The sequence below is a fragment of the Bos grunniens genome, chromosome X (genome assembly GCF_055505025.1).
Source record: "Bos grunniens cultivar Pamir isolate PY7600 chromosome X, Bosgru_T2T1.0, whole genome shotgun sequence".
Lineage (NCBI taxonomy): Eukaryota > Metazoa > Chordata > Mammalia > Artiodactyla > Bovidae > Bos > Bos grunniens.
Genome location: NC_141194.1, coordinates 88,717,807 through 88,839,702, shown reverse-complemented (window position 1 = coordinate 88,839,702; position 121,896 = coordinate 88,717,807). Strand labels below are relative to the sequence as shown.

General features: G+C 39.5%; 2 protein-coding genes across 6 annotated transcripts in view; one reads left to right on the top strand and one right to left on the bottom strand.

The window, feature by feature from the left end:
* The first annotated feature begins 3,694 nt into the window (after positions 1-3,694).
* Positions 3,695-87,738, top strand: TBC1D8B (TBC1 domain family member 8B). Of its 3 annotated transcripts, none has more exons than XM_086389668.1 (21): positions 3,695-4,416; positions 30,899-31,009; positions 34,255-34,373; positions 34,879-35,104; positions 35,837-36,077; positions 39,521-39,728; positions 40,382-40,549; positions 52,495-52,644; positions 53,137-53,287; positions 55,878-56,092; positions 66,056-66,173; positions 67,385-67,670; positions 68,549-68,678; positions 69,201-69,299; positions 75,431-75,499; positions 75,667-75,907; positions 76,647-76,712; positions 78,471-78,554; positions 79,611-79,667; positions 82,255-82,352; positions 84,562-87,738. In XM_086389668.1, exons 1-21 carry the CDS (start codon positions 3,951-3,953, stop codon positions 84,958-84,960), a joined length of 3,702 nt encoding a protein of 1,233 aa, XP_086245794.1. In that variant the 5' UTR covers positions 3,695-3,950; the 3' UTR covers positions 84,961-87,738. The 3 variants fall into 3 exon arrangements, with proteins under 3 accessions (XP_086245794.1, XP_086245795.1, XP_086245796.1); XM_086389669.1 differs by lacking the exon at positions 3,695-4,416 and adding an exon at positions 9,444-10,329; XM_086389670.1 differs by lacking the exon at positions 3,695-4,416 and adding an exon at positions 10,437-10,612.
* Positions 87,739-113,508: 25,770 nt separating this feature from the next.
* The window catches only part of RIPPLY1 (ripply transcriptional repressor 1), an 8,628-nt gene continuing 240 nt past the window's right edge, over positions 113,509-121,896 (bottom strand). Inside the window, exons 1-6 of one of the 3 annotated variants that reach the window (XM_086388873.1) lie at positions 121,869-121,896; positions 116,514-116,733; positions 115,585-115,639; positions 114,880-114,944; positions 114,129-114,321; positions 113,509-113,817 (exon numbers count right to left, since the gene is read on the bottom strand). The exon at positions 121,869-121,896 is cut by the window's right edge and continues 240 nt beyond it. In XM_086388873.1, the coding sequence (XP_086244999.1) occupies positions 113,734-113,817; positions 114,129-114,321; positions 114,880-114,944; positions 115,585-115,639; positions 116,514-116,733; positions 121,869-121,896 (645 nt within the window). In that variant the 3' untranslated portion in view covers positions 113,509-113,733. Of the gene's footprint in view, positions 114,322-114,879; positions 114,945-115,584; positions 115,640-116,513; positions 116,734-121,868 lie in introns of those variants that run through there. The other 2 variants (XM_086388874.1, XM_086388875.1) reach the window with 2 other exon arrangements.

Here is a 121,896-nt window from a genome sequence, read left to right as displayed (position 1 = left end):
ATAGATTGAAGCTACCAACAGTATTTTTCACAGAATTAGAACTGCCAGGGAACATTTAACAGGAGGATTCCTGCATGCCGTTTTCTATTTCTCAAGGATTCTCTGTTCCTTATCAGTTCCTATTCTGAGAATGAGTAGAGCTGCACGCAGTTCTCAGGACTGAGGTCATGGGAAAGGGTATCTGCTTGGATTCCTTTTAGTAACTCCCTTCAGTGACTCTTTTCAGCGTCAGCAACCTTGTATGTATTAGACTATCCATATCGTGGCTATTGATAAAATTTCATCCTGTGTAATAGCTGAGTAATCGTCTTACTAAAGATATATAAGCCTACATTTCTGCTAATAAAGCACCCTTGCTCCATCAGAGCTTGGGTCCCCGTGTCTTTCTTTCTCTCTTTCTTTCTTTCTCTCTCTCTCTCTTTCAGTTTCTTATTATTGACTTCAGACTGCCAGGTTCCGGTCCATTAAAGGACCACAACAAGTGGCCCCCAGAACAGGGACCTGGTATATGTGGCATTTCAGACTGAGTGACTCAGGGCCTATTGAGGTCGGTAAGACATGGATTAAACAGCTGGAAAGCCCCATCATTTCTCTACTTTACTTCACCATTTGTTTAAAGCTCAGGGACTTCTGGTTTCACGCAAACTAATAGAGCCTTGCCTTCAAACAGTGGTTGAGCGTAATCCTTGGTTCCCTGATAAAAGCAGTTTTGATTTAGAAATTTGGCACTGGGTCAAAGAAAATGTTGAATGAGCCGCCAGGCAGAGAAAAAATATTCCAATTGATTTCTGGCCCTCATGAGCTCTCATTAAAGCTGTAATTCTGCCATTTCAAGGTAATTCTAGCCCTCATAATATTCAACAACAGACAGAAAACTTGTTACATAAATATGAATTAGATGATGAAACTTTACAAAAGGCCCAATTAGAACAACATAAAATATTTCAGAACTTTCCTACAAATCCTACCCCGGCTGCTCCAAGTGCTCCTCCTCTGCCAGCAGACACAAATCCAAAAGTCTCTCCTTTGCTAGACTTACTCGCTCTCCTTGAAATTCTCCTATTTTTGTTATAAAAAAGAAATCTAACAAATGACGTCTCTTGACAGACCTTAGAAAAGTTAATGAAAGGAGATCCTAATTTAAATAGCCCTCATTCACTTTCTCAAGAGACACAAGAGGAACTCTATTTAGTGCAAAATAAATTACAAAAACAGTTTCTTACTCGCATCAGACTAGATTTACCTCTAAAATTATTTGTACTCCCCTCTCTTCATTCTCCCATGGGACTTCTTGACCCAACAGCTCCAAACTTGATATACCAGAAACATGTCTAAGCAAAAGCCTGTAATTAACTCTTATCACGTTATTGAAATAGACAACCCACTTTGCCTGAGATGTCAGCCTTAGACAGATTAGTACAACTTCAAGCCAGAAAAAAAAGTGGGGGACAGACCTTTTAAATCTTAAAGCAGAAATCTATGAGATCTCTGTCTGTCTAGATATATATGTATGTCTTTGTCTCTGGATAATATTGCTGAGGTTAATTTATAAATGAGCTAAACAACAGTTCATGGTTTCTAAAAAAAAGTAAGATACATATTTTCAGTAAAAAAGGTATAAGAAATGAAATTACATTTTATTAAGAAAACAAAGAAGTATGGCTTATAGATGGCTATTCTATGAATGGACAAATAAAGTGATGAATACAGAAAGTATAAAAAAGGTTTGTGGAAAGTTAAACCCCAAAAAAAGTTCTATATGAGAAAAAAATATGCCTTACAGATAAATAAAAAAAGTATACAAAAGGTTTATAACAAGTAGAAAAGTGTTTTATGCATGATACAAGTTTCTTAAGACATGACTTTACTAATAACTGCTAACTATAGCTATATTATTTTCTATGTCACTTGTTTTGGAAGAATTTTTTACGTTAACAAATGTGTGACTGAGCCTATGATATAATGCTGATATACAGTTCCATATGAGATCAATGATTGTAATAATGTAACTCTAGATATGGGAAAAAACAACAAGAGGAAATATTTTCCTGGACCAAGAGGCTAGTAAGACAGTGGTCCAGAGACTTTTGCTACTTACAAGGCCTGGTCCAATAACAGCACACTGAGTGGCCTATCAATGAAATCATCCCTAAACCTGGGAATGTCTCCCAATACCATGAGACACAATGGCCATAAAATGCCCCCCAAACATGGTCAAATATGTGGCTATGAAGGGACCCTACTGACTGAAAATTGATACTTGTCAACTGCCTCTACAAAGATTACATCATGACCACTGCAAGCTGCTGACCTTCAACACCCCCTGAAAGGAGTTCAGGGTAGAAATCAAAAATAAGACACTCTATGCTCTGGAAAAAAAAAAAAACAGAAAAACTGGCCTTCAGACAGTCAGATGTTTTCAGGTAAAGATTTTATGAGCCCAAATTCTTGCATCTTCTCATACCTAGAGAAACATTAATGTCGTGAACCAATGTCTGGTCCTAGTTCTCCTGGTAGCCCCTAAACAGCTTTTCTACTTCTCTTAATCTTTGGGCCATATACCTTTAACTTTTTTGTTAAGTTTGTTTCTTCCAGAATACAACAAATATCCAAATGGTAGTATGACAAAAATATTCCCTGACCAACACCTAGACAATGCTGAAACAAGTCACCTTATCGTTCCATGGACTCTCATCTCCCTCTGTTAATACACCCTGACAGAAAACAGGCAAAGGAAACCCAAAACCCCATGACTGCCCCTGTACAGCCTGAAAAAGCCAGAGCGGTCATTGCCCCCTTTCCCCTGAGACTGGATTCCCAAATGCCTGAAAAGGAAAATAGGTAGACAGTTAGACATGAACAGGATATCAAAAGGGACCAAAATCAAAAATCAAAAAAATTAATGTTTATAGCTAATCATACAATTGTCGATTGGAGACCCTATGGTATGTGGTTATCTAACTGCTCAGATGATATTAACAGTACTATGTATGACAATGCTACTCAAGTAACATAAAAAGTTACTAATACTACGATGAAACATTACCATGACAAAGGACTTCTTGGCTAGCTTGACGATAAAATGACACCCCCTCATCCTCGAATTGTCCTCGATAAACAGATTGGGCCTGAACAATGAGACATCTGGAAACTTGCCGCAAACACCAAAGAACTTAGACTGGACATTTCACAGAGAACAATTGTAGTCATAGTAACGATTTCTTTCATTATAATCAATCATATATCATACAAGCTTGTTTTCCCCTTCCTTTTGTTACAATTATATTTGTTGTTTACCATTGCCTTTATGCAAAAATGCCTTTATGCAAAACTAAACAAACTCAATTAGTCAAGACCTTTTTACAAATATAATAAATAAGGGTAAATTGTCAGGGAACATATAACAGGAGGACTCCTGCATGCTGTTTTCTATTTCTCAAGGATTCTCTGTTCTTTATCAGTTCCTATTCCGAGAACGAGTAGAGCTGCGCGCAATTCTCAGGACTGAGGTCATGGGAAAGGGTATCTGCTTGGATTCCATTCAGTAACTCCCTTCAGTGACTCTTTTCAGCATCAGCGACCTTGTATGTATTAGACTATCCATATTGTGGCTATTGATAAAATTTCATCCTGTGTAATAGCTGAGTAATCATCTTACTAAAGATATATAAGCCTACATTTCTGCTAATAAAGCACCCTTGCTCCATCAGAGCTTGGGTCCCCATGTCTTTCTCTCTCTCTCTCTCTCTTTCATTTTCTTATCGTTGACTCCGGACCACCAGGTTCTGGTCCATTAAAGGACCACAACATAGAACAAATGATTTCACAATTTGTATGGAAACAGTTCAGTTCAGTTCAGTTGCTCAGTCGTGTCGAACTCTGCGACCCCATGAATCTCAGCACGCCAGGCTTCCCTGTCCATCACCAACTCCCGGAGTTCACTCAAACTCATGTCCATCAAGTCAGTGATGCCATCCAGCCATCTCATCCTCTGTCGTCCCCTTCTCCTCCTGCCTCCAATCCCTCCCAGCATCAGGGTCTTTTCCAATGAGTCAACTCTTCGCATGAGGTCGCCAGAGTATTGGAGTTTCAGCTTCAGCATCAGTCCTTCCAATGAACACCCAGGACTGATCTCCTTTAGGATGGACTGGTTGGATCTCCTTGCAGTCCAAGGGACTCTCAAGAGTCTTCTCCAACACCACAGTTCAAAAGCATCAATTCTTCGATGCTCAGCTTTCTTCACAGTCCAACTCTCACATCCACACATGACCACTGGAAAAACCACAGCCTTGACTAGATGGACCTTTGTTGGCAAAGTAATGTCTCTGCTTTTGAATATGCTGTCTAGATTGGTCATAACTTTCCTTCCAAGGAGTAAGCGTCTTTTAATTTCATGGCTGCAATCACCATCTGCAGGTAAGTCAGTAAAAATATATTTAAGGATACAATTAGAATGCTAGATATATAATACTTCTCCTCCCTCCATCTGGTTTTGGTTCATTTACTAAATATTCTAGCTATGTTCTATAATACCTGGATCAATTTTATCACCTTAGGTTATAAAAATTTTCAGTTATTTGCCTTACTCATTGTATTTTCCATTTAGAGTAGGTTAAAAATATTTTAAAGCATATTAAACAATATAACATTTAGATTTGCATACTACATGGGATTTAAAAGAAGTGCATTATTACAGTGGGCACTTTGACCTCCAGAGCAAAATGTTTATTATCTTCTACCTTAGAGGCAATTCAGGGAAAAGTTTGAAAACTACTACTCACAAGTTCTAACCTTTTTTCTTCCAGAAACATACAATCTCATAAATGTGAGACACTTGTGGACATACCTAGATTTTTTTGATGGTTAGGTGGCTCAGCTGGTAAAGAATCTGCCTGCAATGCAGGAAACCTAGGTTCAATCCCCAGGTTGGGATGATCCCCTGGAGAAGGCAAAGGCTACCCACTCCAGTATTCTGGCCTTGAGAATTCCATGGACTGTATAGTCTATGGGGTCTCAGAGTTGGACACGACTGAGCGACATTCACTTCACTTCACTTTAGAGAGTGTTTGTGTGTGTGTTAGTCACTCAGTCGTGTTCAACTCTTGTGACCCCATCACTGTAGCCTACTAGTCTCCCCTGTCCTTGGACTTCTCCAGGCCAGAATACTGGAGTGAGTTGCCATTCCCTTCTCCAGGGGATCTTCCTGACCCAGGGATTGAACCCAGGTCTCCTGCATTGCAGGCAGATTCTTTACCAGGTGACCCACCAGGGAAGCTCCAGTTGGAGAATAGTAGTATATATAAATAGAGTTTAGCATGGCTGGGCTTCCCTGATGGCTCAGCTAGTAAAGAATCCACCTGCAATGCGGGAGACCTGGGTTTGATCCCTGGGTTGGGAAGATCCCCTGGAGAAGGGAAAGGCTACCCACTCCAGTATTCCGCCTGGAGAATTCCATGAACTGTATAGGCCATGGGGTCGCAAAGACTTGGACATGACTGAGTGACCTTCAGTTTCACTTAGCATGGATGCTGCTGCTAAGTCACTTCAGTTGTGTCCGACTCTGTGTGACCCCATGGACTGCAGCCTACCAGGCTCCTCCATCCATGGGATTTTCCAGGCAAAAGTACTGGAGTGGGGTGCCATGGATACCTAGTGTCAATTTCTCCTCCAACTAACATCCCAATTCTGAGGCCTAGAAAATTTTAATTTGCATGTTCTGATATAAACTTAAAAAAAATTCAGTCATCTAAATTTCATTGATAGAGCTTAATTTTTAAAAGATACCTATTAGCTCTTAGTAGAAATGTGATTAATCACCCCCAATTTGTTGTAAAATTTGATTTTCAAATACCTCATTTGCTTTCAGTTAGAGAATCTAAAACTTTAATATTCCTACAAATTACCGGGATCTTGTTAAAATGCACACTCTCATTCTAAGGCCTGGAATAGGTTCTGAGATTCTGAATTTCTTTTACTTTTGCACCAACCTAATAGCAAGCTCCCTGGTAATGCAGATTTTGGTGGTCCAGGGTCTGTATTTTGAGTACTAAAGTTTTAGATGGCTCTCCTCTAGCAATGCTCCACCTGTTTTGAATCTTACTGCTTCTAAACCTGCTTCAGACTGTAAAATATCAACTAAGCTTGTGAAATTCACTTCAAATAAGAATCCAGTGGAATCTTGAGTGATAGCCTAAGCCTTTCCATGGCACAGGGTTTGGAACTGCTATTTGGTGTTTCCCAGTACCTTTCACATAGGTGTTTGAGACTATGATTTAGAAGCCTGAGTCAGCTGGAAGACTGAATTTTGGATAAACGGGGTATTATTCAGCCCTGCATAGTATAACATTGTGTCCATAAATATGTGGCTTGGATAAATCAGAAAACGAACATGGTAGTAGACAGATGAGTTGGGAGGCTATTACAGTGCAGCAGAAAAGTGATGTGAGGCTTATCTGAAGTGATAACAGGAGGATGGAATGGACTTTTGGAAAAAAAAAGAGTAGAGTGGTGTGTGTGTGTAACAGTGCAGGTGGTGAAAGTAGGAAGTTTAAGACTATTCTCAGGTTCCTTACATGCACCCCAATGTTCATAGCAACACTATTCATAACAGCCAAGATGTAGAAACAACCTAAGTGCCCATCAACAAATGAATGGATAGAGAAGATGTGGTATACATATATATAAATAAACACACGCAATGGAATATTACTCAGTCATAAAAAAGGAATGGAGTAATACCATCTGTAGTAACATGGATGGACCTATAAAATATCATACTAAGTGAAGTAAACCAGACATAGAAAGACAAATATATGATAACAATAAAAATGAATCTATTTACAAAACAAATAGACTCACAGATACAGAAAACAAACTTCCCCAAAAGGAAAGGGGGATAGATAAATTAGGAGTATGGGACTAACAGATCCACACTATTATATATAAAATAGACAAGCAACAAGTATTTATTGTATAATACAGGGAACAAAGTTCAATATCTTATAATAACCTATAATGGAAAATAATCTGATATATATATCAGATTATTTTCCATAATACAGCAAGGTGTACAGCAAGGTGATTCAGTTTTATAAAAAACTGAATCACCTTGCTGTACACCTGAAACTAACACCTCATTTTTTTTTAATGTAAAAAAAGCAGGGAGGGAAGACTATTCAAAGTTTCTTAGCTTGAGCATCTTGGTAAACAGTGGTGCTCAGAACTATGAGAATGTAGTAGAAGAGACAACTTTGGGCAGGGAGGATACTAGAGAAATAAATTATGCTTTGGACATACTGTCTTTGAGGTATCTATAAACCATATTGTCAGACATATTGTACTCAGACAAACCCAGGTTCAAACCCTAGCTCCACCATTTATTTAGTTATCTGATTTTAGGCAAGTTAATTTCTTTGAGCCTCCTGTTCATCTGCAAATTAAGGATGTTAAAATGTACAAGTTTATTAATGAGGGTCAAATGACAATCTGTGCATCCAGTCATAGATAGATATAGATATTACTAGCGCAGCACCAGCAGTGATATCCATGGCAGTTTGTAATTCTTGTCCTTCTTCTCTAAAAACAATGTATACTAATATACACAATTGAATAGTGACATGGTCTATATAGTGACATGGTCTGTCATTTTAAGTCGTTTTAAGAAAAATACTTCTATTTGCAAAGGCTTGAAATACAGTAGATGATCAATACAAAACATTATATTCCAGGAGTAATGTAAACATGTTTTATTCACATAATCAACAAAATGTTTACTACAACAGGAGCTCTCTAAATGCCCTGCTCCGAGCCAAAAGTGGGTCCACTTCTGTAACAGGGAGCATGTGGGTTTATCTGAATAGAATTGCCCAGTAAAGGGACAGAAGAATCATCCAGCTCTGCATAGCCCCTGCCACAACTCTTACAGTTTAAGGGTATTGGAAAAGAATGTGGCTTGATGAGGAAGGAAATAAAAAGGGGAAGGAAAAATAAAAAATAAAGGATACTTCACATCTCTTTTTATTTGCCACATTTACTGATCTTTCACCAGGAAGATTTAAGAAATTATCTTCCTTAATACATATCCAAATTAGGATGGCTTTCCCCAAGGATACATTGCAGTTCGGGCTCTGGGAAGATTGCTGTCCACCGCCACCACTCCCCCCATGCCCGACTACCCCCGCCCCCCACCTCCAAAAAGCTGCATTGGGACTAATAACTGCATTTTAGAAAAAAAGAATCCCAAATTGGCCTTTTTTTCACTTTCAAGAAAAATCCCTGCTTGTAGCACACACCTGCTTTCTTTGAGGTGGCCCACATTTTGTGAGGGTTAAGCCACAGACGCTGCTCTGAGGCAGAGTTTTATGGCTCCTTGGCATCTGGGTGTGCCCCACCCCATTTTTTTTAAGTCATATTTTTGAGGCTTCATTCTCAATATAGCTTGCCAAGAGGCCCCCCCCCCACCTTTTTTTGTACGCTGCCTCTCAACTCTTTCCTTCCTATAAACGTTTTCACTTTCAGTTGTTGTGTGTTAGTTGCTCAGTCTTATCTGACTCTTTGCAACCCCATGGACTGTAGCCTCTGTCCATGGAATTCTCCAGGCAAGAATGCTGGAGTGGTTTGCCATTTTCTTCTCCAGAGGATCTTCCAGACCCAGGGATTGAACCCAGGTGTCCTGCATTGCAGGCAGATTCTTTACCGTCTGAGCCACCAGAGAAGCCTCTTTAATTCTGGTGGGCTTAGTGACAGCAGTAAATAAAAATGTCCCTCAAATAATTTCTCATAATGATGTCTCACAAAGTACCGACTTCAAAGTGTTTAAGCAGCTGCGTATCACTAACAAGGTACAGGCTGCCCTGAAAGGGATTCTTAAAGAACTGAAGCAAAAAAATCGCTCATAAATTATTATATCCAGTAAAGCAAAGTTGGACGACATTTTCTGTGGCTGATTACAATATTTAGAACAAATCTGGGAAGGAAGGAGCACACGGCGTGAAAAACACTATATGGTTTCTGGAAATTTTATATTTTTATTGTATGGGCAGAAAAGAGCTTAATCCAAGAAAGATTTTTCAATCAGACAATGAATAGTATCAGACTCCACTTTCTGTGTAACTTTGGCTAAGTCACCGAACCCGACTGCCCATTTGTTTATGTACAGAGTGGGGAATGAGATATACATTGTGAGACTTCTGTAAGGATTATGTGAGACACTGTAAGTGAAATCGCTTAGTACATAGTAAGAGAAGGCAATGGCACCCCACTCCAGTACTCTTGCCTGGAAAATCCCATGGACGGCGGAGCCTGGTAGGCTGCAGTCCATGGGGTCGCTAGAAGTCGGACACGACTGAGCGACTTCACTTTCTCTTTTCACTTTCATGCATTGGAGCAGGAAATGGCAACCCACTCCAGTGTTCTTGCCTGGGGAATCCCAGCGACGGGGGAGCCTGGCGGGCTTCCGTCTATGGGGTCGCACAGAGTCGGACACGACTGAAGCGACTTAGCAGCAGCAGCAAGAGCGTATTAAACGTTAGTTCTGGAGAAGGAAATGGCAACCCACTCCAGTATTCTTGCCTGGAGAATTCCATGGACAGAGGAGCCTGGTGGGCTATAGTCAACGGGGTCGCAAAGAGTTGGACACGACTGAGCTACGTTAGTTACCGCTACTGCTCCTTCCCAGAATGGCCGTTCGTTACTCCCAAATTCCGGAAACTATTTACTACAGTTTAACACCCTCAGCTGTAAAAGGATGAGAAGAAACAACACCTCTATACCCGGGCCTCACTTATTCGCTCCAAAAACCGCTTTAAACTTTCGATTGGCAAAATCCACTGAACTGGTGGCTTGGACTCGCTTTGAAAGCACGCGCACCCAGCTCTCACCCCAATGGATTGTGGGAAGCGTAGTCCCGCGCTCCAAGTGCTTGAGTACAGAAAAGCGGGAAGCAAACTACAATTCCCAGAAGAGAAAGGAACAGGACTATTTCCCAGTCGGGCGTTAGCGCTGTGGGAGGGAATTGGCAATCTCGCTGCCTACGTGGGAGAGAAGGGAGGGTTGGGGGAAGTGTGGAAAAGCAGAACTCTAGCGGCTGCCTCCTGAGGCAGATTTAGTGGGAGGAGAAGTAGAGGGGAGGAAAAGAGTGGAGGGGTGAGGTGAGGAGGGCATCTGGGTGGCTGCTCCAGGGCGGCATAAAGTTCTTCGCGATGTGGCTGAAGCCCGAGGAAGTGCTCTTGAAAAATGCGCTGAAGCTGTGGATGATGGAAAGGTCCAATGACTACTTCGTGCTGCAGCGGCGTCGGGGCTACGGGGAGGAAGGCGGCGGGGGACTCACAGGTAAGATGTGGCCATTACCCCCACCCTCGCTGCCTGGGGCCCCGTGTTTTCTGGTACTTAAAAGGAGGTGAGGGACAGTTACTCGTCGCCGCCCGCCACCTGATTCTAAATCCTGGGCGGGGAGGGTGGGGGTGGGTGGGACTCGGATTCTTCTCCCCCCACCACCACCTTTCCGTCGCCCTCACTGAGTCCTAAGAACGCCTCCCTGGACCAGCAGTCGGTCTTTGGATGGGACGGCGAAAGGGAGGAGGGGGTTCTTTCTGAAGCCTAGGAAGAATCTGAGGTAAAGGAGGGGCTTTTTCAGAGGCAGAGTACCCATGGGGGAGGGGGCTGGTGACAAGCGTTAGACGTGGGCAGATCGCTTTTAGGCTAGTGATCAGGGCCAGTTCGCAGTTGTGCACTTAACTTTTTTCCACAACCTCCCCACCTCCCCCATCTTTAGCCACCACCCTGGGGGTGGTGGTGGGGGGTAATTGTGTGGGAGGACGGATGAGGAGAAAGGGAGGAACTCCAATCACATCTAGGGGGATCGGCGTCAAAAGAGAGATTCGGGAGTCGGGGTTGGGCGGGGGGAGGGGAGAGTCGCGGTGCGGGGGGAAGGTGAGGAGTAGGTCTCAGAATTGCTAATTCCTCCCCATTTAGCGTTTTTCACTTTGTCTCCAAGTTTACGATCCTTGGGATCCCCTCCCAAAGTAACCGTTGTAACTCGTTTCTTCCTTGAGTGTTTGGCGCTGACTACCCTTTCTTTCAGAGCCAAGGTTGTAAAGCAAACCGATTGAACAAACGGAAGTTTCTCTTCCCGCCTAATCCATCCTGCCTTCACTTCTTTGATTTACAAATCAAGAACTCTATTTGTGTCTAGTCTGGGAACTTTGTTTTGAGACCAGCCTTCTTGGGCAGGTGCAAACTTTTGGTCACTGGAGAGACCAGAGCTCATTTTCGTGACAACTTATAGTTCGATATTGTGGCCTTGAAGTGATGGTCCAGGATTAATTCAGCAGCGAGATGGAATGAAAAGGAAGTGTCTCAAAACCTGCTTGTTAGTCCCATCATAATCTCCTGTTGAAGGATGTTCGACAAATTCTTTCATTCATTCAACCTTAAGAGCCTACTGTGTGCCATATGGAATGCTAGTATACAAAGATAATTAATATTCAGTTCCCTGTCTGTGAAGTGTTCATAATCGAGATAAGTGGCAGAGGGTCGGGTTTGAGGGAAATAATCAGCAAACCAGGCAAATTATAATTATGACCTGTAACTGCTAAACCAGGCAAATTGTAATTAGAACCAAATAACTGAAGGCATTGCTTTTTCTCTTCTGTTAAATGGTGTCTACCTCAGAGTTGAGAGGATGAAATAAATAGGTGCCAAATCAATGTGTATTGTTGAGATGGTGATGAACATGTGCTATTATTTACTTTTTTTTCAAGATCCAGGTAGTGTGGTGAGAATTCTGAGGTCCTATGGGACATTTAAAAAAATATCTTGCATGACCTATTCATCCTATTCAGCTTCCAAAAGAGCCCTCTTGAAAATACCGCCACAAAAATTGCCTGATTAAACTTCATGTTTTGCCACTTTATAATTTTCAAAAATTAGAAGTGTTATTTTGCAGAGGAGTCTTTCCATTTAGTAGATGTATATATTTTCCAGATTAAAATTTGAGAATCAATGTTCATAATTACCCAGTGATGTAATTTGCCCATTTGAGTCCATTGAAAACAGATCAGAATATATTTAAAATATATTTTCCAGCCCAGTGTTACAGCATAAAATTTTGGTTCCCCATAATTTTATTTGACCAGAATTTTTCTGGTGCTCCTGTCCACATTTACCAAAGTTTATGTCACTTTGTTACAACTACTGTGTTCCTGAAAAGTAATAGGTAAATCAGATTTTTGAGAATCAAATCACTATTGCTGCTGCTGCTGCTAAGTCGCTTCAGTCGTGTCCGACTCTGTGACACCCCATAGACGGCAGCCCATCAGGCTCCTCCGTCCCTGGGATTCTCCAGGCAAGAACACTGGAGTGGGTTGCTATTTCCTTCTCCAATGTATGAAAGTAAAAAGTGAAAGGGAAGTCACTCAGTCATGTCTGACTCTTAGCGACCCCATGGACTGCAGCCTCCCAGGCTCCTCCGTCCATGGATTTTCCAGGCAAGAGTACTGGAGTGGGGTGCCATTGCCTTCTCCGCAAATCACTATTATGTAGTAGTAAATATGTTTTTACTTGTTGCAAATTTTCTTTATATAATCACTCCTTGTTTTCTTTATTTGGGTTTTCATTTGACGCTGTCTTTTTTGTTTGTTTGTTTGTTGCTGCGTGACTTGTGGGATTTTAGTTTCTTGACCAGGGATTGAACCCCGGCCTCTTGGCATCAAGAGCCCGGGAGTCCCAACCACTGGACCGCCAGGGAATTCCTTTGAGGTGCTTTTTCTTAAAGCATGCATCAGTTGCACCAGTTTCTTACCTGTCTCCCACCCATTTGCATTTACTCTAGCCCCATCTCTGTAAAAGAAGAGAGGGTTTGTCTGAAGAAATAAACCAAGATTTCTGCCACACCTGTATGATGAGAACAGGTATAGCCCCATTTTTGTGGTCAGTTCGTATCTCAGCATATTTGGCTTTATCTGTGGTGTGGTAGAATGCTTGAAATTACCACATGAGAGTTACCACTATTATATTTCATGTAAATTAAGATGGCTCAGAATGGAGCAAGGAGGTGTTTTTAAGGTTTATTTGGTTCTTTTTGGTCCAGAGCAAAAGTGTGTGCTGATTTTCATGGCTGCTCAATTAGTGTATTCTTAAAATTGTGAACCCAACAGCTTTGCTGTGCTTTACCACAAATACACATTTGGGTTCACTCTCATAGGAGATTGATTCTGTGCTAGTATAAGCTTGCCTTTGTCCATTTTGTTTGCTAAAATCCAATGCTACATGCTCCCCCTTTAAGAATTTCATTTATACATTTTATTTTAATGAAGAAAATGAACACCTAGAGATTCTAATATTGTACTTTTTTTTAAGATTTCATTTCTTGGCCATGTGATAATTGGCAATAAGCACCACCAATGTAAGAATTTAGCTGTGGACTTGGAGAAGTTAGTTGGCTCTTTTTTTTAAAAATTCTAGTAATGGAATTGGAGCAACAGAGAACCCTAGGATGGTTTTAGCAGGTGACTAACTTGGAAGTTAGAATTCTGAAGTCCTTTTCTAAATTTTCTGAAACACTTCTAGTGGATATCTTAGCATTTGGTAAGATTACTTAGCATTTGCCTAACTGTATCTTACTTAATTGTCCTAGTTCCCAGCAGGGTGGAATATCTTGTGAAAAATTTTTTATACATAAGATTATTTTTCAGATAAAGTGATTTTCATTTAGAGAAGTAATAAACCCTTCTAGATTTTTGTAGTTACCTTGCAGTATTCCTTGTTCCTCCTGGATGATAAGGGTAATGACTTTTCTCTGGCACTTACCACTTGGCTTTATGTAATTAAAAATAATTTATGCATATTTGGCTTATTAAGCACAAATCAACAACTTGCTTGTCAGATGGGAGCTACTACATGAGTGAAATTATGGGGCTACATTCTATTAAATACTCTAGTATGGGACCTAGGAAGGTCTGCCAATTAGGAAGCTTTAATTTAGATAGTTTGTTGAGAGTATTTTACTCTTTTTTAAAAAAATTTATTTATTTGGCTGCACTGGGTCTTAGTCGCAGCATGTGGGATCTAGTTCCCTGACCAGGGTTCAAACCCTGGCTCTCTGCACTGGGAGCTGAGTCTTAGTCACTGGACCACCAGGGAAGTCCCAGTATTTGACTCTTGAATTTTCCATATCTGAATAGTGTGAGCAGGTTCTTGTGTGTTAGACTTACAGTCTCCTTCAGTAGACCTTACTTTTTTGTGATGTAGAACTAGACTAAGAAATGAAACATGAAAATGGAAGATGTTTCCTTACCCCTTCTTGCATCTTGGCACTGCTACTTTGAAATTAAACCATCTGTAAACACTAGAACATGATAACATTTGAAATGAGCTTCCCATTTTATGATATTTATATAAACTTAATAAATCACTATGTGAGTTATAAATAAACACACACATAAAAATCAATTAGGTAACCTTTAAAAAAGTTCTTCATGACCATCCCTCAAAAATACAAAGTTTTTCTCTCCCTTTTCCCTACTCCCAACTCAAGGACCCAACTCTGAAAATGTTCTCAAGTTTTCCTTAGCAAAATATTCCTGCATTCCATACTTACAAAGGAAGCAGCTGATAAAATTTTGGCCTCCCAGATATCTCATTACTGGGACCTGGGTGCTAAATAGTGGCCTTGACATTTCATTTTACATAAGGAAAGATCAACCCTCCCACCCAGTCTACCGCCCCCACCCCACCACAGTGTAAATTAATAAATATCATTTTGGCTTATTAAAGAGAAAAATCCCATGGGGCAACCCCTAGGGAGGCAAATCACACTGTATGCTCCCCTCTCGTCTTCCCTTCCTGGAACGTGTATCCATGTGAAATCCAGTAAACAGTTGTCTTTAAAGATCTCTTAGAATGATGAAGGACGGCTTTGCAGGAGGTTTTGAGACATAAAGGATGGTCAGTGTCACCACTTTTTCTAGGTAGTAATGGAAGGATTATTGAGTGCATACCTGTGAGCTTCAGGCCTTTCTTCACATACCTGTTAATACACTGCTCTCTTGCCCTTTTCCCTCCTCTGCTTGCTGCTAGGGTCTCTCCTCCCTTAAGCATAGCCTGGGAACCACCACTCCAGTTCACCTTAGGGCCATGAATCCTCAATCCTCAAGAGTTAAAGTGATAATGATGTGGATTGTGTGCAAAGAAGTTGATTTCTTTCCTTTTTTTGATTAAGATATTGGAGGTTTATAATGTAAGTGGGAAATTAATATTTGCTGTCAAGTAGATTTTGTTCTAATGAAAAAAGAATACTAAGAAGTGATGACACTGACCAACCTTCATTTTTCAAAACCTACAGACCTGTTTGTTCTTGTCATATTCAAAGAGATCTTTGAAGGTAATTTTTACTTAATTTCACCTGTATCCTTTGTGAGTATGGAATGCAGGAATATTTTGCTAAGGAAAACTTGAGAACTTCCAGAAAGGGAAGTGAGCACTGTGTGATTTGCTCTCCCCAGGGGTTACCCTAATGAGATTTTCTTTTTAGTAAGTCAACTACAAGCCAAAATCCACAAATGCATGAATGCACCACCTAGTCCAGTGAATCCATGTACCCATTAACCCTATTTCCTTTATCTTCCCTGATTCTTTAATATTTTTATGTGTCTGTTTAGTTGTGATTGTTTTATAAAAGCTTTGTCATGTGTAAAATGGGAACAGAACTTATCTTCAGTATCTCGGGGCAATGTTACGTGAATCAAATGAGTTTTGAAACTTGTGAGCAACTGATTAAACATTTGACACTCATTTATCTGTTGATAAAGGAATGATTTGTTTAGTGCCATTTTTTAAATTAATTAATTTAAATTGGAGGATAATTTATTTACAGTATTGTGGTGTTTCTTGCCTTACTTCAACATGAATCACCCACGGGTGCACATGTGCCCCCCGATCCTGAACCCCCCTCCCTCCTTCCTCCCCACTCCATCCCTCTAGGCTGTCCAGAGCACTGGCTTCAAGTGCCCTGATTCATGCATCAAACTTACACTCTCCATCTATTTCACATATGGTAATGTACATGTTTCAGTGCTATTCTCTCAAATCATCCCACACTCCCCTTCTTCCGCATAGTCCAAAAACCTGTTTTTACATCTGTGTCTCTTTTGCTGCCTTGCATATAGGATCGTTGTTACCATCTTTCTAAATTCCACATATATGTGTTAATATACTGTTTTGGTGTTTCTCTTTCTGACTTACTTCACTCTGTATAATAGGCTCCAGTTTCATCCACCTCATTAGAACTGACTCAAAAGCATTGCTTTTTATAGCTGAGTAATACTCCATTGTGTATATGTACCACAACTTCCTTATCCATTCAGCTGCCGATGGACATCTAGGTTGCACCCATGTCCTAGCTGTTGTAAACAGTGCTGCAGTGAACATTGGGGTACACGTGTCTCTTTCAGTTCTGGTTTCCTTGGTGTGTATGCCCAGCAGTGGGATTGCTGGGTCATATGGCAGTTCTATTTCCAGTTTTTTAAGGAATCTCCACACTGTTCTCCATAGTGGCTGTACTAGTTTGCATTCCCACCAGCAGTGTAAGAGGGTTCCCTTTTCTCCACACCCTCTCCAGCATTTACTGTTTGTAGACATTTTGATGGCAGCCATTCTGACCAGCATGTGATGATACCTCATTGTGTTTTTGATTTGTATTTCTCTAATAATGAGTGATATTGAGCATCTTTTCATGTGTTTATTAGCCATCTGTATGTCTTTGGAGAAATATCTGTTTAGTTCTTTGGCCCACTTTTTGATTGGGTTTTTCGGTTTTCTGGTATTGAGCTGCATGAGCTGCTTGTATATTTTGAAGATTAATTCTTTGTCAGTTGCTTCGTTTGCTATTATTTTCTCCCATTCTGAAGGCTACCTTTTCACCTTGCTTATAGTTTCCTTCATTGTGCAAAAGCTTTTGAGTTTAACAAGGTCCCATTTGTTTATTTTTGTTTTTATTTCCATTATTTTGGGAGGTGGGTCCTAGAGGATCTTGGTGTGATTTATGTCAGAGAGTGTTCTACCTGTGTTTTCCTCTAAGAGTTTTATAGTTTCTAGTCTTACATTTAGATCTTTAATCCATTTTGAGTTTATCTTTGTGTATGGTGTTAGAGTGTTCTAGTTTCATTCTTTTACATGTGGTTGACCAGTCTTCCCAGCACCACTTGTTAAAGAGATTGTCTTTTCTCCATTGTATATTTTTGCCTCCTTTATCAAAGATAAGGTGTCCATAGGTGCATGGATTTATCTCTGAGCTTTCTATTTTGTTCCATTGATCTATATTTCTGTCTTTGTTAGTGCCATTTTCTTTACCTGAAGAGCAAATAAGGATCTATATTTGTACCATTTTTTCCTAGTAATTACTTTTCCCATGTTGTATCCGACAAAGGTTTGTATAGTCAAAGCTATGGTTTCTTTAGTAGTCATGTACGGATGTGAGAGTTGGACCATAAAGAAGGCTTGAAAGTGAAAGTCGCTCAGTGGTATCTGACTCTTTGCCACCCCATGGACTGTATAGTCCATGGAATTCTCCAGATCAGAATACTGGAGTGGGTAGCCTTTCCCTACTCCAGGGGATCTTCCCAACCCAGGGATCAAACCCAGGTCTCCTGCATTGCAGGTGGATTCTTTACCAGCTGAGCCACCAGGGAAGCCCAGGAATACTGGAGTCAGTAGCCTATCCCTTCTGCAGCGGATCTTCCCGACCCAGGAATCAAACTAGGGTCTCCTGCATTGCAGGCGGATTCTTTACCAACTGAGCTATGAGGGAAGCCCGTAGTGCTGAAGAATTGATGGCTTTTGAACTGTGGTGCTGGAAAAGACTCTTGGGAGTCCCTTGGAGAGCAAGGAGATCAAACCAGTTAATCCTAAAGGAAATCAACCCTGAATATGCATTGGAAAGACTGATGCTGAAGTTCCAATACTTTGGCCACCTGATACGAAGAGCTGATTCACTGGAAAAGACCGTGATGTTGAGAAAGATTGAGTGCAGGAGGAGAAGGGGGCGACAGAAAATGAGATGGTTGGATGGCATCATTGGTTCAATGGACATGAGTTTGAGCAAACCTGGCATGCTATAGTCCATGAGGTCACAAAGAATCAGATATGACTTCATAACTGAACAACAGCTTATAGAAATTGATTTGGAGTAGTTTTTGTTCAGTCACTCAGTCATATCCTACTCTTTGCAATCCCATGGACTGCAGCATGCTGGGCTTTCCTGTCCTGCACCATCTCTCGGAGTTTGCTCAAACTCAGGTCCATTGAGCCAATGATGCCATCCAACCGTCTCACCCCGTGTTGCTCCCTTCTCCTCCTGCCTTCAGTCTTTCTCAACATCATGGTCTTTTCCACTGAGTCAGCTTTTCGTATCAGGTGGCCAGAGTATTGGAGCTTCAGCATCAGTCATTCCAATGAATATTCGTGACTGATTTCCTTTAGGATTGACTGGTTTGATTTCCTTGTTGTCCAAGGGACTCTCGAGTCTTCTCCAACATCACAGTTCGAAAGCATCAATCCTTTGGTGCTCAGCCTTCTTTATGGTCCTACTCTCACATCCATACATGACTACTGGATAAGCGATAGCTTTGAGTAGACAGACCTTTGTTGGCAAAGTGACGTCTCTGATTTTTAATATGCTGTCTAGGTTTGTCATAGCTTTTCTTCGATGGAGCAAGCATCTTTGAATTTTGTGGCGGCAGCCATTGTCTGCAGTGATTTTGGAGCCCAAGAAAATGAAATCTGCCACTGTTTCCACTTTTCCCCTCACCTCTATTTGCCATGAAGTGATGCGACTGGATGCCATGATCTATACAATATGCAGCGATAACACTGCAAAATCAAAACACTGCAAAATCAAAACAGTGATATTTAAGAGGACTTAGACTAAAATAGCAGGACAGCATTTCTTTTTGATCTATTATTACCCCAAACCCAGAAGTCCTCAAACAGTGTTTCTATAGATATAAGCATCACTTGTCTTTCTGAGTGGTGTCTAAGAGTGTGTGCAACTCTAGTTGTCTATGTTATATTTTTCAAAACATAATACTTGAAGAAGAAATAACCATTCAGCTGGTGAAAGGCCATGCTTCTGGTGGACAGCTGTGGAAGGAATATGGATGTAAAATAAGCTAAAAATTAATAAAATAAATAGGACTATACTGTTTCCCATGTTGCTATACAGCTATGCCATGGATTTTATATTACTTTTATGTTAGAAAATCTGCCCAGTTTACCTCCTTTTGCTGCTACTATATGAGCACCTCAGGTAAGAGTAAATCCTAAATGTGAATCAGATCAGATCAGATCAGATCAGTTGCTCAGTCGTGTCCGACTCTTTGCGACCCCATGAATCACAGCACGCCAGGCCTCCCTTTCCATCACCAACTCCCGGAGTTCACCCAGACTCACGTTCATTGAGTCAGTGATGCCATCCAGCCATTTCATCCTCTGTCATCCCCTTCTCCTCTTTGCCCCCAATCCCTCCCAGCATCAGAGTCTTTTCCAATGAGTCAACTCTTCGCGTGAGGTGGCCAAAGTTTCAGCTTTAGCATCATTCCTTCCAAAGAAATCCCAGGGCTGATCTCCTTCAGAATGGACTGGTTGGATCTCCTTGCAGTCCAAGAGACTCTCAAGAGTCTTCTGCAACACCACAGTTCAAAAGCATCAATTCTTTGGTGCTCAGCCTTCTTCACAGTCCAACTCTCACATCCATACATGACCACAGGAAAAACCATAGCCTTGACTAGACGGACCTTTGTTGGCAAAGTAATGTCTCTGCTTTTGAATATGCTATCTAGGTTGGTCATAACTTTCCTTCCAAGGAGTAAGTGTTCTTTAATTTCATGGCTGCAGTCACCATCTGTAGTGATTTTGGAGCCCAGAAAAATAAAGTCTGATGCTGTTTCCACTGTTTCCCCATCTATTTCCCATGAAGTGATGGGACCGGATGCCATGATCTTCATTTTCTGAATGTTGAGCTTTAAGCCAACTTTTTCACTCTCCACTTTCACTTTCATCAAGAGGCTCTTTAGTTCCTCTTCACTTTCTGCCATAAGGGTGGTGTCATCTGCATATCTGAGGTTATTGATATTTCTCCCAGCAATCTTGATTCCAGCTTGTGTTTCTTCCAGTCCAGCGTTTCTCATGATGTACTCTGCATATAAGTTAAATAAACAGGGTGACAATAAATGTGAATACTCAACAGATAATTACCAAGTGACTTCTAAAAATCAAGCACTGTTTTAGGTGCTACAGATAACAGCAGTGAGCAAAACAAAATCCCCGTTCTCATGGGGCTAACATTTTAGTTGAGGGAGGCAAATTAATATATGGCTGGTAGCAGTAAATGCTATAAAGAAAAATAAAGTAAGGTATAGTAATAGAGAGGGGAGGGGATTGGTAGTTTAGATAAGTGTGGTTTAGGAATGCTTCCTTAAGGTGACCTATGAGTAGAGACCAGAGGGACTAGAGTACATGAGCCAAGCAGATAATTTGAAACAGACTGAATATACATAATTCTGTCTAGGAATTTCACTGTGAAAAGAAGCAGACAAATGGGTGGTAGCCGGCTACTGGTTTGGGTGTTGGGTATACAGTGGTGAATAAAACAAAAATAACTTATACCCCCATAGACTTTATAATCTGGTAGGACAGACAAATAATAAGTAAGCAAGCAAATATATAATTATTGGGGTAGTCAGTAATAATATCTGCCTGGTGTGAGTGGCTTATAAATAGTCATGCATGAGGAGTATTTGAAACTCCCAAAGCAATTTTCCAGGGCCAGATCTGGTGTAAAGTATGCTTTATCTAATTTCCTGTTAAATGATACAAAGATTCCTAAAAGCAGTGATTAATAACAATAGGTGGTATTCTGGTGGCAGAATTCAAGTGTGACATCTGTGGAGCAACTTGTCAAAAGCCAGTTTGCATTGTTTTTTTAAATTAGCCATCTCTCAGCACTAACAAGATCTGGGATGTGGCTTGGTAGAGAGGAATAATATGCTAGTGCAGAAGCAAAAGATGGCAGTTGTGGGGGATACAGTAAGTACTCCAGATTTACTTATTTGTGGCTGAAAATAGGAAACTCAAGATATATTGCCCTTAGCAACCAGAAAGTTCTGTTGAAGAGCAACGCCCTCATCTATAGAAGAGGAAAACCTGGAAAACTGGAGATAGAAATTCAAAAGGACTTGAGAATGAAACCTTTGTTGTTTTTTGTCTCCACTGCCCATTGAATTCAGTCTAGATGGTTTTGTTTTTTTCTCTTTCACTCCAGTATAAAAAAGTGAAGTTTTAAAACAGGAGGTAATCACATTTGTTGATTTTTATCCTTAAATTAGTTGCCCTTTTGTTTTAAACTAACCAAAATCATAGCCAGCTTTCAGTTCAATTCAGTTCAGTTGCTCAGTCGTGTCCGACTCTTTGCGACCCCATAAATCGCAGCACGCCAGGCCTCCCTGTCCATCACCAACTCCCAGAGTTCACTCAAACTCATGTCCATCAAGTCGGTGATGCCATCCAGCCAATTAATCCTCTGTCGTCCCCTTCTCCTCCTGCCCCCAATCCCTCCCAGCATCAGTCTTTTCCAATGAGTCAACTCTTCGAATGAGGTGGCCAAAGTACTGGAGTTTCAGCTTTAGCATCATTCCTTCCAAAGAAATCCCAGGGCTGATCTCCTTCAGAATGGACTGGTTGGATCTCCTTGCAGTCCAAGGGACTCTCAAGAGTCTTCTCCAACACCACAGTTCAAAAGCATCAATTCTTCGGCACATAGCCTTCTTCACAGTCCAACTCTCACATCCATACATGACCACAGGAAAAACCATAGCCTTGACTAGATGGACCTTTGTTGGCAAAGTGATGTCTCTGCTTTTGAATATGCTATCTAGGTTGGTCTCTTGATGAAAGTGAAAGTGGAGAGTGAAAAAGTTAGCTTAAAGCTCAACATTCAGAAAACGAAGATCATGGCATCTGGTCCCATCACTTCATGGGAAATAGATGGGGAAACCATGGAAACAGCGTCAGACTTTATTTTTCTGGGCTCCAAAATCACTACAGATGGTGACTGCAGCCATGAAATTAAAAGACGCTTACTCCTTGGAAGGAAAGTTATGACCAACCTAGATAGCATATTCAAAAGCAGAGACATTACTTTGCCAACAAAGGTTCGTCTAGTCAAGGCTATGGTTTTTCCTGTGGTCACGTATGAATGTGAGAGTTGGACTGTGAAGAAGGCTGAGCCCTGAAGAATTGATGCTTTTGAACTGTGGTGTTGGAGAAGACTCTTGAGAGTTTCTTGGACTGCAAGGAGATCCAACCAGTCCATTCTGAAGGAGATCAGCCCTGGGATTTCTTTGGAAGGAATGATGCTAAAGCTGAAACTCCAGTACTTTGGCCACCTCATTCAAAGAGTTGACTCATTGGAAAAGACTCTGATGCTGGGAGGGATTGGGGGCAAGAGGAGAAGGGGATGACAGAGGATGAGATGGCTGGATGACATCACTGACTCGATGGACGTGAGTCTGGGTAAACTCCGGGAGTTGGTGATGGAAAGGGAGGCCTGGCGTGCTGTGATTCATGGGTTCGCAAAGAGTCGGACACGACTGCGCGACTGATCTGATCTAGGTTGGTCATAACTTTCCTTCCAAGGAGTAAGCGTCTTTTAATTTCATGGCTGCAGTCACCATCTGCAGTCATTTTGGAGCCCCAAAAAATAAAGTCTGACACTGTTTCCACTGTTTCCCCATCTATTTCCCATGAAGTGATGGGACCGGATACCATGATCTTCGTTTTCTGAATGTTGAGCTTTAAGCCAACTTTTTCAGTCTCCACTTTCACCAAGAGGCTTTTTAGTTCCTCTTCACTTTCTGCCATAAGGGTGGTGTCATCTGCATATCTGAGGTTATTGATATTTCTCCTGGCAGTCTTGATTCCAGCTTGTGCTTCTTCCAGCCCAGAGTTTCTCATGATGTACTCTGCATATAAGTTAAATAAGCAGGGTGACAATATGCAGCCTTGACGTACTCTTTTTCCTATTTGGAACCAGTCTGTTGTTCCATGTCCAGTTCTAACTGTTGCTTCCTGACCTGCATACAGATTTCTCAAGAGGGAGGTCAGGTGGTCTGGTATTCCCATCTCTTTCAGAATTGTCCAGTTTCTTGTGATCCACACAGTCAAAGGCTTTGGCATAGTCAATAAAGCAGAAATAGATGCTTTTCTGGAACTCTCTTGCTTTTTCCATGATCCAGCGGATGTTGGCAATTTGGTCTTTGGTTCCTCTGCCTTTTCTAAAACCAGCTTGAACATCAGGAAGTTCATGGTTCACGTATTGTTGAAGCCTGGCTTGGAGAATTTTGAGCATTACTTTACTAGCATGTGAGATAAGTGCAATTGTGCGGTAGTTTGAGCATTCTTTGGCATTGCCTTTCTTTGGGATTGGAATGAAAACTGACCTTTTCCAGTCCTGTGGCCACTGCTGAGTTTTCCAAATTTGTTGGCATATTGAATGCAGCACTTTCACAGCATCATCTTTCAGGAATTGAAATAGCTCCACTGGAATTCCATCACCTCCACTATCTTTGTTTGTAGTGATGCTTTCTAAGTCCCACTTGACTTCACATTCCAGGATGTCTGGCTCTATCTAGGTCAGTGATCATACCATCGTGATATCACAGTAATCCAAGTCTATGCCCCAACCAGTAGCCAGCTTTAGTTCTTCTAAACAATGTTTTTAAAATACTGTACTATATATGAGTTTCCATTTGCTGCCACACTTGCTTTTTGCTTTGCCCCTAGGAATTCAGATGTTATTTTCTTTAATTTTCTGAGGGCCAGTCTTTTTGCGCCTTGATGCATAAGTCTTGAAGTGTATTAAGATGCTGTAAATAAAGATGAAAACAATTTTCATATTTCTCTGTTTTAATCTTTAGAAGTATAGATGTATTTGATGGATAATTCTTATATTCTTTTTTTCCCCATGACATGGTAATCTACCATTTATGCTCAATTACTTACCTTTACAAAATTCTAAATCCTTTAATGAAACAAAGCTTTATTTTCAGTTAGGGAAGGAAATGAGTGCTTATGTATATCTAGTTTTCAAGTAAATGTCTGTAAAAAATGCAAGGAGAGGGAAAATAAGGCAAGAGAATTATTTTTATTAACTGTTTTCTAAAAGCTTTTAGTGCTTTCAAAATGTCAACTATGTCTGTTGGATTATTGTAAAAGAAGAGTTCACAATCTTGTTTTAAGGACTTAGAACTGGCAGCAAAAGCAGTAGAAAGAGGAAGACCTACGGCCTTTACTGAGAACATTACTTTCTCCTATTTGAATGTATTTCCTACTAAGTTTACCAATTAGTTTGTTCATCAACATTTAATGAACCTGAGATTATAAAAAATTCAGTAAAGGTGTGCTTGTTTGACTTGGTAAACCTGGCAACTGAAGACAAGATACAGAATCCATTATAAAGTTTCAACAGTCATTTCTATTGTCAAAGTTTATAATTGAGTGTTTTACTTAGAATGGAAATTAAATGTCCTTTGTATTAGGAAGTGCATTTTAATAACTTCTGCAGCTGGAGCAGTGTTGCCTTACACAATGTCCTCAATCTAGTGTACAGGCAGAAAAAGCCACTTGTCAAATGAAAGTGTACTAAACTAGCACATGATAATGAGTACCAAGCTTTGGCTATTTTATAGTGTCCCTTCCTCCAACACTTAGCCTAGTTGTTCATATTATTATTAACCTAATATAAGAAAAAAATGTTTATCAGATTTGCAGGTGTCTGAAAATTGAAAGTGACAGTTAATACCATAGATCAGTTTTCTCAATACTGACTGCATGTTAGATTCAACTGAGAACCTTTTTAAACAAACTAAATGACACTGGAGTATTTATGGGTAAAATGATATGATATTTGGGATTTACTTTAAAGTACTCTAGGAGGGAATAACGATAGAAGATTGGCAAACTGTTGGTAATTATTGAAGTTATGTCATGGGCACATAGAAGTTTTAGTTTATTCTTCTCTTTTTGAAAGTTTTTATAAAACACAGTTAAGGAAAAATAGAATACCTGGGCCCTATCCCAGCTGAATTAAATTAGAATCTTCAGTCGGAGAAGGCAATGGCACCCCACTCCAGTACTCTTGCCTGGAAAATCCCATGGATGGAGGAGCCTGGTAGGCTGCAGTCCATGGGGTCGCTAAGGGTCTGACACGACTGAGCGACTTCACTTTCACTTTTCACTTTCATGCATTGGAGAAGGAAATGGCAACCCACTCCAGTGTTCTTGCCTGGAGAATCCCAGGGACGGGGGAGCCTTGTGGCCTGCCGTCTATGGGGTCGCACAGAGTCAAACATGACTGAGGCGACTTAGTAGTAGTAGCAGGCTTTAGTGGTTTTAAAAGTTGAGCTTGAGTAGTTTGTAAAACTCCTCCAGGGCTTACCTGGTGCCTCAGTGGTAAGGAATCTGCCTGCGAATGCAGGAGACATGGGTTCAATCCCTGATCGGGGAAGATCTCACGTGCCCCAGAGCAACTAAGCCCTTGTGCCACAACTATTAAGCCTGTGCTCTAGAGCTAGGGAGCTACAACTGCTGAGCCCACGCCCACTAGAGCTCATGCTCCGCAACAGGAGAAGCCACCACAGTGAGAAGCCCTCAAACCACAACTAGAGCGTAGCCCCCACTTGCTGCCACTAGAGAAAAGCCTGTGCAGTGACGAAGACCCAGCACAGCCAAAAATAAAGTAAATTAAAATAAATAAATCTTTAAAAAATCCCTCCCCCAAATAATTCAAACTTGCAGTTACAGTTGAGAATCACTATCATGGAAAATAAAGTCAAGATTCAGATAGATCTGGACAAGTTAAAAGCTCAGTTGAAATCAATGAGATAAAATTTAGCATAGGTAAATGTAAACTGTATTTATGTTTTTTTTTAATCAACTGTACAGGACAGAGAATACCTAGGTTGGTGCTTGTGTTTGTGAAAAAGGTCAAAGTAGGTTAATTTATCACAAGGTTAGTATGATGATAATATGACATCATGACTAGAAACCTAGTATGATCTTTGACAGCATTAATAGAACCATGTAGCCTACAGTATAAAAACCCTACATTTGTTCAGATCTTATCTCATATTCAGGTTTGAAAGACACATTTTATGAGACTTTGACAAATATGTATGTTAAGAGAAATAATAAGAGACTCAATCTCTTACAACAAACAGATGAAAGAACTAGGTATATTTTAAGCCAGTAGATGAGAAGAATAAGCACAGGGAGACAAGAAAACTATAATCGTATTAATAACATTTAAAGTCCTACCATATTGAATAGAGCATATATTTTGTATGGCCCCAAAGTTGCAAAAGTAGTATTTACCCTAAGGAAGACCATCATTTTCTATTTTTTAAAAGTGTGTAAGAAATACTTTCATTTTTCTATCGTAAAGGTTAAAAAAATGTTCATTTCAGAAAATATGTATAGGTGTGAAAAAGAATATAATGACCACGCATCATCCTGCTGCCCAGAGATAACCACTGTAACCCAGATTGGCTACCTAATGTATGTGGCTCAGTGCAAAATGAAAATGCAGGGGGAAGAAGAAAGAAAATGTGCAGGGCTCTATGTTAAAAAATTAAGAATTTAAAGATGTAACAGCAGAGTATTAAAGCAAGCATGGGGCCCTTCTGGCATGAGGCCCTATGGACAGGTCATAAGCTCATGAAGCTAGCTTTAATTATATAACATCTAGAAATTTACAGTTCACCCTTCAACAACATGGAGTTTGAACTGAATGGGTCCACTTTATATGACTTTTTTCCCCAGTGAATACAACAGTATTATACAGTCTTCAGTCTGTTGAATCTGTGGATGTGGAGCTGCAGACATGGAGGGCTGACTATGAAGTTATACGCAGTTTTGACTTGCGTGGGGGTCAATACCTCTAACCCCTTGCGTTGTTCACGGGTCAATTGTAAAAATATTTTAGAAATAAGTTTCTAATTAGTAGACATTCCCACCAATGCAATAGGCTCCCTTGGGATAACTGGAGTTAAAAAGGGAAAAGCTAGGCTTCCAATCAGGGATACTGTAGAATAGATGAATGTGTTGGTGGTTGGACCATATGACATGCTAGGATATTTTTTCATCTCTGACATCAATGATGCTCTATCTCTATCCATTCAAAAATAATTGGTTCATGAACAGTTCATTACCCGCAAGTTGTCTGTTTTTTGAAATCATAAAACCTTGCTTTTTGTTATCTTGCTGTATCATTTAATAAAAAATATTTCATATCAACTATGGCGATGGTTTCCTTTAACAGGGTGTAGAACATTACCTTACTCAGCTATAGACATTCAAAAAATGATTTTTGAGTTTCTTGATATTTTTAACTCTCTTGTTCTGTCCTGCAGCTGACAGACAGTATTCTTTTCCCAATTTACTATTGCTATGCATGCGTGCTAAGTCACTTCAGTCATGTCCAGCTGTCTGTGACCCTATGGACTGTAGCTCTCTGGGCTCCTCTGTCCATGGGATTCTCCAGGCAAGAAGACTGGAGTAGGTTGCCATTGCCCTCCTCCAGGGGATCTTCCCACCCAGGAATTGAACCTATGTCTCCTGAGGCTCCTGCATTGCAGGTAGATTCTTTATCTCTGAGCCATCAAGGAAGCCCGTTTCTATTGCTATAGATCTTCCTATATGTAGGCTGATTCATGACCTTGGATGTTCAGGCTATCAGATGATAAACCTCTGTTTATATGGAAAAGCAACCCAAAGTTCTCTGCTTATTTTCTTGCACTTCTAGAACCCAGACATTGGTACATATTAATTCCTGAATGACTTGCAGGGACTTGATGATGATTATAGCTTAATAAGCTTCAAGACTTCCCCAAGTAACTTGAAATGTATTGCACTAGCTTCCAAATTATTTTTTGCATGGTTTTGCACTAGCTCCCAGATTTAAAACACTTACCAAAACTGACCAGTTTCCTTTCTGCATAGTGTAAAGCACTTATAATCTTGCAAACAATTCTGTTGCAAAAACAGTGACCTTTCATGCCAGTGATTATCACTACTTTGTTCCCAGTCTCAAACTTTCTATCGAAGAACTAATTTTTCTTATGTTACTCAGAAATAATGATCTGTAGTCTCTCCTTTCCTTTCTGCCTCCTCACACATCCACACTCCATGTTAACTTTCAGCTGAGCCAAACTTTTCTTTACCTCTTTGTTCTTTTTCCCATTCTTCTAATACTGCTTTTTCTAGTGTATATGAAGAAGGAAATAGACTTTGAGCTCCTTTTCTTTGAATTGTGGCAAAATGTGCAGTAAATAATTTTCCTTGCAAATTTGCAAAAAACTTTTTTGAAAGCTTTTTTAGAACTTAAATTCATGGGAGCCAAATCCAGCAGCTTAATAGTGCTGTCTTTAATGAATGCTTTTATTTGAACTCCTTATTTTGACAATTTTGTTAAGTCATTGCATGTTTATTTATATAAACAGGCATTCATATACATGATTCCATTTTTTCAATCTGAAGATAGTTCCCTCTTTTGGTTTTCTTTCACTGCCTCTTTTTAGTATTTTCACTTTCCCATCTTCAAAATGAAAACATCCTCCTTTTTTTTCCTATTTCCTGAATAATTTCAGTTAAGTTGCTCTGAAGAGGCTATCTGCATATGTTTAACTCCCACTTTTCTTTTTCACCAGCTCCCACTTTTCTTACTTTATCCTAATCTCGTAGCCAGATCTCCAATTTCTCACAGTCACTTTTTCATACTGAGAGTGATAGACTTATTTTTCCTTTTATCTCCAACCCTTCAGTAATTCCCTCATTAGTTGACATAGAATCACTTCCTGTATCTCACGTCTTCATTCCAATTCTCTCTTCCCCCGTACCATCTCTTTCATAATATTTGTCTGGGTGTTCATATTTCTTTTTCTTAGTCTTCAATTCATATTATAACTTTTTCATATCAGATAATTGCTTTTTTCTATAATCTGCACATGTTGTGATTGCCAAAATCTTGCTTCTAAGACTGCCTTTTAAGACTGCTAATTGATATGCTGCATTTGTGACCCCTGTTTTTACCAATTCCTACATCTCTCTCCCACCCTTTCCTTTCACCTGAGCCAAGTTTCTCTTTATTTCTTTGTTTTATCTTCTACTCTTCTAATTTACTTCCCTCTATGCTTACAATAACTCCCTACCTCACATCTGCCAATGTACCTATATTCTCATTCAAATCTTGCTTGAAATCTTAACTCCTTTTAAGTGGGTAAAGATAGGAAAATAGCCAAAGGCCTGTTTTATAGTTGAGTTATTTTTGTCTTAAGTCTGTATGCTAAATCAAAGAGGAATGCCTCATAAAGTAAAACCAACACTCAACCAGTCAAAGCTTCCAGAAAAGAAAGATTGATTTATGTTTCTCAGCCATCTCACTGATAAGTTAACAAATTTTGCTCCTGAAAGTTAGGGATAGAAACCTAGAGGTAGAAGACATGGTTATTGTCCTCAGAGAACTAATAATCTAGGTAAGGAGGCAAAATTAATATACATGAAGTACTTAGAAAGTAGTTGTAATAACTAACCTAATAATCAGAATGCTGGGTTGTATCATACAGACTTTTAAGTGTTGTGTATAATCAGAGACAAGGGAAGGCATAATTGCTTGGGGTTGCCAATGAAGATTTCACAGGGGAATTGGGTCTTGAAGAAAACATAGAATTTGGATTAGCCACACTGGGCTACAAGACTTCCATTTACATTTCTAGGTAAAAAAGAGACTTGCTTAGCAGAGACTTTTTAAGTTTTTATTTATTTATTTATGTTTGGCTGTATTGGATCTTTGTTGCTTTGCATGGGCCTTTTCTCTAGTTGCAGAGAGCCCAGGCTACTTTCTAGTTGCAGTGCCCAGGCTTATTTTGTTGCGGAGCATGGACTCTAGGGCACATGGGCTCATTAGTTGTGGCTCTCTGGCTCTAGAGCACTGGCTTAATTGTTGTCTCACAAGCTTAGATGCTCCATAGTATGTGGACTCTTCCGGGACCAGGGATAAAACTGAGGTCTCCTGCATTGGCCAGTGGATTTTTTACTACTGAGCCACCAGGGAACCCCAGACTTGCTATGCAAAGACTTTAAGGGAGAAATTAGGAAAACAGGAAACTTATTCTAGGAGGAGTAGGAAATATCAAATAATTAAATTGAAGCTAAATAATCAAAACCTTGAATTTGAAATTGAGGAATTAAATGTTAAAAAGAAAAAAATCCCCTTTAAGCATTTTAATTAATCAAGATTTTTATCTTGTTAAAATCCATTGTTTTTCTTCAATAGCTAACATTGAGTCTTTTACTATGTGCTAACATTGTGCTAAGTGTTTTATGTGTAATAATAACTCATTTTATCTTTCCAACAACCTTTTGTGGTAGGCTCCAGTTTTACCCCCTTATTTTACAAATGAGAATGAAGAAAAGGTAAGTACAACTGGGTCAAGTTGACACAAGTTAGTACTAGGATTCAAACCTAGGAAATTTCTGGTACTAGAATCTACATTCTTATCTGCTTTATACATAACCTTGTAAAGGAGGTAAATAAGTGCTACAAATATATCATGAGGTTTAGACAAATGAATCTGACATATTATTTTATTGAAAGATAATTTTTAAAGCACTCCTGACACTGGAACACTGTAATCTCTTCATCCCGATTGTACTTTTTTCTTTAAGAAAGATCTCTGTAAAGAAGCTTTGAGTTAGAAATTTTTTAAAAATCCATTGGTTGTTATTCATGTGAAGCAATATTGATTTTATCTCTTGTAAGATCCTTGTTTCAACAGTCTCTTTATTACAACAGGACTTTTGGTTGGGACTCTTGATTCAGTCTTAGACTCTACTGCAAAAGTAGCTCCATTTCGCATCCTACATCAGACACCAGATTCTCAAGTTTACCTGTCAATTGCATGTGGTGAGTATGTTTTTTAAAACATAGAATTCAAACAAATAAGGATCTTAAGGAACTGAATATTTAAATTTATTTATACTCCCCAGTTTTTTAAAGTTAATTTTTATTGGAGTATAGTTGACTTACAAATAGAGTCACAGATGTAGAAAACAAATGAGGTATATGGGAGGGTGAAGGATAAATTAGGAGATTGGGATTGACATATACACACTACTGTAAAATAGATAACTAATACGAACCTACTGTATAGCACCGGGAACTCTACTCAATACTTTGTAATGACCTATATGGGAATAGAATCTCTCCAGTTGTTTTAATTTAGAATTGAGTTAAATGTGCAGCTCTACTTTGAGAGACTAGAAAAATATCTGTTTAAGAAGGATTACAGATTTTTAAAAAATCAATTAATATGTGAGACCTGAAGCTTGTGTTCTGGCAGTGTTGATTCTGAGCAAATTTTGGTCAGTGCTACTGCTAACCTGACTCCTTTCTTAAACTCACCTTTCCTGCTTAACCCAACTGCTAGGAAGATGAGAACCTCCCCCATGAAGTTCTTTGTTTCATCTCTAATAATTCAGATGAGGAGAATCAAGCCCAAAACTTAAAGGCTGATCTCTAAGAAAATATAAGCCTGAAAACCTGAACAAGGCATCATATCCTTGAAATATGAAGGGATAACTTACACGTAGTGCAACATATTCATCCATGAATATGTTCAAATGCGTCCATATTCAGGTGGTTCAGTTTCTTCCACATGTATCTATTGTGGTAGAAAAGGAATTAGGATGATTCTTCTTAACATAGCAACTCAAAATTAAGAAAAAATACAGTGATAGTTGTTACTTCTTTAATGATGCCATTACAATGTTGGTCTAAATTAGAATCTGAGATTTATGGGGTTTTTTTAATGTTGAAAGGTTGCCTTTTTCTGATTCTTTCTTTCTTCTCCCCCTCTCTTTTTAAAGTAGATATACTTAAAAAATACAAAAGCATGTGAACTTCTGGACAGTTCATGTGTGTGAACATACAGCATACAATTAATTTTTAAAACTGTGTGGCTTGTTTTTTGCATCTCCCTCTCAATTTCCTTTAGTGTTTCTGATGAGTGTTTTCTCTTGACTCTTTCAAATTGAATACCATTTAAACTAAATATGGAAGATACTTGCTGACATCATGAGATGTCTATAACCTCAACTCTAAGTTGAGTTGGTTGAAATTATATCATTTCTTAAAAAAAAGGATGAATATACAACTTACTTCCCAAATTAACTTGATGCAGAAACACAGTGCATGTGTGTTCAGTTGCTCAGTCATGTCTGACTCTTTGTGACCCTGTGGACTGTGGCCTGCCAGGCTCCTCTGTCCATGGTATTCTCCAGGCAAGAATATGGGAGCGGGTTGCCATTTCCTCCTCCAGGAGAGCTTCCCGACCTAGGGATTGAACCTGCATCTCCTGCATTGGCAGGCAGATTCTTTACCTCTGAGCCACCTGGGAAATGCACAGAAATATAGTAGTTACCTATTAGTGAAGCTTCCTTATACCTAAAGGGCCACAATAAAGGCCTTAAAATTTCCCCATGGCTTTTATTTGTGGTTCATTAAAGAAAGTTATTACACATGGTGTGATGACTTGAGTAACATGAATACAGTTCTAACTGATCTGTAGGAAATAGGCAGTTTTGAAGTGTCAATACTTTTTTAAAAAATTATTTTTGGCTGCCACTGGGTCTTCGTTGCTACATACGGGCTTTCTCTAGTTGCAGTGAGCAGAGGCTACTCTTCATTGCAATGCAGACTTTTCATTGTGGTGACTTCTGTTGTTGTGGAGCACAGGCTCTAGGTGCGTAGGCTCAGTAATTGCAGTGTGTGTGCTCAGTAGTTGTGAGGTATGGGGTTAGTTGCTCCACTGTATGTGGTATCTTCCCGGACCAATGATAGAACCCATGTTCCTGAATTGGCAGGTGGATGACTTCTTAACCACTAGACCACCAGTGAAGCCCATCAATACATTTTTTAATGTATCACTCTCCATATGTCAAAAAACATACTTAGAAGTCAGGATATTTCTTTTGAGTGAGATTTGTATAATCTACAGTGCTGGGGAGATCCTAAAACTATGTTGGTTATAGGGGAAAATTGATAGATATTAAAATATTAAAATGTTCTTCAAATCAAAGCAACCCAGAGTTAAGTTTAATAACAATGCAAGTACTCTGTCAATGCAAGTACTCTGACCCTCAGTAAACCACCTAACCTTGATTCAGCAGATCACAAGGATTTAACCTTGCTATAGGATTTCTAATCTCTTTTATAAAATTTCTGTAAGTTGACTAGGCTTTTTAATGAAAGAGCTGACTGAGAGAAAGCTCCATAAACACAGTTGAGATCCGTGTTTATGCAGTGTGCATAGAATTGTCATATGCGTGCTGTTTTCAGTCACACAGGCACAGGGCTGACTATTATTTGAAGACCAAAGATTAAATTATGTATATTTATATTCTAGTACTCTATATATTTGGGCTTCCCTGGTGGCACAGATAGTAAAGAATCCGCCTGCCATGTGGGGAACCCGGGTTCAATCCCTTGATTGGGAAGATCCCCTGGAGAAGGGAATGGCAACCCACTCTAGTACTCCTGCCTAGAGAATCCCATGTACAGAGGAGCCTGGCAGGCTACAGTCCATGGGGTCGCAAAGAGTCGGACACGACTGAGCAACTAACAAATACACACGTACACTATATATCACGGCTTCCCTGGTGGCTCAGCAGTTAAGAATCCGCCTGCAATGCAGGAGATGCAGGTTTGATCCCTGAGTTGGGAAGATCCCCTGGAGGAGGGCATAGCAATCCACTCCAGTATTCTTGCCTGGAAAATCCCATGGACGGAGGAGCCTGCGGGCTACAGTCCGTGGGGTCACAAAGAGTCAGATATGACTGAGCGACTGAGCACACACTCGATATATTCTCTTAAAAGAACTGGTTACTGTAGGTACCAGTTACTGGCACCTTGTTTTTAAAATTTTGTATCTTTTCTCGAATGAGTTGTATTTACTTAACTAGTGTTCATACTCACACTTAAGGATGACATGGAGAATAAACATTGTGTCCTGTTCCTTTATGATGATCATTTTTTAAAAGAGCAAATATTATTTTATAGCTTTTTAAACTAAGCTTATAAATATCAAGAGCAGTTTTTTTGTGCGTGTGAAGTTTTCTTTGAGTCTCTCTTTCTCTTTTATTATTAATCAGGTGCTGACAGAGAAGAAATAACCAAACATTGGGAGTGGTTAGAAGAAAATATCATGAAGACCTTATCTGTGTTTGATTCAAATGAAGATATTACTAATTTTGTACAAGGAAAGATAAGAGTAAGTGGCATGGATATAGTTTGTAGATGGAATACTAAACTCTTCGACCCTTTTATTTGAGGATGAAAGTTGCATAGAAGCTCATTGTTTTACTGGCACCTTTCAGGACTGGCAGAAGCACACATATAAATATCAGAATCAGAGCTAAAGAGAGTTGTAAACTTAGTGGTTATTCTTTGGTGCCCTTGTGAGTGCACTTAGGGATATTTTCATTTAAGAATCTCTTTGAATGAACCCTTCACTCAATCAAAATAATATTTAGCACCTGTATTTTTGGTAGCTTTTTTTTTTTTTGAGGCATTAGGAAAAGATTAAATTACGAAATGGCAAATTTAAAGAAATTTAATTACAAAATTAAAGAGGATCTGCTCACTTCTGTCGTAAGAGATGTAGGTATGTGTGTGTGTGTATACACAGTTTTATTCAAGGAACTGTTTAAACATGTGAGGTATATTTTTGTTGATGGATAATTATTAATTTTCAGAAATTATTTTGTCTCCTTTAGGGATTAATTGCTGAAGAGGGAAAACATTCTTTTGCAAAAGAAGACGATCCTGAAAAATTTCGAGAAGCCCTTTTGAAATTTGAAAAATGTTTTGGTTTGCCAGAGCAGGAAAAGTTAGTTACCTATTACTCGTGCAGTTATTGGAAAGGACGGGTTCCTTGTCAGGGTTGGCTATATCTTAGCACCAATTTTCTGAGCTTCTATTCTTTTTTGTTAGGATCAGAAAGTAAGTGGTTTCTGTTGTTTACTATGACTTTGAATTTACAAACTCACCTATCAACTTTGTGATGGTATTAGGTTGCATGTAAAGTAGTAGAATAGATATTAAAGGTAATTAAACTATACATTTAAAAGTTCACTTCATCTGGGGAAGAATACTTTTAGGACTGGTTGTTTAACATAAGAACCATTTGAATTGTATATAGAATGCCTTGCCTGCTGTGGGAAGCAAATGAATATTAAATGATGATGGTGATCTGACATATCCTTTTTTTCCCTTGTTCTAAACTATGCACTTTCTTCAATCTATATTTAAATAATTGTTTTAAACATACAATACACAATATGTGTAGTAATCATAGTACCTAATGTCCTACAGCTACAAAGAAGAATCAAGCAGTACTGTTCATAGCATATGTATAGCTTTTACCCCAATAGTTATATAATTGTATAAATTGAAATACCAAATTTAATATCAGGTTTAAATATCAAATCAGAAAAAAAGATTAAAAATTATTTAAAATTAGGGACTTCCCTGGTGAATTATATCTGTTCCTAAAATCAGTTGTTGTATGTTCATTGTTATGCTTCAAAATTTAAACTAATCTCGAACTCAAAAGCATTTTAGTTGTTCATAGCATTTTTTAAGTGACTATTGTTTGTTTTGAAAGACCTGATTGATAAACATTAATCAACATTGAGAAATTTAATCATATCTGCTTATAACTCTAATTTGCAGTAAAACTCATTATCTCCTGGGATGCAGTCTCAAAACTTGAAAAGACTTCAAATGTCATACTGACAGAGAGTATTCATGTGTGTTCCCAAGGGGAGAATCACTACTTTTCAATGTTTTTACATATTAACCAAACATACCTTCTTATGGAACAACTGGCAAACTATGCTATAAAAAGAATTTTTGATAAGGAAACATTTGATAATGACCCAGTCCTTGATGATCCTCTACAAATCACTAAAAGGTATTCAAAGCTTAATTAATATTTATTTTTAAAGTATTGTTTGACCAAAGAATGGTGGCATTGAATAACATTAAAAGATGAATGGATAAAAAAGTTCTGATACATATACACAATGGAATATTACTCAGCTATTAAAAAGAACACATTTGAATCAGTTCTAATGAGCTGGATGAAACTGGAGCCTATTATACAGAGTGAAGTAAGTCAGAAACAAAAACATCAATGCAGTATATTAATGCATATATATGGAATTTAGAAAGATGGTAACAACGACCATATACATGAGACAGCAAAAGAGACAGATATAAACAGACTTTTGGACTTTGTGGGAGAAGGTGAGGATGGGATGATTTGAGAGAATAGCATTGAAACATGTATATTATCATATGTGAAATAACATGACCAGTCAAAGTTTGATGCATGAAACAGGGCACTCAGAGCTGGTACACTGGGACAACCCAGAGGGATGGGATGGGGAGGGAGGTGGGAGAGGGGTTTGGGATGGGGTACACATGTATACCCGTGGCTGAGTCATGTTAATGTATGGCAAAAACCACCACAATATTGTAAAGTAATTAGCCTCCAATTAAATAAATTAATTTTTAAAAAGTTAACTGTTCTATGTTATATGATAGTTTTTCTTTGGAGTAATCACTGATGTGTGAGTTTTTAAAGTTTATTCATATGCATTTCACAAATAGTATCCTCTCTGAGAAATTTAATGTTAAGAAGTAATAGAAGTTAGATTTGAAAATTATTTAAGATCTCAGTAGGATTTGCTCTGGAGTGCTTTTAGAAACATAGAAGTTTTTGTGTGCATGGTTAGCCTGAGGAGTAGCCTAGATAGATTTAAAGCTGAAATTGTTAAATGTATTGTTTATTTTTAAACACATTTTATAGGTAGTTTCATTTTTTCTTTGTTTACAAAATTTTATTGATATATAGTTGATTTACAATGTTGTGTTAATTTCTACTGTATAGCCAAGTGACTCAGTTGGCTATACATATATTTTTTTTCACATTCTTTTCCTTTATGGTTTATCAGAGGATACTGAATATAGTTCCCTGTGCTATACAGTAAGATCTTGTTTATCCATCCTATATGTAATAGCTTGCATCTACTAATCCCAGACTCCCAATTTTTCCCTCTTCCAACCCTCTCCTCCTGAGAGTTTCACATTTTAGTATAAGGATAAGTTAGTAGAATCAATGGAACATGAGCTTTAGAATAAGATTAGAGCAACCCTGGGAAAAGTTGTAACCTCTCAGGACCTCAGTTTTCTCATCTGTTGTTTGTACCTCAGAGAGCACTTGTGAGGAATGAGCAATATAACATGTGAAAGCACTTTGTAAAATATAAAGCACTAGATAAATCGTAACCATTATTAGTGCCTGCATCAGAAGTATCTGTCTTATGGCTGTTTGCCTCTATATTTGGTTTGCTGAAACCGACCAGAGCCCTTTCATCCTGCTCAACACTCAGAACAGTTGACTGAAATGAGTGTGCCAAAGGGGAGAGGATCCAGAAATAGCTAGTGAGAAGAGCTTCTGACAAGAAGGATGAGGGTATAGACTGTATGGGAAAGTGTAAATAAGAGAAAGCTAAGCTGCAGTCCTGTGGATAGACCAGAACTAGTAACCTGGATGCTGTGTGATTGTTACATAGCCCTAACCTAGGTACAGGTGTTCCTCTTGGCTATTCTTAACCCATTCCTAAAATCTATATACATAAGGGTTCCCTTTGTGAGCCTTCTTACTTTTCTGGAAATAGATCGGCAAGGTGAATTTGTTTTACACCTTACTATCAAAATTAGGTCCCAGTGTGCATGATTTAAACTCTATAAGGATTAAGAATATAATTTATGTTATGTTATAGTGAAGCATTTGTTTATATAGGTTGTTTTGATTGGCCACCCTAAGCATAAACATTTTAGCTATTTTATTTCCCTTAAAATATCCTAAAAGGCCACTTATCAATGAGTTATTCATAACCAAGTCTGTATTTAAATGAGATATAGTAGATTCATTTTTGTCTATGTGCATTTTTAAAAGAACCTACTGAAAATTAGGGCTTCCCCTGCAACTCAGCAGTAAAGAATCTACCTTCAGTGCAGGAGACATGTGGGTTTGATCCCTGGGTCTGGAACATCCCCTGGAGGAGGAAATAGCAACCCACTCCAGTATTCTTGCTGGGAAATTCCCATGGACAGAGGAGCATGGTGGGCTGGAGTCCATCAGGTGACAAAGAATCGGACATGACTGAAGTGACTGAGCACATGCATTGAATATCATATATATCTAAATCCTTTTCCCTAGTACATTAAAAAAAAACAGATCATTTAGACTTCGTCTCCAAATGACATTTTTAAAATAAAATGGAATATCTATTGCTTTGGTTTATTGTTTTTACAAATATGAATTATAGTAGCTAAATTCAGTGTATATCCTTCCAGACCTTTTAATGCATGAATTAAAAAATATTTGCCAAAAGCATGAATGGGATTAAACATCACATATTATGCTACAGTCTACTTCTCCTCTTAAAATAATATATTGCATACATCTTTTCATTCATATAAAAAGATCTTATGTTTTTCAATAATAGTGGAAAAACCCACCAAATTGCAATTTAAGTGAGGTAAAAATTGTGAGTCTCTGCTCATATTTATCAGAAGTATTTTTAAAAGACATGGTGAACTGCCACATATTCGAACAGTATATGCTGGAAAGATAAATTTAGTTTTAACTTTTTTGGCTTAGAGTTAGAACTTGCATAATTTACTCACTACCCCAGATGGCTTTGCTGCTTAGCTCAAGTGTTTAATGCCTCTAGAAAAATTGTGCTATTTTAAGCAATTGTTTTTTATTTATATATTTATGTGTCAGTTAACAAGTCATCTGTATTTATTGACACCCATCCTGTGCCCAAAACTGTGAAAGCACTGTTTTATTGTGTCTCTACTTTGAATTTTTTAAACATTCGTTTAGATTTTGGCTTCATTTGATTTTAATGTTATTTTTATGTACTAGTCTTCCCGTCTAAATTTTGATGCCGTAAATTTTCATCATTTTGTTTAAACTGGGTAACTCTCTTGATTTTCCTGATAACCAGGTGTAAAAATTATTATCTTCCAAGATTGGTTTTAGCCATATTCACATATGAATATAATAATAGAATAATCTCCTAGCAAATCACCCTTTAACAGATGGTTTGAAGACCTACATCATCTCTAGCTGTTGTGCATTGGAATCTACTAATAATACAAAACTGGAAAAGAGAACAAATTGGTTAGGAATCAGCGTGTTTCTTTCATTCCATAATTTGTTGAAGAGCATAGCATGTAGTGTTTAATCGTTCTGTTTTACAGTGCACTTAATCAGTGTAGACATGTGTACACTTTAGAAGGCATCATTTGAGCCCCTTCTTTTTTTCTTTCCTATAGAGGTCTGGAAAACCGAGCCCACAGTGAGCAATTCAGTGCTTTTTTTAGGCTGCCCAAAGAAGAGACTTTGAAAGAAGTACATGAATGTTTCTTATGGGTACCATTCAGCCACTTCAACACTCATGGAAAAATGTGCATCTCGGAAAACTATATCTGCTTTGCTAGCCAGGATGGCAATCTGTGTAGTGTAATCATTCCATTACGAGAGGTAAAGTAAGTTTAGTTGCATATCAGTTTTTAGTTCAAAAATGTTATCATTCACAGAGTAAAATACCCTTTAATTTTGTAAATTATTAAAAACAATGTGCAACATCTTTTTAGTAATTTTTAAATAATCTTTTTTAAGTTCCATAATATTCTCCAGGATAAGAGTACCATTCCTAAGGATAAGAGTACTAGGATAAGAACCTTATAGCTCTTATTGAAAATGAAAACAACTAAAAGTTTATGTACAACATAAGGGTTTGGGGTGATGCAACATAGAGTATAATCACTCAGACATTTATGACATGAATACCAAAACTTACACTATCACATTTGATATATATACATGGTCAGAAAGAAAAGAATTGATAGCTTTTCTATAAGTCAAAAATCAGTTATCAGTATTGCAGCATTGAATTTTTACTTTGGTCATTTTTAAAGGCTACATGTTAACCTTTCCCTTAAGAAGTGAAATAACTTGCGCTGAGATTGCTTGTATCAGTGATACTACTAATACCCAAAGTCTATTCCTTACTAAGTCCTACCACAGACCAAAACTTGTTGCCACAAAAAACAAATAATAATAAGCTAAGCCATTTTGCCTGACCTTGTCAAAAATGAGAAAAAAAGTGATTCACTTATGTTTTCATCCCCCAGGTCTTAGCTATAGATAAGACAAATGATTCCAGCAAATCTGTCATCATTAGCGTCAAAGGAAAAACAGCTTTTCGCTTCAGTGAAGTAAAAGAATTTGAGGAATTGGTGGCAAAGCTCAGGCTCAAGTGTGGGGCAACTTCAACTCAATATCACGATATTAGCACAGAGGTAATTATATACCAATCAAATCATTTTGAAAAAAGATTTATGTTTGTGTGGTCCCCTCTTTAAAAGGAACTCATAGTACCTTTCCTATTTATACTTATGTTTAGTTTTTATAAGATGAATACCAAAGAAATTGTATTCTCTAAGTTACCATCATAAAGCAGAAGTGAAAATTAGGGACGTTATCATTTTTTAGGAATTCAGACTTTTAAAAAATTATCTTGTTATTTTTCTTGACTATATTTGTTGTTTAATCATATATACATACCTTGTACTTTCATATAACATGGCTTTTAACAACTCAAACTATGTTTGAGAATTCAATGAGGCATTAAAAAAGGACTAATTGCTGTAGGGAGATGGTCTGATAATCTTTTTAACATCAAGCAGGTCAGCCTTATTTATATAATCTGGGCCAAAGCAAAATAGTGACATATCTATTTACTTGTAAAATATTAGACAAGGCAGATATTCTTGGCAAAAGATAATTAAAAGCCTGATTTTGATGTTTGTCTTTTATGGAAATGTAGTTTCAATTCAAATTAATTTTTCTTTTTCAATCTCATGTTTTAATAGATTGATAAAACATTACAACTACTTTTATTTTAATTAAAAATTCAAAGAAAAAATCAACATTGGCTTCACTGGCTATATTATTTTACTTGGATTGGATTATAGAGGCTTTTATTTCTTCCCCTAGAGCAGAGACTGAAAATATTATGCTAAGTCAATGAGAATGCAGAATTGACAAGACTGACTCTCTACTTGATAATAGAAAAGTGCAGTGAAAGCATATAATTAAAAAATATGTATATATTTCAGTTTAAGAGTTGGACATGACTTAGCGACCGAACAACAACAACAGTCTCTGTTCCAGACACAGAACCTTCATGTTGGCCATTTAAGAGTTTTTGTGCCCCAACTTGCTAATCTTTCATTCTCATCAAATATATATACCCACAGTATACGACAGTTTGATGTGAGGACATAAGTAAACTGATCAGTCTTGCTCACATATTCTTGCTTATCTCACTTTTGTTTTTCAGTCCTAAGTCCATTTCAGATTCAGTCTCTGTGTTGGATGTAACGCTCTGTTTATCTTTCCCTTTCCTTTAATTTATCTGTTTATCTTAAACCTGAATACCTGGAATTTTTTCCCCTGAAAATTCTCAGATGCATCTTAATAGTTGGATATGCTCAATTGTCAAGAACGGATTTTGTTTCAAAATGAGTTTGCCGTCTTTTCAGATGTATGTCAAAGTTCTAAGGTTTTCTAGTTTCTCTTACCCATTTTTAAAGATTTTAACAAAGATATGTACGAAATACCAGTTAGTAAACTGGCTTGCTTGGAAATGTGTTTGTTTTTTTTTTTTTTTAATTGACAGAACATTCTATTTTCACTTAAGATTTTTATCTTCACCGTGAGGAGGAATATTAACTTGTTTTACTATAATCTGTATATGTCTAGCTTTATTTTTAAACTACATTTTAAAAAATAGTAAAGAGAGCTTTTTAAAGAGGAGCTGGTTCCATTTAATTTCTAAATGACAGACATTGTAGTTATTTTATAGCTACACCTAGCATACTGAAACAAAGAAAAAATTATATTAAAAAATTATACACAAACAAGTCTTTTTATTCTAAATCTCAAGGAAGTCTAAATCAACAAATCTAAATATGAATACAAGAAGGATTAGGAAATTTTTCCCATGAGTATATCAAATTGTGAAGCAAAGAACAAATGCTCCCAGAAACAACTGGGAGTATGCGTAAGTATCAGTTCTGTCTAAATTTTTAAATATGTCAATTAAAATTCTCCACATTTTGTTAAGTTAAAATCCAGGTGTATACACAGGTTTTGAAATTTTCCAATCAAATGCTTAGAAAACACATTAATCTTTTATTTTTTATTAACACATATACTCAAGAAATATTACCAGATATGATAATTTTTCAGAACTATAATAAGTGAAAAAAAAATGGGCCCTTTTTAGGTTAGTTTTAAGCAAAGTGACTTAAGAGGGAAAGTACTGCTAAAGATCCTTCACTTGATGCTTTGCAACTACATTGTAAGTGGATCATGGAACTATAGAATGTCAAGAAGAGGTAGAAATTGAGCTGTGCATTGGAATGTTTAAAAGGGCAAAATCTACAGATTATTGAAGTGTTTATAAATATACTTGTTTCATTAGTTTTCATAACCAACCCTATCTAACGGCTTCCTTATCCTCCATGATAATGCAGATAAGAATAATACTTTAGGGCTTCCCTGGTGGCTCAGTGGTAAAGAATCTACCTGCCAATGCAGGAGACAAGGGTTTGATACCTGATCTGGGAAGATCCCACATGCTGTGGAGCAACTAAGCCTGAGCTCCACAACTTTTGAGCCTGTGCTCTAGAGCCTGGGCGCTCTAGAACCCATTCTCTGCAACAGGAGAAACCACTGTAATGAGAAGCCCAAGCACTGCAACTAGAGAAAAGTCCATGCAGCAATGAAGACACACCACAGCCAAAAATAAATAATTTCTTAAAAAAGAATAATCTAACCCACACAACTGATGTTTTCTTTGCCTTGTCAGAATAAAGTAATATATTTTCTGTAGCTATAATGTAAATTAGAGATGCTTAAGCTGTGTGGATTTCAACATTTCTTGTTGTTCATTTGCTAAGTCATGTCTGACTCTTTGTGACTGCATGGAATGCAGCATGCTAGGCTTCCCTGTCCTTCATTATCTCCCAGAGTTTGCTTAAACTCATGTCCATTGAATGCCATCCAACCATCTCATCCTCTGCCATCCCCTTCTCCTGCCTTAAATCTTTCCCAGCTTCAGGGTCTTTTCTAATGAGTTGGCTCTTCACACCAGGTGGCCAAAGTATTGGAGCTTCAGTATCAATCCTTCAGTGAATAATCAGGGTTGATTTTCTTTAGGATTGACTGATTTGGTCTCCTTGCTGTCTCAGGAGTCTTCTCCAGCACCACAATTCAAAAGCATCAATTCTTCGATGCTCAGCCTTCTTTATGGTCCAACTCTCAAATCTGTACATTACTACTGGGAAAACCATAGCTTTGACTATACAGACCTTTGTTGGCAAAATGTTGTCTCTGCTTTTTAATGTGCTGTCTAGGTTGGTCATAGCTTTTCTTCCAGGAGTAAGCTTCTTAATTTCATGGCTGCAGTCACCATCCGCAGTGATTTTAGAGCCCAAGAAAATGAAGTCTGTCACTGTTTTCATTGTTTCCCCATTTATTTACCATGAAGTGATGGGACAGGATGCCATGATCTTGCTTTTGAATGTTGAATTTTAAGCCAGCTTTTTCACTCTCCTCTTTCACGCTCAGCAAGAGGCTCTTTAGTTGCTCTTTGCCTTCTGCTATTAGCATTATCTGCATATCAGAGGTTTCTCTAGGCAATCTTGATTCCAAGCTTGTGATTCATCCAGCTTGGCATTTTGCATAATGTACTCTGCAAATAAGTTAAATAAGCAGGGTGACAATACAGCCTTGACGTACTCCTTTCCCAATTTGGAACCAGTCCGTTGCTTCATGTCTAGTTGTAACTGTTGCTTCTTGACCTGCATACAGTTTTCTCAGGAAGCAAGGGTAAGGTGGTCTGGTATTCCCATCTCTTGAAGAATTTTCCAGTTTGTTGTGATCCACAAAGTCAAAGGCTTTAGCATAGTCAATGAAGCAGAAGTAGATATTTTTCTGGAATTCCCTTCCTTTTTCTGTGATCCAACGGATATTGGCAATTTGATCTCTGGTTCTTCTGCCTTTTCTAAATACAGCTTGTACATTTGGGAGTCCTTCACATACTGTTGAAGCCTAGCTTGAAGGATTTTGAGTATTACCTTGCTGTCATGTGAAGTGAGAGCAATTGTGCAGTAGTTTGAGAACATTCTTCAGCATTGCCATTCTTTGGGATTGGAATTTCAACATTAGGAAATCAGAAGTTTTATTAAAAATAAAATTAACACTAATTTAAAGTTATGTACAATGTACAGTCAAACCAGTCAATCCTAAAGAAAATCAATCCTGAATATATTCATTAGAAGGACTGATGCTGAAGCTGAAGCTCCAATACTTTGGCCACCTTGTGTGAAGAACTGACTCATTAGAAAAGACCCTGAAGCTGGGAAAGACAGAAGGCAGGAGGAGAAGGGGACCACAGAGGACGAGATGTTGGATGGCATCACCAACTCAATGGACATGAATTTGAGCAATCTCTGGGAGATGGTGAAGACAGGGAAGCCTGGTGTGCTACAGACTATGGGGTTTCTAAGAATCAGACATGACTGAGTGACTGAACAACAACAATGTACAGGAGCATATTTTAAGATAAGCTTGTGATATCTAAGGGAAGTAGTTCTTTGTATTTTTGTTGTAGTTTTTGAATTTACAGGTCAACAGTGGCCCCCAGTCATTATTATGCTGTGTTTAATGAGATATTTTAATTTAAATCTAATTGTGGAAAAGTTAAAGTTACACATACAGAAATATTTATCTTTCCTCTGCCTTTTCTTCACTTTTAGAAGCCATATGCTATTTCTAAAGTCAATAGCAGATACTAAAAACCAAACCAGTCTAAGAATACCCTTTATAAAGTCAGCAACCTATGTTGCTTCTTCATGTGATTGGATTTTGCTCAGTCACTAAATGTCTGAATAGTGCCAAATTTATAACCATCACAAGTGTGAGCGTATATTTATATACAGCATATTCTACATATCTATATAGCTATATGGATATATAGAATTGTTATGGCCTTGGGGTAAAATCCTCCCATTCAAAGTGCCAGAACAAAAATAAAAGTTAAGAAATTTAAGCTTATCTTCCTAATTCTATATTATGCTCTTCAAATCAAATATTAAATTGATTTTTAAACAAACATCTTTGAAGGTAAATATGAAACACAAGATGCAGGTTCAATCCCTGGGTTGGGAAGATCCCCTGGAGAAGGGAATGGCAACCCACTCCTGTATTCTTGGCTGGAGAATCCCACGGACAGAGGAGCCTGGCAGGATACAGTCCATAGGGTTACTAATAGTCAGACACAACTGAAGCAGCTGAGCAGCAGCAGCGTGTTAATGTGACTTTTGTGAATACTTAAAAGGTAATCATGGAGAGAAGCAGCACACTTGCTGTCAGTTTTATATGTTGACATTTGGCATTTTATAAGGGTTATTTTTATTTTCCTTCTTGGCTACTTTTACTATAGTTTAGATATACAACTCGGCGATGGCACCCTACTTCAGTACTCTTGCCTAGAAAATCCCATGGACGGAGGAGCCTGGTAGGCTGCAGTCCATGGGGTTGCTGAGCGTCGGACACGACTGCGCGACTTCACTTTCGCTTCTCACTTTCATGCATTGGAGAAGGAAATGGTAACCCACTCCACTGTTCTTGCCTGGATAATCCCAGGGACAGGGGAGCCTGGTGGGCTGCTGTCTATGGGGTCGCACAGAGTCAGACATGACTGAAGCAACTTAGCAGCAGCAGATATACAACTAATAGATAAGCTGGAGTCTCAGTCATATGTCCTAAATTAAGAGAATGCACTTTACTTTGAGATCCAGACTACAACCATGAATTTTTGAATTGGTTTTGGGAAAACATAATCCCTAATTAGAACATCAAAATTTAGCATTAACAGTAAAGTATATTTGTCAAGTAGAGAGGGAGATGGCAACGCACTCCAGTATTCTTGCTTGGCAAATGCCATGGACAGAGGAGCCTGGCCAGCTGTAGTCCATGGGATCACAGAGTCAGATACATACTTGTCAAAACAAGCTTTTTTAAAAAAGAAAGTGTTGTAACACGGGACATATACTCACTAATAATTGTTTTTTTTTTCCTTTCTAAGATTCTTCCGTCCTACCCTTATATTCAGACATTGTTTTGAATACTCCTTTTAAACTTTCCCTGAATCCTCTTAACTTTCAACCCTTCTGTGTTGTGTGTTCAGTCGCTCAGTCGTGTCCAACACTCTGTGACCCCATGGGCTGCAGCACGCCAGGCTTCCCTGTCCTTCACCATCTCCTGGAGCTTGCTCAAACTCATGTCCACTGAGTGCCATCCAACCTTCTCATCTGTTGCCCCCTTCTCCTCCTGCCTTCAATCTTTCCCAGCATCAGGGTCTCTTCTCATGAGTTGGCTCTTTGCATCAGGTGGCCAAAGTATTGGAGCTTCAGCTTCAGCATCAGTCCTTCCAGTGAATATTCAGGGTTGATTTCCTTTAGGATTAACTGGTTTGATCTCCTTGCAGTCTGAGGGACTCTTGAGTCTTATCCAGCACCACAGTTTGAAAGCATTTGTCGGCGCTCAGCCTTCTTTATGGTCCAACTCTCACATCCATACATGACTACTGGAAAAACCATAGCTTTGACCATATGGACCTTTGTCAGCAAAGTATTGTCTCTGCTTTTTAATATGCTGTCTAGGTTCGTCATAGCTTTCCTTCCAAAGAGCAAGCGTCTTTTAATTTCATGCTGCAGTCACCATCCACAGTGATTTTGGGGCCCAAAAAAATAGTCTTTCACTCTTTCTATTGTTTCCCCATCTATTTGCCATGAAGTGATGGGACCAGCTGCCGCATCCTAGTTTTATGAATGAGGGGTTGCCTTTTCCAAAATTTTATGTAACATATGTATTCTTTTCAGACTGATTCCTTGGCAGTATGCATGTTTCCCCCATATCTTTTTGTGGTTTGATATCTCATTTTTTAAATTAAAAAATTCAACAGATACTTGTTAAACTTCAACTATGTGTGTAAGGAACTGCCAGGTTCTTTCCCTGCCACCACCCCCAGATTTATTGTGATAATTGACAAATTGTGTAAGTTTAAGATGTATGATGTGATGATTTGATACACATATATTAAAATAGGCCTTAATATATCTGTATCAAATCATCACATCATATATCTCAAACTTACACAATTTATATGTCAATTAAATGATTACCACAGTAATTTCACTTATCACCCACTCATGTAATTACAATTTTGTAGTTGTAAACATTTAAATTCTACTCTCATAGCAACTTTCAGATATACAATATTGATAACTATAGTCATCATGCTGTAGATTAGATTCCTAGGGTTTATTTCTCATATAAACTAGAAGTATGTACACATTAACCAACATCTCTTCATTTCCCCCTTTCCTAGCCCCTGCAAACCCCATTCTACTCTGCTTCTGTAAAGCTGGCTATTTTAGATTCCACACGTAAGTGAGATCATACAGTATTTGTCTTTCTGTGTCCGATTTATTTTACTTAGTGTAGTGTCCTTAATGTCTGTCAATGTTGTTGCACATTGCAAAACTTCCTTTTATGGCTGAAGAATAATTTTTTGTTTATCTGTATACCACATTTTCTTTGTTGATTAATCTGTCAACAGTTAGGTTTGTCTTAGCTTTTGTGAACAATGCTGCAGTGAGCATATGGGATGCAGTTATCTCCTGAAGATAGTGACTTCATTTCCTTTGACTATATACTGAGAAGTGGGATTACTGAATCATATGGTCGGTCTTTTTTTAAAAACTTTATTTATTTATATTTTTGGTTATGCTGGGTCTTCACTGCTATGCTCATCCTTTCTCTAGTGTCAGCAAGCAGGGGCTACTCTTCATTGAGGTACACGGGCTTCTCACTGTGGTGATTTCTCTGCTTCTCTTGTTGCGGAACACAGGCTCTAGAGGACAGGCTCAGTAGTTGCTCTGCAGCATGCGGAATCTTCTTGGACCAGGGATCAAACCCGTGTCCCCTTCCTGTATTATATTGAGGCAGGCAGATTTTTAACCACTGTACCATCAGGGAGGTCCCCAAGTGGTAGTTCTTATTTTTTTGAGGAACCTTCATACATGTTTTCCATAGTGTGGCACCAATTTGCATCATCACAAACTGTGCTTGTGCTCTCTTTTTTTCCATATTCTTGCCAACACTTAATTCTTGTCTTTTGATAAAAGCCATTCTAACAAGTGTGTAGTTATATCTCATTTGTTTTTCTTGCTTAGTTTCTCTGGCCCTGATGTATGGCACTTTGTTGAATAGTAGTAGTGACAGTGGGCACCCTTTTCTTGTTCTTAATCTTAGAAAGCTTTTAACCTTTCACCATGGAGTATGATGTTTGCTTTGGGCTTGTCACACATAGTCTTTATTATATTGAGGTATGTTTCTCTGTATCCACTTTATTGAAAGTTTTTATTGTGAAAGGATGTTGAATATGTGTCAAATAATTTTTCTGCATCTATTGAAATGATCATATGGTTTTTGCCTTTCATTCTGTTCATTTTATTGATTTGTATATTTTGAACCATCCTTGCCTTCCAGAGATCGTAGTTGATCATGGTGTACGATCCTTCTAATGTGCTGTTGAATTCAGTTTGCCAGTATTTTGTTGAGAATTTTTGCATCTGTATTCATCACGGATTTTGGGCCTGTAGTTTTCTTTTCTTGGAGTGTTCCCATCTGCTTTGGTTTCAGGGGACTGCTGGCCTTGTAAAAGAAGTTTGGGAGTGTTGACTCCTATTTAATTTTTTGGAAGAGTTTGAGGATTAGCATTAATTCTTCTTTACATATTTGACAGATTTCACCCATGAAGCCAGGGATTTTTGTTGTTATTGTTGGGAGATTTTGTATTGGATTCAGTTTCCTTACATATCATTGGTTAAGTTCAGATTTCCTATTTTTTATGATTATATCTTGGTAGATTGTATGTCTCTTGGAATTTGTGCATTTCTTCAGTGTCATCCCATTTATTGGCATATAATCAGTCATAGTAGTCCTTATGATCTTTTTAATTTCTGTGTCATCAGACAAAATCTCCTCTTTCATTTCTAATTTTGCTTGAATTCTCTTTTTTTCTTGGTAAATCTAGCTAAAGGTTTATCAGTTTTGTTTATCTTTAAAAAAAACCAGCTCTTAGTTGTGTTGATTGTTCATGTCTTTTTATTGCTGAAAAATATTCCATTTTTGGATATATTTGGATATATATAATATATGTATAATGGATATAGCAGTGTTTATCCATTCACCTATTGAAGGATACCTTAGTTGCATCCAGGTTTTGGCAGTTATGAATAAAACTGCTATAAACATTCATGTGCAGATTTTTGTGTGGATGTGTTTTCAGCTTATTTGGGTATATCCCTTGGAGCACAGTTGCTGAATCATAAGGTAACCTATGTTTAGCTTTATAAGAAACTGTCACACCATCTCTTAAAGTACTGTACTGCTTTGTATTCCCATCAGCAATGAGTTCTTGTCCCACATCTTCATTAGCCCTTGGTGTTACCAGTATCCTGGATTTTAGCCATTTTAATAGGTATGAAATGGTATCTCAGCCTTTAACTTTGCAGTTACCTAAAGATGTATGATATTGAGCATCTTTTCATATGATTGTCATCTTTATATACATATATATATATATTATATATATATATAATATATATATATATTATATATATATATATTGGGTGAGGTCTCTGCTTAGGTCTTTTGCTTACTTTTTAACCGAGTCCTTTATTTTTTTTAAACAGTTTCCTTTAGTTCTTTGAATATATGTATAATAGCTGGTTTCCATTCTTAGTTTAAAAAAATCTAAGAAGTGAGGCCCTTTAGGGACACAATTGTTGGTTGCCTTTTTTTGAAAAAAAATTGTATTTAAAAAATGGCTGTGCTAGGTCTTCGTTGCTGCAAGGGCTTTTCTGTAGTTGTGGCGTGCAGGGGCTGCTCTCTAATTGCAGTGTATGGGTTTCTCATTGTGGCACAGGCTCAATAGTTGTGGTGCACAGGCTTAGTTGCTCCGCAGCATGTGGGATCTTCTTGGATCAGGGATCAAACCCATGTCTCCTGCATTGTCTTCTGTGTCTCCTTTACCACTGAGCTACCAGGGAAGCCCCTTGTGTGTATTTTTAAGCCTGGCTTCTTCAGATCACCCCCTCAGTCATTATAAATCAGTGGTCAGCCAATGATGGGTCAGAGATGTCCTTAAATGCCTTGAACCATTAAGTTCTCCACCTTTTCCAAGGAGATCTTTGTGTAAAGGTATTCCTCATACTTTAGGCAGTTTATCAGTCAGCCTTAGTTTTCATTTCTTATTTCCAAGATCAGCCAGAGTTGAGTGACGGGGGCCTGCTCCTGTCCCATCTTGTTCCTGGGCAGGTTCACAGTCCTGTATACTCATGAATACTTTCAGATTCTGAAGAATATGTTGGAATCTTTCAAAGTTCCCTTATGGCCATCTTGTTTTCAAAGCCTTCCTTTAACATTTTAGCCAGGCTCTTGTTTGCTCCAAATTGAAATCATAGCCTTAGGCAGCTGTGACATTATCAGCAGATTGCTGTGGTTTTCTTATAATGCCCTGAGGAAAGTACTTTTTACAAAGAACTGAGCTCTGAATATGCAGGTCAGGAAGCAACAGTTAGAACTGGACATGGAACAACAGACTGGTTCCAAATAGGAAAAGGAGTACGTCAAGGCTGTATATTGTCACCCTGCTTATTAACTTATATGCAGAGTACATCATGAGAAATGCTGGGCTGGAAGAAGCACAAGCTGGAATCAAGATTGCCAGGAGAAACATCAGTAACCTCAGATATGCAGATGATACCACCCTTATGGCAGAAAGTGAAGAGGAACTAAAAAGCCTCTTGATGAAAGTGAAAGAGGAGACTCAAAAAGTTGGCTTAAAGCTCAACATTAAGAAAACTAAGATCATGGCATCTGGTCCCATCACTGCACGGGAAATAGATGGGGAAACAGTGTCAGACTTTATTTTTTGGGGCTCCAAAATGACTGCAGATGGTGATTGTGGCCATGAAATTAAAAGACGCCTACTCCTTGGAAGGAAAGTTATGACCAACCTAAACAGCATATTAAAAAGTAGAGACATTACTTTGCCAACAAAGGTCCATCTAGTCAAGGCTATGGTTTTTCCAGTGGTCATGTATGGATGTGAGAGTTGGACTGTGAAGAAGGCTGAGCACCAAAGAACTGATGCTTTTGAACTGTGGTGTTGCAGAAGACTCTTGAGAGTCTCTTGGACTGCAAGGAGATCCAACCAGTCCCTTCTGAAGGAGATCAGCCCTGGGATTTCTTTGGAAGGAATGATGCTAAAGCTGAAACTCCAGTACTTTGGCCACCTCATGCGAAGAGTTGACTCATTGGAAAAGACTCTGATGCTGGGAGGGATTAGGGGCAGGAGGAGAAGGGGACGACAGAGGATGAGATGGCTGGATGGCATCACTGACTCGATAGACGTGGGTTTGGGTGAACTCTGGGAGTTGGTGATGGACAGGGATGCCTGGCGTGCTGCAATTCATGGGGTCACAAAGAGTCGGACGTGACTGAGCGACTGAACTGAACTGAACTGAGCTCAGAATCAAATCCAATGGTAACAACACCCTGGGAATGGAGTTTTCTGGGTAGCTACTAATTCGGTGAAAATATTGACTGTGTTCTGGGGATGGGGCTTTTAATGAACCTCCAAAAGATCCATTGGCTGTGATAGTTCTGACTTTCATGACTACCATACCTTTGAACTTGAAAGGGAGGGAGGATGGGAATAACTTGAAGTTAAAATGTAACAGACTGGTGTTCTTACTGAGGTTCAATTTTTTTTTTTTTAATTGATACTTTTCAGTTCATTCTGTACCTTTGGTTAATTTCCAGTGTTCTGAACTGTTTTTTGCTTTTTAATATTTTGCCAGTATTTGTTTGCCCATATAAAGGAATTGATTCACTAAGGTCCTGAGTTTGATGTTCTTGACATTGGTTTGTTGACATCCCTAATTTTGATAGAAAAACAAAGTTCTTCTGAGACATTGCATTAATACTTATTATGTATATAAATCGTGGTTCTTAAGTGACAGATAAAACATTAGCACTTTTTCCTCTTGCAGAAACTTTTAGGCATACATTTGGGACAATTACATTATTTCTTTTTCAGGTTCCTGTTAGTTCTGATTCTATAGACCCATCTGATGATACTGAGGTACAGTCTTTGACATGTCAGAGAGAATGCAGCAGAACTGTGAACACTGAAGCTTTAATGACAGTATTTCACCCTCAGAATTTGGAGACCCTTGATTCCAAAATGGTAGGAAAACAAAATATTTAAATTTGTGGATTGAAACAATTGATTAAAAATAAAAATATTAGACTAGAAGGTATTGCAACTGAAAATTCTTCTTTTAGGGCTAGAAAAGATTTTCTAGCAGATACAAAATACGACTATTATCTAGAATTAAGATGAAAATTGAATCTTGGGTTTTATTTGCATAGATTTCTGACAGTCAATCCTAATTGGAGTGATTGGTGTCCTGATTTTCCGATTTTAACGTGAGTTTAGCTAAGAACTAAAATAGTAAATTAAAGCTGTTATGCTCACATGGGTTTAGAAGATTTTTGTGATGACAGTGTTCCAGTGGTTAGCCCATCTGTGAATACCGATTTTGAATTTCTATGTTCTTATTTTCCATAGGTATTGTTTTTTGGTGAAGAAAGTTGTCAAGTTATTTGAAACTTAATTTCAAATTAAGTTAATTTCTCATCATGTTTAATTGCTTTGATTTTTTTGTTGTTGTTACAGTTGAAAGAAAAGATGAAGGAACAGTCCTGGAACATTCTATTTTCAGAATGTGGACGTGGTGTTAGCATGTTTCGGACCAAAAAGACTCGAGATCTGGTTGTAAGAGGGATTCCAGAGACCTTAAGAGGAGAGCTCTGGATGCTTTTTTCAGGTATTAAACTTACTCACTTTATTCATTTAACAGACATTAACTATGCCCCAATAAAAATAATTACAAAGATGGCTAGAACAAAGTCTTACTCATCATCCCATCATGAGTTCAGACTAGTCAAAGAGAGTACAATAGTTACATGTACTTACCTTTATATGCACACATCCATTGCCTGAGCAGATAAGTTTATGAGGCAATATATAGCTAACTGCAAGGGATGGAATGGGAACCTCTAGTGTTAGAGGAAAGTTAAGGGGAAATGACATTTCATGAAAATGTTACTCTTTGGTATCCTGATGTTAGAGGTTTTAGTGTGAAGCTTTTCCTTTTTTTTTTTTTTTTAATTTATTTTTTGTTGAAGGATAATTGCTTTACAGAATTTTGCTGTTTTCTGTCAATCCTCAACATGAATCAGCCATAGGTATATATATATCCCCTTCCTTTTGAAACTCCCTCCCATCTCCCTCCCCATCCCACCCCTCTAGGTTGATACAGAGTCTCTGTTTGAGTTTCCTGAGCCTTACAGCAAATTCCCATTGGCTATCTATTTTACATATGGTAATGTAAGTTTCCATGTTACTCTTTCCATACATTTCACCCTCTCCTCCCCTTTCCCTATGTCCATTAGACCATTCTCTATATCTCTTTCTCCATTGTTGCCCTGTGAATAAATTCTTAAATACCGTTTTTCTAGATTCCATATATATATATTTTAGAATACGGTATTTATCTTTCTCTTTCTGACTCACTTCACTCTGTATAATAGGTTCTAAGTTCATCCATCTCATTAGAACTGACTCAAATGTGTTCCTTTTAATGGCTGAGTAATATTCCATTGTGAATATGTACCACAGCTTCTTTATCCATTCATTTGTCGATGGACATCTAGGTTGCTTCCATGTTCTAGCTATTGTAAGTAGTGCTGCAGTGAACAATGGGATACATGTGTCTCTTTCAATTTTGGTTTCCTCATGGTATAGGCCTAGAAGTGGGATTGCTGGGTCGTATGGTAGTTTTATTCCTAGTTTTTTAAGGAATCTCCATACTGTCTTCCATAGTGGCTGTATCAACGTACATTCCCACCAACAGTACAAGAACATTCCCTTTTTCTCCACACCCTCTCCAGCATTTATTGCTTGTAGACTTTTTGATGATGACCATTCTGACCAGTGTGAGGTGATATCTCATTGTAGTTTTGATTTGCATTTCTCTAATAATGAGCGATGTTGATTATCTTTTCATGTATTAGCCATCTGTATGTTTTCTTTGGAGAAATTTCTGTTTAGGTCTTTTTCCCACTTTTTGATTGTGTTGTTTGTTTTTCTGGTATTGAGTTGTATGAGCTGCTTGTATATTTTGGAGATTAATCCTTTGTCAGTTGTTTCATTTGCTATTATTTTCTCCCATTCTGAGAGTTGTCTTTTTGCTATGCAAAAGCTTTTAAGTTTAAACAGGTCCCATTTGTTTACTTTTGTTTTTATTTCCATTACTCTAGGAGGTGTGTTATAGAGGATCTTGCTTAGATTTTTGTCATCGAGTGTTCTGCCTGTTTTCCTCTAAGAGTATTATGGTTTCTGATCTTACATTTAGGTCTAGAATCCATTTTGAGTTTATCTTTGCGTATGGTATTAGGAGGTATTCTAATTTCATTCTTTAACATGTAGCTGTCCAGTTTTCCCAGCACCATTTATTGAAGAGGCTGTCTTTGCTCCATTGTATATTCTTGCCTCCTTTGTCAAAAATAAGGTACCCATAGGTGCATGGGTTGATTTCTGGGCTTTCTATCTTGTTCCATTGGTCTATGTTTCTGTTTTTGTGCCAGTACCATACTGTCTTGATGACTGTAGCTTTGTAGTATATTCTGAAGTCAGGAAGGTTGATTATTCCAACTCCATTCTTCTTTCTCAAGACTGCTTTGGCTATTTGGGGTCTTTTTTGTTTCCATATGAATTGTGAAATTTTTTGTTCTATTTCTGTGAAAAATGCCATTGATAATTTGATAGGAATCACATTGCATCTGTAGATTGCATTTGGTAGTATAGTCATTTTCACAATATAGATTCTTCCTACCCTGGAACATGGAATATCTGTTTATGTCATCTTTGATTTCTTTCATTAGTGTCTTATAATTTTCTATGTACGGTTCTTAGACAAGTTTATTCCTAGATATTTTATTATTTTTGTTGCAGTGGTGAATAGGATTGATTCCTTAATCTCTCTTTCTGATTTTTCATTGTTAGTATATAGAAATGCAAGTGATTTCTGTGTATTGATTCTGTATCCAGAAACTTTGCTAAATTCACTGATTAGCTCTAGTAATGTTCTGATACTATCTTTAGGGTTCTGATACTATCTTTAGTATCATGTCATCTGCAGTGAGAGCTTTACTTCTTTTCTGATCTGGATTCCTTTAATTTCTTTTTATTCTCTGATTGCTGTATAGTGTGAAGCTTTTCATTTTGTTTGTACTCAGATAACACTTGAGCATACAGCTAAATTTAAAAGCAATCCAGTTCTTCATGTATATATGCAAGTTGTAGCTTTTTTATATTCCTTTGCTTTTGTGTGTCAATGTTAATTATCTATACAGGTGCTGTTAATGACATGGCTGCTAATCCTGGCTATTATGCTGAAGTGGTTGAGCAGTCCTTAGGGACCTGCAACTTGGCTACTGAAGAAATTGAACGTGATTTGCGTCGCTCCCTGCCTGAGCATCCAGCCTTTCAGAGTGACACTGGTATATCTGCTCTGAGGCGGGTACTTACTGCTTATGCATTCAGAAATCCCAAAATTGGATACTGCCAGGTATGCTGTCATTATGAACTCAACTATTTACATGTTCTAAATGATAAAATCACATCAAATCCAACTCTACTAATAAGAACAGAGATTGGCCTGCGATTGATAGTGGATATTATTAATCTAAGAATGGTAGTAGAAATATTTAGAATTGATATTCTATTATTTCATTTCTCTTTTATGTTTAACAAATATTTATTGAATTCCTGCTCTGTGAAAGATACTGTGCTGGGTACTCAGGACTACATAAAGCTGAATCAGATAAGAATCCTCCCCTTAAAAATATATGGACTGGCAGGTATTAAAACAGATTCATTGGCAAATGAAAAACAAATGAGACAGTTTATTAGAGAATATTAAGTCTCACCAGGATTCATAAAAGGAATAAGTTGAAGGAACAGAAAAGACTTCATGGAAAAAGTGGCACTTGTAGGTCTTGAAATCCGTGAATTTTGGATATATGGAGAAGGAATGAAAGACCATTCTAGATGAAGGAATCAGTGTAACCAGGCACAGATAGAGGTAAATATGGAATATATGTAGGACCATGTTCTGTTTTGGAGAAAGAAATGGCAAACCCTTCCAGTATCCTTGCCTGGAAAATCCCATGGACCAAGGAGCCTGGTGGGCTGCAGTCCATGGGGTCACAAAGAGTTGGGCACGACTGAGTGACTAACGGACAGATGTTCTATTTAGTAGAAGTGTATAGTTAATGAAATGAAGTAACTGGGCAATTGGGCGGTGGAGGAGGGATCAATAAGGTAGATTGGGATAAGTCAGGAGTTTGATTTTACTTTGTAGACAGTGGAGGAATCATTGAAAAAAATCCTTTAGGAGGACACTAAAGGGTATGCTTGACTGCTAACCAATAATTTCAAACAGATAATTGCTCAAACACAGAAGTTTACTTAAAGGATTAAACAGTTTCTTTAACAGAGCAAGTTTTCAGGTCAGTAGGTAGCTCTACTCCATGTGATTATTCAGAGGTATAGGATGACAACAGGCTCTGTCATCTTCAAAACATGCCTTCCACAGTCCTCTTTCATTGCCATTACTACTCACAGGAAGAAGGGAGACAGCATAGAGAAACAATTATGGGAAATTATTTTGACCAGGCCCACATATTATTGGAGGATCTTGGAGGTCTCAGGCAACACATATTTATAAAGAAGTCTGCAAAAATTCAGCATGATTACACGCACGTACATCCAGATACTATGGGAGAAAGGGAGACTGGATTATGGTGACTAGCTAGCACTCTTAGCCACACATTTATTTATAATGAAGGCTCATCCAGTACTCATCACAATGAATGGAAATGGACCAAGTTACATCTCTGTGAAATTTGAGAATTCCAAAAGTGAAAAAATCTTTAAACTTTTTAAAGTGAAAATCTTTAAACTTCCCAGAGAAGGGAGAAATACATCACCAGAAAGGAAACAAAATTAGAATGTCACCAGACTCCTCAGCAGTAACTCTTAAGGTAGTAAACAGTGAAATGATGCCTTTAAATCTTGAGGAAAAAATCTTTAACTTGGTATTCTATATTTAATCAAATGGTCAATTAGATGTCAAATGCAAGCATTTAAAATATTCTTATTCCATGTATCCTTTCTTAAGAAGCTACTGGAATGTATGATTTTATAAAATAAGTTGTGTGCCTGCTTGTGTACTCAGTTGTGTCTGACTCTTTGCAACCCCATGGATTGTAGCCCATCAGGCTCCTCTGTCCATGGAATTCTCCAGGCAAGAATACTGGAGTGGGTTGCCATGCCCTCTCCTCCAGGGGATCTTCCTGACCCAGGGATTGAACACGTGTCTCCAGTGTCTCCTGAATTGGCAGGTGGATTCTTTACCACTGAGTCCACCTGAAGAAGCCTACAAAATAAGCTGAGGAGGATGAAAAAAAGAAGAGATGATTCTCAGAAAGAGGACATCAACGTAGGAAAGGAACTTAAGGAAACATGCCTTGAGAGCAGCTACTAAAGATTGAAGCAAGAGGCTAGATAGTTCTGTGAAGAAACCAAAAGAAAATTTGAATCAGTACATACTCGTATGTTCAGAGTAGCTCAGTGGTCAAGAATCCACCTGCCAGTTTGTAAGACATAAGTTCAGTCCTTGGATTGGGAAGATCCTCTGAAAAAGGAAATGGCATCCCACTCCTGTATTTTTGCCTGGGAAATCCCATGAATACAGGAGCATGGTGGGCTGTAGTACATGGGGGCGCAAAAGATTTGGACACAATTTATCGACTAAACAACAACAACAACAACAACAAACCATTATGACTACATATCAATCCTATCTATCCATTGAAACTTATCAATAGAGAGGAAAGTTTGAAAAGTAATTTAAGTGAATGGACCATCTAAATGACAAGTATTTAGCCTGTTTTAGGGTCCCTGAAAGGTAAAAAAGAAGCATAATGCTTCTTTTCTCAAAGAGCTTACACTCACAAAGCCTGAGATATTATCTGTATGCAGTAGTTTAGAGGCAGCTTCAAAGTAGGCATTACTCGGTTTTTTACTTCTAAAAAATGAAAGCAAAGTTAGAAACTTGGAGGGCCAAAGGAAAGTTACTGAGTTAGGTAACACTATGAGCACTATTATTCAGGTGAAAATAAGTTGGCCATGGGGGTCAAACTGGCTAGGTTCATGTTGGACTCAAGAAGTAAGTAAGTTTGTGTGAAGCAAGATCGTGGTGAATCTTTTAAGTTTGGGAAAAGTTTGAATTTAATATGGTAAGCAGGTTTTATTGCTTGTTATCAAAAACCCAGGTGAACAATACCAACTCATTATGGCTGGCTGACTGGCTTTATCTCTTCTTTATCATCTTTAAATTTTGTTTATCTTGTTATTGTTGAGTTGTAATGATTCTTTATATATTTTGGATACTAATCCTTTATCAAATATAGTAGTTGCAATTTTTTCTTCTATTCCATGGATTGTTCATTTTCTTAATGGTACTCTTTGAAGTACCAAAGTTTTATTATTTATTTTTATGTTTTTCTTTTGTTGTGTGTGCTTTTGATGTCATATCTAAGAAGCCATTGTCTAAGCCAAGGTTAAAAAGATTTATTCCTATGTTTTCTTCTAAGGGTTTTATAGTTTTAATGCTTAAATTTAGGTTTCTGGACCCTTTTGTGTTAATTTTCATGTGTAGTGTATAGAAAAGGTTCAGCTTCATTCTTTTACTTGTGAATAGCCAGTTGTCCCAGTGCAATTTGTTGAAAAAAAAACAATCTTTTACTCACTGAATTGCCTTGACACCCTGCTGAAAATCAATTGACTATAAATGTTAGGGCTTATTTCTTGACTCAAAATTCTGTTCTATTGATTTATGTTTCTGTTCTTATGCCAATATCACACTGTCTTTTTTATTGCAGCTGCGTAGTAACTTTTGAAATGGGGAAATTTGAGTCCTTTAACTATTTTTCCAAAAATTATTTTGGCTTTTTTACATCTCTTGCATTTCCTTACGAATTTTAGGATCCGTTTGACAATTTCTGAAGAAAGCAAAAAAAAATCCTGGTCTTCTAACCAGAACACAGGATTTTTTTCTTTTCCCATTTAATTCTTTTTAGATTTTATTCAAGGTTGTTTTGTAGTTTCCTATGTGGAAGGCTCTAGATTCTTACTTCCTTTGTTAATTTTATTTCTAAATTTTTTATTCTTTTTGACATTACAATAAATGGAATTGTTTTCTTGATTTTATTTTTGGATTGCTCATTTGCCACTATATAGAAATACAATTGATTTTTGTATATATTGATTTTGTATCCTGTAATCTTGCTGAGCTTATTAGTTCTAGTAGAGTCTTTTTTTTTTCTTTTGTGGATTCCTTACTTAGGATTTTCTGTATACAAGATCATGGAATCTGAATAGTGAATATTTTTACTTCTTCCATTCCAACCTGGATGTCTTTTTCCCTTTTTTTCTTGCCTGGTTGACTTGGCTATAACCTTCAGGTACAATGTTAAAGAAAAGTGGTGAGAATGCGTATTCCTTTCTTGTTATTTATCTTAAAAGGAAGCAATCAGTCTTTCATCATTAAGTAGATGTTTGATGTGGGCGTTTTATAGATTATGTTTATCATGTTGTGGAAGTTCCCTTATATTCCTAGCTCATTAAGTGTCTTTATCATGAAAGGGTAGTGGATTTTAAGTAGTGGATTTCTGTGTCTGTTGAGATAATCATGTGACTTTCCCCCTTTATTTTAGTAATATCATTGTTGACCTGAAACAAATAGACCACCAGATATTTCTTCAGCAGAGATGGGTTTATTTAGGATGAGCAGAGAATTGGCAGTTTGGGGTCTACAACCATGGTGAGCCATTGGCAAGTCCCCTCATGCCAGGGGGAGGAGAAAACTTTTATAGAGAAGAAAAGGAAGTTGGAAGGGCTATAGTAAACTAAGAGTCCATAGCTTTGCATTGGCCTTGTCAGGAAAGAAAAGTCTTCTTCCTGTTAGTCTCTGCTGTAGTTGCAGGGCATGAGAGCACCCCCTTCTGGTCTCCAAATTATTTAATTGAAGTTTCCAATTGTTAATTTTTTACATCGTGTATTACTTTTGTTGTCATGTTTCACCACACTTGTATTGCCAGGATAAATCTTACTGGGTCATTATGTGTAGTCCTTTTTTATAGGCTATTGTGTTCGATTTTCTAGTATTTTGTTGGAGATTTTTGCATTTATATTCATAAAATGTATTGATAATTTTCTTGTGATGTCTTTGTCTGGTTTTAGTGTCAGGGTGTGTCAGGGTGTCAAAAGAATTGGGCTTCCCAGGTGGCGACTAGTGGTAAAGAACCAACCTGCCAATGCAGGAGACATAAGAGATGGCAGGTTTGATCCCAGGGTCAGGAAGATCCCCTGGAGAAAAGATTGGCAACCCACTCCAATATTCTTGCCTGGAGAATGCCCATGGACAGAGGAACCTGACAGGCTATAGTCCATTGGGTTGCAAAGAGTCAAACATGACTGAAGTGACTTAGCATGCATGTACGCACATCAAAGAATGAGCTTGGTAATGTTTCTTGCCCTCCCATTTGGTGTTAATTCTTCTTTAAATTGTGATAGAATTGGCCAATGAAACTATCTGTTCCTAGAGTTTTTTTGTAGAAATTTTTTTTTTATTATTAGTTCAATATCTTTACTTGTAATAAGTGTTGTCAGATTTTTCTGTTTCTTCTTGAGTTGGTCTTGGTTTTTCTAGGAAATTGTCCATTTTATCTAGGTTGTCTGATTTGTTAGCATAGAGTTATTCCTTGTATTCCCTTAATAATCCTTTTTATTTCTGTTAACATTGGTAGTAATGTTCTCTATTTCTTGATTTTAATTTGAGTCAGTCTTTCTATTTTTTGTCTTTTTGGTTAGGTTACCTAAAGGTGTTTCAGGTTTTTAAATCTTTCTAAAGAACCAGCTTTTGATTTTGTTGAGTTTTCCCTATTTTTTTCTATTCTCTATCACTTCCTGTTTGTGCAGAGCCTCAAGATTAGCCAGAGATAAGAGCTTAGAGCTTTTTCTGTTCTTTCCTGAATGTGCCTACAGCTGTGGGCAGGCATAAAACCGTATCATGCACTTGGCCTTCTAGATTCCCAGGAATAAATTAGCGCTTTCCAAAGCCCCCCATGGATGTCTCATTCTCCAGCTTTTCATTTTCACCCCTTATTAGCCTGTTGTTTGGCCCAGTTGTTACCATTACCTCAGGAAACCACATGTTCAACAACTGCTTCTGATTTTTTCAAGGAAAGGCTGTTTGCCTTGGGTAAGCTCTGTGTTGGGTCAAATAAAGACAGCCTTGTGAGTGCAGTTTTCTAAGGAATGACCAGATAGGTCAAATACTGACAGTTCACTGGGAATGGGATGTTGGAGGCACTTGAGCCCCATTCTGTTTCCTCCCATGGCTGCTAGGTGCTGCTTTTCACCATGATTCCTGAGTGTTGGTTTTTCAGGCTTCTGTGAAGCTCAGGAGGGGTGGGACTTGGACAATTTAAAATGCCACAGGGTTCACTGTTTTTACTGAGATTCAGCCATTTTATTAACTAATGCTTCCTGACTTGCTGTAAGTTTTTGGTGAACTTTCAAAGTTCTGAAAAATTGATTTTGATGATTTTTGCTAGTGTTCTTACTACTTTTACTGAGGAAAGCTTTTTTCAGAGGGCCTTACTCTGCCATTTTCACTGATGCTGCTCCCATTATGGCTTCTTGAACAGGAAAGTGATGGAGTGAAAACTGAACTTGAAGTCAGATATTGCTCCAGATCTGACAAAGATTGATATACTTAATATACAAATCTATAAGAAAAGTATTGTTATAAAAATGAGCAATGGACATGAAAAGATAGTCACAGAAAAAAATACAGATAATAAAGTTTAAAAAAGAAGGTTCAATCTCAAAGAAAGTCAAATTCAAACCAGGACATACTATTTTCACTATCAAATCAGCAAAGACAATTATAATTGTCACAGTTCTTAGTATTGGCAAAGGCACAGGGAAGTAAACATTCAAATACTGTAAGTCAGGAATATAAATTGGTACAGTCTTTCTGGAATACAATTTGGCAGTAATATCAAGTCATTTAAAAATAATATTAATTGACCAAATAATTTAATTTCTATGTATCTTTACTGAGAAAATAGTAAACCACTTGGATGAAGATTTACATACAGAGATATTCATTAACAGTGTTATATATAATACTGAAATGCTGAAATCAGCCTAGATGTCCAATAATAGTAGAATGGCTAAATCATTTATAGTATATTACACTTACTAGATTTTTTACAGTCATTAAAATACTATTTTAGAAGAGCTATTTGATGATTTGATGGCATTGAAAATCTATGTTAAGTGAAAAAAAAAAACAAACTTTAATACACAGTTTGGTCTAAATTTTAGAAGGGGGAAAAGAAACACAGAAAAAAGTACATCAACTCATTAACAGTGGTGATCTCTGGCTAGGTAGGATGCAAGAGGTTTGATTTTCTTCACACCTTTCCATTCTTTCCAGATTCTATACATTATATTGCCTTTATAATAGGGGCTATGACCAAATGTTATATAAAAGTAATGATCTGACATTAGTATGGAAGATAGATTAGAAGAAGGAGAAAGTTAGGGTGGTAGTGAGAATGGAGAGGTTAAAGCAAATTTAAAAGACATTTTAGGAATTCCCTGGTTGTCCAGTGGTTAGAGCTCTGCAGTCCAACTGCAGGGGGCACAGGTTCAGTACCTTATGGGGGAAGATAGATCCCACATGCCATGTGGTGCAGCCAGAAAAATAAATACATAAAAATAAAAGACTTCTTATAAGAAGAAACTCTAGGATGTGAAGACAAATTGGACGTGGTAGATAAAGGGTTTCTGGCATGATCAAAATTAAGGTAGCAAAGAAAATGCTATTTAATAGAAGAAAGAAAATTTAGTTTTAGACACAACTGAGAATGACATTTAAGAGATGTTACCTTGTGGGTAGATGAAAATACAGATGAGGTTTGTTTTTTCCAATCTGTCCTCAGTTCAGTTCAGTTCAGTTGCTCAGTCATGTCCAACTCTTTGCAACCCCATGAATTGCAGCATGCCAAGCATCCCTGTCCATCAACAACTCCTGGAGTTCACCCAAACTTATGTCCATTGAGTCGGTGATGCCATCCAACCATCTCATCTTCTGTCATTCCCTCTCCTCCCGCCTTCAATCTTTCCCAGCATCAGGGTCTTTTCCAATGAGTCAGTTCTTCGCATCAGGTGGCCAAAGTACTGGAGTTTCAGCTTCAACATCAGCCCTTCCAGTGAATATTCAGGACTGATTTCCTTTAGGATAGACTGGTTGGATCTCCTTGCAGTCCAAGGGACTCTCAAGAGTCTTCTCCTACACCATAGTTCAAAAGCATCAATTTTTCAGCTCTCAGCTTTCTTTATAGTCCAACTGTCACATCCATACATGACTACTGGAAAAACCATAGCCTTGACTAGACGGACCTTTGTTCGCAAAGTAATGTCTCTGCTTTTTCATATGCTGTCTAGTTTGGTCATAACTTTTCTCCCAAGGAGTAAGTGTCTTTTAATTTCATGGCTGCAATCACCATCTACAGTGATTTTGGAGCCCAAGAAAATAAAGTCTGTTACTGTTTCCATTGCTTCCCCTTCTATTTGCCATGAAGTGATGGAACCAGATGCCATGATCTTCGTTTTTTGAATGTTGAGTTTTAAGCCAACCTTTTCACTTTTCTCTTTCATTTTCATCAAGAGGCTCTTTAGTTCTTCACTTTCTGCCACAAGGGTAGTGTCATCTGCATATCTGAGGTTATTGATATTTCTCCTGGCAATCTTGATTCCAGCTTGTGCTTCATCCAGCCCAGCATTTCTCATGATGTACTCTGCATATAAGTTAAATAAGCAGGGTGACAATATACTGCCTTGACGTACTCCTTTCCCAAGTTGGAACCAGTCTGTTGTTCCATGTCTAGTTCTAACTGTTGCTTCCTGACCTGCATACAGATTTCTCAAGAGGCAGTCAGGTGAAGAATTTTGAAGGATTTTCTTGAAAAATTTTCCACAGTTTGTTGTAATCCACATAGTCAGAGGCTTTAGCATAGTCAATGAAGCAGAACTAGATGTTTTTCTGAAATTCCCTTCCTTTTTCTGTGATCCAATGGATAGTGGCAATTTGATCTTTGGTTCCTCTGCCTTTGCTAAGTCCAGCTTGAACATCTGGAAGTTCACTGTTCACATACTGTTGAAGCCTGGCTTGGAGAATTTTGAGCATTACTTTGCTAGTGTGTGAGGTGAGTGCAATTGTGCTGTAGTTTGAGCATTCTTTGGCATTACCTTTCTTTGGGATTGGAATGAAAACACCTTTCACAGTCCTGTGGCCACTGCTGAGTTTTCCAAATTTGCTGGCATATTGAATGCAGCACTTTCACAGCATCATCTTCTAGGATCTGAAATAGCTCAGCTGGAATTCCATCATCTCCATTAGCTTTGTTCATAATGATGCTTCCTAAGGCCCACTTGACTTCGCATTCCAGGGTGTCTGATTCTAGGTGAGCAATCATGCCATCATGATTATCTGGGTCATGAAGATCTTTTTTGTATAGTTCTTCTGTGTATTCTTGCCACCTCTTCTTAATATCTTCTGCTTCTGTTAGGTCCATACCATTTCTGTCCTTTATTGTGTCTATCTTTGCATGAAATGTTCCCTTGGTATCTCTAATTTTCTTGAAAAGATTTCTAGTCTTTACCATTCTATTGTTTTCCTCTATTTATTTGCATTGATCAATGAGGAAGGCTTTCTTCTCTCTCCTTGCTATTCTTTGGAACTCTGCATTCAAATGGGTATATCTTTCCTTTTCTCCTTTGCTTTTTGTTTCTCTTCTTTTCACAGCTATTTGTAAGGCCTCCTCAGACAACCATTTTGCTTTTTTGCATTTCTTTTTCTTGGGGATGGTCTTGAGCCCTGTCTCCTGAACAATATCACAAATCTCCATCCATAGTTCTTCAGGCACTCTGTCTATCAGATCTAATCCCTTGAATCTATTTCTCACTTCCACTGTATAACTGTAAGGGATTTGATTTAGGTCATACCTGAATGATCTAGTGGTTTTCCCTACTTTCTTCAATTTCAGTCTGAATTTGACAATGATCTGAGAAAGTATGTATTTTTTAAGACTTGTGATAATTTATACTTTTTACTCATTGAAATTAGTCTAAATTACAGAAGTTTTACTTAACTGTGTTCTATGTTCATGATATTACTATTTCATTTTCCTGGAATTTACCGTGTAAAATAACTGATTAGCAAATGATAGACTGACTTCAACTTGTTTTGCTTTGGACTGGCTCAGAGTTTTCATGTTTCCATTATGATTACTCTCATAGTTGTTGTTACTGCTGAAAACTACTATATTTGAAGAAGAGATGTAATGATTACACAAGCAACATTTATGTTTTATTTTTCTATGAATTTTAGGCAATGAATATTTTGACTTCAGTGTTGCTTCTGTATGCAAAAGAGGAAGAGGCTTTTTGGCTTCTGGTTGCTGTATGTGAACGAATGCTACCTGATTATTTTAATCGTCGAATCATTGGTAAAAAAAAGCACACACACATGTATTCATATACAAACACATATTTCTTTTCTAAAGAATTTATAGGCCTCTTGTCTATTCAGTTACCTATCAAATGGAAGAACTGATCAATTAAGTTTTTGAAATGTATAAAATGTAAGCAATATCAAGATACCACATTCACTGACATGCTCAAGAGAAGAGCTTTTTGCACTCGACATATGATTGGAAAGATTGCTTAATATATTGCTTTTTAAAAAGAAAGTACCTGGCCTGTTTCTTTATACAATCAAAGTTTTAAGTTTACTATTGTTAAGTTTCTTGAACGAGATTTTAATCAGCTTAAAATCTCCACATTTTTATGAATTTTATAGAAATATGCAAGCTTGGAAAGAGGGATCAAGTTCTTAGTTTGTTAATTATATAATATTTTCTTCAGTCATCAAATATTTATAGATCTGTGATCCCTTACTATAAAACCATAGGTGGTCTTTCCTTTGTACCTTCATAAGCCTTCTGTTTGCTTCCCTTGTGGCTCAATTTGTAAAGAATCTGCCTGCAATTCAAAAGACTGGGTTTCGATCCCTGAGATGGAAAGATCCTCTGGAGAATGGAAAGGCTACCAACTCCAGTATTTTGGCCTAGAGAATCCCATGGACTGTATAGTCCATGGGGTCGCAAAGAGTCAAACACAACTAGCAACTTTGACTAAGCCTTCTGTATCATGGCTGCTGCTGCTGCTGCTAAGTCGCTTCAGTTGTGTCTGACTCTGTGCGACCCCATAGATGGCAGCCCACCAGGCTCTCCCTTCCCTGGGATTCTCCAGGCAAGAACACTGGATTGGGTGTATCATGGCTAGGTCACTGATTATATTATCTTGTGTTATAGTTATTTGTGTATTTATCTTAAGTTCTATTAGAGATTAAACTCTCTGAGGATAAGAACATTTTAATTGGTATATCTCTTATAGCACCTAGTACAGGTTTCTGGACATAATAAAGATTCTATAAGTAACTGTCAAATGAATATAAATTGAGTTTCTCAAGTCCTTCTTTATGCATGATACTGCTATCAGATAAAGAGATGTGTGAAATACAGAAAAGGCACTGAAGAAGTTCATAATTTAAGGAAAAGAAATGAGGTATATCAGCCTACTAATAGTAGTGGGAAGGTATTGAAAACAAGTCCTTTTGAAAGGTGTTCATTTTTAAATTTCTTTTTATGTTCTTCAGGTGCCTTGGTGGATCAGGCAGTCTTTGAAGAACTTATCAGAGATCACCTTCCCCAGCTGACTGAACATATGACTGATATGACATTCTTTTCCTCAGTTTCTCTCTCATGGTTCCTCACACTTTTTATTAGTGTGCTACCCATTGAAAGTGCAGTGAATGTGGTGGACTGTTTCTTCTATGATGGAATAAAGGCCATTTTACAACTAGGTTTGGCAATACTTGACTATAACTTAGACAAACTGCTGGCATGTAAAGATGATGCTGAAGCCGTGACAGCTTTAAATAGGTAATGTGAGAACCATAACATTTAAATATGGAGAGCCCCTTAGAGATTATGTTGCTCAAGCCCTTTATTTTATAGGTGAAGAAACTGATCCCTAGAAACATTAAATAATTGGCCCGAAGTCACAAAGCTAGCTAGTTGAATGAAAAAGCTAGTCCTAAAGTCCACCCCTCTGTTTCCAAATAGAATATAACAAAAGTCAGTTTGAAGGAAACTGCTAGGTTATATACACATGTACACTAATATTGTTGATTCAATATGCTGAGACTTTCATAGTCCCTGTTTGAGCTATAAAGTGTGTAAGAGTAATTTGAGGGGGGAAAGTTGGTTGATAATATTAAATATACAGTGGGGGAAATTGTTCTGGTTTTTAGGTATTTTCAATTGCATAGGCTGAGCTTTATTTTCCTGGTACCTTTTCTGTGAATTCTATTTTGTATTAAAGCACATATATGGAGATGTGTGTGTGTATGTATACACTGTGTATATGTTAAATGAATGAATATATGAATATTTGGGTAACTGTTGTAGTGATGTATCAGATCCCATTTATGTACAGAATAAAGTATAAACACCTCACTCTGGCATTTAGAACTCTCAATGTTAAGGCTTCAGTGTATCCTTCTTAAATTATTTCTCCTTAAATGCTTCTACATGCCCTAAATTCCATCCTAGTAAGTCTACCTCTGAAGTCTTTTCATCACCATCCCATCTCTCACTCCCATGTCCTCCTAATTTCCAACCATCTTTAAATTCTACTTCTTCGTCAAACTGTCCCTTGTCCTCTCAGTTGAAATTAACCTTTGACTAACTAGGGAGAAATTAGTTGTCATTTTTCTGCATACTTCTACTAATTCTGTATTACTGTCACTTTTGGATAGGTTCTTCAACAATGTCACTAATAAGGATAGCCCACTGCCTTCAAGTGTGCAGCAGGGTTCAAATGTAAGTGATGAAAAAAGCAGTCAGATTAGAGTGGATATTACAGATTTGATTAGAGAATCTAATGAGGTAAGTTTTTCTTATTCCATAAATATAATTAAATAGCGTATTTAAAATGATAGATACTATAGCTATATCTCTAGAGTAGTATATTGAGAGTAAGATAATAATACAAGTAAAGATGTAGTAACTTAAAATCTGACTTCACTTTAAAAATGAGTTCTGTGAACTGTTCCTCAGTTATATAGCTTCCTCTGCTTCAGTTTGCTTTTCATTAAATGAACTACTCACATGATTTCACAAATATTCATCACTATATTTAAAGGTGAAAAATATTCTCTTCTTAGAGCCTAAGAATTTTACCAATGTTCTTGTACTTAGTCTAGGCGCATAGTAGATGGAATGCTCTCCTGTGAATATATAGAAAAACTGAAATGTGGGAGGTGAAAATTTGCATAATCACTGAACAAGTTGGGAAAATAACTAGAAATAGAACCAAAGCCTCTGAGAATTGAATCTGATGAAATTCAACTGTAAGAGAAGTGGGTATTTATTATGAATGAGTATCCACTGAAATCATATTTCTTACAGAAATATGGTAATATTCGCTATGAAAATATACACAGCATGCGCTGTCGAAACAGGTTGTATGTGATACAGACCCTAGAGGAAACGACAAAGCAGAATGTGGTAAGTATCCACCAAATGGGGCAAACCAATTGGAATAACATTTTTTTTTCATCAACTTCTTTTAAAAAATTATCATTTCATGTGAAGAAAATAGAATAACTATACATTTGAGCTAGAGTCTTGTCACAGCTTAGCTTACTGTAAATTTTTTGAGAGGAAATACGTGATTTTCTTCTGGTTGAAACATATTGGTTTCTCCAATATGTTTTGTATTATTTGACCTTTAATATTGAATGCTATGATGTTGGCATTTAAGCATAACATATTTGTGATGTACTATATCAAGAACAGCTGACCTACATAATAGTCTAGGTTGCTAATATATATTATTATCCTTGTTTACTCAAGATAAAGTATAAAAGGTATAAAACAAACCATGAGAGACTAATTTGTTTGACTTAAACAGTTCCATTTGTTAAAATACAAACACCACGAGAGAAAGTCACCCTAAACTGTCCTTAGGAATTGATGGATGATAAAATAAAGAATGTTTAAACCCCCCCCCCCCCAAAAAGGTATGAAACAATGTGTTTTAAGTACTTTTTTTAATATTTGGATGACTACATTAGAAGCTGTTAATATTGATTGCCTCTAGTGAGTGGGATTAATAGATTGCTGGTTGAAAGAGGGAGCGTTTTACTTTGTTGAAAGAATTCTTCTGGAGTAGGAGGACATGGCAACCCACTCCAGTATTCTTGCCTGGAAAGTTCCATGGACAGAGGAGTCTGGTGGGTTACAGACCATGGGGTCACAAAGAGTCGGACACGACTTAGCAATTGAACATGCACACACCTGAATGAGAGGAGCCTGGTGGGCTACAGTCCATGGGATTGCAAAGAGTCAGTCATGGCTTAGCAACTGAACATGCACACATGCACATGAATCTTCTGTACTGTTCAAGCTTTTATCATGAGAATATATTGTTTATGTAAACCTACTTGCTTAAAGGTTAAGTCATCAGATATACAAATCTGGGAAAATTAACATTTCTGAATATATACTCAATATGTATAATTCAAACATATAGAAATGTAAAAAAGTAGAACTTACCTACTCTAGGAGTAATCAACATTTAAAATGATTTGGCATGTATCCTTCCAGATCTTTTTTCTAAATATCTATAGACATACATGTCTATGTGTGTAAGGAAGGGGTGAGAGGGACAATATAGCTTTCTAAATGAGATAGCATTTAGTTGCATGTTCTGTAACTTACTTTTTTCACTCAGAAATATATCACAGTCATTGCATATCATTGTATAACTCACTTTTCTTAATGTGCTGAATAGTATACCACAGTATGGATATGCTATACTTGACTTAACTATTCCTTGTTGATATGCATTTAATATGTATACCCCCCTTTCATTTTATTTTATTTTTTGCTCTTACAAGTAATACCTTATTTAAATCACATGGGTTTGAACTGTGCAGATTCACCTACATGTGGGTTTTTTTCAATGAACACGTACTTTAGTACTATAGGATCCATGGTTGGTTGAATCTGCAGATGCAGAATCATGGATGTGAAGGGCCAACTATAAAGTTATCTGCAGATTTTTTTTATTTATTCATTTTTGACTCTACTAGGTCTTTGTTGCTGTGTGTGAGCTTTTTCTAGTTGTGGTGTGTGGGCTTTTCATTGCAGTGGCTTCTCTTGTGGAGCATGGGCTCTAGGGCTTTCAAGTTTTAGTAGTTGTGGCACGTGGGCTAAGAAGTTGCAGTTACTGGGCTCTAGAGCACAGGCTAAGTAGTTGCAGCACACGGGCCTAGTTGTTCTTAACATGTGGGATCTTCCCGGATCAGGGATCAAACCTGTGTCTCCTGCATTGGCAGGTGTATTCCTTACCCCTGAGCCACCTGGGAAGCTCTATATGCAGATTTTTGACTGTGTGGAAGGTCAGCACCCTTAACCCCCATGTTGTTCAAGGGTCAACTGTATTTCTAATCTTACACATTTGTAAAAATATTTCTGTAAGGTGGATTCTTGGAAGCGGCAGCTGGGTCAAAGGGTGTGCCCATTTAAAAATTGACAAGTCCTGCTAAGTTGTCTTGTAAAAGATTTGTATCAAATTATAATCCCACTGACAGTATGTAAAAATGCCCTTTTCCCCACATTCCCACTAGTTACTAAAAAATATTAGTGGTGTTAATTCTTTGTCAGTTATATTTGTGGCTAATATTTCCCCCCAATCTTTTTTCTTAAATTTTTTATGATGTATTTCAGGGTGTGTAAGTTTCATAATTTTATGTAGTCAAATCTCTTTCTTCATATTGTGTGGGTTTCATGTCAAACTTAGCAATGCCTTCCCCATATAAAATTATATAATTTATAAACACAGTTTCTCATACTAGCTTTTAATACTGGTATTGCTTTTTTTTTTTTTTAAACATTTAGATCTTTAATACACCTAAAGTATACATTTTGTTAATAGTGTGATACAGGATTCTAATAGTATTTTTTCCAGCTGAAACAATCAATTTTTTGAATACCATTTATTAAATAGTCCATCCTTTCTATACTCTGCCTTTTTCATATGCTAAATACTTATATACATACATGGATTTATTTCTGGAGTTTCTTTTTTTCCCTATAACACCACACTGTTAATTATTGTGGCTTTATAATCCATTTTGAAATCTGGTATGTGCTTAGTCACTCAGTCATGTTTGACTCTTTGTGGCCCCATGGACTGTAGCCCCCCCAGGCTCCTCTGCCCATGGAATTTTCCAGGCAAGAATACTGGAGTGGGTTGCCATTTCCTATTCCAGGGGATCTTCTCGACCCAGGGATAGAACTCTTGTCTCTTGCGTCTCCTGCATTGGCAGGCAGATTCTTCACCAGTGAGCCACCAGGGAAGCCCTTTTTAAAATCCATTTGAATTATGTCTTTTTAAATGTCCTTTAGTGTAAAATTTTGTTATTTTTATCATATAGATCTTACACATTTATTGTTGGGTTTGTCTCCTGTGTAGTTTATGGTTTTGTTACTAATATGAATGAGACCTTTTTTTCCTTTGTATTTTCTAATTCATTTATTATAGTATATATAAAACCTATTGATTGGTACATGTTGCTTTTTTTTAATGACTGTGTTACTGACTCTCATTAATTCTGATTTTTTTTCAGTTGAATTTCTGAATAGACAGGCATATCTTTTATAGGCTTAAGAGTTTTGACCCTTCCTAATATGTATACCTCTTTTAGATTTTTATTTGTATTCTTGTAGTGGGTAGAATCTTCAGAGAAGTATTAAATAATAACAGTAGAAGCAAGCTTCCTTGTCTCATTCTGGAATTTAATAGAAGTGCCTCTAGTATTTTATTAAGTATGATGTTTGCTGTTAATTTTTGAAGGACTCTTTTTAGTCAAATTTAGTAGTTTCATTTAGTGTGTGGCGGATTCATGTTGATATATGGCAAAACCAATACAATATTTTAAAGTTAAAAAATAAAATTTAAAAAAAAAAAGAGATTTGGGACATTTTAAAAAATCAATATTGAGTGTTAACTTTGATCAAATAACTTTTCCATATCTTGAGATTATATATTTTTCTACTTTATTAATATAGTAAAGTACATTAAAGAATTCCTAGATTGAACTTCTGTTTAATTCTTGAGATGAATCCTATTTGTTCGTGTTGTGTTATTCTTTTAATATTCTGCTTTGATAGTTTTCCTGAATAGTTTAGCTAGGTTCTTTACATATGTTAAAGTGACATTGACTTACAGTGTGTGTGTGCTAACTTTATTTTTTCATATTAGAATTGGACTCTTGTCATAGAATGGAGTTTTGAACAAATCATATTTTTCTATGTGCTGGGATAGTTTAAACCACATAGAAATTAACCAGTACCTGAAAGTTTGAGATTAACCTGTAAAACCATCTGGATCTGCTGCCTTTGGTGGGCATTTGATTACTTTTTCAGTTCTGTCTATTCAGAACTTGTTCTTCCTGAGTTAATTTTAGTCATTTATATTTTTATAGAGATTACCCATTTCATCTAGACTTTCAGATATGTTGTTTTATAGCTTCTGGAATTCATTGAACAGATAATTAATGTTACTTTCTATATGCTGGACACAATAATTTATATGTCTGTGTCTATAGTATTCTTTTACTTCTCAATGATATTTATTCATGCTGTCTTTTATCAAACTTGCCAGATATTTATTTTACTTTTTTAATTTACAAACTCTTTTATTTATGAAGTATACTTTTTTTTAGTTACTCCTGTTTCATTAATTCTAGCCTTTATCTTTACCCTTGCTTTATTTATTTATTTATTTATTTTGGATTTAAATCTTTTTTTTTTTTTTTTTTGCTTTTCTTTACTTTATTTTTTAACTTTACAATATTGAATTGGTTTTGCCATATATCAACATGAATCCACCACAGGTATATACGTGTTCCCCATCCTGAACCCTCCTCCCTCCTCCCTCCCTGTACCATCCCTCTGGGTCGTCCCAGCGCACCAGCCCCAAGCATCCAGTATCGTGCATTGTACCCTATCTTTAAAATGTCTTAAATACCAAAATCATTGTACCATCAGTGCTTATTCTTCCTGGAGTAGAATGATATTGCATATTTTCTGAGATTATTCATTCTTGGGTTACGTTTTTTTGGCACAAAGAGGGAATGCACATCTCCCAGTGCCTTTGAAGTCTTTAATGACAACCCCACAGGGTGACTTGACAAATTGCCTATGTAGAAAAAGACATAGAATACTGTGGCTTATATTTCAGTTAGTTCAGTTCAGTCGCTCAGTCATATCTGACTCTTTGCGACCCCATGAACTGCAGCACACCAGGCCTCCCTGTCCATCATCAACTCCTGGAGTTTACCCAAACTCATATCCATTGAGTCAGTGATGCCATCTAACCATCTCATCCTCTGTTGTCCCCTTCTCCTCCTGCCTTCAATCTTTCCCAACATCAGGGTCTTTTCAAACGAGTCAGTTCTTCGCATCAGGTGGCCAAAATGTTGGAGTTTCGGCTTCAACATCAGTCCTTCCAATGAACACCCAGGACTGATTTCCTTTAGGATGGACTGGTTGGATCTCCTTGCAGTCCAAGGGACTCTCAAGAGTCTTCTGCAACACCACAGTTCAAAAGCATAAATTCTTCAGCACTCAGCTTTCTTTATAGTCCAACTGTCACATCCATACATGACTACTGGAAAAAACATAGCTTTGACTAGATGGACCTTTGTTGGCAAAGTAATGTCTCTACTTTTTAATATGCTGTCTAGGTTGGTCATAACTTTCCTTCCAAGGAGTAAGCCTCTTTTAATTTCATGGCTGCAGTCACCATCTGCCAGGATTTTGGAGCCCAGAAAAATAAAGTCTGACACTGTTTCCCCATCTATTTGCCATGAAGTGATGGGACCACATGCCATGATCTGTTTTCTGAATGTTGAGCTTTAGGCCAACTTTTTCACTCTCCTCTTTCACTTTCATCAAGAGGCTCTTTAGTTCTTCTTCACTTTCTGCCATCAGGGTGGTGTCATCTGCATATCTGAGGTTATTGATATTTCTCCTGGCAATCTTGATTCCAGCTTGTGCTTCATCCAGCCCAGCATTTCTCATAATGTACTCTGCATATAAGTTAAATAAGCAGGGTGACAATATACAGCCTTGACATACTCCTTTTCCTATTTGGAACCAGTCTGTTGTTCCATGTCCAGTTCTAACTGTTGCTTCCTGACCGGCATACAGGTTTCTCAAGAGGCAGGTCAGGTGGTCTGGTATTCCCATCTCTTGAAGAATTTTCCAGTTTATTGTGATCCACACAGTCAAAGGCTTTGGCACAGTCAATAAAGCAGAAACAGATGTTTTTCTGGAATTCTCTTACTTTTTCGATGATCCAAGTTAATATTTACAGATATTAACTGGCTGTCCTCTGGTGGCTATCTCTGTGTACGAAGAGACAAAGGTCAAATTGCATATCAGAGTAGAATTGAACTATACTGTATGCACAGCTTTTTTAAAGGACAAAAATAGGTACATTTACCTTTTGTTATTCCTTAAAGTTTAAAATATTGTATTCTGGCAGAGGGAGTTTTCTAAATGGGTTCAAAGACAATTTCTATACCAAAGTGTTAAATTCTGAATTGCTTTTAATCTTTTTAAAGTTGCGTGTTGTATCACAAGATGTGAAGTTGAGCCTTCATGAACTGGATGAACTTTATGTCATCTTTAAGGTACTCTTTTCCTTCTTTAAATGAAAAATAATATTCTTAGCAGAATTTTACCACAACCACCCAACTATTTTATCTTTAATTATTTTAGTAGACAGATTTAAAAAAATGTTATGAAGTTACATTTTCTGATTTAATGACTTTTGTCTTTTTTTCCATTTTTTAAATAGAAAGAGTTATTTTTTTCTTATTATTGGTGTTTGAGTTCTCCAGTACTGAAGCACCATGATCCCAGTCTGCCATATTTGGAGCAGTATCAGATTGACTGCCAGCAGTTCAGAGTGTTGTATCACTTGTTGAGTCCCTGGGCTCATTCTGCAAATAGAGATTCACTAGCTTTATGGACATTCAGATTGTTGGATGAAAACTCCGACTGCCTTATCAACTTCAAAGAATTCTCCTCTGCAATTGGTAGGATGATGTCCAATAACTTTTCTTTTTTAAAGCAGAAAAATAAAGGTACCCCTAGAAATACTTAGTACTGCCTGTAATTGCCAATTTAGTCAGATTTTATCAGCCTGATTTACACTATCTCCAGCTTTAGCAATAACTGGACCATTTTCTTTGTTTGTTACTAAATCTAAATATTTCATCGCATCTTGCCCCAACCCTCCCAGAAAAAAACAAGCTGTTAGATGTGGTTGTTTTAATGGTTAACATGAAGGAAGATAATGTCCTGATTTCCCCACCTTTAGGCATATGGATTCTTCAGGAGGATGTTCTACCTCAGTAAAAATGCAACCGCATAGCCTAGAAAAGTGGTAAAGAAATAGTCAACAAACATTTTGTGCCTGTAGATAGTCCACCAGTTATATCGTTCCTTTGCTTTTCCAGACACCCTAATGTGCTTTCTTAGGGATTCCCCCTTGAAGAGGAGTTCTCTCCTCTGATGAAGCATTCAAAAGAAAAAGTAAATTTTAGATTGGGGTTGGGGAGAGAGTACAGTAAGAGAGCATTTTATTTATCCCTTTATTTTGCTTATATACTTCAAGGAGAGAATCTGGCCTACTGGATGTTGGTTAACTGATAGTTTAAGTAACAGAAGGTTTCTGAATCCTGGCTCATATCTATGTCTTAATTAATCTGTGTTGCTGTAATTGATTGAATGTTCTTTGGCTGTGATTATTTGCAATTTAATTTTATTGAACAGACATAATGTACAATGGAAGTTTTACTGAGAAGCTTAAGCTGCTTTTTAAGCTGCATATTTCTCCAGGTAAGAGTTTAATAGTTGTTAGTGATGTATAGAAGTTGATTCTATACATCAATTATACTTTTTAACAAGTATAATTACAGATATCATTCTATTTTAACGAATAATATAATTTTCCATATGGTATAAGGTCGTTGCTTAATTGTGGCCTGTGGATCACGTTAGCAATATTTTTGCTAATATATAGTTACACTGAAATCTGTAGAGGAGATTCTGTGTAACAGATAGGTTCATAGATTTCCTTCCTGTTAGTGGTCAGTCAATTTAATAAGTAGTTTATGTGTAAGCACTGTCTATCATTTGAGTAATGGCATAATGTTGAATTTTTATTGTTGTTGTCATTAGACAGTAGAATTTAACTTTAGACAAACCGCCAAACTTGTGAAATACTACAGATTATTCAGAAAAGTGAGACTGGGCAGCAAGGGATATTAAACATTTCGAGGAGGAAACAAAAACTACCATTTATTGAGCACTTGTTCTGTTCAGGCATTTATATGCATTCTTTTATTTAATTTTCATGATATCCTTGAAAGGTGGTATTATCTGTCCAATTTTGACGATATGGAAACTAAGAGAAAGATTAAATTTGCTGAAGACAACATATCTAATAAATTGCTTAGCTGAAATTCAGACTAAGGTTTGACTACAAAATGCAGGCTTCTTTCTATTCTACCATACTGCCTTACTGTTACCACATCAGTTCTACTTAAGTGTTTCCCTCTGAGCTCAAGAGGCTGCCTTTGCCAGCCTGATCCATAATTAGGAATCTAGTCTTAAACTTTAAAGGAACATTGCAAAAGTACCTTTTAGCTTAAATAGGGTGATTCACCAAAAAAAAAAAAAAAAAGCACCTCATAATTTGTCTAAAACTACACCTGAGGTCCCTTTTAAAGTCTTCCCAGGATAGTTGGGAACCATTCTTTACCACACCAAAAATCTAAAAGTCATGTTTAACCTTCACAAACTCAAATCATAAGCACAGTGTTAAAAACCAAAGACAAATCAAATAATAATTTAACTGTGAAGGACTTTACATTGTCAAGTCAAATTGTCATTAGATTGTCTAATATTGTAATGGAATGAATATGATTTTCCATAGAAGGATTAAAAATAGGAAAAACACTGTATATCTGTTAGAGCACTCAGTTTCATGTTTTCCTTATTATTAATGATGTTTTTAGATGACTGTGGTCACGTTTTCAGAGATTTCCAAGTGTCATATTTTTAAATTTTAATTTGTAATGGCTCTTGGAAAACTGTTAAAAAGCAAGTAATTTGGAGAAATAAGAGAATTCAAAGTGATCAAATACTTCTTGTTAAAATATTTGCTATACAGTAGAGTAGTACCCCACTCCAGCACTCTTGCCTGGAAAATCCCATGGACGGAGGAGCCTGGTAGGCTGCAGTCCATGGGGTCACTAGGAGTCAGACCCGACTGAGCGACTTCACTTTCACTTTTCACTCTCATGCTTTGGAGAAGGAAATGGCAACCCACTCCAGTGTTCTTGCCTGGAGAATCCCAGGGATGGGGAGCCTGGTGGGCTGCCGTCTATGGGGTCGCACAGAGTCGGACACGACTGAAGCGACTCAGCAGCAGCAGCAGCAGCAGAGTAGTACTACTTCTATACTTCTTCACATATGTCTTTCTTTTACAGGGACCCTTTGTTTAATTCTCTGTCCCCAGATTTAATTGATCCATTATAGGACCTGTTTCTGTCTCTCATTGTTACAAATATGATCTGGGTTATCTATTTTCAGCTTATACTGAAGTGCAGTATAAAGACCCTTCAAAGGGAGATGAACTTTCCAAGGAAGAATTGCTGTACTTCAGTCAACTCCATGGTAAATATCTGTTTTGAATATATCTGTTTTGCTGATTAATCACGTAGAGATCTTTCTGGTTTAAACATTCTTTACCCAGCTACTACTAGTAAAATTTGAGTTAATTATACCTTACACTTCTTTTGTGCTACCATAGCACTTAGCATAGTCCTAAATGCATGGTAAGTATTCCATAAATATTTGAGTAACTAAACTACATTTTGGATTTTGATTTATGGAATTTCTTGTTTACTGGAGAATTTGAAAGAAAATGCATTTTGTTTCTACTTTTGTAGCAGAAATTTCTAAAATGTATCAGACTTTTTAAATGCCTTGTTAAAATGCAATGAAGACAATAGAATCTTTGATGATAGAAGGTCATAGCTATTATTCAAACAGTGAATACTTATTATAAATCACTGTAGGTGTAGGAGATAGGGATGAGTCTGTCTCAGACAAAATTTGGAAGTATTATGGACTTATTGTTGTGTCTTTTGCTGCTTTTTCATAAATAGAAGTATCTTAGAGAGAAGTCCTTATGTAACCTTGTGTATGGTTACTGTATGATGGTGTTTGAACATTAAGTTTGAAGCAACCTTACAAATCATCTAGTCAAGTCCCTAAATTATACAGGGGGCACTGAGGCCCAGAAGGGAGAAGTGACTCGTGTGAGATTTTTCAATGAGGTTTTACCACAGTTAGGACTAGTAGCTCAGTCTTTTTTTTTTTTTTTTTGTTAGCTCAGTCTTTTGGCTCTCAATATGTTTTTTTCCTAATAAAAGAAGTAATACTATTCAATTTGAAGAAAATCACAAGGAAGGAAATATCACATACCACCCAGAAATAAATTAATAATTCATATACTTCTATCTAAGATTTTTTAATGTGGATTTTCCCTGCAGTGTTCTTTTTAAAGTTCTTGAATACTTTGTCTTCTCATGATAGGAGGTCAGATTAGCTATAATTGGTTTGTTGAAGAAAATAATGTGTGCTTATAAGTCTATCAAAATACTATTTTACTTTCAAAAGGTATTTTTTAAATATTTTACAAAATGCAGTTGTCCTCTTTCCCTCTAGTTTCCAAGCCTGCAAAGGAGAAGGAAGCAAAGTCAGCAAGAAACAGCCCAGAAAAAGGTATATGATTTAGAAGTATCATTTAGTTTAAGTTATTGTTTTTGTAAATAAGGTTAACTACACAAGGGGGAGGCATGGATTCCTTTTAAAATCTCTTGATTTGTCCTTAGAGCTTTTTCAGTTCCTTTGTGTAAGTTTAACAATTTATTCTTCTCTGGATACTTCAGTCTCAGAAGTTATAGAAAATGTAACAGTAAATGACCCATATTTATTTATTATTTTAAAAATATTTATTTTAATTGTATAAGTAATAGATAATTCATATAAAAGAAATTTAAATGGCACAGAAATGCTCATATCCCCACCCAACCCCACCCTGAGGTAGATGTGAAAACATTTTGGCCTATATTCTTTCCAGACCTGCTTCTGCATATAAACAAATATAAATAGACATCTATTTTTTAAAAAAGAAACACTTCATAAATACTGTTTTATAACTTGTTGCCGGGGACCAGCCCCGGCTGATCCAGGGTATTCGAAGGAGAGACGGCGTAGGCGAAGATCAGGAAACAATTGCTTTATTAAATGTTAATTAAGGATATAAAGAGTAATAGAATGAGGATAGCTCAGTGAGGAAATTTAGTGGAGAAAAGCGTCTGAAATAAGGATAGCTCAGTGAGGAAATTCAGTGGAGAAAAGAGGCTGAATAATTCAGCCAGAAGGTAAGAGAAAGAACGACATGGTGAGACCAAGTTTCGGTGAACAAGGCCCCGCACTTTATTTTCCAAAGTAGTTTTTATACCTTAAGTTATGCATAGAGGATAATGGGGGAAGGGGTAGAGTCTTGCAGCAAGCCAGGCTTTCTTCCTGCAAACTTATCATATGCAAAAGCTTAGGTGATTTGCATCATCTTCTGGCCCAGAGGCCTGTTAACATTTTAAGACCCTTTCTTCAGAAAACTTATTTTTCTCTAAAGGTGATTGGTCAGGAGCCACCCTCCAAAAGCATTAGATAAAGTTGCATTCCTACAGAGCAAAGGTATGGTGGGCTATAACAAGAAAAAGAATTAACTCAAGGGTCCCAGGTTACAAACATTAAAGCTACTACTTACACCAATTATATTAATCAATACACTGCCAGGGACACAGCAGGTAAGGGATATGGAAACTTAGCAGCAAACATTGGCCCAACAAGTGAAAATCCCTTCACCAATACAATTTCTAATCAATCTTTTAACTACTCAAAAGAATCTGTGTTTAGACAGTTTAGAACATCTCCTGCCTCTCACAGTTGGGAGGCTCTGAACAATCACATGTGGCCGGAAAAACCTATTCAGGCAGGCTAGAGGATTTCCAAAGGAGTTTGTAGGTTAAACACTGTCACACCCAGGAATTATTAACTGGAGCTGTAAGCTAACTCTTTTTTCAGAGAGGTAGTGGGGGACAGCCCCCCGTAAAGTCAGAGGTGTAGGTGAAAACACAAAGCAGAAAGTAGGCAGACTCTGGTTTTGGGGGTATATGCTCGAGAATTTCCAGGGGGACTCCTGAAGCTCGATCCCGCCTTTGCGTATGCCGAGCCTCCTTCCTCATGACCTTTGTCATGGGCGGAGTTCCTCATGCTCCCAGTAGTGATAGAATTCCAGTTGAGCTATTCCAGATCCTGAAAGATGATGCTGTGGAAAGTGCTGCACTCAATATGCACTATGCACTCAATATGCAATATGCCGGCTCCCGGCAACTTGTTTTTCTATTTTTTAGTATATCATGGACATCTTTTCATGTCAGTACATGTGGATCTGACATGTACTGAGTATTGGGGTACAGAGTTTGGTTGTATTGTCATTTATTTCAGTAACTAGCTCAATATTGATGAACACTTAGGTTATTTCCAATTAATTATATTGCAAACTATGGTCCAACAAACATTTTTATACTTACCTTTAATGATACTTTGGGGCATATTTCTTTAAGATAGGATAAATTCATAGAGGTATGAGGATGCTGGGTCGCAAAGAATATGCACATTTAGTATTTTGATAGAGACTGTCAAATTGTTCTACAAAAGTCAATCATTCTTTTTATGTTTTTGAGTAACAGCTAAAAAATAATTTTTGAAGATCTGCTTAGATATGACCACTTCACCAGGTTGTTCAGTATATCCTAGTTTTCCAAGAGATCTAAATAATTATTAATAAAGTCACAATAACATCATTGTGATTAAACTCTTCAAAGGAATGAATGAATAAGTACTGTTTTGAATTTTTGAAAGAGTCACCATAGACCACTGCATATTAAGAACATCATATAGAAGCTATTTTAAACTTAGTGGTATACATGAGAACATCTACATGAAATTTACATCACCAAGTCAGGGTGTACTGTTTAATTTAAAAGGCATTCTTCTTCCCCTCACCTTACATCTTCTCTAGTCCCCAACCTTTTCAAAGTAAAAATTTTAGTTTAATGGAAATGGAGAATATTTTGAGAGTCAGTAAGTGAAAGAAAAGGTATAGTCAGATCAATTTCTGGAGAAAAAAGTGGAATCTTATATCTCAATGAAATATCTTTCAATAATAATTGTTCTTTTGAGGATTTGGGAAAATATAGTGGGCTGTTCATTATGAAATGATTTTATTCCCCTCATTTAGAAAAAGAAAAAGTCAATATTCAAGCGTATCTAAGTCAATGGCAAGATGAACTTCTAAAAAAAGAAGAAAACATTAAGGATTTACCAAGAATGAATCAGGTATTCAGTTCATAAATTCTGGTTTTCTTATGTGTTTTATTAAAATGAATGTGGGTGTTTCCAAATCTAAAATAGCTAACATGCTATTACAAAAATAATCTCTGCATCATCTCTGTAAGTTTCAGATGAGTATAGAAGAGTGGGAGTAAATTTTAAAATGATTTTCTACTTTAAACACTTAAATGCATCTAGCGTTTCAGTACAGTCCTCTGCTGTGACATTTGTACCTATAGAAAAGATGTGTGTATAACATATATTTCAGTGTTTTCTACTTCTATCTTTATTAGAAATGTTCATTTATTCAGTAGACATTTTTTAGTGACTACTAGATGACATGCCCAATACTAGGTAATAGGAATAAGAAATAACTAAAATAGGTTATACCCTGGTTCCTAATCATCTTGAATCTGCTCAGATAGTACTAATGACTACTGTTAACACAACTTTTTTTTTGGCCATGCCATGTAACATGTGGGATCTTAGTTCCTGGACCAGGGATCAAACCCGCACTCTGCTGTGGAAGCACAGAGTCTTAAGCTCTGGACATCAGGGAATTCCCTATTGACACAGTTATAAATCCATCTCTTGCTTGCACACTATTCAGTCATTGTATGTTCTTATGTTTTTTAAATAAATTCTTTTGGTACAGATACTGAGGATTCTCAGAACTTAACCACAATGAGAAATATGAAATAACTTCATTTTTCTCAGTGGAATAGGTAATAAGTACTTCTTAAAATTAATCAATATATTAATACTAAAATTTTAATAAACAGTGTTACAGACTAAGAAAGAAAGAAAAATAAAGCTTAAAGTTTGGTACAATAAATTTTTATAAAGTGTATCTTTTAGGGGGACTTCCCTGACAGTCCTGGGGCTTCCCTGATAGCTCAGTTGGTAAAGAATCCGCCTGCAATGCAGGAGACCCTGGTTCAATTCCTAGGTCAGGAAGATCCGCTGGAGAAGGGATAGGCTACCCACTCCAGTATCTTGGATTTCCCTTGTGGCTCAACTGGGAAAGACTGCCTGCAATGCGAGAGACCTGGGTTCAATCCTGGGTTGGGAAGATCCCCTGGAGAAGGGAAAGGCTACCCACTCCAGTATTCTGGCCTGGAGAATTCTATGGACTGTTTAGTCCATGGGGTGGCAAAGAGTCAGACATGACTGAGCTACTTTTACTTCCCCTTTCCCTGGCAGTCCAGTAGTGAAGAATCCATGCTTCCACTGCAAGGGGCATAGGTTGGATCCCTTGTTGGGGAACTAAGATCCTGCATGCCTTACAGTGCAGCCCCCACCTAAAGTATATCTTTTTTATTTACTTTTTATTTACAGATAAACTTTTCTAGTAGGATGATTGACTTATAGGACTTTTGTGTTAGAAAAATTTTTTTATATTGGCAAGAATCTTCTAGGAATGTCTATGGATTGTCTAGGGACAGTTAGCAAACAATCCAGTTTATTTCTTTACTAGGGCCCCTCCTTAGCCTTTAAAAAGAAACATGTCCACATGACCTCCTTGTATTACTGAACTGGTTCCAAAACATTCTTCCTTAAATTTAAGTCATCCTAGTCTGTTCATTAAGATTGATTAATGAATGAATTATTTGTATGTAGGCAAATATGGGACTTTGCCTAATTAAAAGTATCACCTAACATTGAAGGAATGCTGGCAGATACTGTCCAGGAATTATTGTATATATAAAATATGTACATATATGTTGTTTGGGGGGCTTCCCTGGTGGCTCAGATGGTAAAGAATCTGCTTGCAGTGCAGGAGACTGGAGTTCAATCCCAAGGTCAGGAAGATCCCCTGGAGAAGGGAATGGCAACCCACTCCAGTATTCTTGCCTGGAAAATCACAGGACTGGCGGGCTATAGTCCATGAGGTCACAAAGAGTCAGACATGACTGAGTGACTAATGCTACACACTATATACATACATATATACATATATATATATATATATATAAAATTTACTGTTATTAGGCAACAGATAAGAAAACTTAAGTGGAATTTTCTTTCATAATTCATACCCATTTTTCTAGAACCAAAATTTACTTGGGGATTGATCATCAATCAGTTCTTAAAACTTCTATGGTGAGGGTTATGTGGTGCAGATTCTAAATAGAAGACTATTCACTCCTAAGTTCTCTTTATATATTTGCTAAGTCTAATATCAAATGTGATATTTCTAACTTGTGTCTTCTAGTCACAATTTATTCAGTTTTCAAAGACACTATATAACTTATTTCATGGGGACCCTGAAGAAGAGTCATTATATCAAGCCATTGCTGTTGTAACCAGCCTTTTGCTCAGGATGGAAGAAGTTGGAAGGAAACTCCATAGCCCTACATCGGCAATGAAAGGGCTGTCTGGTGCTGCAGTCTGTGTTTCTGGAGTACCCAGTGAGGGGCAGGCAGAGAAACCCTTGGAGAAAGAACCCTCCTCGCCCAGGGAAGAACCTCAGTGGTCATTTGCGTTTGAACAGATTCTTGCCTCTTTGTTGAATGAACCGGCATTGGTGAAGTTTTTTGAGAAATCCATAGATCTAAAAGCCAAACTAGAAAATGCGAAAACCTCTCAGTTAAGTTGTAGAACCAAGAAGTAAAGCTCTTAACAGGCATTTTACCAAGATTCTTATAACCATCAGCTTGATTCCTGGAAATAGGGATCAGGGATTTATCTTGTTACCAATGTGTTTGAAGGTTAAAAAGAAGATATTGTAAGCACAATGATTTATTCCTTTGGGGTAATATCTAATTTTGATATTCTATAATTCGAATATACTTTTTATATTTCGCAAGACATGCAGTATCAGGGAGAGTATGCTAAATGTCACCACCAGAGGGCACCACCATATCACTTTTAGTAAGCAAATAACTAGTTTGTGCTGCTATTTACATATGAATTAGTGATGATTTTTGAAAATGTGGTGTTATGTTTGAGTATTAGTGATGCTGCCATGCCATAATGATAAATCTTACTTTCCAAATTGCCTCAGTCCTATTACAGTGCTTTAGAAAATCAAACTCTTAGATCTGTAGCCTTAATTATCTAGAAGATTACTGTATGGGAACCTCATTTTCAAGTTATCTAACTGAAATAATATTAACTTCTTAAAGTTAATCTCATTCAGTCTTCTAGTATTACGTAGTTGTTGTTGTTTTTTAAGTAAATTCTACCTTCTCCCTAACCTGAGCAGTTCAGAAGCTATGATACACTTCCAGCTCTGTTATTAACAAAAATAAAAAATTCAAATACTGGGCTGATATGAGGAAAAATGATATTGGATTTGGATTTGAGCTGGTTAAAATGAGCCAATTCAGAAGGGTAAATAAATGTACAGTTAACTGTGTACACGTCTCTCATTGGATTGAGAAGTTACTTGAAATTCCAAGCACTGCTCTTTGTGGTATTTTTCTCAGAGTAGTTTGGTTCTAATTTTAGATTTTGGATTTTCACCAGTCATATTTTAAGTTATAATAGATAGATTGAATTATTGTATTAGTCTGACAAGTTCATAAAGTATACAAGCATACCTTGTTTTATTGTACTTTGCTTGATTGTGCTCCACAGATACTACAGTTGTCTTTTTTTTTTTTTTTTTTTGGCCACCACGTGATTTGTGACTGGTAGGCTTGTGGGATCCAGGCTTACAGGATGGTAGTTCCCTACAGGGATTGAACCCGGGCCCTTGGCAGTAAAAGTGCAGAGTCCTAACCACTGGACCACCAGAAAATTCCCACAGATACTACAGCTTATTGAAAATGAAGGCTTGTGGCAACACTGCATTGAGCGAGTCTAATCAGTGCCATTTTTCCAACAGCATTTGCTCACTGTGTCTCTGTCACATTTCGGTGATTCTCACAGTATTTGGGACTTTTTCATTATTATTATGTTTGTCATGGTGATCCGTGATGAGTGATCTTTAATGTCATTAATGCAACTCACTGAAGGCTCATATGATGGCTAGCATTTTTAAGTGGTAAAATAGTTTTAATTAAAGTTTGTTCCTTTTTTATACATAATGCTATTATTGTACACTTAATAGACTACACTATAGTGTAAACATAACTCTTGTATGCCCTGGGAAACCAAAAAATTCATGTGATTCGCTTTATTGCAATATTTGCTTCTATCCCAGTGATCTGGAACCAAACCTGCAACATCCAAGGTATGCCTGTACTTGTGCATAAGGATTGTTAAGATAATGTATAGAATTTTGGCATCTATCTAAAAAGCTGTAATTTATCTAATTTAAATGTGTAATTTCTGTATACTTTATGCTGCTTATATTTCAGTCATTACAGTGAAAGTTCATTTAGAGATAATGGGCTTTGTTAGCACTTTAAAGAGAAAAAAACATAGCTGTCTGATATTCTGTGTTGTTTCTGATAAAAGCAATTTATAAATCAATTGATTTGGAAAACTGAGGAGAATGCATCCATTGGAACTTGTTTCTTCACAAAAGACTTTGGCTTTAAGCCTTTTGACTTTTCAGATTTGAAACCATGAGAAGGCAGACATCCTTTAAGAATGACCCAAGAAGTCTCCCTGATTATACCAAAAGAATTGGTATAATCAGCTTTTGGCAAGAATCCACTGTGAACAAGGCTTAATCCAGAGGGTTTCATCACCACAAAATATGTTATTTTCAGAGAGATTCAAGAATTTTCAAGTTGACCCCTTGAAAATTTTTGTAAATTGGACTTGGCCAAACATTTACTAGTAATGTCTTTAAAATGATTTTGTCAGCTTTGTCTTTCCAAGGAAATTACCGCTTAAAGAGATAATTGCTAAATAAACATCTGTGCCTTTTCTCAGAAATGATTTGCCTGAAATGTGTCCAAATTTTAGAGTTCAGTTAATAGTTTGTATGTGAACTATCACGCATCTGCTTTTAAGCAATGATTGTTATACCATAGTAGCTCTATAAGACACAAGGCTCTATGCTTATATTCAAATGCACTGTTGCACATTGTTCAATATTTTGTCAGTTGTATTTATAAAAAGATACTTTCTTAAGAGCATATGTTATTGATATTTGATATGTTTTAAAATCAGAATATTGAAGATTACTTAGTACTGTATTTTAGCCTAGATTAGTTAAATTGAGTACCTAAAGAGATTTTTGAGTTGCAAAAAGATTATAAATGCAAGTTAAAAAGACAAACATTTATTTTCTGAGTCTGCAGGAGAAATAAACAGAACACATAGTTTTGTAGTCACTACCTTGTTGAACAAGTGGGTTTTTCTTACGTAGTTGTGTCACACTGAACCAGTGCATTGTACCTTATACATTAAATTAGGTGTTATAAGGTGGGCTTTACTTGTCTTTATAAAAATAAATGTTATAAATCTATTAAATAAATATGAAAATGGCTTACTTAGAGATCTTACTATTATTTACTATGATATATTTATATTTAACTCTATCACTTGAGGACTTCCCTCCTATATTAGTTAAGGCTCAGTTGCAGAGAACAGAATTCACTCTAATTAGTTTAGGCAGGAAAAGATTTATTACCAGACATTAAGTCACTTATAGAATTATCAGGAGGACTGCCTCTAAATTGAGCATTCAAGAACAACTTCCAAAGCTATACCACAGCATCAGGTCACCAAGGGAGTTGCTAATTCTTCTCCGATTAGGAAACTGCCACTTCCTACTCCATGATGAAAAGCCAGCTGTATGGCTCCTGTCCCCAGAACCACACTCCACCTACTACTGTTTACACCAGTGAAATGGATGCCAAGCATCCTGCCTCTCAGCACCCACAAGCTAGTGACTAAATTGCAGTAGGACAACCAAACAGCTGCACAACCATGTTTACCAGCAGAAACGGCAGAAGCGTAGCCTCCACCTCCCTTCTGCCAGTTGTCTCATGTGTGTATCTGACTGCCCTTTAATGTCCAGAGTTCTGGTTGTGAGGGAATCTGGGAAATGTCCTTAGTTTCTTAGCCCCGACAGTAGAGAAAGGCACACTAAGAGGCTGGAATGGACACTGAGCACTGTGTTTGCTTTCTCTTGCTGGGTAACAAATTATCTCAATACACATTATTTCACCATTGCAATGAGTCAGGACTCCAGGCTCAGCTTAGCTGGGTTCTCTGCTTAGGATCTGACAAGCTGCAAAACCAAGGTTTTTTCCAAGGTGGTTCTTATTGTAGAGGTTTAACTGGGGAAGAATCCACTTCCAGCCTAACTCAGGCTGTTGACAGGAGTTATTTCCATACGGTTATAGGTCTGGAGGCCCCAGCTTCTCGCAGGTGGTTGACTGGAAGCCACCCCAGCTCCTAGAGGCTTTACTCAGTTCCCAGAAACTGCTTCTTCAGGCTTCCTGACCTTGCCATGTGGGCTTCACTCAGATGGCCACTTACTTCATCAATCCAGCAAGGAGAGTCTCTGAAGCAAGTCTGCTAGCAAGACAGTGTCTTATATAATGTCACATGATCTCACAGTGTGACATATCCCCTTTGCCATATTCTGTTGGTTAATTGAAGGTAAGTCACAGGTTCTGTCCACTTTAAAGGGGGGAAGATTACACATGAACATCAGGAGGCAAAGGTTCTATGCCACAGGGAGTGCACTGTGGAGTCTGTTCACCACAAGAATCTATGTTACCCACCTCTTTTCCCACACAGCCATACCCTTCTCATACTTCTGCAGAAGAGCTAATAGCATCAGTGGTATGCTTCTGACTGTCACAACAGAAATCCTCATAGCAAAAAAATGCACTAATCCTCTCTCCTAAGGGAAAATCCAAGTTTTTAGTCTTAATTCAATCTCCATCCCATCTTACATGTGAACTACAAATAGTTAACTACCATCAACTCACCTCATATAAAGTAGAGAAGTAGGGAAAGAAATTTAAGTATATAATTCAGTTCAGTCACTCAGTCATATCAGACTCTTTGCGACCCCGTGGACTGCAGCTCGCCAGGCTTCCCTGTCCGTCACCAACTCCTGCAGCTTGCTCAAACGCATGTCCATTGAGTCAGTGATGCCATCCAACCATCTCATCCTCTGTCGTCCCCTTCTCCTCCTGCCTTCAGTCTTTCCCAGCATCAGGGTCTTTTCCAATGAGTCAGTTCTTCACATCAGGTGGCCAAAGTATTGGAGTTTCAGCTTCAGCATCAGTCCTTCCAATAAACACCCAGGACTGATTTCCTTTAGGATGGACTGGTTGGATCTCCTTGGAGTCCAAGGGACTCTCAAGAGTCTTCTCCAACACCACAGTTCAAAAGCATCAATTCTTCAGTGCTCAGCATTCTTTATAGTCCAACTTTCACATCCATACATGACTACTGGAAAAACCATAGCTTTGACTAGATGGACCTTTATCAGAAAAGTAGTGTCTCTGCTTTTTAATATACTGTCTGGGTTGGTCACAGCTTTTTTTCCAAGGAGCAGGCGCCTTTCATGGCTACAATCACCATCTGCAGTGATTTTGGAGCCCCCCAAAATAAAGTCTCACTGTTTCCATCTTCCCCCCGTCTATTTGCCATGAAGTGATGGGACCAGATGCCATGACCTTAGTTTTCTGAATGTTGAATTTCAAGGCAGCTTTTTCACTCTCCTCTTTCACCTTCATCAGAAGGCTTTTTAGTTCTTTGCTTTCTGCCATAAGGGTGGTGTCATTTGTGTATCTGAGTTTATTGATATTTCTCCCAGCAATCTTGATTCCAGCTTGTGCTTCATCTAGCCCAGCATTTCTCATGACATACTCTGTATATAAGTTAAATAAGCAGGGTGACAGTATACAGCCTTGATGTACTCCTTTCCCGATTTGGAACCAATCTTTTGTCCTATGTCTGGGTCTAACTGTTGCTTCTTGACCTGCATACAGATTTCTCAGGAGGCAAGTCAGGTGGTCTGGTATTCCCATCTCTTTCAGAATTTTCCACAGTTTGTTGTGACCCACACCATCAAAGGCTTTGGCATAGTCAGTAAGCAGAAGTAGATGTTTTTCTGGAATTCTCTTGCTTTTTCCATGATCCAATGTATGTTGGCAATTTGATCTCTGGGTCCTCTGCCTTTTCTAAATCCAGCTTGAACACCTGAAAGTTCTCGGTTCATGGACTTTTGAAGCCTAGCTTGAAGAGTTTGAGCATTTGCTAGCATGTGAGATGAGTGCAGTCGTGCGGTAGTTTGAACATTCTTTGGCATTGCCATTCTTAGGCATTGCCTTTCTTTGGGATTGGAATGAAAACTGACCTTTCCCAGTCCTGTGGCCACTGCTGAGTTTTCCAAATTTGCTGACATATTGAGTGCAGCACTTTCACGGCATCATGTTTTAGGATTTGAAATAGCTCAATTGGAATTCCATCACCTCCACTAGCTTTGTTCATAGTGATGCTTCCTAAATCCCTCTTGACTTTGCAGTCCAGGATGTCTGGCTTAGGTGAGTGATCACACCATCGTGGTTATCTGGGTCATAAAGATCTTTTTTGTGTAGTTCTTCTGTGTATTCTTGCCACCTCTTCTTAGTATCTTCTGCTTCTGTTAGGTCCATACAATTTCTGTCATTTATTATGTCCATCTTTGCATGAAATGTTCCCTTGGTGTCTCTAATTTTCTTGAAGAGATCTCTAGTCTTTCCCATTCTATTGTTTTCCTCTATTTCTTTGCATTGATCACTGAGGAAGGCTTTCTTATCTCTCCTTGCTATTCTTTGGAACTCTGCATTCAAATGGGTATATCTTTCCTTTTCTCCTTTGCCTTTCACTTCTCTACTTTTCTCATCTATTTGTAAGGCTTCCTCAGACAACCATTTTGCCTTTTTGCATTTCTTTTTCTTGGGGATGGTCTTGATCACTGCCTCCTGTATATAATTATGTACCTAAAAAAGAAAGGCAGAAACTATGGATAGGTACAGTAGTCCTCATTCCTACAATGCAACCATAGTTGTGTGTTATTTTATTTTATTTTATTTTTAATTATCATGCAATAAATTAGCTTTTTTTTAATGTACACCTCTATGATTTTTTTTTTTGGTGGTGCAGGGTCTTTGTTGCTCCACACAGGCTTTTCTCTAGTTGCAGCGAGCAGCAGCTACTCTTTGTTGTGCTGCACAGGCTTCTCATTATGGTGGCTTCTCTTTTTGTGGAGGGTAGGTTCTAGGCGCACAGGTTCAGTAGTTGCAGCACATGGGTTCAGTAGTTGCGGCTCGTGGGCTCATTAGCTATGGCACATGACAGGCTTGGTTGCTCTGTGGCATGTGGGATCTTCCTGGACCAGAGATTGAACCTGTGTCCCCTGCATTGGCAGGCAGATTCCTATCTACTGTACCATCAGGGAAGTCCCACTTATGTGAATTTTTAACAGGTATGTGTTCCTGTAACCATCACCACAATTAGAATGCAGAACACAATTAGAATTCCATCACCCCCAAAACTCCCTGAAACAGTCTGTCTTTTCATAGTCACATTCTCTCCCCATTCCTAATAACCACTTATCATCAGGGTTTTCCCCAACATATTAAAGACCAGATGTTTGCTGTCCCCAAATCCCTGCCCCTTGCAGTCATGTGATAAAGAATTGGTTAATGACATGCTTCTGCTTGAATTTCTCAATCTATAGCAGAGCAGGAGAGAAAGTAGAGAAGACATTCTGGTGGCAGTAGTGGCATCTTCACATCAACACTCTGGTTCTGAAGTAGGACTTCAAGTGCTTATGGATGCACAGACTTTATCCCCCCTTTTTGAGGGAGAGGAGTTTCTTAGTGCATCTCTTGCAGGGCCCAAGAATGGGCTCTTGTCTGACCTTGGAAATGAATTATCCAAGGAGACACACATGCTGACAAAGCAAAAACTTTATTGAGAAGGAGCACCCAGGGAAAGAGCAGCAGAGTAAGGGAACCCAGGAGAACTCTACTACATGGCTCACAGGCTCAAATTTATGGTGATAGGGTTAGTTTCTGAGTTTTCACTGGCCAGTCATTCTGTCTCAGGGTCCTTGATGGTGGCATATCGCTCAACCAAGATGGATTCAAAGGAGAAGGACTCTTGGAAGTTGGTAGGACATATGAACTAGCATCTCCTCTCTCCTTTTGACCTTTTCTGAATTCTTCCAATTGGTGGTGGCTTGTTAGTTCCATGTTCCTTACCAGGCTCTCCTGTTGTAAAGTAATTCATGCAGATGGTTACTGTGGTCCCTGGCCAGGGTGGGTGGTTTCAGTCAGCAATTCCCCTAACACATCTGTGAGCCCAACAGTTCAATAAAGTCTTTTTCTCCTTTTGCCAGCCAGAATCCGTTTCACTGGCTATCTAAGGTAAGGTTGATACATGTGACCCTGGGAGCCCTGTAGCACCATCTCCCTTGAGGCCAGGCTAACAAATTATCCTGGTAGCCACATTCCTAGGCTTACACTCACTGGCAGAAGGGCATTTAATCCTTAATCTCACATTTTACTGCAGCATCCATTTCTGTCATCAGAACTACAATTTTTCCCCCATCCCAAAAGTGCCAAGCAGTAGATTTCCTATTCTCTAATTCTACTTGTCTTCCTTTGAGAGTAATGTCTTTTCTTTATGGCTGCTTTTAAGATCTTGGTGTTGCCAATGTTCTGCAGTTTCTTATGATTTATCTAGCTTTTTTAAAAGTCATGTTTGACATTATTAAATTTTGATTATCAACCATCATTCTCCAAGACCTGCATGCTTTTTGCACAAGCCAAACAGGCAAATTAAATGAGGATGTAATAGAAATCACCTCCCATACATACATATATACATCCTTCAGATATTTGGTGGGCACTCAGCTGTGTGATTTCCCTGGGGGTGCGGTACTGACAGATACAGTGAATTCTACTTGGCCATTTCTACTATAAATAGCCCTTACTACACTGGTCAGGGAGCAAATGTGGTAGGTCTGCCAGTTGTTGAGTATTACTGCTTCAAATATTCATTCATAAACTAAGAATCATATGATATATTTGCAGATCTACTGGATCCATTGTAGATGGATTTAGGATAAAATTTTATTTCTGGACTCCCTAAGCCCTGACTCTGACCAATCAATGACCATTGTGTTGTAAACTCTCCCCCCACCCCACCCCCACATTGGTCCTGGATGAATGTGAATTTATAATCAGTGTTCAAAACACTGAAAAGTGTGAGTGTTTTTGTTGCTGAATCCAAGCTCACTCTGCTTGCGACATGACAGGCCAATGAATCAGGAGACGAGGTGCTGAGGCAAGGAATAATGACTTTATTTGGAAAGCTGGCAGAGTAGTGTCTCCAAAAAAAAAGCATCTTATTGGAGTCTGGATACTAGTTTCTTTTATAGAACAGAGAGGGAGAGAAGGTGAGGAAATAAAGTAAAAAGGCCATTTATCTTGCAAAATAGGAGGGGATGTGTTCATCTTTTCTTCAGCCACTCACAGGTTGGCAGGGTCAGATTGTCTCCCTGTGAGCTGAACAAAGCCACTTTAACATTCAGGCAGAGGGGCAGGGTTCCCTGAGGCAGGCCATTACGTATGATTATAATAACAAAAGCAATGAAAAGCAAAGGTTAAAGTCAAATAAACAGATCCAACTTGGAGTCAGAATTAGTTCTTCCCTGTTATGTTTCCAATTTCCTAGTGCATGGCTACCCAGGTAAATGACCAAAGGCCCTTCTGGCTATAAAGAAAGAGGAAAGCTAGGGAGAAAATCTACAATACATGCTTATGGTATTCTTCTTCAAGGGGGACCTGGCTTTCCCTTCCAGGGCCTCTGGGTGTGTGAACTGACTCAGATCTGCAAATAAGTGAAATTGATAACCAAGCAGGCCCCTGTGGGGCTTTTGGGCACAAAAGTCTTTTTGTGTCCCCCATTTCTTGATTACAGGAAATAGGCTTCATTTGGCCTCCATGACCTTCCCTGAGATCCAAGGAGCAGGTCCAAACATTTGCTAATTGGGGAAGGAAAAGGATGCAGAGACAAGACAGTCAAAAGAAACAATAGTGCAGCCTTGGGGCAGAGTCCTGGTTCCCCCTCAAAGGATACACTAGCACTATCTTTGAGCTGTTTTGCAGATACTGAAACCCCCTACCAGGTGGGAGAAGTTAACAGTACGCTGCCCACACACGTAGACCTCAGACCAGTTGAAACCAGAAGGTTGATGATGTTCTTTCCCACTTACCTCACCAACCAGTCAGAGGAATGTCCATGAACTCATTATGCCCTCTTTTAATCATTACTATAAAACTCCTCACTACCCACTCAAGACACACAGTTTTGAGGGTATTAGCCCACCGTGGCCCCTTTTGCCTGGCAAAGAGATAAAACTATTCTTTTCCACATCACCTAAAACTCTGTCTCTGAGAATTAATTCAGTATTGGGGTACAAAGGCTGGATTTGGCTTCCAGAGGCCATGAATCTCCATCATAATAACTCAAATTAGATCTTTATTCACCAGGTAGAACTGTTTCAGCTATGCAGATCAAGTAGGAATTAGTAGGTTGCTCATCTATTTCCATCTGAAGAATAATTAGCCATCACCAAACTTCTCTGCAGGTCAGAACATTCAGATTACTTCTCTAGCTATGTTCCTGTCATGTTAGCCATGCTCACCCCATCTCTGGTCATTAAGTGCTGCCACTTGTTCTCTGCTATTCTAAAATCTCATTATTCTCATTGAAATTAGCAAGTTACCTTCAATGGCAGCATCTCTCAACCCTATCTCTGGCCTACTGAAGACTTCCACTGTACCATGTTCCAAGAGTGATAAGGCTTGCAAAACTAATACAATTATGTAAAGTTTAAAAATAAAATAAAATTTAAAAAAAAAAAGAGTGATAAGGCTCCTCTTGTCAATGTATTTTTCAGTGTCTTGTGGAAGAAAACATCCCCTAGGTCCTACTGGGGGACATGGTTAGGATGTAGGTGAGTGGATCATGTATCATAAATGTATTCCAATGTTTTGATTTCCTTAAGCCTTTGGAGAACTTCCTTTACATTACACCAAGGATATCTGGCATATCAACTTCATTTAATATGGGCTAATTTTCAGCCTTGACTTCAGTCAACCAAGCAAATAGAACCACTTTCAAGTGGGCAAGCTAGTAATTGAATCCAGAATCTCTGATAAGTGGCCCAATTAAAATTACATTCCTTCCTCCAAGGCATAGTATCTATCCTTAAAATACATTCCCACACATATTCTCCAAATTTCTGCTGTTATAAATTAGCAAAATTTCACAATTTCCTCCTTCCAGTTCAGACTTATATTTGAATTCTTAGAGCGTCAGTTCAGTTCAGTCACTTAGTCCTGTCCAACTCTTTGCGACCCCATGGACTGCAGCACACCAGGCCTCCCTGTCCATCATCAGCTCCCAGAGCTCGCTCAAATTCATGTCCATCTGCCATCCAACCATCTCATCCTCTGTCGTCCCCTTCTCCTCCTGCCCTCAGTCTTTCCCAGAATCAGGGTCTTTTCCAGTGAGTCAGTTCTTTGCATCAGGTGGCCAAAGTATTGGAGTTTCAGCTTCAACATCAGTCCTTCCAATGAATATTCAGGACTGATTTCCTTTAGGATGGACTGGTTGGATCTCCTTGCAGTCCAAGGGACTCTCAAGAGTCTTTTCCAATACCACACTTCAAAAGCATCAATTTTTCAGCACTCAGATTTCTTTATAGTCCAACTCTCACATCCATACATGACTATACTATGATCTAACTCTAGTTGTAGGTCTGGAAGCAATGAGAGGTGGTAGGAATGGTACATGAGGAAAATAGGCATTCCCTTGCAAGTAACTTGAGGATGCTGAAGCAAGGCAGGGCCAGGTTCATCAACTAGGGATGGCTTTTAGGACAAAGAAGTCTAATTGGTGAGGTACTTAGAATCATCTGAATTCACCCAAATATCCTCATTTCTATTCTAGGAGATCTCATCTAATCAAACAAATGCCCTTACTTTCCCCAAAGTGACACATGACAATGCTGTGAGTTCATTATATATTGTAATTCAAACACCTATAGGAATAAGACTCTAATTTTCAGCTATATGAAGCTGAATATGGCCTGTGTACCCTGACACTGAATTAATTCTCAGAGGTGGAGTTTTGGGTGAAGTAGAAAAGAATAGCTTTATTGCTTTGCCAGGTGAAGGAGGCCACAGTGGGCTAATGCCCTCAAAACTCTGTATTGCAACCTGGAGAGGGTAGTGAGAAATTATTTTAATAATGGTTCAAAAAGGGCATGATCAGCTTGTGGACATTCTGCTGATTGGTAGGTGGTGAAGTAAGTGGGACTCAGCATCAACAACCTTCTGGTTCCAATCGGTCTGTGGTCTATATCAACAAGAGATAATAGAAACTTACCATCCTCTGTTTCTTGAGCTGGCAATTTAAATCTTAGGGTTGTCATTTTTTTTTTTAATTATTATTTTTTGTTGTGCTGGGTCGTCATTGCTGTGTACAGGCTTTTTCTAGTTTTGGAGGGAGGAGGCTACTCTTTACTTTTATGGTGTGTGAGCGTCTCATTGTGGTGGCTTCTCTTGTGGTAGAGCACAGGCTTTGGGGCACTCAGGCTTCAGTAGTTGCTGCACGAGGGCTCAGTAGTTGTGGCTTGCGGGCTCCAGAGTGCAGGTTCAATAGTTATGGCACATGGGCCTAATTGTCCCTCGGCATATGGGATCTGCCTACCGCACAATTGCACTCATCTCACAAGCTAGCAAAGTAATATTTAAAATTCTCCAAGCGAGGCTTCAACAGTATGTGAACCATGAATTTGCAGATGTTCAAGCTGGATTTAGAAAAGGCAGAGGAACCAGAGATCAAATTGCCAACATCCCTCAGATCATAGAAAAACCAACAGAATTCCAGAAAAATATCTACTTCTGCTTTACTGACTATGCCAAAGCCTTTGATGGTGTGGGTCACAACAAACTGTGGAAAATTCTTCAAGAGATGGGAATACCAGACCACCTGACCTGCCTCTTGAGTAACCTGTATGCAGGTCAAGAAGTAGCAGTTAGAACCGGACATGGAACAATAGACTGGCTCCAAATCGGGAAAGGAGTACATCAGGGCTGTATATTGTCATCCTGCTTATTTAACTTATATACAGAGTACATCATGTGAAATGCTGGGCTGGATGAAACACAAGCTGGAATCAGGATTGCTGGGAGAAATATCAATAACCTCAGATATGCAGATGACACCACCCTTATGGCAGAAAGCAAAGAAGAGCTGAAGAGCCTCTTGATGAAAGTGAAAGAGGAGCATGAAAAAGCTGGGTTGAAACTCAACATTCAAAAAACAAAGATCATGGCATCTGGTCCCATCACTTCATGGCAAATAGATGGGGAAACAATGGAAACAGTGAGATAATTTACTTTTTGGAGCTCCAAAATCACTGCAGTTGGTGACTGCAGCCATGAAATTAAGACATTTGCTCCTTGAAAGAAAAGTTATGACCAACCTAGACAGCATATTAAAATGAAGAGACATTACTTTGCCAACAAAAGTCCATCTAGTCAAATCTATAAGTTTTGATCTATAACTTATAGATGGATCTATAAGTCCATCTATAGTTTTTCCATTAGTCATGTATGGATGTGAGAGTTGGACTATATAGAAAGCTGAGCGCCAGAGAATTGATGCTTTTGAATTGTGGTATTGGAGAAGACTCTTGAGAGTCCCTTGGATTGTAAGGAAATCCAACCAGTCAATCCTAAAAGAAATCAGTCCTGAATATTCATTGGAAGGACTGATGCTGAAGCTGAAGCTCCAATATTTTGGCCACCTGATGCGAAGAACTGACTCCTTGGAGAAGACCCTGAGGCTGAGAAAGATTGAAGGCAGAAGAAGAAGGGGAGATGAGATGGTTGGATGGCATCACCAGCTCGATGGACATAAGTTTGACATAAGCTCCAGGAGTTGGTGATGGACAGGGAAGCCTGGCATGCTGCAGTCCATGGGGGTCACAAAGAGTCACATATGACTGAGTGACTGAACTGAGAACACAGTTAGAAGTCATCCCATTCCATAGTTCTTGGGTTCATCATTACTGCCTAAATAATCTGTAGTAGCAGCTACCCAGACCACAAAGCCTTGCGTTCAGGAGGCACTTCATTGTAGATGCCTACTGGTTGTGATTTGATTGGTTTGCATTTTGTGTCATGAAATACTAGCATCTCCTTTTCTGAATACTAATAGAATTAGCACTACTTTCAAATCCAATCAGGCTATCTAATCAATTCTAATTTCCTGTTTTCCTGAAACACTTTTGGACCTCAAACAAAGCTAGTGGAGGTGGTGGAATTCCAGCTAAGCTATTTCAGATTTTGAAGGATGATGCTGTTAAAGTGCTGCACTCAATATGCCAGCAAATTTGGAAAACTCAGCAGTGGCCATGGGACTGGAAAAGGTCAGTTTTCATTCCAATCCCAAAGAAGGGCCATGCCAAAGAATGTTCAAACTACTGCACAATTATACTCATTTCACATGCTAGCAAGGTAATGCTCAAAATTTTTCAAGCTAGGTTTCAACAGTACGTGAACTGATAACTTCCAAAGGTAAAAGCTGTATTTAGAAAAGGCAGAGGGAGCAGAGATCAAATTTAGAGCATCAGCTGATTCATAGAAAACACAAGGGAATTCTGGAAAAACATCTGCTTCATGGACTATGCTAAAGCCTTTGATTGTATGGATCACAACAAGCTAGAAAATTCTTAAAGAGATAGGAATACCAGAGCACCTTACCTGCCTCCTGAGAAAATGTATGCATCTCAAGAAGCAACAGTTAGAACTGGACATGGAACAGACTGGTTCCAAATTGGGAAAGGAGTATGTCAAGGCCGTATATTGTCAGCCTGTTTATGTATTGTCAGCCTGTTTGTACATCTTGTGAAACGCTGGACTGGATGAAGCTCAAGCTGGAATCAAGATTGCCAGGAGAAATATCAATAACCTTGGATATGTAGATGACACCACCCTAATGGTGGAAAGTGAAGAGGAACTGAAGAGCCTCTTGATGATGGTGAAAGAGAGTGAAAAAGCTGCCTTAAAAGTCAACATTCAGAAAACTAAGATCATGGCATCTGGTCCCATGACTTCATGGCAAATAGATGGGGAAACAATGGAAACAGTGACAGACTTTATTTTCTTGGGCTCCAAAATCAGTGTGGATGGTGACTGCAGCCATGAAATTAAAAGATGCTTGCTCCTTAGAATAAAAGCTATGACAATCCTAGACAGCATGTTAAAAAGCATGAGACATCACTTTGCCAAGAAAGATCTGCACAGTCAAAGTTATAGTCTTTCCAGTAGTCATGTACGGATGTAAGAGTTGTACCATAAAGAAGGCTGAGTGCCTAAGAACTGATGCTTCCAAACTGTGGTGCTGGAAGAGTCTCTTGAGAATCCTTTGGACTGCAAGGAGATCAAGCCAATCAATCCTAAATGAAATCAACCCTGAATATTCATTGGAAGGACTGATGCTGAAGTTGAAGCTCCAAAACTTCGGCCATCTGATGCAAAGAGCCAACTCATTGGAAAAGCCCCTCATGCTGGGAAAGATTTAAGGCAGGAGGAGAAAGGGGTGACAGAGGATGAGATGGTTGGATGGCATCATCACCTCAATGATTGAGCAAACTCCCAGAGATAGTGAAGATCAGAGAAATGTGGGGTGCCAGTCCATGGGGTCACAAAGAGTCAGACAGGACTGAGCAGCTAAACAACAGCAAGAACCCCATGGAGCCTTGGTGGGGGAGGGAGCTGCGAGGAGACAGGCCTTCCTCCATATCCTCTGCTTTAGTTCCTCTCCAAAATATCTAGATAATAGTATTTGACACACATTTTCTGAGTTGTTTTGCAGATGTAAAAAACCTTCCCCTGTCCAAGAATGGAAGATGTTAACTACTTGACAGAGTCCCAGGCCTCCTGGAGCCTAGGGACTGATAATGTCAACCCGTGATACCACCCTGCTGCCTCACCATCAGCCAGAGAAATGTGCACAAGCTGATCTCAGACCCTGCGACCCTCCTCCCTCACCTGACTTATATTTTTAAAAACTTTTTATTTTGTATTGGGGTGTGTGCATGCATGCTAAGTACCTTCAGTCGTGTCCGACTCTTTGAGACCCTATGGACCCACCATGCTCCTCTGTCCATGGGATTCTCCAGGCAAGAATACTGCAGTGGATTGCCATGCCCTCCTCCAGGGGATCTTCCTGACCCAGGGATCGAACCCGTGTCTCCTACATCTCCTGCATTGGCAGGTGGGTTCCTTACCACTAGCACCACCTGGGAAGCCCATATTGAGGTATAGCCAATTAACAAACAATGTTGTGATAGTTTCAGGTGGAGGGCGAAGGGACCCAGCCATCCATATACATGTATCCATTCTCTCCCAAATAATGCTCAAAATTCTCCAAGCCAGGCTTCAGCAATATGTGAACCATGAACTTCCTGATGTTCAAGCTGGTTTTAGAAAAGGCAGAGGAACCAGAGATCAAATTGCCAACATCTGCTGGATCATGGAAAAAGCAAGAGAGTTCCAGAAAAACATCTATTTCTGCTTTATTGACTATGCCAAAGCCTTTGACTGTGTGGATCACAATAAACTGTGGAAAATTCTGAAAGAGATGGGAATACCAGACCACCTGATCTGCCTTTTGAGAAATCTATATGCAGGTCAGGAAGCAACAGTTAGAACTGGACATGGAACAACAGACTGGTTCCAAATAGGAAAAGGAGTATGTCAAGGTTGTATATTATCACCCTGCTTATTTAACTTATATGCAGAGTACATCATGAGAAACGCTGGACTGGAAGAAACAAGCTGGAATCAAGATTGCCAGGAGAAATATCAATAACCTCAGATATGCAGATAACACCACCCTTATGGCAGAAAGTGAAGAGGAACTAAAAAGCCTCTTGATGAAGGTGAAAGTGGAGAGTGAAAAAGTTGGCTTAAAACTCAACATTCAGAAAACGAAGATCATGGCATCTGGTCCCATCATTTCATGGGAAATAGATGGGGAAACAGTGGAAACAGTGTCAGACTTTATTTTTTTGGGCTCCAAAATCACTGCAGATGGTGACTGCAGCCATGAAATTAAAAGACACTTACTCCTTGGAAGGAAAGTTATGACCAACCTAGATAGCATATTCAAAAGCAGAGACATTACTTTGCCAACAAAGGTTCGTCTAGTCAAGGCTGTGGTTTTTCCTGTGGTCATGTATGGGTGTGAGAGTTGGACTGTGAAGAAGGCTGAGCGCCGAAGTATTGATGCTTTTGAAGTGCGGTGTTGGAGAAGACTCTTGAGAGTCCCTTGGACTGCAAGGAGATCCAACCAGTCCATTCTGAAGGAGATCAACCCTGGGATTTCTTTGGAAGGAATGATGCTAAAGCTGAAACTCCAGTACTTTGGCCACCTCATGCGAAGAGTTGACTCATTGGAAAAGACTCTGATGCTGGGAGGGATTAGGGGCAGGAGGAGAAGGGGACGACAGAGGATGAGATGGCTGGATGGCATGATTGACTCGATGGACGTGAGTCTGGGTGAACTCTGGGAGTTGGTGATGGACAGGGAGGCCTGGCGTGCTGCGATTCATGGGGTCGCAAAGAGTCGGACACGACTGAGCGACTGAACTGAACTGGATACTCCCCCAAACTCCCCTCCCATCTAGGCTGCATTGAGCAGAGTTCCCTGTGCTATAGAGTAGGACCTTAGTGCTTTGCTGAAACCCTTCTGGGAGTTCCAGGCTTTAGAGCTTGAGCCACCTGTCTGCTTGCATAGCCCTGCAATAAACCTTTCTCTTCTCCAAACTCCAACATTTCAGTTTGTTTGGCCTCACTGTGCATTGGGCACCCAAACTTGCATGAACACTTGTGCCTTTGAGCACCTTTCATTGGTCAGGGTTCAGTTGCAGAGATCAGAAGCCACTCTAGCTAGTTTAAGGAGGAAGCATTGTAGGGAGATTCTTTACTGGCTGAGCCATCAGGGAAGCCTATGCATATGATTGCTGCTGCTGCTGCTGCTGCTAAGTCGCTTCAGTCGTGTCCGACTCTTAGCGACCCCATGGACTGCAGCCTACCAGGCTCCTCTGTCCATGGGATTTTCCAGGCAAGAGTACTGGAGTGGGGTGCCATTGCCTTCTCCAGCATATGATTAGCTGAACCTAAATTATTCAGAATCTCAGCTGAAAGGAAGTCCAGAAAGTGTGTGTGTCTTTTTATACTTTCCATCAACTGCATGACACACTAGGATGGGGGTTGGAGTGGAGCTGAACACCAAGCTACCATACCTATCCTAACCCTCATCAAAGATTTAGTATATTTGGCTTTAGTATATTTAGTGTATATCCTGGAATCCCAATTCCAGGATAACAGGAAACTCAGACTTCTTTCAATTTTCTTCTGTTTCTCTGAATCATTCTCTGCTTCTATGTGCACATAGACTTTCTGGTGCCTCTAATCAGAACCTGGCCAAAACCTTTAGCCCTCTCACCATCTTCTAAAAGAAATCATAATGTTAGGGGAAACACTGACTGAAACCGCCCTCCCGGGTCAGGTACCAGAGTAGCCATTTGCATGAGTTATTTTATGACAGGAGGTCCTGGTAAGGAACACAGAACTAACAAGCCACCACCACTGGAAGAATTCGCGAAAGGTCAAAAGGAGAGAGGAGATGCCAGTCCATGTGTCCTACCACCTCCCAGAATCCTCCTCATTGGAATCTTGGCTGAGCAACACCAGAAAGGACCCTGAGTCAGAATGATTGGCCAGAGACAGCCCGGAAATTAACTACATTACCATAAAGCCTGAGGCTGTGAACCACGTGACAGAGCAGTCCTCTTGGGTTCCTTACCTTGCAGCTCTCTGCCCTGGCGCTCCTTCCCAATAAAGTCTCTTGCTTTTTCAGCATGTGTGTCTCCTTGGACAATTCATTTCTGAGTGTTAAACACGAGCCCACTCTCGGGCCCTGGAAGGGGTCTCCTTTCCTGCAACAAAAACGCAATAAGTGCTTGATGATTTTTGTCTTTTTCCTCAAGATTTGTGATATTATGAGAGAAAGACCATATCAAGGAATACGTGGCCATCTGCCATCTCATTGCATTCCTGACTGGTTCCATTTTTTCCTCACTTACTTTTGAAGTTGATCCCTCAAGTTCATGTTCTTCCATGAATCCAAACTCTTTGTATATGGCTCTTCCTGTGATACTTTCAATAATTTTACTTTAATTCCCATTACTCTCCTTTTATCTTACTTTTTATGTTTCAGCAAATGTTTTGGTCAGTTGAGATGTCTCCTACCATTTTTACTGTTGTTCTTATGCCAATTCTTTTATAGATTATTTTTAAGTTTTCCCATCATTTTAGAGAACTTTAAAAAATTTTCAGTATCTTTTTGGAATTTGAATAGTGTGAGTCCTTAAAATGGCTTCTAGGGAAAAAAATCCATTTTCCTAACAAACACACTGACTACATTTGGAGTGGTATAATATGTTCATTTTACTCAAATGTGAAGGCAGCCTAGATTTGCAGAAAATTGAGGATTTTGTAAGCCCTTGCCAATGGCAACTACCAAAAGTCACCACTCCCAGTAACTCAAGCAAAACTACTGTTCTGCTCCCATATTCACAGGTTTGTACACAGAGCTTCTTGGACAGATTTCCCAAGTTGACCAGGAGATGGAGTTTCCAGGAAAGTTGGACAGGACATAAAAATGGCAATATTTCAGCTACCTCTAGGAGTAAAGCCATGAGCTTCATCTCCTCCAGTAATTTACCTGAATGGCTTTTATGCCAGATCTCCAAGGGTTTCTCCTAGAAATTTCTGGGGCTTGTGCCTGCATTTTGAAAGGCAGACTATTATTATACTGAAGTTTCCTTCACGATGCTTATTAAAATACAACTCTATATAAATTTTTTACAATTTTCAGAGTGATTTCATTATATAATCACCCACCCAAACCTCATTTCCAACAAACCCAAAGAAGTTGATAGGCTAAGGACTGGCCCCCCTTTTAGAGATGAGGAAACTAAGTCAATAGACCAACATATTACAGATAATAAATGACAGAACCTGAACAAGTACTTCAGTCAAGTCTCCTACTCACAATGCTCCCCCACCTCAGAAAATATTTGCCATAATAAAATCTGATAGGAACTTTACTGGTGGTCCAGTGGTTAAGACTCCACCTTCCAGTGCAGAGGTCATGGGTTCGATCCCTGATTGGGGAACTAAGAAGAACTAAGATCCCACATGTCATGTGGTGCAGGACAACAAGTGGCACTAGAAAACTTGAATACCTCTATGCAAAAAACAGCAGCAACAACTGATCATACCTTGCACCATACACAAAGATTAACTCAAAATGGATCATAGACCTAAATGTAAAACCAGAAGAAAAGAAGAAAAATGTCTGATAAGTTTGCACACAATGGATTTTTATTTTATACTTTTCTTACCTGTGGAAATTGTCATCAGTTTTCCAAAGGTTCTTTGATAATTAAACAAGTTTCCTTGGATCTTTTTGAGCAGGGGACATTTTCACTGTTAGCCCAAGGTAAAACCAGTACTCCCAGGCTCACAATTTCACAACATAGTCCTGTCACTCCTGGGTGTCCATGAAAGAGTTACACACATCTATAGACTCAATATGAAATTTGAATTTAAATTGAATTTGCTCCCCCACATCCTCAGAGATCATGAGAAGGTGAGGAAATGGAATAAGTACATCCTTTCTGTCCAGTGTAGACATCGGCTAGGACAAGACGCTGACCCTAGACCAATCTTCCTAGGTTTCATTGGTTCAAGGAGGAGTTTTCATGCCCGAATCCCACCATTCACCCTTCTTCTCTTCAAAGTTTTCTGCTGAGGTACTGATGAACCTATTTACAGGGAAGAAATGGAGACACAGACATAGAGAACGGACTTGTGGATGCAGTGGGGGAAGGAGAGGGTGGGACAAATTGAGAGAGTAGCATGGACATATATACACTACCATGTGTAAAACAGATGGCTAGTGGGAAGCTGCTGCATAGCACGGGGAGCTCAACCTTGTGCTCTGTGACAACCCAGAGGGCTGGGATAGGGAGTGGGTGGGAGGAAGGCTCAAGAGGGAGGGGATATATGTATACTTATAGCTGATTCACATTGTTGCATGAAACCAACACAACATTGTAAAGCAATTATCCTCCAATTAAAAAAATAAAACTAATAGTGAAAAAAAAAAGGTTTCCACTGAGAAAGCTATAGGCACACAGAGTGATTAGAACAGCAAGTGAAGTGTCTTTTATTAATAAAAGCTTGATATGAGAATTTAGATACACTTGGTAATCCCTCCTCCCCTCATTCTCTCTGTTTTAGAGTTCTCTGGTTTCACAAATTAATCAGAAAACACAACTTAAGCTACTCCTCCTCTGAATCTGAGAATCTAAGGTGGTCAGAACAAATGTGGCCTGACCTGATAGCTCAGTTGGTAAAGAATCCACCTGCAATGCAGGAGACCCTGGTTCGATTCCTGGATCAGGAAGATCCGCTGGAGAAGGGATAGGCTACCCACCCCAGTATTCTTGGGCTTCCCCTGTGGCTCAGCTGGTAAAGAATTTACCTCCAATGTGGGAGAACTGGGCTTGATCCCTAGGTTGGAGAAGGGGAAGTCTACCTACTCCACTATTCTGGCCTGGAGAATTCCATGGACCAAAGAGTCAGAAAAGAGTGAGTGACTTTTACTTAACTGAAATCATTCTAAGCAGGTGGAACCAATAATATAGTCTATAGATGTATAGATCAATTTTCACTGTGATGACCCTGCTCACCAGTGAGATGTAGCATAATGATTGATCTCAGACCCACCAGATTAACAGCTTCTATGCAGGAAGAGCTCAGAAAGAGGTATAGCAAACGTCAGTTGTAGGTAACCTGAATTTGCTCTCCACCATGGACCAAAGCTGAAGCATGGAGAGGAGGCTTAAAAATGTTCCCTTTCCTAATATGAGAGAGAATATGCTCACTGTTCCACATATGTTTGCTGGGGAGGAGTTGATTTTGATGTTGGCTCCCTCTCAGGTTGCCATGGTGATGACAGAGAGAAGAGTAAGTGACAGCATAAAGAGAAATCCAGTGTCATCCAGAGATGCAGTGTTCCAGGAGGAATTAACAAGATTCCCCTCACAGTAGAACCAAACTTGCTGGGGCTTCCGAGTAACATAGGGCCTGAGGAAGAAGTCTTTGGGCCCAAAGACCTGTTATCTTCGCAGGGCTTGTGCTGCTACCAATGTGCCAGAATGAGAGGATCCCAGCCTCTGATACTGACACTCAAGCCTGTGTTCATGTCAAATGACACTGAGGGCTATTATATTGCTTCCCTTAGTGCCTGCAAACAGGTGTTACCAATCAGGACCCACACAGATGACACACATCAGCACCTCCCAATGTCTGGGCAGATTTGCAAACAGGGCAGATTTGCCCTTCTGAGGCCCCGACGGTTCAGTCCAACACAAGTGGCTAACCAAGTTGGCTGTGAATACAGGACAGCAGTTAATTTCTCCCACAGGTTGGCAGGGGAGATAATGTTCATCTCACCTCAAACTTATCATCTGACATTTAATTGTATTCTTGGCATGTGTTAGAGATGTGGCTATATTGGGTAACCAGTCCCGGGAAGTTGCTATCTTTTCTTTTAGGAAAATAACATGGTTTGACAGTTTACAGCAGATGCAGTCCTGGCCTTAGAAACAGGAAACCTTTTGTCAGAGTGCAGTGATGTGGCTTCTACACAATAAGGCTGTATCCTGGATTATAGATGCTTCATGTTTAGCCAGAGCTCAGAACGATTGCAAGGATTAGCGGAAAAGCCCTGGACTCAACATAAGATTTAGGGGTCCAGTCTTGGCTCCTGTACTGACTTGTGGGGCAACCTTGAACCAATCGCTTCTTTCATCATCTTCAATTTCCTCATTGAAAGATGGGAATATCTCATGGGGAGTAATAAGAGACTCAAATGAGTCCATGGATGCCAAGCTGCTCTGAAGTGCAGAAAGAGCCCAGCCTGTATGTAAAGCCAGCTTACTAACATCACAGGATAGTGAAGGACAAAGATGTACAGTCCAAGGTACTTGAAAGTATCCATGGAGAAAAACAAATGTTTTAACCCATTTCTTGCCCATAAGCCTTGGGTAAGCGTTGACAGTGCCTCCCTTCAGGAGAGACTGCAAGCTTGGAGGCACCAGGGACCTAATAGAGCCAAATAGGGAAAAACAGGGAAACCTGCAGTTCATGGGGTTGCAAAGAATCGAACTGACTTAGCGACTGAACAACAAGGGAAGTCAAGGGAAGCCAAGGATGTGATTACTGAAATGATACCATGATGGGGCTTCCCTGGTGGCTCAGATGGTAAAGAATCTGCCCGCAATGCAGGAGACCTGAGTTCGATCCCTGGGTCAGGAAGATCCCCTGGAGAAGGAAATGGCTATCCATTCCAGTATTCTTGCCTGGAGAATTCCATGGACAGGGGAGTTTGGCAGGCTACAGTCTACGGGGTTGCAAAGAGTAGGACACAACTGAGCCCTCAAGTGTGTGTCCAGAAAATGATTATATATACGCACACATTTTATAAATCTATATCTATCTATCTCCACACACACACACAAACACACACGACACACAACACACGACATACTGAGTCTCAGATCTGTAACATGCCCAGTACTCTGCTAAGTATTTTACATGTATTATCTAATTTAATCCTTATAATTACCCTGTGAATGTATTATCATACCTGTCTTATAGATGAAGGAACTGAGGCTTAGAGACTAATTTGCTATTTTGGCTGTCATCGTTTAGCTAGCAAAGAACCCGTATTTGCAATCCAGGTGTGTGTGTGTAGTGTGACTCCACAGCCTGTTCATATAACCACCTGGCACTAAATTGTTGGCCATAGAATCTCCTGGGTGCCTGGACCTCCTGATCCCTCACCCAGTGCTAAAGGTCTACGGTCAGTTTAGAACTCAGCCACCAGAAGGCGCTGCCTCCCATGCTGTTAATGGGCAGCGGTTGAATTGCTGGGGACTTGTGCATGCTGCATGCTAAGTCGCTTCAATCGTGTCCCCACTCTGTGCGACCCTATGGACTGGAGCCCACCAGGCTCCTCTTTCCATGGGATTCTCCCAGCAAGAATACTAGAGTGGGTTGGCATGCTCTCACCTAAGGGATCTTCCTGACCCAGGGAATGAAGCTGGGTCTCCTGCGTTGCAAGCAGATTCTTTTACCATCTGAGCTGCCAGGGAAGCCAAAGCTGGCTATTCTCTCTCAGGGAGGGAAGAGTTCTGGAAGAACCCAGAGCCCAACTCCAGGTTTTTCTTGAGTTCTTGCTCAACCCCTTTTAATTCACACTTAGCCCCAGGGCCCAGATTTCCCCAGTGATGGGGATAAAAATGCCTTGCACATCAGTTTATATGCTTCTCTTCCATGTAGGCCACAGGAGATCAGGCAAGGTGCCTGCCTTCTCGGAACTCTGAAGGGAAACGAGTAGAAGGAGCCGAGCGGTTAAGAGCCAGAATTCCGTGACTACACTGTCTGAGTCTCCCTCAGGTTCCCCACTTTCTGGCCTTGCTGAGGTCATTTCAACTCTCTGAGCCCCCTTTTCCTATCTGTAAACATGAGGATAGCACCTCCCCACCCCACCCTGCTGGGACTTGGTCAGCCTTGTTCAGGATAAAGCATGTGGAGTGCTGAGCTCAGTGCCTGGTGCATCTCAGGAGAACTGGGCTATTCAAAATTTCTCCTTCTGGGCCCAGACCCTTCAGCCAGAAGGAAGCTCGCCCAGCCAGGATGGAGTTCACACAGAGGTTGCACAGCACTGAGGGGAGGGAACAGAAGTCCTTCATCCGGCCCTGGTCTCTGGTAGCCCTGTGCTCCAAAGAGCCCAGGCTCTGTGAGAGGCTGCCACTGCCCAGCAGGAGGCCCTCAAATATCCCTCTCTTGGTGACACCTTTCAGCAGCCCTCAGCTCTTCCTGGCTCAGAATTGTTCCTAGTCTCTGACTTACTTCCCTCCAGCTGGAGTTGAAACATTTTCTCTCTTGCCCTCTCACACATTGAATCCTTCACCAAGCTCTGTAGACTCTACTTCCTGAAAGCACTGGGGCTCTGCCATGAGGCAGACCGGAAGCCTGGTTCTGCTGCTTATCACTGGTATAACCTGGGCAAGTGCTGTAATCATTCAAATATGGGTTCAGCCATTGATTCATGGTGTGACCTTAAGCAGATTCCTTAAACTCTCCAAACCACAGTTTGTTCATCTCTAAAGTGGGGATAATAACAGTACTTATGTATCAGAGTTGTTGTAAGGATTAAATGAGGTAATAGGTTAAAGTGCCTCATCCTAAGAAGTGGCCATGCTTGTAGTAACCTCCACACAAACACACAGACCCAGGGACAAAATCCTTACTAACCTTAAGTTTCTCACTCATAAATGGGCATAACTGTCTCCTCAGGATTGTTGTGATTATAGTAGCATAGGAGATCATGGTGGCTAATGCGAGCAGCAAGTGCCTTGGAGAACGTGTGACTACCGCTTCCTAAAGACTGGTTCTTTGCCAGGTTTTCTACCTGGCTTTATGCACTTGCCCAGAGGTTGCTACAAGTCTTGCCAGCTGGGGAGTAAACCCAAAACATAGTAACCAACACCAGGCCCCTGAGAGGTCTAAACAGTGAACTCAGGCCACCTAACAACTTTGTTTGGGAGGAGGATTGGCCACCATTTTACAACAGGGGCCTGGGTCGAAGAGGAGACCAACTGCCCACTAGATAACCACACAGGTACAGTCCGGGAGAAGAGGAGAGAGATGGAGTTGGTAACAACCACTGGGGTTGGAGAGAGGGCTTTCCTTTACAGAAACAGAGGAGAAAATAGGCAACTCTTAACGAGCATATGCAGCGTGTATGTGTGTGACTGTGTGAGTGATATAATCAAGGACTACAGAGATGTAGTGAGAAGGCTGAGCGTAGAGAACTGACCTTGACACCTGAGGGGAGTGGGCCTATGATGGAACCAGCAGTGTCAGATATGGGATTTGAACTGAGGTACATCTGCCTCCAAAGCTCATGCTCTTAATCACTATAATATTAATGCCTGGCATGGAGGAGGTGCTCAATGAACATTCATTTAATGAAGGAATTCACACAGCTGCCTCTTTGTGGAAAGTTTTCTCTCTCCATCTCTACCTGGGCCCATTCTTCAAGTCCCAGCTCAAATGAAGATTTGCACTCAACCAAAGTACCCTGTTCTCATTGCTATGGGGGAAACAGGAGGAGTAGTGCTGGGATGAGGACGTATGGGCACCTAGGGTGGGCCAGCTAGGTGGAGCCAGGGGAAGGACTCAGTTTTGCAAAGATTCCCCCCACCCCAAGTCTGTGCACTGGATTTGACGTTGCTACAATGAATGGATACATCCATGACAACAAAGCAACTCACACTGTACTCTGATTAGTCAGAACAGTGACTTCCAATCACTTAGCAACTATGTCGGGGGAAGAGGATTGGAAGCCATTTCAGGGCAAGGGACTGGGAGGAAAATGAGACAAAATGGCTGCCACTGACCAATGGCACATGCTCAGTAAGGGGGAGGAGAGAGGGAAGTAAGAGGAGCTCACTGAGTTAAGAATTACTGCTCCAAGGGTTTTAGGGTCTTTAAGCCACTGGGGATTTAAGGATTTGTAATTCTATGCTACATAATACCCTAAAACCAAAGATATTGGGATTCCAAAGATTTTAAACTCCTACTACCTATGGTACAAGGACTTGAGCAATTTTTGAGCTATTAAATGCTCAAATGAAATGAAATGCTGGGAGCCTAGGACCCAAAACAAGGGTTTTAATCAGAACACTGGACATGTTAAAAATACTAATCCCTCTTCAACTTCAAATCAACCTTGGTTTAACTCTTAGGATAGTGGTTTCAAATAGTCTTTCACACCATCTAGAGACCTCTGAGGGTACCTCACAAAAAGGGGGTGAAGAGAGTTCGTTTACATAGAGAGGACACCAAAGTAGGAATTCTGTGTCTCCCATTGTAATTCCCGGGGCAGCTCCATCTTTATCTGTCTTGTATGTTGGCCCTCTGCATTCAATTCAAAAGAAGGGTGTTCCTGCTGAAGCTCAGAAAATAAGTTGAAGCCACATTTGGTCTCTGTTTCCTTTTGTTTGTTTGCTTAATGGGGGACAAACAATACATCCTGAGATTGGTAAACCATCAAATGGTGCCAGGGAGATCAGGTGGAGATGACTGATAAATCAATCTTTAGTTGAATAAATCCAGTCATTAGCTGACTCTAGCCTACTAGCTGATTTCTAACATAAAATTAATAATAACCACTGCTACAACTATGATTGCTATGAATACCACTACTTATTGTGTGCTTTTACCATGTGCCAGGAGTTGTGCTAAGTACTTGACATATATTATCTCACTGAATCCTTACAAAACCCTGAGAGGAAGTACCATGACTTTTCCCATTTTACAGGTGAGGAGACTGGGGTTCAGAGTGGATAAGTAGCCCAAGGTTATACAGCTAGAAGTTTGGTAAATTCCACTTTACCTACAAGCAGAAACAGAATGGCCTAAAAGGATTAAAGTGATCAAAGGTCAACTGCCTGGCAGGCTTAATTAAGGAACGAAGTTAAATTTTGACCAATAGATGGCACCAGTGTGTGTTTGGTGGGCTGCCCAAGGCTGTGTCCAACTAAGGGAAGTCCCAGTGAGGGCTCAGAACTGGAGCAACCTGTCTTAAGTTGAGAGAGGAGAGAAAGAAAGATGGGCAGTGTTCTGCTCCTGAATCAGATAATGCTACCCTGTCCTGTCTGTAGCTCGGCAAAGACATGGGAAGCCAGCAAGTGAGGGGATGGAGGTGGTTCTACTAAGAACTGTTTTTAAAAGATCTGCAAATCTTTTTCCTTCAGCATTTCCTGGGCACCTCTCTTGTGCCAGACAGTGTGCTGTGCAAAAAAGTCACGTGGTGATATCAAACACGGCCCCATCTTACTGCAAAGGAGGAGAGGTAGATGCTATGGTAGAAGGCTGAGGTACTGAATGATGGGGGCACCCAGCCTGGGCTTGGGAGTCTGGGGAGACTTCTCACAGGAGAGGTGTCTGAGCTAGTCCTGTTGGATGCATGGGAGCTTATCAGACAAAAGTGAAAAAGCATTCCAGACAGCATTAAAGCCACAGAGGGATTAGAATCCATGACACATTCAAAGACAGGAAGCATGAGCTTCAAGTGTTGAGAGACAAGTCTAAAGAGACAAGCAGGAACTGGCAATTGAACAGCCTAGAATATCAAGTTGAGGACTTGATTTGTGAGTGTCTGAGTAGAAAAGCTATAGATTCCCAGAAAGATCTGTGACTTATAAAACAAAGTCCAACTATTGCTGAGGCAATGAAAAGCAGTGGTAGGGCTTTGAGCAGCGGGCACAGCATGGTCTGATCTAGTGGCCTGTAGGCTTCCCAGGGGCACTAGTGGTAAAGAATCCTCCAGCCAATGCAGGAGATGTAGAGACAAGGGTTTGATCCCTGGGTTGAGGAAGATCCCTTAGAGAAGGACATGGTAACCTACTCCACTATTCTTGCCTGGAGAATCCCATGAACAGAGAAGCCTGGTGGGCTACAGTCCATAGGGTCACACAGAGTCAGACACAACTGAAGCAACTTAGCACACACGCACACATGTGGAGGATGAATTGCAGTGGAACATGCTGGAGGCAAGAAAATGACTCAAAGGCTGTTTGGGATAGGGGTGAGTCTGAGGAGCTGAGCTATGGCAGATACAAAGGGACTTGAGAAGGTAACATTTTTAGGACTTGGTCGCCTCTCAAGGCCCCTCCCCACATGCACAGGCTCATCATCAAGGCTCAGCTGATGCTGCATCTCTAACCTTCCCCCACCTCCAGCTCTGCTTCTGACTTTTAAGCTGCCCTCTGAGGTCCATTTTTTCCCCCTTCCCAAGCTGTCTTTAAGGTTTAATCAAATCTGATTGCACAAGTTGACCAAGAAGGCCTGGCCCCATGGTGGGCCTCCCGTGGTACATCCCTGTGAAGAAAGATCTGTCAATTGACCTCAGGTAGAGCAATGGATTGGCCTTGAGCTGGTTTCTGACCCTCTGCCCATGACTTCAAAACATGGGCAGAGTTCAGTTAAGAAATCAGTCCAGTTCCAGGAAAAAAGGTAAACATCATCTAGTTTATTTTTCTCCTGATTGGTCTCATGACAAAATACAGACCCCAGTAGATAACAACCAAAAGGGAAGCGATCCCCAAAGTAGACTGATGGTTTAGATGTCCCCTTTCCTTCCTGCAAGGTCCGTCAGAAAGGCACCCCAACTGGTGTTGGTATTGCATCCATGGAGGTGAAGCCAGAAATCAGGCTTACCACAGGAAGACAGGACTTCATGGCCACCTGAATGGTTGGGGAGTCAGAGCCCTGAAGAGTGACAGTTCTCTGCATAGGCATGCTTCATCCTCATCTGCTCCCTGGGGGGTTCAGAAAGCAAGTTTTCCTTCCCCTAGAGTTCCTAGGACCCTCTCGTTGGCAACACAACAGCAACCCAATAAGATGCCAGAGGGCTGGGCTTACAGATCTGTTGGGTGTAGCCAGGGTGAGCTGGTAACTTGAGGACCCAACTTTCAATCCAGAGAACTGTTCCTGGGAATTCCTGGCTAATCAATGCCCTGAAATGTTGCCAGGCATAATGAACCCCATCAGACTAACTGGTTCAGTTGGGACAGGTCAGGGGCAGGGAGGGAGAATGAGCTGTTGCCCTGTGTGGTGCTGACCCTGGTACCTTCACACACCCTTCTGGCCCCTTTCCATCTGCTTCTTCTTTCTCCTCCTCTTCTCTTTCCTCCACTTCCTCCTCCTCCTCACTGGTTGAGTCCTCATAGAGGTTGATGGTTGCCTGGACAGGGAAGTTCTTCAGTAAAATCTCCCCATCACTGTACAGGTAGTCAAAGGAGCAGGATTTAGGCCAGAAGAGTCTGTGGACAGAGAAGAAATATGGTCCCAACTTGGATAGGCTGCCATGTGCAGAAGGGTCAGTAGGACCAAGAAGGAAGCCAGCCCCTAAACTCTTAGTTGCAGTAATGGGGTGAGATGGAAAAAGAAGAAAGGGAGCTTTGTAACAGAACCTTCTGGAGTGTTACAAAATGGCTCCATGCAGAAAGGTCATGTCTGGTGGGCCTATAGCTGTGAAGAGACCCAAGCCTGGCGTATATCAATCCTGCAACTGATCCCACTCCCTACTCCCCACCCCAGAAGGCCTGCAGCCAAGAATTTTCTAGCCCTGTGTCCTCCATCTCCTACTAAGGCTTTCTTCACTGATCTCTCCACAGGGGCTCATTCTTAGGGGTCACTGACAGTGACTCCAGGGAAGGCAACCTTGGCCAAGTCCCTTAACCTCTCTGAGCTTCCATTTCCTGGTCTGTGAAAGAGTGATCATAGCAGTACCTCCCTCCTCCTGCCTCATAGTGCTGTTGTGAGGATTTAAAAGGCTAATAGATCTACATCAGGCTCTGCGCCTCGTGCCAGAAGCTTACCTGACCGGGTGATGGAACTCAAAGTCAACCTTGGTGACCTTGGCACCTGTTGTCCCACCGGGGGCCTGTCAAAAGCAAAACGCATGTGGCTCAAAGTGCATGGTCAGATAACTGCCTCTTCTGTATCAGGGGTCAGCAACCTGTAGGTAAGATGATCTAGAAAAGACCTTAGACATCTCTGGGGTTCAGTACCCCGTCCCATAAGGGGATCTGTCCTGATTCTAGTTGAACAACAAGTGGACAGAGTCCGGGGGGTTGTTTGCTTTCCTGTCCTTGTTCTAACACCTGTTTGGAGATGGTCCAGGGGACAGAGTTCTACTGAGCAGCAAAGATGCGGGGGTGGGGTGGGGGGGTGGGAAAGAATGCCACGGTTGGGTGCCAGGAGACCATGATTCTAGCATTAGCCCCACTTCACATGCACCGTGGAGCCTGCCCATGTCCCTCTCATGCTCTGGGGCTCAGCTTTCTGCACAGCTAAATTGCCCCAGAGGCCTCGGCTCCCTGCCTTCCTCCTAGAGCTGTTGTGGGACTCAAAAGTGGGCAAGGCTGAGAAAGTGCTTTTCCGGGTCTACAGCCTGAGTTGAAGGTCAGAGATTGGGGGCCCCTCTGGGAAGGGACCAGGTCTGAGTGCCTGCACGTGGTCATGTGTGTGTGTGAACACGTGGGACAGGGGCTCCAACTCACCAAATCCACACGTTTCCTCACCTGCCTGGGGAGGTCATTTGTAGAGGTCAGCCAGGGCCTCCAAAGACAAGCTCCTCTAGGACAAAGAGGAGAGATTAGTTGGTGGAGGAGAAAGAGTCTGGCTTCCCTGAGATAAGAAAAGAAGCCCTCCAAAAACTTGATTCGGCTTCCATCTCCTGCAGGAAGACTTTCCTAAGGACCCTGAGTCTAGGTCAAGACAGATGGCACTCCTCTGCTTCAACAGTGTTATCACATCTGTTGGATGATTATCTGTTTAGTTACCTTAGAGCTTCTTAAGGGCAGATTTATGTTCAATGGTATCTGAATCCCCAACACCTAAGCATAATGCCTGGTACACAGTAGGTGTTTCGGTCAATGTTTAGTGAACGGTTAAACGTTTGGAGGAATGAATGAGGGTTGGGTAGAAACTATCTTGCCCCCTACCTCCTGCCCCCCAAAGTAGAGCTCACAGTTCTGCCCTCTTCCTGGGATGGGGAAAGGGGCCAAATATATTTCTGGGTCCACTGCTTCCTCACTAGACTTCAAAAGGTAATGAAAAAAGCAAATGGAAAGCTTATGGTGTGGTCGGAAAAAGACAGTCCCTTGGTCATTAGCCTCTTGGCACTTTGAACCTCGTTCCCTGCTCTTCAGCCTAGGTCCTGTCCAATCCAGATTTTCTGGTAGTCTCCCCTTTGCCCCTCAGTGGACTGAGCAACTTGGCACACGAGGGCCTGGCTGCTCAGTTTTCAGCTTTGGCAATGCCCACTGTCCCCAAGTCTCCTCCTGTCAATCAGAGGGATTAGTGAGGTGAAGAGCCAGCTGAGATATTAGAGTCTGAGTTGTGGAGGGAGCACAGAGAACAGGGGGGCCCTGGACTTCTTATTTCCTTTGTTGTCCCAGGAACCCCACTAAGCTTGAGTTCAAATGACCAAAGGCCAAGTTCCACTTACCGTTCATGTTTATTTACTTCTTGTCCAGAGGAGAGAAGGGGCAATGGGTTTCCCAGGTAGGGCAGTGCCAGGGAGTCCTGTGCTAGGGCTGGAGTTGAGGCCAGGGCCAGAGCAGGGGTGGCAGCAGCGGGGGCAGGAGGGTCCATCCTTAGGGTGTAAAGGCCAGGCAGGCTGTAGGGGCTGTGATTCCTCAGAGTGTCCCGCAGTTTTCTGGCTTTTCCTGGGAGACAAACTTTTTATAAGGCCTGCCTGGACTCATAAATTATTCAGGGACATGTCAGGATGAGATACCTGGGGAGCAGTGTGCGTGTGTGTGTGTGTGTGTGTGTGTGTGTGTGTGTGAAGATTTAGGAAAAGGGGCTTGGGGAGGGATACCCGTGTTCCTGGGTGTGAAATTTCTCCCAGTTGAATAAACAGAGTCCATAGGCAGGGGGGAGGGCGGTTCTTTACCTCCAAGTCAGAAAGGAAAACACAAAAGGGGCAAATCGAACACCATTTGTGCAAATTCCCCAGGTGGTAGCAAGGCCTGAGGGAAGGGAACAAGGGAAGTGCCTTAGAAACCACAGAAAGTTGTCAGGTGCTGGGGAGAGAGACCAGTACAGTGAGAAGGGACAACTGAGGCAAGTGAGACTCACGTTATTTCAGTTCAAACCCCAAATATATTGGCCAGGTGGACTGGATATGGGGTGACCACTATGAAGCATATCCCCCAGGTTAGAGAAAAATGGAGCATCTGGGTGGGGCTGGTCTTGCTGCCTGTGGGTTGGACCTCAAGTCTTCTTTCCACGCCCTCCCCTTTACTGGGCAGTACATTTGCAGAAGTGCCTGACTGAATCCCCTTTCCAGCCTCAGCCATCTGTGGTTTGAGAAGGGAGCACAGGCAGCATTTGCAGGGGTTTCCAGGTCAGATTGCTGATCTCAAATCTCAGCTTCCAGTCCGGGCGCCAGGGTGCTGGGGGAGGTCTGCTGAAAGACCATCTCTGACCCTGGCACCTGGGTTCCTGGCGCCTCGGTTCCCTCTAGTGTGAGAGGAGGATGCAAGCCCAGTGGTTCCAAAGGGCCCTGTCAGGCTGAACACTGACGGGCGCTGGGTAAATGGGTACTGACCCCGGGCAAGCCCAACACCTGGGTCACAATCCTCTCAGCCTCAGCCAGTCTTCTGGGCCTTTGCCAAACAGTTTGCAGTTACAACTATTGGCAGGTTCCTTATGCTTCAGAGGTTTGAAAATATGACTACTGACCTCAGTGTCGAGCACCGGTGCAGGTTTATTTAGCTTCTTGGATATTCATCACAGCCAGGTGTGTCAAAAATTAGAAACCACCTCAATGTCCAGTGATAGGAAACAAGTTAGATTATTTAGGGTAAGTCCTTACCACCAAATACGAAGCAGGCACTCATAATCATGTTCTAGGAAGTATAATTATCAACACAAAGTTTAGAAAAAAAGATGCTAAAAGTGTGAATAATTTGATCCCAGTGCTGTTTTTTTCTCTGTTCACATAACCCCCATTTCCAATTTCAACCCCACTGTGTTCTTTGTAGCAAAGGAAAACTGGAAACAAGCCAAATGTCTTACTTTAGAAAGCCAGTTAAATAAATCATTGAACAGTTACACAGGTTCATATTAAAACTGGCATGGTAGAAGATTGGGGAAAGGTTAATATATTGAAGAGTGAAAAAAAGAAGCCTGTACCACATAACTTGGAGGATGATCCTGTTTTTGGTAAGAAAAAAAAGAAGTGTAGAATATACAGTATGCAGGGGGGAAAAAAAGAGTCTGGTTAGAGAAAGGAGAAAGTTACAATGGTTCCTGGGAATAAGATTATGGTAGACTTTTACTTCCTTCTTTAGGCTTTTCTGAGTTTTCCTGAAAGTTCCACAAGCCCTGATACTGTTTGGGTAATAAAAAGTAAAGACACAAAATTAAAAAGAAAGAAAGAAATGTTTATCCACAGAGGAGAGAAAACTGCTGGGGAACTGACAGTCATTTTCAAATGTCTGAGGATTTGACTGAAATGAGATTACACTTGTTCTGTGTGACTTCAAAGGGCAGGACTGAGGCCCATGGGTAGAAGCTACAGGGAGATACATTTTGGCTCAGTCAGAGGAAAACTTTGTAACAGCCCAGCCGCCACCTAACCCAGAGACCTGGCAATGTACTGGTTCTCCATAAACAGAGCTTTATTATATGTGGTGAAATGAGTGAAGTCTTGGACTGGGCTAAGCCCTCTGTCCCTGAATTGTGTAAGTGCGGGCTGGATCCTGGATCCTGGATGTTGGAGTGGAAAATCTAGAGGGAGGGGGCAGTGGGGGATGGCGAGCAGAGCTGATGGAGCCTGAGTTTCTATCAGTCTCTGGGTGTTCTTGCTAAATTTACCTCCAGGAGATGAAAATGTGCATGTATTATGCCACTGGCTCAAAGGAGGGGTGAGGCTGAGAGGGAGCCAGGATGAAGAGACTGGGCTGGAAGAAGATGGCATGTGAAGGAGGAAGAAGCAGACCTATTGTCAAACCTGGGGATCTTTTTTACTTCTAGGTGCCCTGAAAATGGTCAGGAGCGGGGAAAGAGAGAAGAGGTAGATATTCCTCCAGAGCCCAGGGCTCATGCCAAACCATCTTGAACTTGTGTTCATTCAGCCACAATCTTTCACAATCAGGGCCATCCAGCTCCTTCACTCCCCTGAGCTGCAGGCCTGAGGGTTCCCCTCATGCCAGCTCCTGGCATCTTCTCCTACAGCTCAGGTGGCATTCAGGCCTGTGTCTGTGGATCTTTCTTCTCCAGCTGCTTTGTCTCACTACCTCCCTAAGAATTGCCTCAGCCTTATTTAGCTTGTGGGAGATAAAGCCACTGGCCCCTCTTGGGGACCTCTCCTCAGTCTGAAGGATTTAAGACCCGCAAGGGTTGCTGGGTAAGAATGCGAACCTGGCTGTTCTCCTTTGCCCTCAGCATATAAAAGGAGTGAGGTGGCCAGCAAGGTGGCAAGAAAGGTCTGGAACAATCAAAATGAAGAACTTCCTGTCACGGCAGTTATGATCCTACCTCCCTTACCCCTAACAGCCTTATGGTGCCTCTGGGTTTTGTCAGTGATTGCTTTGCCAGAACATTCAGAGATGGCTTGCTGCCTCCTCTGGGCCAGACACTTCTGGACCTTGCCAGGCAAGAGAATGAACTATAAAGAGGAACAGACTCTGCCTCACAGTGCTGACAGCTAGAGAGGGAGACAAGACCTGGACCGGACAGGCTCAATCAATGTCAGTGGGGCCTGGTTCCCCCTACCACCCTGGAGCATGTTCCCTTTTCCACTCCTCAGCTCTCCCCAGCTTGAGTGTCCCCATTCCCTGGGCCACATTCCAAAGTTGCTTCAACTCCTACCACGTTCCTGCCCCTCCCCTCTCCCCACAGAACAACCTCTCCTCCCACTTCCCTGAGAAAACACAGGCTTTGAAGCGTGAATTACCTCACTGCCCTGCCCCACTCCCCCCAAACTGGCCTGCCTCTCCAACTTCCTTCCCCTCCAGCCCTCCCTTCTCAAGGGACAAGGTGCCCCTCTCGTTAAAGGCTAATCTGTTCACCCTGGCCTTGGCCTTATCCACCCTCCTTCTCTGGGGCCTTCCTCTGGGCATTATGACCCTTCTCTTCAGGAAACTTCGGCTTCTTTATACCAGCTCTTTCCCTCCTGATTATAAAGTACCTGTCTCTGTTATCCCCCAGAATTAAGTCCCACCTTTCCTAAATGTATTCTCTTGCTCCCCTAACTCTAAATATCTCTTCCCCTCCTTCCTTTTCTCTCTTTTCTTTCCTTCACCCTCAAATTCATTGAACATAGAGTCTATACTTTTCTCAACTTTCCATTCATACTTCGACTTACTGCAATTTGTCTTCAGCCCTATCCTCCTTGTGAAAGGGCACTACCAAAGGTCACCAATGACCACCTAAGTGCCAAGTTCAATGATCTCTTTGAACTCTGGGTGGCCAAAGGCACTCTTGGCCAAGTCCTCATTTCTGAGGCTCTCCTTTCTTTCTTGGTCACTATCTGCTGGTTTTCCCTCCTGTTTCTGGAACTACCCCCCTGTGTTTCTTTTGCTGACTTTTCTTCTGCTTAGTCCTCAAATATGTGGCTGTCAATTACAATCCACAAACAAAGCTGATACACAGTAATGTTTTCAACGGGTCATGGCAAAATGGGAAAAACATCAAAAGTAGAGTTTTTCAATAATTTCAATGTATCTAATTATAAACGATTGTCCTTTATTCTGACATTCTGCCTTTTTAAAACTTTTTGGTGGCAAAATATTCTCTTTCCTGAAATGATGGCAATGGCAGATATTAATTTATTTAATGTCCCTATTTGTCAAGATAGAAATGTCCAGTCCCATTAATCTGTTATTCAATGAATGAAAAATTGAGACATATTTCCAGCCTGAAATGTTCCTGATAGGTGTCTCAAACCTGTTCCAAAACTGAACTGATTTTGTTTCCACCAACCTCCTCTGTACCTGCCTCGATAACCAGTTTCATATTGGCCCAGTCACTCAAGCTAAAAGCCTCAGCCGCCAAGTCCTATTGATTTTGGGCTTGAGAAAACGAGAAAACCATTTCTCATGTTTGTCTCCTCTGTGCTCCCCATTCTCCTGGTTGTTTCTTCAATTATGGTCTCATCCATCCTCTCTCACATGGATGCTGGAAGCAGCTTCCAAATAGATTCCCCCATTCTTGACTTGGTCTTTCCAATCATCCTCCTCCCAGCTCATCCCGTGATCTTTCTATAACACGGGACGAACTTTGATCTTTCTGGGCTTAAACACTTACAGTGATTCCCAGTTGTCTATGGTAAGTATCCAGTCTCTTTTGTGTGTCAGTTGAAGCCCTTTGCTGCCTAAGCCCAGCCTTCCTCTCCAGCCTTCTGCCTCCAAGGCCCTCCATGCACCCTCCACTGCAGCTCCCCTTTAGAGACCTCCACTCTATAAACAGGCCACACCTTTCACCTGTAATCTTTTCATGGTTTAGAGCCTCTGAAGGTCTCAGTCCCATCCCGTATAGGGTTAATCACAGGGAACACTGTGGGTCACAACAAGTGGCAGAGCTTAAAACTGATTTAGTGGGTTGCAGCCAGCATTTAACAAATTGAATGAACAGCAAACGGAAGAGTGAAACATGTGGGGAAAGGGTATATATTCTGTGAAGCTTCTGCTTTAGTCATATATCTCTAGATCTAGATTGAAAGATATATAAATGCATGTCCTGGTTTATGCCATAAAAAACATTTCCTACTGTGGGTCCCAGTCATAAAATTTGACCACACTTGAGGGACTAGATTGGAGCAGGAAATGGCAACCCACTCCAGTACTCTTACCTGGAGAATTCCATGGAGAGAGGAGCCT

What these genes read in the sequence shown, in the direction of transcription:
- TBC1D8B (XM_086389668.1), top strand. Translation starts at nt 3,951, where the DNA reads ATGTCCATCAAGTCAGTGATGCCATCCAGCCATCTCATCCTCTGTCGT. An exon ending in GCTGCAATCACCATCTGCAG is followed by an intron (nt 4,417 to 30,898) that starts GTAAGTCAGTAA and finishes TTATTACAACAG; the next exon opens with GACTTTTGGTTGGGACTCTT. An exon ending in AAACGACAAAGCAGAATGTG is followed by an intron (nt 69,300 to 75,430) that starts GTAAGTATCCAC and finishes ATCTTTTTAAAG; the next exon opens with TTGCGTGTTGTATCACAAGA.